The following is a 106,792-nucleotide window of genomic DNA, read 5'->3' as shown; positions in this document are numbered from 1 at the left end:
GAGGTAGAGGCGGGCAGATGAAGGATGTTCCAGGCCTGGGGACACAAACAGCCCTGAGGACAGACAGGCCTGCCCTCCCTGCATCCGGGCCCAGGGGATGGCCACAGAAATCTAACACGAGGCTGGCGCTGTAGACCAAGGCCAGGCCTGGGAAGACCATATTCCACGCTGCAGCACTTTGGAGGCTATCGGAGTCCCCACGAAAAGATTTGCCCTGAGGAGTGACAGGGTCTGAGCTGTGTTGTAAGAGACCCACTCTGCCTTAGGAGATGGAATTGTGACGCACGAGGGACAGGGGTGAGGAGAACGTGACCTGGGGAGAGAACTAGAAAGTCAGTAATGGGCACAGTATCAGGTTTGCAAAGGAATATTTAGGAGAAGATAAACTAGTTCGGGTCAGTAGCTGTAGGTGGTGTAAGCAACGCCCTCAGATCGCAGCGACAGGACGTAGTGAGTTTCTCTCTCATTCACATCCCCATCCAGCTGGGTCTGATGGAGCTTGGATGTCGGGAGGGAAGGGACTTCACGGGGTCCCTCAAGGATGCAGGCTGTCTAATTCAGGAGTCCAGCGGTTCCCTGGCGCCTGGCAGGCTCCTCTGGTTCTCGGCAGTGGGCCGGCAGGAGGCGGAAGGAGCAGGATGGCGGGCCCTGCAGGAGGTTTGGGGCCAGGCCTGGGGTGGCCGACGCATCTTCGGCCCTCATCCCGGTGGCCAGAACTCAGGCTCATGGACCCACCTAATCGGAGGGAGTCTAGAAAGTGTCGTCGAGCCGAGAGCCCCAAACAGAAAGGAAACGGGTCTGGTCAACACACGGCACTGACTCTGCCATAGAATATGTTTCGGAGGTAAAACCCTCGGCCCTGTAATTGATTCCACCTGGAGGAAGGGACGAGGGAAGAGCTGGAGAGCTTCCAGGTTTCCAGCGAGGAGCCTGAGGACAGACCCGCTGACGGAGAGCACGGGAGCCCGGCGCTAACGGCGAGTCCGACCCGGGCTATCCTAAGAGCACCGCAGAACACTTAACAGGCACCACCTGTTTTACTGTGTGCCCTGCATCCCATTAGAGGAGAAATCTAGATATAAATGCGTGTAAATCTACGATGTAAAAGACAACCTGCATGTGAAACCGGAAAATTCTCGTTTTTCCGTATCTCATTCTTACCCAGTAGAGGCCCCTTGGCTTTGTTGTTTCTCCCACTGCCTGGAGAAGCCTTTACAACCAGGAGCACCTACTGAGTGTTTACTTTACACACCAGAGTCTCAGACGCTTCCCGCAGCTGAAGTCACCAGGGGCTCTGTCCCCGCCCCCGACAGAGGTCACTGGCAGCCAGGTCCGGTAGTTACTGCCACAGCCCCTGGCGTTCGTAAGCTACAGCTCCATACAGGGAGGCAATAGAAGGTAAGTCAACCCAGACCCTCTGTCTCACGGAGTTTGCTGAAACTTCCCTGTGCTTGAGGACTGTAATGGGGCCTACAGCCCATTCTTAAACCCAGATCTGTTTCTCTGGTTAAGAACAGGGACTGTGGAACCAGCTCACTTTGCAAACACTCTGCCGTTTTCTGACGGCGAGGCCTTGGGCAAGCTGCTTAACCTTGGTGGCCCTGATTTGCTCATCTGCAGAATGGGGACAATGGTTGTAACCTATGCGTAGGATTGTGTGCAGATTAAAAGAGTCATACGTGTGAAGTGCTTACTGGAGTGACTGGCACAGAGTGCACGTCCTACATGTGTGTTCGCAATGTTATTTCGCGGAGATTCTTAAAGAAGCTAGAATTTTCCTGGCATCCTTAGTTTCCTAGTTATCTCCTCCTCTAACTGAGGGGAAGATGCAGTCAAAGGCCATGCTCCCTGCTTTCGGCTCTTGGTCAGGATCCAACTTCCCTGGTGATGGAAGAGAATAGTTTATTGCTCTGCAGGTCTGAAGAACTCATTCATTTTTCTATTTCTCTTCAGTCCCAGACAAACCCTCTGGATGTCTGTTTTGTTCTATTGTGCAAACCACGACTTGGGCGGGTGGACTGGAAGCATCTCCATTTCCAGTCATTGCTAAACCATCGCTTGAGTCAAGATCTTCTGTATATGACATTTAATAATTAGAGACAAGAGGGGCCTCAAGACCCACAGACACGTGTCCTTCCTCAAGGCCAGGGTGAGAGGATTCTGAGTCGAGCAATGCAGACGGCGCCTACACCCCCAACAGGTCACCCCGCGTGCTCTGTGAAGGGTAACGGGCGGAGGGAGGAATCCAGGCAGGGAACCAGTCTGGGGCCACGGCAGCTCCACGGAAGAGATACGGGCGCTGGTCCCAGGATGTTGGGGGCTGACGGGGACCAGGGGGCAGGTCCAGCATGGAGTCTGAAGGTAGAATTATTAGGATTGACTGAGGGGTGAGGCAGAGGGAAGAGTAAAGGGTCCACCCGGGTTGCTGGCCTGAGCAGTTGAGAGCCTGCCTTTCCCAGATGGAGACACAGGGAAAGCAAGGAGCATCCCTTTTGGAAACGTTAGGTTTGAGATGTCCCTGCCTGACATCCTGGGGAGATACCCAGGAGGCGGTTGGCCAAATAAGTGCTGTGTTTGGAAGAGAAGCTGCTCTGAAGAGGCGTGTCTGGGAGGGAACCCTTTACTGCTGGCCTGTAGTGCCGATGGGTGACCTCAGCCCGTGGGTGTGGTTGACAGGGCAGCCGGTGGGGGGGGGGATGGGACCAGTCTGATGGCACAGGGCGAGGCTACATGGCATTTTAAACCTGTTCAAATTTCTGAGTAGATTTAAGATGTGTCTTGTCATTTTTCAAGGCCCTATTCAATAAAATATTTCAGCAATTACTACATACACCCGGGTAACTGGCTTAGGTCCACCGAGGCCTAAAAATAGCAAGTTTACAGACCTGCGGGTTCTTTTCTCCTGACTGTGAGGCCTCGCAGGCCCAGCCAAGCAGCCCTGGAGGTGGAAGGCAGAGCTGGGCCCGGAGACTCGTCGGCAGAGGCGTTTCTAGTGAATTCCGTGCTGCCAGGAGGGCAGATGCAGGCGGTGCTTGGGATCTCCTAGTCCACCAACCCGCTATTTGTTGAGAAAGCATTCTCATCCTAATGTCGCCTTCCTTCTGAACTTGAGCCATGACAGGACTATGGCTGGAGCCCCCCATCATGAAGGGCCACAGCTCTTCATGAAAAAAATGGTAGGTGGACAGTCACAGGATACAGGACAGTCACCTTCTCTAAAGCACAGGGCACCCTCCTCCCCGAAAGTGAGGGAGCAATCAAAGGAATCCATTTCTGAAGTTTCAAACCAGTACACGATGCTACAGTGCTTCCTTAACAGACCACAAGTTGTGAAAAAGGCATGGGTTTCACCACCAGCAAAGAAATGATGACAAGTACCGTGGTTTAAGAAATGTATAGGGCTTCCCTGGTGGCGCAGTAGCTGAGAGTCCGCCTGCCGATGCAGGGGACACGGGTTCGTGCCCCGGTCCGGGAAGGTCCCACATGCCGCGGAGCGGCTGGGCCCGTGAGCCATGGCCGCTGAGCCTGCGCGTCCGGAGCCTGTGCTCCGCAACAGGAGAGGCCACAACAGTGAGAGGCCTGCGTACCACAAAAAAAAAAAAAAAAAGTATAGGACAGGATGCTAATCACGGCCGTTTTCCATTTATTAATTCTCTTGAATTGGAGAAGTGTTTAATTTTAGCCATGAAGTGCCTTAGTGCAGCTCAGAGAGAACATGTCATTCTATGGGAAGTTTTTTTGGGCCGGACTCCTGCTCTGGACTTACAGTTGCATTTCCAGAGCTTGGGATTTGAAGGGAGTGGGCGGGGTTATCAAATACCCCTACACAAGGGGGCTGGAAGGAGGGCGCTCCAGCCTGGGGGCCTCTGCGTGATGCATTTGCCTGTCCTGGCACAGACACTTTGAAAGTGGACCGTGCCCTAAGGTAGAGATGGACCAGCATCACCGGAGGTCACTTTAGCCTTCCTGGAGGGGAGGGTGTGGGCATCGAGCTGCAAAGAACACGCTGGCCTGATGCACGCTTCCTTTGGCCTACGCTATGTTGTTTAACGTTTTAAAATATAAATCGCGGGCATTCCCTGTCAGTCCAGTGGTCAGGACTCAGCACTCTCACTCCCGGATCCCTGGTCAGGGGACTAAGATCCCGCAAGCCGAGCAGCGTGGCCATAAAATACCATAAAATGAAAAAAAAATAAAATAAAATTCACTTGATGAGTCAGCTTTGCTCATTTATGCTGCAGTAACACCCCCCAACCCCCATCTCAGTGGCTTCTAGGAATAACACGGCACACTTCGGCAGCACCTCCCGGCGCTGTTCCACATCATACTTTCTTCATTCAGGGGCCCTGGCCGGAGGATCAGTCCCCAACTCAGTCACACGGCGAGGGAAAAGGAAGACATAGCCAAGCCACACCTTGGCTCTCAGGATTCTGCTGGGATGTGGCAATACCACATCAAGTCACACCCCACTGGCTGTAGCCACGCCCGAGGGAGAGGGTGGGATGCATGATCCTCTGACAGAGGACAGAGAACGATCAGGGATAATGAAGATCCAATACCACCTCTGGACAACGGACGCCACCTTGCACGGGCCACATCTCACCAGTGGTCCACCCCACTCATAGACAATGCTTCTGTGTTCCAAGGTGGCGCTGGAGTTTGCAGACTCTGGGCTAATAAATGCAGGGCTGTTTATTGCCTCAGTCTGGCTAAGTTTAAAAACAGCCATTAACAAGTCCATTTCTTTCTATCTTAAAAATATTTAGGACTGGGCCTCCCTGGTGGCGCAAGTGGTTGAGAGTCCGCCTGCCGATGCAGGGGATACGGGTTCGTGCCCCGGTCTGGGAGGATCCCATATGCCGCGGAGCGGCTGGGCCCGTGAGCCATGGCCGCTGAGCCTGCGCGTCCGGAGCCTGCGCGTCCGGAGCCTGTGCTCCGCAACAGGGGAGGCCACAACAGTGAGAGGCCCGCATACCGCAAAAAAAAAAAATATATATATATATATTTAGGACTAGTGGGTGTTCTGAGACCTCAAGATGTTTGGAAACAAGAAAGAAACCATTTCAACTGTCAAAGCTTTGCTTTGTCTTTGTGGCCGTGTCTTTCTCGGTTCTTCTGTAGATAAATTCGTCCACTTGTGCATTCATTATGCAATGACTGAACAGACCTATGTGGAGTCCTTTTGCCCCCATGGGATGGGTACAGGGTGGACAGCAGGGAATTCGCAGGGATCATCCTCCCCTCAGAAAGTCAGAATGAGGACTCGGGGTCAAACACCGTCCTCAGTCCCGGGGAAGGTCCCACCCACCGTGAGCAAAAGGCAAATGCCTGGGAGAAGGAGGTAACAGTTCTGGGTAGAAAGTCTCAGTGTGACCGACCCTGTGCACAGGGGATGGGCCATGAGCCATGTCAGAGTGAGGTGACCTTGGTGACGTTCCCTTCTGCTGCCCCAGCTGGGGACAGGGATAGTGCCAACCTGCGCACCCTTTGGCACAGCTCAGCGGGGTGTCCCATACACAGTTGTCAACAGAATAAAGGAACCGGCATTCAAGATCCTCCCAACCGGACCTCAATCTCCAGACCAGCCTTCCCTCCAGCCACTCTGCCACCTGCTGGTGCCCAGGGTCTCAGAGTTCTTTGCTCACAGCTCCTGAGCTTAGCGAGCCGCAGTCTTTCTTGTCTCTGACTTGTGTTCAGGGTGCACCAATTTTCTGGAAGTTTCTCTCAACCTCATCTTTGCCTCTCCCAGTACAATTCAAACCTCCCAGACCCAGGTCCAGCCAAAAGCTTTGCAAGGCTTTCCTGGCCACATTAACCTAAAGTGATGGAATTAGGAAGTGGAGATTTACAGTCATTCTGAACGTTACTGTAGTGATTTTGAAACGGAGTGATGGGCTTCTCCCACTGCCTGGAATTTGGCAACTGTGGGATCCCTTGATTTTTCACCCTTTTACTCGGTGTCCCAGGTGGACCATAGGCTTCATCACAGCGGGAGTCTTACCTCCTGAGCATCTGAGCCCTGCAATGGCCCCAGCCCTTCAGCTGGCCAGCAGGAGGAGCTCAATCTACGCAGGTGTGACGTGTTTCCAGCTGCTTCCCTGCTCCTTTGTAATTCACAGGACAGGTACGGGTCCTTCTGACACTGCCTGGGATAACCCAGTATCACAGGGGAGGAAATGTCCTTAACCGCAATTGGGTACAGATCTTTTAAAAGAACTACAAAAGTTTCAAATTAACAGAAGACAGACACCATTCATCTCCAAGTGCTCCAGGCAGCAAAGGGGGGAATCTGAGGACAGAAACACACTTGAATCTGTAAGTATTTAAGGAGTGACCACCGCACATCAGGGTGCCGGGCTCTGAGCTGCCCACTATCCGGAAGACCTCAACTTCATGGACAAGACAGAAGTTTTTCCACACTGGTTTGAAAACATAAGCTCTTATTAAGCAAAAATCAAAAGATTGAAATGGGTCGCTTGTAGGATTCAGTGAACTCAGCACAACTGCTGACATGGATTATCTGGGTGCTAAAATTTCAAAAAATTGTCCCAGAGTAAAAGGAGATATTCAATTTATTTTGTTTTCATCCTTAGCTCAATCAAATAATATTGCTAATATTCACTTCCAGAAGCCAGACAAAAATAAATATATGATATTACTTAAATGTGGAAACCAAAAAAAAAAAAAAAGAAAACCCAAAAAAGATACAAATGAACTTATTTCCAAAACAGGAAGAGACACACAGACATAGAAAACAAACTTACGGTTACCCGAAGGGAAAAGGGGCGTGGGGGAGGGATAAATTAGGAGTTTGGGATTAACAGATACACACTATTATATATAAAGTAGATAACCAACAAGGACCTACTGTATAGCACAGGGAACTATACTTAATATTTTGTAATAACCTATAAGGGAAAAGAATCTGAAAAAGAATATATAGGGGCTTCCCTGGTGGCGCAGTGGTTGAGAATCTGCCTGCTAATGCAGGGGACACAGGTTCGAGCCCTGGTCTGGGAGAATCCCACATGCCGCTGAGCAACTAGGCCCGTGAGCCCCAACTACTGAGCCTACGTGTCTGGAGCCGCTGCTCCGCAACAAGAGAGGCCACGATAGTGAGAGGCCCGCGCACTGCGATGAAGAGTGGCCCCCGCTTGCCACAACTAGAGAAAGCCCTCACACAGAAAGGAAGACACAACACAGCAAAAATTAATTAATTAATTAATAAACTCCTACCCCCAACATCTTCTAAAAAAAATATATATATATATATATGTATAACTGAATCATTGTGCTGTATACCTGAAACTAACATGATATTGTAAATACAACAATAAAATTTTAAAAAAAATTTGCTTCCCATCCTTTTGAAACGGAATATGTGCTTTATAATGAAACACTACATTTTATCATAAAGTTAGCAAGTGATCTTGGCTAAGTTTTTTCCCAAAGAAGCTGGCTCTTTTTCAGGACAACGCACTCAGCATATTTTAGAGACACAGACCAGAGCACGTGTTTTCCACCAGGCACACAGCTATTGGAGGGAGATGGGAGAAACTTTCACCTCATTTCTTTACCACTAATTTCTAAGAATGAGTTTGTGAAAATTTGAAGTGTCATAGAAAATATATGCACGAATCCTGTAATTAGGTCATTACTTAATAAAGGTCTGTCTAGTAACGGACAGGTGAATGCATTTCACGTCTAAACAATAAAATGACAAATCAATTTTTTTTCCAGGGGAGTTAGAAAGTTTTATTCCAAAAGCATCTTGTTTGCAAAATGTCTAAAGCAAAACAAACATGCTGTGGAGACAAAGACATTTCTGGAATTCAAAAATTTTAAATTGCTGTGAAGAATTATTGCCATCACTGGCACATTACTTACAGCTGCTAGTTAAAATTTTTGAAAGCTAGACATGTTTAAATCCAAATTGTGACCCCTTAGGACCCAGTCTCCTGACGTCTAAAATGTGACGTATAATTTCATGGGAGAAAAAATACTTAGGGTAAAGTTAAGCCCAGTACTGAAAAATATCTTCTACATTTGTGAATTTTTTATGAGAAAATAATTCGAGAGAAGCACATGTATACTGTTTTCAACTGGTGGATCATGAAAATAAAACAAGGGTTCAATGGGTTAGTATAATATTTTGAGAATAATTATCAACCACAGTGAAGGGATGAACTATTCATAGAATAATTTTTCTGACTGTGAGTCACACTTAGAATTTCTTCACCCATTCAAATACATATATTTATTTCCACCATATATGTATGCGTTTATATTATGCATACACAATGGAAATAAATATATGTGTTTATATTTCACATTTAAAACTTTAATGCATTTGAATTGATTTGTGTGTAAACTGTGAGATAGGAAATCTGATTTAGTTTTTCCAAATAATTAGTCATTCAATCCAATATTTCTCTGACTACTCTGATTGTGACACACTACATTTTTACAAACACTTGCGTATGTTTCTAAAGTTTCTTTCTGTATTGATAATTAGTCTGTCCATTCTTCAACCAGAAAAATACCGCTTTAATTATTAGATTGTACATTGGTACGTCTAATGTCTGGTAAGGGGGGCGGTTCCTCTCCAAAGTTTTGTTACTTTACAAGAAACAAATTATCTTGTATGTTTCAGTAAAGGTATTGTTCCAGGTAAATCTTAAATTTTTTTTTTTTTTTTTGCGGTATGCGGGCCTCTCACTGTTGTGGCCTCTCCCGTTGCGGAGCACAGGCTCCGGACGCGCAGGCTCAGCGGCCATGGCTCACGGGCCCAGCCGCTCCGCGGCATATGGGATCTTCCCGGACCGGGGCAAGAACCTGTGTCCCCTGCATCGACAGGCGGACTCTCAACCACTGCACCACCAGGGAAGCCCCAGGTAAATCTTAGAATAATTTTGTCAAGGTCAAAAAAAGACCCAATAGAGTTCTATAAATTCAAATGTATTAAATTATATTACATTTTTAGATCCTATAAATTAATTCTATTACATTGTATTAAATATATATAAGAATTAATGTAAGTCTTCCCACCCTGAAGAATGTTATGTCTCTTCACTTATTCAAGAATTTTATATCTTGGGACTTCCCTGGAGGTCCAGTGGTTAAGACTCTGTGCTTCCAATGTTCCAGCGCAGGAGGTGCAGCTTCTATCCCTGGTTGAAGAACTAAGATCTCTCATGATGTGAGGTGGGCCAAAAAAAAAAAAAAAAAAAGCATTTTCTGTCTTGAAGTAAAGACTAGTAGTGCCTTGACAGGGACTCTGCACAGTCTGTTTATTGCTAGTATCTTTATTTTCTTAATTGAAAATATGTAGACGATTGTTTAACTTTACTGCTGTTGCTGCTATTTCAGAAAAATATTGATCTCTGTGTACTGGATTGCTAACCAACCACGCAGTTTGAGTTTGTCATTAATTAAAATAGTTTTAATAAGTTGATTCCCTTGGGCTTTTCAGGCAGACAGTCAAATTGCCTGTAAAAAGAGATAACATTGTCTCCTACTTTGCAATACGCAGCTTCGTGTTTTTTTCATCTTATTTCATTGTCTAAAATTTTCAAATCAATGATTAACCATAACAGTGATTGTAGGCATTTTTCTTGTTCTTGATTTTAATGGGAGTGCCCATATTTTTTCACTGCTAAATAAATTTACCTGCTTATTTCCAATAGGTTGTTAGATTTTTAAGAAAATGACATTCTATTTCTAGTTCTAGAAGCTTTTTTTTTAAATTCAGAAGTGAATATTATCAAACACCTTTTTTATATTTATCAAAAAATCATAAAGCCTTTCTACTTTGACCTATTTATTCATTCAAGAATTATAGAACAAGGACTTCCCTGGTGGTGCAGTGGTTAAGAATCCACCTGCCAGTGCAGGCGAGAGGGGTTCAAGCCCTGGTCCGGGAAGATCCCACATGCCACGGAGTAACTAAGCCCGTGTGCCACAACTACTGAGCCTGCATGCTGCAACTACTGACGTTCACACACCTAGAGCCCATGCTCCGCAACAAGAGAAGCCACCGCAATGAGAAGCCCGCTCACCACAACGAAGAGTAGCTCCCGCTCGCTGCAACTAGAGAAAGCCCGCGTGCAGCAACGAAGACCCAACGCAGACAAAGAAAAAAAAAAAGAATTGTAGAACAACTTAATTTATGTTAAATCATTCTTACATTCCAGCAATAAAATATACTTAGACATGGTGGATTATTACTGGAATAGACCACTAGACAATAGACATTAATATTTTATTAAAGTTTTTGCATCTGTGAGACTCACATGTAGTTTAAATAGTGACATTTGTTCCTTAAGGATTTCATGACAATGATTTGTAAAATTATCTTGTGACAGCAATGTTATTGAAGACAGATTTTTGATAACTTTTAAAATTTCCAGAGTTCTTTCCTGGCTTTCTATTTCTTATCGAATCCATTTGAGTTATCTGCATCTTTCTAGTAAAACATCAGTTTTCACATTTACATAGCAAAAAGTTGTGTTTCTATCAATTTTTCCAAATAGTTGTTGCCTTTTTTAAGCTCTGTTGTTTGGTCACTGAAGAGTCATTAAAGTTATATATCTGTTCTGAACTGTATAATCTAACAATGTAAAATGACACCCCTGTGCTCCATTCAATCTGCTTCTTCTCGCTGGTGAGTCAGCATTCTATCAGGATAACAGAGCCACTGTGAGCATTATGAGAATGAGGGACTTATTTTAGGACCCAGGGCTGACAGGTGTGGGAGAGGCTCGGGCAGTGAAGGTCTGTGAAGGGAGATGGAGGATCTGAGAAGCAGTCACCAGCTCATCTGAAGCTGGTGGACATACGGGGGCTTGCAGGTCTTGCTTCCAAAGTGAAACCACAAAGGGCGAGCCCTTGGTGAGGGCCAGGGATACTTCTGCCTCAAGGGAGGCACTGCCTCTGCGTACAGCCATCTGTACAGGTCTACAACCAATTGCCTGGTGGTGGCCTGGGGACACGGTTTCTCAGCAGGACCAGGAGTTAGGAGCACAAGTTGGACCCAGAGCTAAAATTTAGCAACATATAAACATGATGATATGTCAGATCAAGTTTGGGTTAATTACAATAGAAGGTTTAACATTTGAAATCAATCTACCTAGTTTACCACATTAGCATAAAAAGAAGAAAAAGCATATGATCATCTAGGTAGATTCAGGGAAAAATCATTTTATGAGATTTAACACCCATTCATAATTATAAAAAAAAAAAAACCCAAAAAACTAAACTCTTGAAAACCAGGTATATAATGGGCCATCTTTAATCTAATAAGAAACATCAACAAAAACCTTGAAGTAAACCTCTTTATTTATTTATTTATTATTATTATTTTTTGCGGTACGCGGGCCTCTCACTGTTGTGGCCTCTCCCGTTGCGGAGCACAGGCTCCGGACGTGCAGGCTCAGCGGCCATGGCTCACGGGCCCAGCCGCTCCGCGGCATGTGGGATCCTCCCGGACCGGGGCACGAACCCATGTCCCCTGCATCGGCAGGCGGACTCTCAACCACTGCGCCACCAGGGAAGCCCGAAGTAAACCTCTTAATGATAAAAATTGAAACTCCCCCATAAAATCAGGAATGAGACAAGGATGTCCATTGTTGCACATTCCTCATTATATGGTAGGTCTTCTGTTTGTGACAAGCCAAGCAAAAAAAGGCAAAAGAATTATAAAGAAATAAATAAAACTCATTAGCTGCTGATCACATCATTGTGTACATAGATAAGCCAAAGCAATCTACAAAGTATTCAAATTAATAATCAAATGGAGCAGAGAGACTGAATACAAAACCAACACGCACACAAAAATCAATTGTATTTCTATATGCCAGCAATAAAGAAGCAGAATAAGAATTTTTTAAAATGTATCATTGACCATAACATAAAAATAAAATACCTAGAAGTAGATGTATCAGAATATGTGCAGGAATTTTACATTGAAAATGATGAAGCATTTTTGAGGGAAATTAAAGCAGACCTATGTGAGTGGAAAGGTACATCATTTCCATAGATGGGGAAACCCAATATGCTAAGGATGCCAGTCCTCTCAACTTGATCTGCGGGTTGAATCCAACCCTAAGTAAAATTCCAGCATGTCTACTGTTGTGAAACTTGGCAAGCTGATTCCAAAATGCATATGGAAATGCATAATGCTGAAACAGCAAGAAAATCTTGAATCAGAACAAAGCTGGAGTCCTTCTCTGCTTAGTTTCTTCCTTTAACTCTCAATCTGCTAATATCAGATTTTGTAGGCATGACTCTCATGAATAGTACTCACTTACATTTTCAGAACTTTCTGAAAATTTTCTTTCTGATTCTGGGTTATTACACAAGTTATATTTTTTATTCTAGTTGATAAATAATTGCTTGCTTCTGTCTTCTTGTTCTTTGCATTTATCTTCTATGTCTTTGTTCTTTCTCCTCGCCTTAAATTTTTTTTTTCTTGATGGTATGGAGAGGAAGCTTTATATTTCGAAGTTAGATATCCTGACTTTTAATTCTGGAAATGGTTATATTGTTGATTTTTAATATAAGCTCATGAGCTAGCCTTCCCTAATTCTCAGAGTAAAGATCTAAATGTTACTTTTTGATTTACTATCTATTGCTCCATCTCACCCAATCCCCCCAATACACACATGCACACATACACACATGGACACATGCACACCTTTGCACACACATACACATACACAAACACACACCACACTGATTTTCATCCTATCTTCTCCCGTCCATGTCTCCACATTTTAAATATAATCTGGCATCTTATATCCACTCATTTAATTTCACCATTTGTCACTTTCTAAAACTTCTCTATTGAGAATAAACTCATTATTTACATTTCAAAAGTCCTGTGCTCACTACATCTCGTCTGCAATTTTCTCGTTCTCAGGCCCCAGCTTTGGCTGTATGTCCCAGACAGCAGGAGCCCATCTTCCTGTAACTCACTTCAGTGTCCTGCACTGAGAAAACCTGAGTATTTACTACACACTGGTAAAGTGCATTATGGGGTGTTTTTGGCTCTTCCATTGGCTAAAAATTAAAGTGGGATCAACTTAACATGACATGAAATAATAGAAAGAATAAATTTATGGAAGCATTGTTTTTAATTTTAAAGAAAAACATTTTTAAAGAAAAATAATTACAGGGGACTTGTCCTTCCAGACATCAAACAACACTGTAAGAGTATAGTCTTCCAAGAAATCTTGTATCTAGTAAATTAATAAGCAAGGTAGAGAACGCCAAAACAGAGCCTGGTAGATTCAGAATCTAGGAAATGAAAAGAAGTGGTATTTCAAAAACCTGAGGAAAAGATGAAATATTGGCCTTTCCCAGGAAAAAACAGATACCAACAAGGCCCTGAGGCAGCGGGTTCTCAAACCTCAAACACTTTGATCTCAGACTTCCAGGCTGCAGAATTGTGAGAGCATGAATTTCTGCTGTTTAAGCCGCCCCGTATGTAGTGTTTTGCAAGGCAGCCCCAGCTGACTAAGGCAGTCAGTCCTACCTATTATTCCACTGCTGGTCCCGGGAGCTTCAGCCCTGCCTGAATCAGACATTTGTGCAAACCACACATCTGTTTACGTGTGTACTGACTCATTAACAACTCCCTGTGAACGGGGCCTCCGCTGACTCAGCAAAGAAGGCTCTCAACGGATGACAGTTACATAGTGATGACTCATTAATTCTCCCTCGAGTATAAAGGCTCAAACCTGAAATATACAAAGAAATCCCGGTGGGTTCTTCAGTTCTTTGATTCCTAAACATGTCTCGATTGCTTTTTATTTATTTTATTTTATTTTATTTTTTTGCATCTTTATTGGAGTATCATTGTTTTACAATGGTGTGTTAGTTTCTGCTGTATAACAAAGTTAATCAGTTATACATATACATATGTTCCCATATCTCTCCCCTCTTGCGTCTCCCTCCTCGATTGCTTTTTTAAAAGACACTCAGCGAATTCAGGTGGCGTTGGACCTGCTTTACATCTGTAATGGTGACTTTCATCCTTTTTGGAAATGTTAAATGCCATGTTGCTTGATTTTTAATCACTTCCCCAAACTTGCTCAATTTTAAGTGGCCTCATAGTACTACCATGAAATGAGTTTAAATTCTTCTGAAGAGATTTCTATGACCTTCCTAAAGATAATGTCTGATAACTCCAAGTCAAAAACACAAGAATGGAGAAATTCCCTGGCAGTTCAGTGTTTAGGACTTGGCACTTTCACTGCTGTGGCCCGGGTTCGATCCCTGATTGGGGAACTAAGATCCCACAAGCTGTATGGCCAAAAAAAAAAAAAAAAAAAAAAAAAAAAAAGCACAGGAATGGGAAAAGGGTAAGCAACTGGGATTGGAAATTGTGACACTCAGCTGGGACTATTTATGTAACCATGTTATAGAAAAATTCTTAGGTCTTTCCTGCAATCATTTTGAACCTTAGCAAACAGGCGCAGGTCATTTGTGGTTTGATCTTTACAAAACTGATGGAGGATTCTCAAGACTGTCCAGGGGTCACCTCCTCCGAGAAGACTTACCTGAACTTCCTGGGGTGTAGGAACATCCCTCCCCCACCAACTCTGGAACTTCCACAGCACCCTGAGGCTACCCTAACTCCACCATCACTGCCTGGCAGCCTCCCCCTTCTGACTGTGGGTTCAGGCTTCCTGGTCCTCACATCACCAGGGCCCACTGCAGGCCCGGCCTCAGCAGGTGCTCGATAAACATGAAGGATGGAATAATCCACTGTGAAAGGGAGAGTGATACAGGTGGGGTTTAGAGAGCAGGAACCTGCCATCCTAACTGTCGGCGCCCCTCTGGTCCGACCGCAAGTACGTGGCAGCTGGCGGAAACCCAGTGAGCCTGTGTGATGATGACGGCCCCCCAGTGGGGATGGGGGGTGAAGAAAGCAGAGCAGGAGCAGGCCCTGTGCCCCGTGCCCCTGGCTCTTCCCTCCGAAGCGCCCCTGCTTCTCCGGGCCGCCTGCACCACCCTTAGCTCAGCCTCTGCACAATTCCCGAAGCCTCAGATCTGCCCAGGACTGTTATAAACTCTTATTATGAATTACTCCCCATTAAAGTTTGGTGTTATTTTAAGGACTTCCCTGCGGTCCAGTGGTTAAGACTCCGTGCTTCCACTGTAGGGGGCATGGGTTTGATCCCTGGTTGGGGAGCTAAGATCCCGTGTGCTGTGCAGCGTGGCCAAAAAAAAAAAAAAAGTAAGCTTAGTATTTTATTTTTTGCATATATGTCATCTTTTCAAGATCTGAATTCTCCAGTGGAACTCTGGTGTGTCTAGGGGACATGTATGGCTTATCTGATCCATAGGGGCACCACCCTTGTCTCTGGCTGGGCCATTTTGAAACTCTATAGAGATAGGAGTTAACATGCAGAGAACTGAAGAGTCCCGTTATTAAACATGCAAGTGGATTTTGTCCTGTCAAGATACAAGTGCTTTCTACCCTGTAGAAAGGATGATTCCAAATATCCTAGGGCATCAATTGGCAAACTCATCTATATATATCTATTCTGCAGATTCTCCTTTGAGCTGATTGTAACGTCATAGCAGTTCTCTCATTAATAAAAGCCCTGAGTTAAAAAAAAAAAAAATCTGAATTCTCTAAGAAGAGTAGGACCCTTGCTTGCGAAGGTTGCTGGGATGCTTAATTTTATGTGTCAACTTGGCAAGGCTATGGTACCCAGCTGTTTGGTCAAACATGAATCTAGGTGCTCCTGGGAAGATATTTTGTAGGTGTCATTAACATTTACAATCAGTTGACTTGAAATAAACATTCCTCTTGATAATGTGGGTGGGCCTCATCCAATCAGTTGAAGGTCTTAAGAGCAAAAACTGGTTCTCCAGAGAATAAGGAATCCTGCCTCAAGGCAGCAGCACCAGCTCCTGTCTGTGTTTCTAGCCTGCCCTTCCTGCTGGCCTGCCCAACGGAGCTCAGACTTCTCAGCCCCACAATTGCATAAGCTTATTTGTTCAAATAAATCTTTTTGTATCTATTTCTCTGTGTGTGTGTATCTGTCCCTCTGTCTGTCTATCTATCCATCCAACCATCCTAGTGGTTCTATTTCTCTGCAAAACCCTGACTGATACAGGTACATATTTAAAGTATAATGCAGGGGCCTCCCTGGTGGCGCAGTGGTTGAGAGTCTGCCTGCCGATTCAGGGGACATGGGTTCATGCCCCGGTTCAGGAAGATCCCACATGCCGTGGAGCGGCTAGGCCCGTGAGCCATGGCTGCTGAGCCTGCACGTCTGGAGCCTGTGCTCCGCAACGGGAGAGGCCACAACAGTGAGAGGCCTGCGTACCGCAAAAAATATATATATATATCTATATCTATATCTATATCTATATCTATATATATATAAAATGCAGGTTTCCAAACAAGTGCACCTGTACAAGGCAAAGACTTTCCGGTGGAACTGTCTGGTTGACTTTCTCTCTCAATTGAATAAAACGTACCGGGAAATTGCTTTACTTTCTGCTTTACTTATACCTCAGAAACCTGGCTGAGATTAAATCAAGTTGCTAGTATGTAACTGATGCTTCTTGGCTATATGTTATAAAAAGTTTTGACAGACAATATTAAACTATGACTTTTAACTTTTTATTGTTTATGCATATGACATCGTGGCTACAACTTTCATTACTAAATCCTGTAGTTTTATGGGGAAAAGTAATATCCTTCCATTGTTATTGGTCTGCAGACCTGGGGATAAAGTCACTCTCTGAGAGGGAATCTAGGCAGAGTCATGAAAAGCAGAGGGGACCAGCTATGAGTAGATACTTCAGATCCAACATGCTTAAATCTGAAGCTGCAACACTGTTCACAACAGCCAGGACATGGACACAACCTAAGTGTCCATCGGCAGAGGAGTGGATCAAGAAGATGTGGTACATATGTACAGTGGAATATTACTCAGCCATACAAAAGAATGAAATACTGCCATTTGCAGCAACATGGGTGGACCTAGAGATTATCACATTAAGTGAAGTAAGTCAGACAAAGACAAATATCATATGATATCACTTATATGTGGAATCTAAAAAAATGTGATACAAATGAACTTATTTACAAAACAGAAACAGACTCACAGACATAGAAAACAAATTTATGGTGACGAAAGGAGGAGGGGGGAGGGATCAATTAGGAGTTTGGGATTAGCAGATACAAACTACTACATATAATATAGATAACAACAAGGTCCTACTGTAGAGCACAGGGAACTATATTCAGTATCTTGTAATGAACTATAATGGAAATGAATCTGAAAAAGAATATATATACATACATATACATACATATGAATCACTGTGCTATACACCAGGATCTACTGTGTAGCACAGGGAACTATACTCAATATCCTATGATAACTTATAATGGAAAAGAAGCTGAAAAAGAATATCTGTATAACTGGATCACTTTGCTGTACACTTGAGACATAATATTGTAAATTAACTATACTTCAAAAAAATCGGAAGCTGCTGCTCCTCCCCAGAAAGCCCCCATTCCTTTAGCCCCCATCTTTGCTAGCAATGGCACCTCCATCTTTCCAGTTGCTCAGATCGAAAACCTTGGAGCCATCCTTTCTTCTCCTTCTGTTTCACTCTGGCTCTTCCTTCCCTGTGCACCCAGGACCCGCCCCCTTTCAGCATCCCTGCTGCGAGCACCTCAGTCCCAGCCACCGTCACCCCTGCCTTGAGTTCAGCTATAACAGCCTCGTTACATACAGACTGAATCTGTGCATCCCCCAAATTCATATGTTGAGCACCTGATGCCCAAAGTGATCCTGTTAGGAGGTGGGACCTTTGGAGATGATTCAGCCATAAGGGTGGAACCTTCATGAATGGGGCCAGGGCCCTCGAAAGAGGTGCCGGAGAGCTCCCTGGCCCTTTCTGTCATTGGAGGATGTGGGAAGTCTATGACCCCGAAGAGGACTGTCAGCCGACCACGTTGGTACCCTGATCTCGGGCTTCCAGCCTCCAGAATGGTGAGCGGTAAATTTCTGCTGTTTATAAGCCCCCCCAGGGGTGGTGTATTGGTACGGCGGCTGGCCCAACTCCCCCTGCCCTCCCCTCCTCCTCTCCCCAGCTCTCCAGGCTCTGGCCACATTGGCTTCCTCTCCCTTCCCAAGCCCTCCAGGCTCCCACCTTAGATCTCTGCCACGGCCCCTCCCTCCGTCCACAACCTTCCTCCATATACTCCCTTGGCTCCTTGCCTCCCCTCCATCTCAGCCAAGCCTGCCTTGGTAGCCCTGATCAGTACGTCCTTCTCTTCTCCACGACCCTGATGCCCCCAGTCCTGCCTGAGTCTGTCATTCTTTTCCCTACAGCACTTTGCAACTCCCAGCTGTGGAATTCACTTCTTTACTGGGTTGATTGTTTCTGTTCTGTCTTCTTCCACAAATGTGAGCTTTGTTCACTGATGTTTGCACAGTGCCCGGAACACACACACAGTAGGCCTTCACTCACTACTGGTTGAGTGAATAAATGAAGGGTGAGTAAACGTACTTTGTACTTGGCACGGGCCTGGGGCAAACAGGGACTGTTCCTACAGCCACGTGTGATGGGTAATCAAGGATGCACTGGTCAACCAGGCCAGGAGCCAACAGGAAGAAAGGATGGCTCCAAGAGATGAAGAAGTTGGCACTGACCAAGGGAAAAGGAAGCTCCCTGGCAACCAGCCTCTCGAAGGCCAAGCGATGTCTCCTTGGAGAACATCTTCTCCCCTTTGCGCTTATTTCACATTCAACCAAGGCAGCTCTGACCACTAGCAGAGGCTTCTGGGTACCAGAAAGGGTGCTGGGACAGGAGGCCTAGTTATTTTGGCTGATGGACAGAAAGATCCCAAGTTGGATGTCTCTCGGTGGCGCTCTGACTGGTACATTGTCCCCGTGGCTGGTCCTGCACTTCCCCTAAGCAGACCTGTGGTTGTGAAATATTGCACCCCACCCTCTGCCTGCCCAACAGCCTGTGGCCTCCTCTCCACAGTGCCCGGTGGTCGGGGAAGAGCAGACACTTTGGGAGAGCAGTTCTTGAGCCCAAGGCTCTGCCACTGACCCCCTGAGCCCCTTGGGTCAACAAAGTACAAAGGGAAGCAACCACAAAGCCCAGCATCGGCCTGCATGCTAGGTTCCCTGCAGGAAGGGAGGACAGTCCAGTCCCCAGCTCCAGAGAGTTCGAAGAGCCGTTCCTTCCTTGGGCCAGATGAGGTCCCTGCAGAGATGCAGAGAGCTGTTTGTGTGGATGGAGGGTAGCCCCAGACCTGAGGTGGGCAGCCTGAGCTGTCACAGCTGAGGCCAGAACCCATTGTGCCACCACCCTGTGTCCAAAAAGGTGGAAGGAAGGAAAGAGGGAAAGAGGGAAGGAAGGAAGGAAGGATGGGAGGAAGGCAAATAATTGCTCATCTCCCTGAAATAAAAATAAGTATCAATATTTGTTACCAATATTGAATATGAAACTAACAGCTGTTCTGTGCATGTAACTGCTGCAAACACAGAAGTGCGTGGCACGGCCCTTACAGTCACTTTTCTTTTAGGGGGAGAACACGAGAAACAACCATGGAAGAACTCACTGAATCACTCTGTGCAAATAACAAGTGTGACTTTGAAGAAGGCGAGTGAGGAGAGGTCAAGTTCACTGAAGAAGGCTTAATAAATATCAGAAGCAGGGCTTCCCTGGTGGCGCAGTGGTTGAGAGTCTGCCTGCCGATGCAGGGGACACGGGTTCGTGCCCCGGTCCGGGAAGATCCCACATGCCGCGGAGCGGCTGGGCCCGTGAGCCATGGCCGCTGAGCCTGCGCGTCCAGAGCCTGTGCTCCGCAACGGGGGAGGCCACAACAATGAGAGGCCCGCGAACCCCCCCAAAAAAAAATCAGAAGCAGACCCTGAACTGGGCTGAGAGCCACCTTGCCTGCGGGGTGCCCCTGTTTTGGCTGCTCAGATACTGTCTCATTTAATCATAACAACAGCTCTGCAACGGAACTACTATCGTTCCCACTTTACAGACGAGGAAACCGAGGTGCAGAGCATTAAGGGATGTGAGGAATCCCGTGGCTGGTGAGGCGTGGGGCTGGGAGTCTGTGCAGAGCTCCCGGCTCTTACTGTAGCACCACACTGGCCTCAACCAGTGGAGGGCAAGATGTGAGAAAGAGTTTCTAACCTGGCCTTGAGGGGAGATGCTATGGCAGGGGTGCACCCCTCCCCAGGGCCTCTGATGTCCTTGCCCACAGCATGGCCTGCAGCAGTGGCCAAGGCCAGCTCCAGGACGGTGGTGGCTACACAGTCGGTAGAGGGAGGAAAAGAGGGTGGGCCCTCAAAGACACACACACACACACACACACCAAGCAGCTCAAGGCCCAGAGAAGCCCCGCTGTTCCGTTGGTTCTCTCCCTTCCCATTTTGAAATAAATTAACTATAATGCATCAGGTTAAAAATGTTCCCCTACCCATTACGCCCTCTATTGGAAATTACAGTTGCCAGATCCAACACAGTGAATTCAGGCAGGGATATAAATATTTAAAGAAATTCAAAAGGAATGTCTTTGAAAAGCAAAGAATTACTTGAGAACGATCACTACTGCATTGATTATGGGGGTCACAGATAAAGTTATTTTATACTAAAATATGTCTTAAGGGCATTTTTATTTATTTGTTTAAGAAAACCTATTTCCTTTAAAATTTTTATTATTTATTTATTTTTGGCTGTGTTGGGTCTTTGTTGCTGTGCGTGGGCTTTCTCTAGTTTTGGCGAACGAGGACTACTCTTCGTTGCGGTGCGCGGGCTTCTCATTGCGGGTGGCTTCTCTTCTTGCAGAGCACACACTCTAGGTGTGTCTCTAGCTTCAGTAGCTGGGGCTTGCGGGCTCAGTAGTTGTGGTGCATGGGCTTAGTTGTTCTACAGCATGTGGGATCTTCCCAGACCAGGGCTCAAACCCGTGTCCCCTGCATTGGCAGATGGATTCTTAACCACTGCAACACCAGAGAAGTCCGTTAAGAGTATTTTTAAATCCTCTTAGAAATGAAGAGTAAACTTAAGATTTCCTTTTAAATGCAGTTAAGAAATAATTCATAGCACATGGATGCCTCAGGCATATGTCAAATCTCAAAATGGTTTTTAATATTCTCAGAGAGGTTATGGAGAGTCTTTGATGGCCAGTGACTCATCTTATTCATCAATCATTTCATTGTCTGTCTCCCATGGATAGGGGCTCAAGAATTATGGACTGTGGGCCAGTTCCAGCCTGCTGCCTGTCTTTATAAATAAAGTTTTATTGGGACATAGCCATGTGTATTGGGGCCATATTGTCTCTGGCTGCTTTTGTATTAGGACATCAGAGTTGAGCAGTTGTGGCTGGGACTCCCCTGACTGGGCTGGCATCCACATCAAGGGTTTCTCCACATGGTGTAGAACCAACTATAAAGCAGGCATGAGGGCTTCTCCCCAGTCAACTAGACATAACAAATCTCCCACGAGGAAAATGAGGCAACTCAGCAGGGACAGAGGTCAGAGTCTGAACCACATATTTATGCAACTTCCTTGTGCCTTCTATACCAGCCAGGGGCCAAGCACATAGACACAACATCTACTTGGTAATGAAATACTCATGCACCCACCCACACTTGGTAGCTTAGATAGCACCCAGTCCAGAATGAGGCATTCAGGTCTCAAGGACACCGATCCTGTGGTCAAAGTTCCATAGTTTCCAAGGCCTATTACCAAGCCAGCTGCTTTTATTCAAAGAGAAGTCTGTTGCTCTGCAAAAGAGAGGTCTTTGCTCCAAAAGTGTATGGCTCCGTCCCATGATCCTTTTGTTGGGGCTTCCCAGAGAGGCCACACACAGGGAACATCACTCATCTGCTCTGTCCTGAGGCTCAGGTGGCAGGGCAGTTTGGATTGTAATCTGCACCTGCTACAGAATCTTCTCTTCCTCTGAAACCCCACTGAAAACTGGTGGTCTTTCTGGTTATTCTGCAGATAGGTTGGACTAGCACACTCAAACGTGGTGTGTGTTGCCTCCAAATTCTGAAAGTGCCCCTAAGTATTGAATCTATTTTTAGTTTTAAGTAGAAGTTGTGTGCAGCAACTTTTCTTTAGCCTTCAAAAAGTATTCTGATGTGCTATAGACCATAGAGGCCTAGGAACATTATCAAGGTAATGGGCCCATGAATTTTCTTTGTATTTATCTCACCTGCTCTAACTGTCATGGTTCTTATATGACATCTGCTATACACTGGGTTATGTCCCCCAGATTCATATGTTGAAGCCCTAACCCCCAATATTACTATAGTTAGAGGTCTTTAAAGAGGCCATTGAGGTTAAATGAGGTTGTAAGGGTTGGGTCTAATCCTGTATGACTGGTGTCCTTATAAAAGGAAGAGACATTAGTGCTCACTCTCTCTCTCTGTGTGCACAGAGGAGAGGCTGGGTGAGGATACAAGCAAAAGGCAGCCATCTGCAAACCAGAAAAAGATCTTGCTGGAAACCAACCCTGCTGGTCCCTTGATCTTGGACTTGTAGCTTGCAGAAGTGAGAAAATAAATTTCTGATGTTTAAACTGCCCAGTGTGGTGTTTTGTTATGGCACCCTGAGCTGACTGAAATAGCATTGAAGGTACTTGTTATTTCTTGATCAAATTCCAGGCACATGCAGTGTCAGTGTGATGTTCTGAAGGATATCAAAATAATCAAGTTCTCCACAGACTAGATTATGGCAGAGAAGACAAGTGAATACAATGCTAAGGCAAGACTGTGAAGATATATTGTTGGCCCTGCCAAGTAAAAGCAAACTTCTTCTGGTACTTGCAAGTTGGAAAATAATAAATGAAAGCATTTGTCAGATAAATAGCTGCATATCAAATGCCAGGAGCTCTGTTCATATTTTCCAGTAAAGGTACCATGTCTGAAAGAACAGCTAATATTGGAGTCACCATGTAATTAAGTTTGTGGTGATCCATAGTCCAATTACCTTCTGAAAAGATCAAGGCTCGTGTATCTATCTTCCAGTTTGACAGGATCAGATCCTAGGTGTCCAGAACACTGAATCTTGACCATCTCTCAACCTTCTTTTTACCTAAAGACAGACCCCTTTTCCCTGTTTACCTCACTGCCTCGTGGTATTCTTGGCAAAGCAATCATCTCAAAAACTTAGTGAATGCTGATATATTTGCCTCCAGTCACTCTCAGCTACCTATAACTGCACCCAAAGACTTTTCCTAAGCACTGTTCTGGACTCCTTTGTTTTCTGGCCTCCTCACTCCTGTGACTCTCTCTCCACAAAGAGGCAGCCTCTTGGAGGCCATTGGGCTTGAGGGGCAGTCTACCCGCTCACTCACACCTTCATCCCAAGTCATGTTAGTTCACTCAGAAAGTTCACCAAAACTGAAAAGTCAGCTCAATTACATTTTATTCCCATATTTTACTGTTTGGGGACTAGAAACAGTTACCTTTTGCAGCCTTACAAGTTCCTGAATTCCTGGACTCTCTATTACCTTTCATTTTCTGCTTAAAAACAGCCAACTATTTCCTGAGCTCATCTCTCCCTTGGATCGCCTTCCCAAACAGAGCCAAGTCCAATTAGAACACGCTTCTAACATTCCATTTTCCGGTACACCCCCATCGTGATGGGGTCTGCCTTCCAAACCTCTGCAGGTGACCCTTTGGTCAGATGATTTGTCACTACATCACATAGATGTCCAGCCACCCAGCATGCTGTTTCTTCACCCTCTCTTGTCCAACTGCTAAGAAAATAGCCACCTATTTTTTGTCACCCAAACAGCCCACTGCAAAACAGCAATTTCCGGGCTTCCCTGGTGGCGCAGTGGTCGAGAGTCCGCCTGCCGATGCAGGGGACACGGGTTCGTGCCCCGGTCTGGAAAGATCCCACATGCTATGGAGCGGCTAGGCCCGTGAGCCATGGCTGCTGAGCCTGCGTGTCCGGAGCCTGGGCTCCGCAACGGGAGAGGCCACAACAGTGAGGGGCCCGCGTAACGCCAAAAAAAACCCCCCAGCAATTTCCATGGTGTTAAATAAGTTACGCTAGCTGTTGTAAACAACATCCAAATTTCAGTGGCTCGACAAAATAAAAGTTTCTCATGCACTTGATATCCAATGCAGGTTTTCCAGTTGGGGCACCTCCCTCAGGCAGTGACTCAGCAATCGTGGCTCCTCTGTCTTGAGATGCTGCCATTTCTCACACGTGGCTCTAGATTTGCTCCAGGAGAAGAGGAGAAAGGATCAGGTGTGCAAGGTATTTTATGGGCCAGCCTAGAAGTATCACCTATCATATCTGCCTACCTCCCACCGGCCGGAATTAGTTTCAGGGCCCCATTTGTGTAAATGGAGCTGGTAAATGTCATCCTCCTGGTTGCACAGGAAGAGAATTAAATGGCTGATAACAATGAGAATTATTTCTGCCAAAGACTAGTGTGAAACGTTACCTGCTGTCTTTGCAGAATCAGACATTTCCCCCTCCACTTACACGTGTCTTGAACATAATTTGTATCACATACCAGCCACCTTGTGTTAAAAATTTATTTTATTGACTCCTCAGGTAATGAGTGCCTCAAGGTTGAGAACTGTCCTGTATTCATCTCTGTAGCACCTGAGCCTGAGCTCTGCCTGCCACTTGGCAAGAGCTGAATGAATGCTTGTCAGGAGGCTGTTGAGAGGGGAGGGAGGCGAGCGGAGGAGAGTGGACCTTGAATCTGTCCTCTCTGCAGGGCAGGATGGGTGTTTTCTACTATGTGAACCAAAAGTGCTGCCTGCCATATCAGTAAACAAAGTATGTAGCAGCCATTAAGCCATCCCATTACAGTCTCCTGACCGTGAGCCCTGAGGGAACTCAGGATAGAAACAGGATGCCCGCTATCAAGCCCTCAGTCACTGCAGCTACCCCACAGAGATGCACCCTGAGGAGACTCAGGATAAGAAAGCACAGGATACTGGCCCCAGACAGCCGAGGTGCTTATCAAAGGAATGATTTCAGTGAGTCCAGACTCTTGCATCTCCCCATACAGAGAAAAGCACCAAATTCCTTAACTTGAGATGTCTGGTTTTCTTTAATTAACAATAACCTTTCGACATTCCCACTACCCAGTCTTTGCTGCAAAAACTCCTCTATAACCTGGCTCCCCACCTTGTCTCTTCAGAGTGACCTGAGATTCTTTGTCCCCGGCTTAAGTCCTCATTTTTGTCCACCGGATTAAACAACTCTCAACTTTTAGGTTGTGCATTTTTTTCAGTTGACAGTTTGAAAGAGAAAAACTGGGAGCTCTTATAAGGCATATTTTCTAATAAAAATGAAAGTAGTGAGCCCTGCGAACATGGCGCTGCGAGCGGCACGGCGTGTGCCAGCCGTGCTCTGCAGCCTGCACGCCATCTCTGTGCCCAACGTGCCCTGTCCGCCGTGGCTCTGGGGACTGAGGGTGGGCGCCGGCGGGGCGCTGCGCACCAGCCCCGCTCTGCTGTCAGTGCGTAAATTCACAGACAAACATGAATGGGTAACAACAGAAAACGGTGTTGGAACAGTGGGAATCAGCAATTTTGCACAAGAAGCTTTGGGAGATGTTGTTTACTGTAGGCTGCCTGAAGCTGGGACAAAATTGAACAAACAAGAGGAATTTGGTGCTTTGGAAAATGGGAAAGCTGCTAAGGAACTCCATTCTCCTCTATCAGGAGAAGTAACTGAAATGAATGAAGCTCTAGCAGAAAATCCAGGACTTGTCAACAAATCTTGTTATGAGGATGGTTGGCTGATCAAGATGACACAGAGTAACCCTTCAGCACTAGGTGAACTAATGAGTGAAGAAGTATATGAAAAATACATAAAATCTATTGAGGAGTGAAAATGGAACCCCTAAGTAAATACATGAAAAATACATAAAATCTATTGAGTGAAAATGGAACCCCTAAGTAAACTAGTTTGAAACAACTTAATCTAGCACAGTTGTCTTAAATTAGTAGCTGATAGATTTTTTAAAAGCAACTTTTAGCAAAAGAAACGACTTGCTACAATATTGCCTGAAGAAAATACCCCTTAACTTCCTAACGACGACAGATAAACCCTATGCATCTTTTTCACAACAGCCTATGATTTTTAGGCTAGTCTCCAGTTATAACATTCAGAATTCCTGAAATTATCTGTGGTAAAACTAGTTATAAAAATTATGTAATTCAAGGATAACCTTGTTATCGTAACCTTATATAATATTATAACTTGCTTACAGCCATCCCTGGATTTGGATCAAAATACTCAATGATATTCCCACTGGAAATAAATGGCAGTGGAGAAAAGTTTGTTAGTTGTATAGTGTCCAATGAAGAGCATTACTATCTTAATTTTGCAATATACTGTGTTTGCTGGTACTATTTTTGTACAGTGAAGCAACAGCCTTGCAGGAAAATAAGAAACGGTTTAATAATAAAATATTCAACTTCTTAAAAAAAATGAAAGTAGCAGTATGCTCCTTTTCATTTATTCAAGAGGGAAAATTGTCCCCGAGCCCCACCAGCCTTGGCGTTCACTTGCCAATCTTGCATCTCCCAGTGCTTTATTCTCTTTATTCACTTTATTCTAAGTGAACATTCTTAGTAGAGACTATTATTTATATGTCTTTGAATAACATCTCTTATCTTAAATTAAATTGTTACTTATAATAGAAAAAACAGCTGTAAATTATGGGCATCGGACATTCTCAGGACCCACGTTGCACTCAGTACTGGGAGGGTGATGTACGGGGAGTCTGTCCTCTGAAGATGTAGGACGGCACCCCAGGGCTTCTCTTCTCAAGGAGCCCAAGAGAGAAAACCTTCTTATTCAGGCAGAACCAAGTCCAATCAACTGATGGAAATAAATAGAAATGTGGAACTGTAGCCCATTTTTGTGCTATTAACCTAAGAAACAAAGGACTCCTGATGAAGCTGCACGAAGGGATTCTGAACATCGTCTGTGAGGTCTCCTGGCCCCTAAGCAGGGGCGAGTGAGTGTGGAAGAGGATGCTTCCTGGGGGACAGAGGGGACCAGCCACCGGGATGGATATTCCAGGAGCTGTCGGGTGGTTGGGGAGTGCGGAGGGGGGCACCAAATCTAGGAGGTGCCTTCAGAAGCGTGGACAGTGCAGGTTTGTATTTATCTTGACAGTTTTCTAGCAAATGCAAGTGTCTTGCTCTAAAATAAGAACAAGACTGGTGGTCCAGGGGTTAAGACTCCGCGCTTCCACTGCAGAGGGTGCAGGTTCCATCCCTGGTCAGGGAACTAAGATGCTGCATGCCTGCAGGACGGCTAAATAAATAACTCAATAAGTAAATAAAACATGTGTTGAGTAGATAGACTACACTTAAAAAAATAGGTGACTATTATTGGTATATAAATTATAATAAATAAATACATAATCAGAACATTGTGACAATTTTCTGACAGGTAGACATGAAGTGTCTTGAGGAAGGGCACACTTTTATAACTTGCCCAGCCCTGGCCATCCCTACCAGCCCTCCCTCCCCAGAGCCCAGCTTGGAAAGGGGATTAGCTGTGCAGATGGGGGGCACATGTGTCCAGCTCTGGAGAAGGCACTCCCTGGCTGGAGTTAGGCACCTGCCTTTGAGAAATTCATCCAGCAGAAAGCTCTGCAAAGCAGCTCATGAGTCACCTGTCCATTTTCCCTGGGCACCTTCAGCTGGAGGCAGTGGAGCTCAGCCCTGGGAGAACCAGAGCATCAGAAGCTCAGGGTGTGGGCAGCCTCTCTTACCTACCGCGGCTCCGCCCCAGGGCATCACACATCAATCACACGTCTGAACCGTCTGTCCGAATGGGCAAAAGGCCCTCTCTTTCCACTTAGCTATTGTTTCTTTTCTTTTTTTTATTAGTTTCTGCTTTATAACAAAGTGAATCAGTCATACATATACATCTGTTCCCACATCCCTTCCCTCATGCATCTCCCTCCCTCCCACCCACCCTCCCCATCCCACCCCTCCAGGTGGTCACAAAGCACCAAGCTGATCTCCCTGTGCTATTCGGCTGCTTCCCACTATCTATCTACCTTATGTTTGGCAGTGTATATATGTCCATGCCTCTCTTTCGCTTTGTCACAGCTTACCCTTCCCCCTCCCCATATCCTCAAGTCCATTCTCAAGTAGGTCTGTGTCTTTATTCCTGTTTTACCCCTAGGTTCTTCATGACATTTTTTTTTAATTCCATATATATGTGTTAGCATACGGTATTTGTCTTTCTCTTTCTGACTTACTTCACTCTGTTTCTTTAATTAATTGACTTTACTTTTTTTTTTTTTTTTTTTGCGGTACGCGGGCCTCTCACCGCTGTGGCCCCTCTCGCCGCGGAGCGCAGGCTCCAGACGCGCAGGCCCAGCGGCCATGGCCCACGGGCCCAGCCGCTCCGCTGCACGCGGGACCCCTCCGGACCGGGCACGAACCCACGCCCCCCGCATCGGCAGGCGGACTCCCAACCACTGCGCCACCAGGGAAGCTCCTGACTTTACTTTATAGAGCAGTTTTAGGTTTACAGAAAAAAATGGAGCGGAAAATGGAGTTTCCGTATCCTTCCCTCTCTCCACACACAGTTTCTCCTATTATTAACCTCCTGCATTAGTGTGGTGCACTTGTTACAATTAACGATATTAAAAATATAATTTAAATAAAGTAAAACCTAAATAGCATTTACATTTAACAATTAAATTATTATTTAAATGATGAATTAAAATAAATAATTATAATAAACTAATACATTATTATTAACTAAAAGCCATAGTTTACATTAGGGTTCCCTTGATGCTGTACATTCCATGGGTTTGGACAAATGCGTAATGACAGGAGTCCGTTAGTGTAGTGTCATACAGAATAGCTCTACGGCCCTAAAAATCCTCTGTGCTCCGCCTACTCAACGCTCCCCTCACTCCCAACCCCTGGCAAGCACTGATCTTTTTCCTTATTCATTTATCTTTTGAAAAACATCTTGGGGGCTTCCCTGGTGGTGCAGTGGTTAAGAATCCACCTGCCAATGTAGGGGACACGGGTTCGAACCCATGTCCGGAAAGATGCCACGGGGCAACTAAGCCTGTGTGCCACAACCACTGAGTCCACGTACCACAACTACTGAAGCCCACACGCCTAGAGCCCGTGCTCTGCTACAAGAGAAGCCACTGCAGTGAGAAGCCAGTGCACCGCAACAAAGAATAGCCCCCGCTCATCACAACTAGAGAAAGCCCGTGCACAGCAACGAGAACCCAACGCAGCCAAAAATAAATAAATTAAATAAATAAATTTAAAAAAAAAACTTGGTTGCTTCCAAGTTTAGGCAAATGTAAGTAAAGCTGTTATAAACATTCATGTTCAGGTTTTTGTGTGGACATAAATTTTCAGCTCATTTCAGCTAGGTTGGCAAACATCTAGGAGCATAGTTGCTGGATAGTATAGCAAGAGTATGTTCAGTTTTGTAAGAAACCACCAAGCTGTCTTCCAAAGTGGCTGCACCATTCTGCATTCCCCCCAGTGATGATGAGAGTTCCTTTTGCTCCATGTCCTCACCAGCATTTAGTTTTGTCAGTGGTTTGGACTTTGGCCATTTGAATAGGTATGCAGTAGTATCTCGTTTTAATTTGCAATTCCCTACTGACATATCATATCAAGCATTTTTTCATATGCTTGTCACTCATTTTTTCCCTGTGGGCCTAAGGGAGATATTTGTAATTCAAAGCAGAAATAATTGGCTTGTCATTATGGGAAAAGTACTGTTCTAGATTGATAGGGCCAAACACCCCCTTAACACATCTTTCAAAAGTGATGGGAAATGATACTAATGCCAAGTAACATTTTCTTTTTTACATGCTTGCAAATTAGAGAGTACAATCAATGTTAAAACAATGGGGAATAATTGATGCCCTCTCCAGAGGATCCTAGCTGGGAATGGAGTTTTCTCAACCATGTGGAGCCTTTGAGACCAAATCTTGCTGATTTGCAATGTGCGGAAGCAACCAATCTAGGCTGTTGAATACTTTGCAAAGAGCTAGACACTAATTAACCTGAGATAGTTCTACAATACTGCCTCCCACTTGTGTATTTTAGGTCATGCAAGCTAGATTTTTAAAAAGAGAAAGGCAATTGTCACCTCATTGAGAGAATTGGCTTGTTTTCAATTCTATCAAACTGAAGAATTTAAATTTAGTGTCTGTGCTTGCTCCAGCAAATTCTCCATGAGCCAATATTTATTAAGACATTAACATTATCTCTTAAGGACCACCCTGTCAGCCACAGTGAGAGACGCAGAGAGCAAAGAGTGGTGGCTCCCTCGTCACCTTGATGGGAAGACGGGATTCATACACAGACAACAGCCCAGACAGCAAACATCTACAAACAGGAATGCAACTGCCAGAAGTTTCAACGTCCGGCTTGACCATGAAGCTTGAGCTCTTTCTGTCTCTCGTTTGACATTGACAATGGGAGCTGTCTGCCCTGAAGCGTGCCACCCCAAAGAAGGACCTCCTCTTAGTGGGACTGAGTGACAGAGCCCAGTGGCTGTCTGTCTGAGATCCTCAATGTGTCCTTGCAATGGTCAGTGTGTGGGCACCATGGTTCCTAGAGGCCCCCTACTCACAGCTTGAGTTTTCCTCCTTAAGCTTTGGGGAATAATGAACTGTCAGTTCTCTGGAATGTCTAAGTCAGTGTTTCCAGGAATCCAGGCCAGACTCTTCCCAAATGCACCCAAACTATGGAGCTCGACTGTGAGCTTCGTTGCTGTTCATCTTCATCCTGGCCAAGCTCTGATGAGCATCACTCCATGAGGCAAGACGGGAAGTGAGATGTCTTTAACATCCAGGGGTCCTTCATTTACCATGGTTTTCACTCCGCTCTGGGTATTACATAAAACTTTTCCAAATATTCCCTCCAAAATATAGAGCTTTAACAATCTCATTCATTCATTCTTCCTCAACCAACTCATTCATAGATACTGAAGAACCCACTCTTCCAGTGTAATCTATATAAAGCAGCTGGGTTTCCAGTATCTTCCTAGAGGAAATGCAAACTGAGGGAGGTACCCTGGCAAAAGGTCGATCTCTTTGACCAGAGGGCTTCATATATACAGTCTTCAAGAGATACCACCTCCCCTTTTCCATTTGGAGCAGAACAAATGCTCACCGGGGGACTAGCTGCATGGATGATGCAGACCCCTAGTCCTCAGCCTAATGCTAAGGCAGCCCTCCCCAACACCCCATCAGCTCTCCGTGTTCCAGTCCTGTTGAATCCGTCTTGTTTCATTTCTGGTGGGCTAGAGAGTCCCATCATCCTTCCTGAAAGCAGGAGAATAGTATTTAATCCTTCCTGTTCTTCCCTATAGAGAGACACCTGTCCATTTGCCAACAGACGTCTAGATAGACCACTAAATGCTGAGGGATTTTTATATTGCTTCTTTAAACATGTCTTCATTTTATGTAAAAACTGACTGCTTTAGGAGACCCAGGAATGGATGAGGTAACAATCTAATATTTCATTCGTATTGTATTTGACAAAGCTGAGGTTTTTATAAATGAAGGTGAACATTCTGAAATATTACCTTTGAGTTCCATTAGTCAGTGGCAATATAAATATGATTTTCCAGCTGCATTTTCTTCAGGGAAAAGTGGAGAATGTCATTAAAAAAAAAAAACTGAGGAAGTGGTCTGCTTTCAGCAGTTTTTAAACTGGTTCATAGTTGAATGATAGTGTTAATTAGATTCCATCATCCTGTGGACAAGGTCCTAGAAGTTCAGAAAGACTATTTTACTGGGCTTCCCTGGTGGTGCAGTGGTTGAGAGTCCGCCTACCGATGCAGGGGACACGGGTTCATGCCCCGGTCTGGGAAGATCCCACATGCCGCGGAGCGGCTGGGCCCGTGAGCCATGGCCGCTGAGCCTGTGCTCCACAATGGGAGAGACCACGACGGTGAGAGGCCCGCGTGCCCCCCGCCAAAAAAAAAAAAAAAAAAGAGACTATTTTACTGACTTAGCAGTTCCATTTACTATCTTATGACAAGTTGGGTTTTGAAATGACTTAAAGCAGGAAGGACATTTTGACCAAACCTGATGTTAGCACTGGGGTTAGAACAAACAGACAAAAGGCAGTTTTACAAGATGTTCTGGTTCTTTGTGAGGTTAAGAGGGTGTCCTGATATGTGTATATTTGTCTTAGCTGTTCTGAAAAGTTTTCCATCCTCAGTCCATTGTGGTTTTCATAAAAAAAAAGCAAACCATCATACTTTTTATAATTGTATTAGTTATCTATTGCTGCATAACAATTGTACCACAAACTTTAAGGTGTAAAACAACACATGTTTATGACCTCAGAGTTTCTGAGGGTTGGGACTCGGGGGCACAGTTTAGCAGGGCCCTCTGCACAGGGTCTCACCAAGCTGCAGTCAAGGTGTCAACCGGGTTGGGATCCTATCAGAGACTCTAATTGGAAAGAATCTGCTTCCAAGCTGGTGTGGTTGTTGACAGCCTTCAGTTCCTGTGGTTGTAGGACTGAGGGCTTCAGCATCTTGCTGTGAGTCATCTGGAGGCCATTTTTACCTCCTTGTCATGTGGACCTCTCATGGGGCAGATTCCACCATGGCAGCTGGCTTCTTCAAAGCAGAGAGAGCATCTCACAAGATGGGTGTTACAGTCCTATATGTCATAATTACACATAAAAGAAATTGAATCAGTAATCAAAACCTCCCAAGAAACAAAAGCCCAGGGCTTCCCTAGTGGCGCAGTGGTTAAGAATCTGCCTGCCAGTGCAGGGGATGTGGGTTTGAGCCCTGGTCTGGGAAGATCCAACATGCTGCGGAGCAACTAAACCCGTACACCACAACTACTGAGCCTGTGCTCTAGAGCCCACGAGCCACAACTACTGAAGCCCACATGCCTAGAGTCTGTGCTCTGCAACAAGAGAAGCCACCGCAGTGAGAAGCCCGCGTACCAAAATGCAGAGTAGCCCCCACCCGCCGCAACTAGAGAAAGCCCGCGTGCAGCAGCAAAGACCCTATGCAGCCAAAAATAAATAAAAATAAAATAAATAAATTTATAAAAAAAATAAAAACACCAGGACCAAACAACTTCACTGATGAATTCTACCAAACATTCAAAGAAGAATTAATACTAATCCTTCCTAAACTCTTTAAAAAAACAGAAAAGGAAAGTAATCTTTCAAACTCATTTATGGGGCCAGAATTACTCTGATACCAAAACCAGGCAAGGATGCCATAAGAAAAGAAAATTACAGGACAATTTCCCTGATAAACACAGATTGAAAAATTCTCAACAAAATATTAAAAAACCAAATTCAACAATGCATTAAAAGGATCACACATGGACTTCCCTGGTGGTGCAGTGGTTAAGAATCTGCCTGCTAATGCAGGGGACACGGGTTCAAGCCCTGGTCTAGGAAGATTCCACACGCCACGGAGCAACTAAGCCCATGCACCGCAACTACTGAGCCCGCATGCCACAACTACTGAAGCCCGCACACCTAGAGCCCATGCTCTGCAACAAGAGAAGCCACTGCAATGAGAAGACTGAGCACTGCAACAAAGAGTAGCCCTCACTCACCGCAACTAGAGAAAAGCCAGCGCACAACAATGAAGACCCAATGCAGCCAAAAATAAATAAATAAATAAGTTAATTTAAAAAATAAAAAAAAAAAAGGATCATACACCATGAACAAGTGGGGTTTATTCCAGAGATGCAAAGATGGCTCAGTATCTTCAAGTCAGTCAATATGATATACCACATTAAACAAATGAAGGGTAAAAATCATACAATCATTTCAATAGATGCAGAGAAAGCATTTGACAAAAGTAAACATCCTTTACGATAAAAATGTTCAACAAAGCAGGTATAGAGGGAACATACCTCAACATAATAAAAGCCATATTTGACAAGCCTACAACTATCATCATACTCAGTGGTGACAGTCTTTTCCTCTAAGGTTAGGAATAAGGCAAGAAATCCTACTCTCACCACTTTTATTCAACATATTATTGGAAGTCCTAGCCAGAGCAATTAGGCAAGAAAAAGAAATAAAAGGAATCAAAATTGGAAAGGAAGAAGTAAAACTGTCATTATCTGCAGATGACATAACATAAATATAGGAAACCCCTAAGACTCCGTCAAAAAACTGTTAGAATTAATAAACAAATTCAGTAAAATTGCAGGATATAAAGTCAATACACAAAAATCTGTTGTGTTTCCATACACTAATAACAAACTATCAGAAAGAGAAATTTAGAAAATAATCCCATTTACAATCACATCAAAAAGAATAAAAAACCTAGGAAGAAATTTAACCAAGGAGGTGAAAGACCTGTATATTGAAAACTACAAGATATCAGTGAAAGAAATTGAGGAAGAACGCAAATAAATTGAAAGATATTTTGTGCTCATGGATTGGAAGAATCAGTATTGAAATGTCCATACTACCCAAAGCAATCTACAAACAAATGCAATCCTTATGAAAATTTCAATGGCATTTTCACAGAAATTGGACAAATAATCTTAAAATTTGTATGGCACCCCAAATAGCCAAAGAAGCCTTGAGAAAGAACAAAGGTGGGGGCATCATGCTCCCTGATTTTAAACTATATTACAAAGCTATAGTAATTATGGTATTGACATAAAACTATGGATTCGACTCTAAATTTTGTGGAAGCTTGATTCAAATAATTTTTTTAGAGCTGAAAGTCTTGTCTCCAACTCCCAACAGTTACTGCAAATCTCAGAGTATGTGTTGTAAGTATGTATCAGAAGTGGGTTTGATCTGCAGGCACTGTCCCCGATGCTGGGCTTACCAGGGGAAGGTGAGGTAGCCTGCTGGAGATGCCTTCTCCGTGAGCTGACCCCTTGGGTATCCATCCCCTTTGGCATTTCTCTTCTCCCTGAGATGTAATATCAAGAGGGTCCTACCCAATAAGACAGAGGTTTCTAGAAATGGAATCCGTGGGCACAGTGATTCAAACTGCTGTGCTGTGGAACCCGGGGCAGACATTCCCTCCTGGATCCAGCAGAAATGGAAGTCACAGGAGGAAGCCTGGCCCTGGAGAAGCATCCCCTGAGGAGGGCAGGTATAGTAAGCTCTCTGCCTTGTTGGAGTTCAGATTTAGCCAGGACAGCCAGTGGATTGTTTTCCTATAAATAGCAGCAGACTGCGTGGGTAGCCGATAGCAGATGACTGAGGCCTTGCACAGTCATGGGAGGGAGGAGCCTGGGAATCAGGTGGTTTGGATGAGAAGCAGGTAAAAGGCAGAGAGAGAAGTCCCTGCAAGGCAGAGTGCCAACTGCTGCCAGGTCGAGTGAGGAGAAGCTTGGCGCTGAGCCCTGGGGGTTGCTGCAGGGATTCTGAGTCAGTGAAGGGAAGGGAGCATCTGCTGGGGCTGAGGGAAAAATCACTTGGGGTTAAAACGAATAAGGCAGCTGGCAGTTGTACAAGATGACAGCTTCTGCAGTACCACTTGACTGCAGCCCATTCACGCTAAACCAGTCCCGTTATGTCCCGCACCTTGTGCAGCCGCAAGGCTTAACCACAGAGCTGAAGGGCAGAAAGAAAGCCCAGCTAGGCAAGCGAGGACAGTGTGGGCAGCCTGCTCCTTCCAGACCTGGGCACAGTGAGGGGAGGAAGGAGGGGCTCTCTGAACCTGCCCCCCAGGGGAGAGGGGCGGACAAGCTGTGGGAAAGGGCTTGGGCCCCTGCTCCAGCCCCTGGGCTGCCACACCAGAGTGATTTTGGTAGAGGGAGGCCAGGTATGGGAAAGCAGGCGGCTCATAGGAGACTGCAGATGCTGAGAGGCAGCTCAGAAGGCAGCAGGTCTGTGGGCAGGGCGGCCAGCACCTCTCCATGCTGAATGAAGAGCTGTGGGTTGGACCCCTGGATGCACCTGGTTCCCCAAGGATCCTGAACGATGAGGGAAGACTGCCCTGGCCACTAGAGAGAGGCTGGGACGCTGGTCCCCGAGGAGAGGCTACAGCCTCAGCAGTAACAGGGCAGTTTCCCTGCAGACCAGTCTCCTGCCTGGGATGGGGGGACAGCGCTGGGGTCCAACGTTGAATATCAGCTAAGAGTTGGTCCCAGTGTGGGTGGGAGACACATGTTCTGATGGGGAAAACAAAGACAGTGGATCCTCCCCAGGGGCGTAGCGGAAGGCTGGAGGAACCAGGGGCCCCTGAATCATGCTGGAGCTACAGGCTATTAAGTCACAACTTATTGGGCAATCTTGGACTTCATCATAGCGCAAGGATACCCCAAATCTCATCCTTAGTGATGCTAGTCAAGGTTGAGTCTGTGCTTTGAGAACAAGATCCAGATAACAAAGAGGCTGACGTGAGGGCCCCAAGCTGGCCCAGGGAGGGGTTTTAGCTTCTGGAAGTTGCTTCTGTGCAAGAGGGGTCGCCAAGGGACACCCCCAAGAGCCATCAACCATGTGTACCCACTCACTCGCTTCCAAGCATACAGGATTCCAAGACGATGATGGGTCTAAAAATACACAGGCCAGCTGTGTCTGGCAATACACTTGAATGACCTCCAGCCAGAGGCAGTGACAGGCACACTGGTCCAGACTGTCTGTGTGAAAGCCACCAACTCCCTACAGGACACTTATTTCAGGATCCAGACCCTCGGCCCAGGTTGTCCCGTCCTAAAGCATGGAGCTTTTCTACCTTGGTTTCCTTGTTGAGTGAGAAGCAGTGTGGGAGTCACTGTTTCATTTAATAAGTGTGTTTTGAGCCCTGACTATGCCCCAGGTTCCCTACCAGGTCTTCAGGTGGACCTCGATGGACAGGCCCTGGGACAGTGCTGTCCAGGGGGGATAAAACATAAGCTGCGGGGGCCATGCTGTGCTCATATCTAATGCTTGGAACCCAGCCTCCTGGGCACTGATCAGCCTGGGTCAACGGAACACTTGAGGTTGACGTCTCTGTGTATGATGGCTGCTAGCCTGTTGTTCAGACAAACACTTGGGAAAATGCCAGAGATTTTTATCATAGGAAGGCATAAAATGTCTATCAGAGGAGGATTTGCCTGCAGAAAGTGGGAAGAATAGCTAACCCTCTGCACATTAAAAGAAATAGTCTCCTGGCAGCTGTTAGCTATTTTTTTTTTTTTTTTTTTTTTTTTGGTACGTGGGCCTCTCACTGTTGTGGCATCTCCCATTGTGGAGCACAGGCTCCGGACGTGCAGGCTCAGTGGCCATGGCTCACGGGCCTAGCCACTCCGCGGCATGCGGGATCTTCCCGGACCAGGACACGAACCTGTGTCCCCTGCGTTGGCAGGCGGACTCTCAACCACTGCGCCACCAGGGAACCCCGCTGTTACCTATTTTTGATGTTGGTGAATCCATGTTCTATGTAAATATTTATCATATAACCAACCATTTGACGTCTGAATAATTTTAACGGGTTAACAATCAGCCTCCTGGTTTTGTGGCGTACGTGTCCAACAGCCTCATACACTGTCATCCCCATAACTCATTCTGCAAATGCTCTTCTGGTGTGTCTGAGAGTGATTTTGCAAGGAATTCTGAGGCATGTGGTAGAAAATCAAATAGAAAATTACTTACATCTCTTTCACTGTGGTTTGGAAGAGATGCATCTTTACAGGAAGAGGCCATTTTTGGACTAGCTTTTTAAATTAAATTCTAAAAAAGAGGGTTAAAATGTTGTCAATAAAGATTATATTCTTAGTAAGGTTTGCTTTTCTCTGGTCAAACAAATTTGCATTGTACTTGGAGAACCTCCACTTTGAACAGACCTAGTTTTTAAATGAGTAAATGTAACAGTATTTAATGGGGAGAAGTAAATAAGTTATGACTTATGAATCTTACTGAGGAAAATGTCCATTCTTATTCACTACTTGACCAGCTTCAGGTCTCTAGAAAGAGCAGAGGGACACTGTGAAGTAAGGATTCTTACTGTGCACGGCATCCTTTGTGGTACCAAGTCTTTGAAAATGAAGTTATTTTTATTTATCCAACTGAAAATTTATTTTCTTTTTAAATACAGCATTTTAAGTCCAAATTATATTTTGCCTGCCAACTTGAACTGGAGTCTCTTATGGTATTATGGTCTTTACTTCGTATGTGATAAATGGTTTCCAAATCCTCTAATGGCACATTTCCAGTTCAGTATGCCATGGAATCAATACTTCTGAGCTTTGACAATGAAGGAAAGCTTTCAGTAATTTCAAGTCCAGGCAAGATAAATATTAGGAACGTAACTCCTAAAGCTTCCAGCGGTGTGCTTACTAAATTCACACTGTCAATGGTCTTCAAAGAACAAGTGGTACATTTAAAAAATTCAATCACTTTTACAGTTAACATTTCCTAAAATTCAATAGAAATTCAGCTTAACTTTCAAACTCAGAATTAAGAGCCTAAGAATATGTTACAGTGTTTTTGTATATAGATAGATGGTGTGTTGTAGACCAACAATGTTTGCTGTTCATGATCAAATAGTGATAAAAATGTAAGACCATTGGGTCTTTAATTAGCATTAAATATTTGAAAATTCAAAAAAAAAGGAAAAAAGGAAGGGAGAGAGAGAGAAAGAACATAAGAATGAAAAGAAGAAAATAAGGAAGAAATGAAGAAAAGACAGGGAGGGAGAGAGAGAGAGAGAAAGAGAGAGAAAAGAGAGGAAGAAGATTTCTGGTTTTCCAAATCGGTCTTGCTATTTTCCATTCCCACCAGCCAGGTGGGTGAGACTTCGAGTTGCTTCACATCCCCACCGACACTTAGTATGTTCAGGCTTTTCATTTGAGCCATTCTATCACATGTGTGGTAGTATGTTTGTGGTATCCATTTGCATTTTCCTAATGACTAAAAATGTTGAAGCTCTTTTCATGTGCTTATTTGCCACAGGTGTATTTTCCTTAGTGAAGTTCAGATCTTTGGCTCATTTAAAAATACAGCCTTTCATGGGACTTCCCTGGTAGTCCAGTGGTTAGGACTCAGTGCTTCCACTACAGGGGGTTGGGGTTCGATCCCTGGTCGGGGAACTAAGATCCCACAGGCTGTGCGGTGAGGCCAAATAAATAAATAAATAAATAAATAAATAAAATAAAATACAGCCTTTCAACTTCTACTCCTGGATATTTATCATGCCCCCCCTCCCCCAATACCTGTCTGGTGCAGGTCCACACCTGCTCTTCTCCTGACTCCTCACCAGTCTCCCTGTCCTGCCCACTCCTGTGCATCACGCTCATGGCTACCAGAGAAACCTCTGGGGCCTCCAGGTCTGACATCATAGCCCCTCTCAGGTACCTCTGTGGGCTCTGAACGACGGGACTTTCTGTCCTTTGCCTGACACACGGTGTCTTCCTCACACGTGCCTCACCTGTTTTATCTTAGCCCCTCCAATTCCCCCTTTCTCACTTATTTTCACCAACATTGGACTAAATTCGGTCCCAGAAGCCTCCTGGCCTTCCACTCCTCTGGCCTCTACAGGCGTGGCCTCTGCCCAGGCTGTTTTCCCCAAACTGTAAACATACTAAAGCCTCTGAGCAGATTGAGGGTCCTCGGTCCTTTTCATTTCCCATAATGCAACATCCCATTGTATTTTCCTTCTACACTAGACCCCAGATCTACTGGGGACACAACTGCATTGTGCCTTTTAGCCCCCTTGTCTAATTCCGTGCCTGGCCACGGTGGACCACAGGTTTCTCCAGAAAGGTACTGAGTAATCTAACCCTGCATTTCTCTTTGGGGATACAGGGATACAGTATCTGTCATCTGTTACACTTCCTCACTCGGTGTGTAGGAACTGTCATCAAATCTCAGTGGTGTTCATGAATTCCTTGTGCTGCTTCTGACGCCCCCAACAACAACCACCACAGCAAAGGAAGGTGTGAGACCCTCTGCCCTAAGAACAGGATGGCTGCCCGTGTGGAGCCCTCCATAGTCCTGTGAGTTTCCACGTGCACGGCTGCTCCAACCCAAGGCACGCCTTGCTTACAGCCCGTTTTCTCCAATCCTATTTACAGCATCCTGGCTTCACTCTCCTCACCATCCAGACTCCACTGCCCACTTCCGTATTCTTTTCTTTTTTTAATTAAAAAAAAAACCCACATAGAACTGCAAAGTATAACATAGCCACCCAGCATAAATATTAATATTTGCAACATAGATTTGATATATTTGCTTAAGATCTTTAAAACAAACACGACTGGAAGCCTGAAGTCGCCCAGATTCCCCTCCTCAATTCCAGGCTCCTCTACATGCTGCCGAAATGTTGGCTCCCCTGTGCACCTAGGCCGAACAGAAATACGGAGACAGGGATTTTGGAGGAAGAGAGAGATGGCTTTATTTTTCAAGGGAAGACACAGCAGGCTAGCACCTCCAGAGCTGTGCCCTCCCTCCCTGGGAATCAGGGGAGATTTTACATGTGGGGCTCTCGCAGTCCAGGATATATGATAAGGATCAAAGTAGTGAAGGTCTTGCATTCTTCCTTTCCTTTGCATTATTTCAAAACAGTCATAGCTGGTGTCAGGCCGCCGCGCAATTGGGGTCCGGCAGTCTGGTAACTGCATCCGTTTGCCTCTGGTTTATTGCCCGGTGACCTTGTTTCTGAAATGCAAAACCTATCGGGGTGATTTGTTACAAGGGGCGTATAGAATGGAAGTGCCCAGACATAATAGGGAGTGAGAGCCCCCCCCCCACCCCGGGATGTAACTGACACAGAGTTAGGGATGATGAGTACCAATGTAAATTACACAGTGTCAGGGAGTGAGGTTAGCTTTGTAAAGTACAAATCTAGTTACTCCAAATGAGTGACAGTTAAAGTAAACCAAGGTGTGATTAACTCTTTCAGGCCAGGTTATGTTTCTTCTCTAGCCTGTTGGCTGTCCCTTTGTTTTCCTTGCTCTCGGGGGAGCGAAGACTTCATTTCTATTTTTTGCTGAAACATCCTCCTCAAAGACAACCATGATCAAGGACTTCTGTGTATCCAATCCCTGTTTTTATACTTTCTACAGATACAGTGTTTTGTTTCCCTCTCAACTTGCAAACACTGTATCATTCTCCAGTGATTGTTCTGCCGCTTGCTTCCTTCCTTCACCAGAAGGCAACCAGGGCTTCCTGTCGAGTCTGAGTCCACCTTGTTTCACAGGTCACCTTGAAGCACTCCTCAGATCAGCTTACGTGGACAGAGGTTCTTGAAATCATCCCAGTTAGGGAAGAATTGGGGAGAAGGCTTTTCTGTTATGCCCATGAGTCAAATGTGGGACCGTCTACATGGTGCTGTGTTTCCTTGTTCTTGGTCTTTTGTTATATTTTCTAGGACAGACTTGATTTTGCTTTCTACCTCTTCTATCAATTCTCATTTTCTAAGTTCCTAGATTCGTTGTTCTCAGATAATTTCGTTTTCATAGCATCCTATTGTTTTGCAAATGTAATAACATGATTTTTTTTTAAAAAAGCTCGAGATATAAGGGACATACAATGAACTACATATAGTTAAAGTGTATAATTTGATGCACACAGCTTCACATAACCAAGATAACAAACATCAGCCCCAAAGGTTTCCTCATGCCCTTTCGTAAGACCCCTCCCCCTTGCCCTCATTCCCAGGCAAATGCTTATCTCCACACAATGCAGCAGGCACTCTTTTTTATCTGGCTTCTTTCAGCCAGCATGATTTTGAGACACATTTGTGTTGTTGCTGAGATCCATAGTTTATTCCTTTTTATGCAGGATAGTATTCCATTGTATGGATACACAGCAATATATTTAAGTCATTCCCCCCTTGGTGGACAACTGGATTGTTTCCAGTTTGTTTTCCAGGGGCTATTATAAATAAAACTGCTATGAACATTCATGTAAAAGTTTTTGTATAGATACGTGCTTTTATTTCTCTTGGGTAAATACATAGGAGTGAGATTTTTGGGTCATATATTAAATGTATGTTTAAGTTTTTAAGAAACTGTGTTTTCCAAAGTGGTTAGATCATCCCCCATTTCCTCTAGCAGTATGTGAGGGTTCCAGGGTCTCCACATCCTTGCCAGACCTTGGTTGGTCATTTTTTAATTTTAGATATTCGAAGAGATGGGCAGTGGCATCTCGCTGTGGTTTGACGGGTGTTTCCCTAGTGACTCAAGATGTTAAGCACCTTTGCATGTGCTTACTTGCCATTCAAATGTATTCTTTGATGAGTGTCTGTTCAAATCTTCTGCCCATTAAAATATATTTAAAATATCTATTACTGAAGTTTGAGACGTCTTGACATACTTGGATACAAAATCTCTATCAGATGTGGTTTGTCATCCTCTGTCAGCAGGCCACCCCTTCACATAGCTGGTTCGTATCCCAGTGCACGAAGGCCCACAGCTGTCCACTCATCTATGGATGCTGAATCACCCAGATGTTTCCAATTTTTAAAAGCATTTCCTTTTTGCTCCTGGAATGATGTTTTCTCCAGAGGCATCTGTTTTAATTTTCACGGCAGAGACTTTTCTAAGTATCCGGTGATTCTTGGTCATCAGTTCACATTTTTAAAAAGCACCAGAAAAGCAGAGTAGGAGCCTATCACTAAGGGGACAATGCTTCCCCAGGTTCTCAGGCAGCCCCAGGCAGAACGTGACTAACTACCATGCTACACTGGAGGGTCCCTAAAGACCAAAACGTGGAGACATTTTGTCCTGGGATGCCAACATCTAGTTGCTTGCGCTCTCCCCAGAGAGCTCATTTTTATTCATGGCAGGCCTCCCACCCCTGCTCCCACCATGCTTTTCCCTGGGAATGAGTATACAGCTGATTTCTGGGCTTTGCGTGCTGTTTTTGGGGAGCCAGAGTGGGGTGGAAGGGGGCACTTGTCTGTCGCCTGCTCTGTGCAGTTGGCCCTTATATGAAGGTGCACGTTTCCCTCCCACCCTCCCATCAGCCCTGGCATCTAGGAAGGGCCATCTCGGCAGGCACACCGCGGGCTCTGTGCATCCTCACAGCCACTCTGCCCAGCTTTACCTGTCTCCACTCCCACACATGCTGTGGATATGCTGCAGTGACCCGCTCTCACTCTCTTTATGGGGCCATCCCTCCTTAACCCTTAAATCCCTTCACAGTGATTGTAATGGGGTCAGAATGGGGAGGAAGAAGTCAAAGCATATGTTCAGCTCATCATATGTAACTGGGAACTTCTAAGTGAACTCCTAAAAACATGACATCCTTCCTAAGGTGCTAAAAAAAAAAGGGAATTTTAACAATATAACTCGTATGTTTGAATTAACTATAGAACAAACAGCACCAACTTTAAAAATGGTGTTGTTGGGCTTCTCTGGTGGTGCAGTGGTTGGGAGTCCGCCTGCCGATGCAGGGGGCGCGGGTTCGTGCCCCGGTCCGGGAAGATCCCACATCCCACATGCCGTGGAGCGGCTGGGCCCGTGAGCCATGGCCGCTGCGCCTGTGCGTCCGGAGCCTGTGCTCCGCAGCGGGAGAGGCCACAGCGGTAAGAGGCCCGCGTACCGCACAAAAAAAAAAAAAAAAAAAAATGGTGTTGTTATTTTATAAAAAAGGTTTGAGGCTACAAAGGAAAACTCAAAATCCACAAAGGAGAAATCTCACAGAAAGTTGTCTCTACTATACCCACACATGTGAAAAGAACAAAATATGTTTAAATAAAATCCCCCCAAATGGCTGAAAAGTAAAAAGCACCATTTCAAACAAAAAACTAGTTTCCTAAAAATATTTGGATCAAAGCAAATCTAAGAAGTATAGCTGGGACTATTCAGGATCATAATTACAGGAACTTGGTTAAACTTAAGGAAATGTGGTCAATGTTACTCAGCAGAAACACAGAGCCTTAATAAAAGCCCAAAATACACATGCTCAGAAGAAAAGAAATGAAGCACTCCTTCTCAGTAGTTAGGAACACAATGGAAAAATCTCCCCCAAATTAGAGGAGTGAAATTAGAATAGTGAAAATAAGATCAAAGTGAATATTAACAAATTAGGCAATACAGAGGAAATCACCATAAAAAACATAGAGTAAAACAGAAAAAAGATAAACTTCAAGAATATCTAATGAATAACCTACAAGATCAGAATGTCCAAGTGGGCCTGTTCTTAGTTTGCCATCTGCTCTACGCCTGCTGGCCAACCCTTGTCTTCATTTCTGATTTGCAGGAAGTGCATTTGAAATTCTCAATAAAAAGATAAACAAAAAAAAAAGCAAAGACAAGATTCCCAACAGCTAAAGCTTAAACAGAACAATAACGACACAAGAAAATGAGTGCTCAAAATAATAATTTCAAATTAGGCATTCCTGTTAAAATTATGCAAGAATCCTAGCAATCACTTCTATTATTTAATATTGCTTTTGAATTTCTTGCTAATATAAGCAGCAAATGACAATAGCAACAGCTTCAAATACTGCAAAATAAGAACTACTTGTTGAGAATGGTATGACTGTAAAGCTAGAGAACCTAAGAATAACAGCAACAAAAGGTTGGAATTCATAAAATAATCTTAGTAGCATGGCTGGATGTGACAAATATACAAACATCAATAGGTTTGATTTATCCTGGTTATAAAATGTATTTGGGGACATATTCTCATTCACATATATCTAAAAATAACCTTAAGCTGGGACGAAGTGAGAGAGTGGCATGGACATATATACACTACCAAATGTAAAACAGATAGCTAGTAGGAAGCAGCTGCATAGCTCCGGGAGATCAGCTCGGTGCTTTGTGACCACCTAGAGGGGTGGGATAGGGAGGGTGGGAGGGAGACACAAGAGGGACGGGATATGGGGATATATGTACACGTATAGCTGATTCACTTTGTTATACAGCAGAAACTAACACAACATTGTAAAGCAATTATACTCCCATAAAGATGTTAAAAAAATTAAATAAATAAAAATAAAAATATCCTTAGCAGAAATGCACAAGAGGTATACGAAGAATGTCACACGGCTCTACTGAGAGATAGAAGAGAATATTTAGCACTATGAAATATTAATATGGGTGGGAAAGGGATTTCAGGGCTGTCTGAACTCCTAGCATGAAGAATTGTCCACGCAGAAGGGTAACAAGACAACTGAACTTTTACCAGTAATTTTATTAATCTCCTTAATTATTATAACTAACACAATAACAAATTGCCATACTTTGTTAGTTACAGTTTTTAGCAAAGGGAAGACAGGCAGACAAGATAGAACAAGATTTCATCCTGTCAATCATCCACCCAGCGCATGGTAGTGAAGTAGCAACCATGCATCAAATCCCCACTTAATCCAAACTTTTGGTCACTCAAATAAAAAAGAAGCACCAACAGAAGTAAAAATCACAGTGAGCATCTCTAGCTCTCAGACAAGCATCTTTCTGGCCAGGTACACCTTCCAGAGCCCAGGGGCCCAAATCAGTCAAGACTTGCTCAGATTTTTGAGTTTTCTGGAGGAGATCCTAAATATTTATTGTTTTATGGTTTCAAGTAATTATTCAGTCAGAAAAAGGGCCAAAGTCTATTTGATCATAAAATTTCCCCACAAAAGCATTCAATTTTTAGTTAAAAATGAAGCACAACCACATCAGGAAAAGTTGTCCGTGTAATTCTAAATCCCTAAGGGACTCTAAAAACCACTAACACCAAGAACACAGTTTCTATATGAAGCCTCATGGGGAGGGAGCCCCTGGTTGGGAAGGTGAGCCAGGAGAAGGGGGGAGGGAGCCGATGGGGTGTCCAGGGGCCCCGGGGTGCAGGGGGCAGGAGGGCCTGCTCCCTACCCAAAGGTGGCAGTCGGTCGGAGAACATACAGGACACAACGTCAGGCGTGTCCCGGAGGCCTCTGCCACCCAGCATCGTTAGCGATCACAAGTGAACACGGACTCTCTCCACTTACACCTTGCTCGGTTCCCACCCCTGCAAATGCGGGAGCAGTAGAGGTAGCGCTGTCCCAGGTGAGGAGGGGTCTGTACCATGTGTTCATTGGATTTTCACAGAGGGGGCAAGAGACTCAGTAGGTATCCTTCCAGTGGGGAGATTTCTTTTACCTATCTGGCAATAAGTAGTACATTTTAGTACTGTCATTCATCTCCGTGGAGGTTTTCAGTGCATCTAAAATAAGAAATTCTGCTTCAAATTATAGTTTTGCAATATTGAGAGGTACTTAAAAAGAAAAAGTGCCTTTAAAAAACGCTAATTCTACCTAGAAGGAGGAAGAAAAATCATCCCAAGCCAGAGACTCCTAACGGCTCACGGCGAGTGACCCGAGATGGGAAGGCCGCCCCGCAGCACCTTCGTGCTCCCAGCTGAGGGCCTCCAGGAAGCAAGTCCCTTTCATGGGGGACACAGCAGCTTGCTCCTTAGGAATGCCTCCAGTGCCCTGTCCTGCCAGTGAAGTCACCTGGTGGTCCGGGCTGGAGCAAGGGCCAGAGGCCTTTTGCACCGGCCTCTGCTGGGCCTCTCCTCTCTCTACGCCCAGCTTCTCTGCCTGCCCAGCACCCAACAGTGAGAGGCTGTGGTGGGTACTCTGTGGGGACCTGGGGCTCTCGGACCTAGGGGGATGAGAGGGACGTGAAGACAGAACACGCCTCCATAGGCGGAGGGGACAATATCACCTTTGACCTTAAACCCATTGCTGTAGGGAGTTGTGCAAGGGCTAGAGAATGTTTTGGTCCAAAGAGGCAAAGAAATGAGAGGAGGGTCAAGCTGCATTTACAGAGCTCCAGATCCGTGACCTGGTATGCAGCGTCATACTTCCACCTGCCATTTCAGTTTGATTAGACTGCTATCAGGTAGCTTACACATTTGCTACTGTTATTAGATAGTTTATCATTTACACAATCCTAGAGCACATCTTGAAAAAGGTGAAGGAGCAGAAAAATTACAGAGACTTAAATCCATTTATATCATCCTGAGCGAAACATGATCGACAAGCTTCAAGTTGAAGGTAACCCTACTGACAACGAACTTAAAACAAAAATGGAATCATAATTTTTCTGAATTTTGGATAGTCTTCAAATTTCTCATGGTACCACCTGAAATAAGACAAAAAAATACATCAAAAAAAGTTAATTTTCTCACTGAAACATTTAACAGTTTCTAAAAAACGGACAATATTTCTCATCATAAAGGGATACTGAGCTTTTTAGAAGTAGTAACAAAAATTCTGGCATCTCAGACACATAGCTTGACTTTGTCTGTATCATGAATAAACATATCAGACTGTACAGCACGATTCACGAAGATGTGACTCATATAATTCACTTTTATATTGGCAGGGGAAATTACAGGCATGTGATAAACACGCAGATCAGGATACTGGGGTGCTATCTTTGCAGATCCTGGGAAGCAGGCTGACTGGGGGAGGGGAGAGGAACCACGTAGGTGTATCCTGAATATCTCTTAGTTACCCCGAGAGTTTTCTCCAGTTCCCAGAAGAGAACTACTGCTCCAGACCCAGGGTCTGTGGCAGGGGCACGCAGCTACATGCCAGGTGACCCTCAAACAAACCTAGGAACACGTGACATGCATTGTTCATAATTCGGCCCTGCACTGAAACAGGTATTTTCAGCTTTGATATAAATTAAATCAACAAAGGCACACTCATTCGTTGTGGGGTACTAGCCCATTGGGAAGGGTGGCAGCTAGATGGGTGGAGAAAAAGATTAAAAATAATTTGACACAATGGAGAAATAGGCAGAAAAAGCCTTTCCGTAAGTACAAAAGAGTGCTAAACAGACTAAAAACAATGATGGAAAATAATTAGCTATTGTAGAGAACAAACGTATGGATACCAAGGGGGGAAAATGGTGGGGGCGTGGGGGTGGGATGAATTGGGAGGTTTGGATCGACATATACACACTAATATGTGTAAAATGGGTAACTAATTGGAACCTGCTGGATAAAAAAATAAATAAAATTCAAAAAAAAATTAGCTCATTTGTTAAGATGGCAGAAACATATGAAAACAACCACCTGAAAGTGAGTCAACAAACTCCTGTCAATTTTAGATCAACTCAACACTGTCATCCACAAATACAGAATCACAACCTAGCGGATACCACGGTGGTCTCATGCGCTGTTCTGTATTCCCCAAAAGACACATGATGAGAAACACCCACAGAAGCCGGTCACTGGACCTCAGATCAAGCAGCACCTCCCCTGACACGAGGCCACAGTAACAACGGACTTTTCCAGATCAGTGATGTGTGTGGAGACAAGAAGGGCTACGGGCAGCAGAGGTGCCAAGAATGTGTACAGTCCACATATTTACTCATGTCAGCCTGTGCTACGGTCTGAATGTGACCCCCGCCCAAGTCATGTGAAGGACCTAACGCCCGAGGCAACATAGCATTAGGAGGTGAGGCCTTTGGGAGGTCACGAGGTCATGAGGGTGCAGCCTCAAGGATGGAATTAGTGCCTTGATTAAAAAGGCCTCCCGGCTCCTTCTGTCCTTGAGGCTACAGCGAGAAAGCAACCCAGAAAGGGGCCTTTCCCAGACTGCCAGTACTGGCACCCAGAGCTCCAATTTCCAACCTCCAGAACTCTGAGAAATAATCGTTGGTTGTTTCTAAGGCCCTGGGTTACGGCATGCTTCTGACAGCAGCCTGAACAGAGGAAGACAGCCCGCTCGGGATCCAGGACACGGAGCAGCAGCCAGTTCCTAAGAGCCTCCCATGGGGCAGCTTTGTGGACGGCACGCTAGGAGCACAGGAGGCGAGCCCCTGTCCTGAAACTGCCCGGGGACCTGGGACACCGGCCTCAGATGGGCAAGAGTGAAGGCGGCAGCCCGAAGACAGCAAGGACAGGACAGGAGCTCCCGCCCACGCCCTCGGGACGGCTCCAGGCGCTGTGCAGCCACCCAGGAGACTTCTCATTTGTTTCAACACTGAGACCACAAACCCACCTCAAGAAAACATACTTTAAAGGGCTTCCCCAGTGGTCCAGTGGTTAGGACTCTGTGCTTCCACTGCAGGGGGCATGGGTTTGATCCCTGGTCAGGGAACTAATAAGATCCCACGTGCCACGCGGCCAAAAAGAAGAAAGTACTTTAAGTATGTGTGTATGTATAGATACTTTTAAAAGCACAAGCAGCATATTTCTATTACTTTTCTCATTCATGTTTCTACCCCTAGAATCAAAGCTTATGTGACACTGACCAGGGCTGGATACCAATTTTTTGTCTTGATTTTATTACTGTGGAGACTGAACTAACATCTCATTGCCTTTCTGTTGAATGCAAAATAAACCCTAACCGTTTGTGTGTTTCGGGCTCAGAAAGAGCTTTGTGTTTGTGAACACAGGGACGGGTCACTGACAGTTGAGTAAACACTTTCCAAGCATTCACAGATCACGGTTATGCACCCAAGTGTCATGAAATAGGCTGTGACAAGATGGCAGGATGTCATATTCGTGTGGGTCTTTTTAAAAAAACCATTGTGTCATCAACCAGTGTCTTGAAGACACATTGAGTTCATTTTTAACAATGACATTAAAGTTAACAAATAGATAAGCATGCAATAATTTATTTCAACAGAGTCTGCCCTCGAAGACTGTGCTTGAGGTCGGCCCCAACCTCCAGTGCCCGGGTGTGAACGAGCACACGCCTGAGTTCATTCTCACACAGTTGTGAAATCATGGGCAGCCACACCCTGGCCCCATCCAACAAGCATGGCTGCTGGAGGCTGGCAGGGAAGAAAACGGTGAGAAAACGTGCCCCCCTTAACCATTCCTTGAAATTTGGCTCTCAAACCTGAATATCTGTTAGCTACTCGGAACAGGTGACCCTAAGTTTCTGATCTACAGATCTAATTATCAATATAACAATCATTGATGGATTTAAATACTTCATGTCTACCTGTTACAGAGAGAAGCTCCTTGTAATAAAATATGGCTTTAGGAACATTGTCAGTAAGTCAAATGGTGCAAGGACTAGTCCCAGGGATTGTTTCCTTTTGGAAGCAATTTATCTGATGGTTTCATTAGTTGGGTTGACTGGATTTAAAAAAAAAAAAAAAAAAAGATAGGCTTTATTTTGTCCTCAGCTTGTAAATCTAACATTTCTGAACATATTTCCACTAAACCGAATTAATTGTTCAGCAATTAAAATTGCTTTCACAATGACATCAATTTAAACAGCAAATGAATGAAAAAGAGCCCTTTCAACCCGTGAATCTGCAAAGAACACCTCTGGGTTTTCTTTACAGAGACTTTCATTTGGAAAATAGGATTATTTTCTATTTCTGTCTGTGTCACACTGCAGCCCTGAGAGGGATTTTCCTGTGCCCTGTTTTCATCTGAGAAAACGTCTTTACGACTGACCTAGTGTGTGCTTGTTCAGTCTTCCTCTGTTCCACTTTCTTAAAATGTCAGGATTATCTCTTTTGCTTTTATTATTAGAAACCAACCAATATTCACTTTTTAATATCTAATATAACAAATGGACAGGAATAGCATCTCCCCCATGGCCATGAGAAGGTGGTCTTAGGCCCCTGCACTGGGCTGTATGGGGTAGGTGCTGGTGCTGAGGTGGGGGAGGAGGGGGAGGGGGAGGGGAAGAAGGAGGGGAGGAGAGGGGGAGGGGAGAAGAAAGGGGGAGGGGAAGGGAAGGGGAGGGAAGAAGAGGGGAGAGAGGAAGGGGAGAAGAAAGGGGGAGGGGAGGGAAGGGTGGGGAGGGGAGAGGAAGGGGAGAAGAAAGGGGGAGGGGAGGGAAGGGTGGGGAGGGGAGAGGAAGGGGAGAAGAAAGGGGGAGGGGAGGGAAGGGGGAGGAGGGGGAGGGAGAGAGGGAAGGGGAGGGAAGGAGAGGGGAGGGGGGAGGGGAGAAGAAAGGGGGAGGGGAGGGAAGGGGAGGGAAGAAGAGGGGAGAGAGGAAGGGGAGAAGAAAGGGGGAGGGGGAGAGAGATGGGGACAGGAAGGGGAGGGGGAGGGGAAGGAAGAGGAAGAGGAGAGGAAGGTGGAGGAGGGGGAGGGAGGGAAGGAGGGGGAGGGGAAGGGAGGCGGCGGTGGGGGTGGGGAAGATAGCTGGCAGTTGTCGTCCCTGCTGTTGCATGAACCTCGTTTTGCTTTATTCGTTTTCTAGGACGTTGTTAGATACTTTTATTCTAAAGTGACAATAACATATTATTTCAGCCAGGCCTGCTCTGGCTCTGAGAAAAGTGTTTCATAGGCATGAGATCTGGGGAAATCATCTAGCAGAGGAGAAAACTGAGGCCCTCAGACTCACTGCCTTTGCTTACGGCCCCATGGACTGTAAATCATGGAAGGGCTGGGGTGTTGGTTCCTCAGGGCTGTTATAACAAAGAGCCACAAACCCAGGGCTTGAAACCACAGCATTTATGCCTGGCGGCCAGAAGCCCGCAGTCCGGGTGTGGTAGGGCCACTGCTCCCTGCCAGGCTCCGGGAGCCGCAGGCCAGCGGCCATGGCTCAAGGGCCCAGCCGCTCCGCGGCATGTGGGATCTTCCCGGACCGGGGCACGAACCCGCGTCCCCTGCATCGGCAGGCGGACTCCCAACCACTGCGCCACCGGGGAAGCCTGGGAGGGGCTTTCTGAAACAGGAGGGGAAGAGGCGGGGCACAACCTTTGAAAGAATGACACAGCCCGAGGACATGACATAAACTGATTAGAACCAAATGGAGCCAAGATAGCGGACAAGGCGACTTTTTCCACTAGACCTCGAGCCTCAGTGTCAGCAAGCTCACCTTAGCACGCTGAATGACACACCCACAGGCGCCATGACAGTTCCAAGACTGGCCATAAGGATCCAAAAGTGGGCGGTGGCCCAATTCCTGGAAATCCCCGCCCCTTCCTGCAACAGCTGGAACACTCCTCCCCATCATTAGCCTATGAAATGACCCGCTCCCCTACCCTGGTGCCTTTCTCACTTTCTGACTTGGCCCACACTCTGTCTGTGGAGTGTGTTTCTCTCTGAATAAATCCACTTCTTACCTATCACTTTGTCTCTCACTGAATTCATTCTGCGATGAGACATCAAGAATCTGAGCTTCATGTAAGTCCTGAAACCCAGTGTGTGATCTCATTTGGAAGACTGTGGGTTTGGGCCGGGTTCGAGTCCCGGCCACGTGGGTTCAAGTCCTAATCTGGGTTTCGGCCGGGTTTGAGTCCCGGCACGTGGGTTTAAGTCCCAGACTGAGGTGTACGGTTTCACTTCCAGCCTTTCCCAGCTTCCGGCAGCCTCCGGGGTTCCTTGGTTTGTGGCTGCATCACTGCCACGTTCTTGGCCTTCAGCTTCCCTCTGTGTCTGTCTGCACGCAGCCGTCGCTTCTTTTGCGTGCATGTCTGTGTCCAAGCGTCTCCTCTTCATAAGGACACCAGTCCTACTGGACTAGGGCCTGACTCCAGGGTGACCTCATCTGAACTAAGCCCGTCTACACAGACCCTGTTCCTGGGGTTAGGACTCAATCCAACCCTAGACGGCGAATCATTCCTGAACGTTTGTGTGTTTGTGCCACTTCTGACGCTGCAACCCCTTTCCTGAGCCCTCGCTGGTACGGGCTTCCTTCCCACCCCGGTCTTCACAGCAGCTCCGCGATATACACGGGTCCTGGCTTTGTGGCCCTGCTCCCCTCACTGGCAGGAGGGAAGATCACCAGCTCACCAGCGCAGGGGGCACTTCAAAGAACAGAGGTGCTGCTCTCAGGATCTCAATAACTCTCACGCTTTTGCTGTAATGTCTTCAACTATTAGCTAAACAGGTATTTTTAGCTCTTCCTCATTACCTCCAATAATAATCCTCTGTGTCTTTAAATACATGGTGAGCCTGGGAAATAAACCCAGGACTTTGGACTCCTTATAAGAAGTCTGTGTTTCCCACTGCACCGTGACATCATCTATTCTTCTGCTGGCCTTCCAGCTCTGTCCTGTTCCCCAAAGAGATGGCAAAGTCCGTGAAGCAGGACAATGATATACATTTTTTTTGTGGTACGCGGGCCTCTCACTGTTGTGGCCTCTCCCGCTGCGGAGCACAGGCTCCGGACGCGCAGGCTCAGCGGCCATGGCTCGCGGGCCCAGCCGCTTCACGGCGTGTGGGATCTTCCCGGACCGGGGCACGAACCCGCGTCCCCTGCATCGGCAGGCGGACTCTCAACCACTGCGCCACCAGGGAAGCCCGATATACATTTTTTGATGCCTCTGTATCAGCAGCCCTGGAGATTAGGATGGAATGTTTCTGAGTGAATGAAGCCAGGGAAACAGAGCAGCATCCTCTCAAGCTCAGAGGACACGAGCTGTCCATGTGGGCGTTGGGGAACCAGCCACGCCAAACTTCCAGCATTGCTGCGGCATCAGGGGACTGTCCCAATGCTCAGATGGTCTGCGAGCTCTCCAGTCTCAGCGACACGTGACTTCCACCCTGTCTGAGCCTGAGCCTCAGTTTCCCCACCTGTTAGATGGGGGAGATGCCCTTCAAGCTCACTTCAGCTTTAACATACTTTGTTTTCTATGTTGTTGGTCAAGTGGATCACAGACCCTTTTGGGGATCTGATAAAGGCCTCACACTCTGGAAAACAATGTGACTTCGGGGTGCGGTATCCCAGGAGTCCATCAGGCACCCTGCACAGTGGGATGCCCTTGTGGGAAGGGGCTCTGCCAGGGCCAGATGCTGATGCTTCCAAGTGCAGCTGCCCGAGGGCCTGCTGCCCGGTCAGCGTCCCCTGTTGTCATCGACGAGTCCATGTCAGACCCTGAATCCCCCTGCCTGACATTCCACTTGACCACCCAGTCCAGCAGCAGACATTCAAAGAGGCTCAGAGCAGGGTGGTGCAAATGATGTGGCTGACGCATACCTGACGATTACAGCTGGGCTGTTCTTCAGACATTTGCGTGGTTCCATGCTCGTTTAGCTAAAGCCTGGTCTAAACTGGGATTTGGCAAATTGATATGAACGATTCAAAAATCTAACGTGCAAATTGCTCTACCAAGGTCGGAGGACAAATTAGAAATAAAAGTGTTTTCAAACGTACTGGTGATGCTGCTGAGCTCTGGTGAACAGGACACAGAAGGTGAACAGAGCAAAAGCCCAGCCTTGGATGGACCAGCTGGCGAGGGCGTAGCCACACCACTCGACGACCTCTCCAAAGTAGTTGGCTGCAGTGATGTATTCAAACAAGCCCCCTAGAAGAAAACAGAGACCCAGCAGTGCGTTTACTATGAAACGGTGCCTAATGAAATCCTGACTTAAGAGATACCAGTGGATACTTCCTCGGAGAACGTACAAAGCAACTCTGGGGAAATACCACCTTTACAGAATTTTCATCCATGAGACACATCTAATATGACCAGTTTTACGGTTTCATATCACAACTTCTGGTAGTAAGTACACGCCTGTATCAATACCTATCTGTTTGTCTGACTCTAAAATGCTACGGTTTTAACACACTTCAATATATCACCTCACTGGTTAATGAATCAAGCTGACAAAACTTAAACAAGGATGGGGAACACAGGCGAACAGTTCATGAACCAACTTGATAAAATGGACCTATAGAGACCCCTAGACAAAGAGCTGAAGAAAATACGAATTTTCAAGGACAGACTCATTCATTCACTCCTCAAATCTTCACAGATTCATCAAGTCTACATGACAGGCCAGACCTTTCTCAAAGCACGTGGGGTGCTGTGTGGACCAGACCCCTCCCCCAACATCTGGGCCATTACACCCCAGGGTGGGGGGACCCAAGGGGCAGGGCAGGGCGCGGGGGCCTGGGAGTCATCGGGCCGGAGGGCAGAGCTGCACACTCCAGGGGTAACCCCAGGGCCACAGTTTAAGTCATCTGAGCTTTACAGGGTTTTTTGGTCATTTGTTCTGCTGTTACTCCTGTATGGTTTCCAGGAAGAGAAGCTGAAAGATTCCAAACTAAGTGCTGCTGTGTACTTCGCACTCTCACTCTCGTTTTAGTTTTACCTACTGATTTTTAAAGAAAATTTTCAGAAGCTCTATTGTTTTCCAGCTTGTATCTATGTTGTCCTTTTTAGAGTATATTGCTCATAATTTCAATCCCTTTTCTATTTTTTTAATATTTAAGTATTCACTTCACAACTTGTGTCTATGAGTTCTAAGATCTGAGATCGCTCACGTTCGTGAAGCTCTTGTTCATGGTGCCCTACTCCTCATGGGCTCTGCAACTTCTGACTGTGGCCCTTATTCTGTGGTGTGTGGTCTGCTGGGCTCTCGGAGGCCTGAGTTGAAGGCAGGTTCCTTGGGGATCTCGGCTTGCGTTGGCCACAGGCATGAGCGCACCACCCCCAGGAATACATGGATCCTAATTCACAGCTGGACGTTTTTCAGACCAGGCACGTGGCACGAATTTGGGCCACAAAACCAGCAGGAGGGTCAGCTAGTGGTCGCAGATTAAAACAAGATGCACTCTGGACTCTAGCACTCACTTAGATTTTGCCCTCTGATCATCACTTGCTTTCTTGGTACCACACTGATGCATTTAAATTTTTCACCCAACATTTTAAATTGTTTTCGGAGGGAGGGTCAATCAAGGTATCGATTCTATTCTGTGGCTAGAAAGGAAGTACTGGGCACCCCTTGTAGACCACAAATTCCTACGGATCTCTCTTTCCAAACACAGATATAACTAGAGCTTCCTTTCTGCTTAATAAGCGTTCGCTTAGAATTGCTTCTTCTATCATTTTAACAAAACAGTAATCAGCCACTGTTAGGAACAATAATGGTGACTCACACTGAAAACCTGCAGCTAAAAACTACTGCACTTTAGTTACGAGATCTGGCAAAACTAAAACAGCAAAGCATCATTCAATAAAATTTTAGAATAAGTTCCCCATTTTCGGTACATACCCCTTGGTATTTTATATCCAGTCTCCCCTGGTTTCCTGAGGTTCCTTAGGACATGATCTGAATGGAGGTTTATCAGCATGCCTAACAACCACAAGACAAAACCTAAAGAAAATAAGATATAAAGAAAATAAAAGATTCAAGAGTATTATGGTTAATAGACTACAAAGTTTACAAACCCAAGCCTGAATGAAGGGTATTATTGCCCTCCACATTATCATTATTGGTATAACATATTAGCCATGACTGATAGCAAAAATCATTGTATATAATAAATATTGTGCTTTATTTAGAAAGATGACTTATAAGCACTGCTCTAGGCCTGCTAGATAGGGCTTTGCTTTTCTAATAATACTATTAAATTATCTAATCTACTTGAGATAGCTTGAACTGATGGCCACAATCTATGTTTTTAGGATGACTGGTATGATTAGAAATTGGACTTATGACTAAGGCACGAGGCTCTTTTCTAGGAAGAGGTATGACCATTGTCAGTGGGTCAGCCCACAAAGTTTATTTGTCCTCTCAAACACTGTCTGAAGCACAACGCCCCCTCTGGCCCCTCTGTTTGGCAGAAGAGGAGACCGGAAATCCCAGCGCGTGCTTTACCATGATTGGCTGCATTCAGGCCCCTTCAGGGGGCGGTTCTGAGGAGCTAATCTCTGGTCCTCTTCTCTTCTTTCCCTATAACCTCATTTGAACAATTTAACGCACATCCATGGCCTCCCCCACCCCTGATTTCATGCTGATTCATCAGTTGGTGTTCCTGGGTCTGTTCGTCCACCTCATCTTCCAACTAAATCTTCAACTGCCAGCTGTCCAGTTGTGAGTAGATATTCCACAGCATCTGAACATTTTCTCTCCAATTCTTCAAGGCCTTCAGAGGTTTCTCATCACTTAAAGGAGACTTATCAGTATCATACCAATTAATTCCAACAAGAAAAGGCAAAATGTCAAAATAGTGTTTGATAAAAGGAATAACTTCATTTCATAAAAAGAGTTAATTTGAGGGCTTCCCTGGTGGCACAGTGGTTGAGAGTCCGCCTGCCGATGCAGGGGACACGGGTTCGTGACCCGGTTTGGGAGGATCCCACATGCCGCGGAGCGGCTGGGCCCGTGAGCCATGGCCGCTGAGCCTGCGCGTCTGGAGCCTGTGCTCCGCAATAGGAGAGGCCACAACAGTGAGAGGCCCGCGTACCACAAAAAAAAAAAAAAAAAAAAAAGAGTTAATTTGATTATTCTGAGATATTTAAAAAATGTGAAAGGCAGATGGTGCTTAATGGTGGTATTCAATTCAATTTCAAAGAAACGTACACTTGGAGTAACATTATTAGTTATTCATCAGTTACCCCAGTGGCATTAAATAGTTTTCCACAGTTAGAACAGGGACATACAAATCATGTTCAGGTCTACAGTAAGACTTTCAAGATTTCTTCCTATTGATTTCACTAGGCAGCTTCCTTTCTAAACAGTTTGTACCAAATTGTCTAATAAGCTTTGTAAGTCACTTATTGGATCCATCAATTTATGGCTGACTCGCTTCCTTCTTTGAATTTCACTATGTCACTTCTAGGTGATTTGGCCCCCCATTTGATGTTCCAGAAAGAATCACGTTCTCAAAATTCCATGCTTCCTTTACTTGTCTTCTAAGAGACAAGCCCCCTCTATTGCCTAGGTTCGTAGGAAAACGAATATTTGTGCTTATCTGAACTAAACATTTAATTCCATGCTTAGGGATCTTAAAATCTTTGTATAAATTCTTTTAGCTTAACCACTCTTACTTCTCCGGGAAACTTTTTGTTCAGACTTTATTACTATCGATACTTGCTTAACCTTTTCATAATAACTATTGTAAGTGTAATTAATTATGTGATTTCTAAAATTATTCATGTAATTACAAAGGCTATAAACTTTATGAAATGAATATACTATCAAAAAAGTAACCCAGTTTGTTTCTCAGTTGGCATATTTCCTCATTTTCAATTACTTCTGTTCAATCATAGAGAAGTCAAGAAGTCTGTATACCATTTATTGATGTCTTAAATTTTAGACCAATTTCAAAGGCACCTGCAGGTAACATGGTCTATCTACAGAGCTCCTTTAAATGACATTGAAATTCACAGACCAAAGGATTCTTTTGTTTTGTTGTTCATCAAAAGTTCAAACCATTCATCATAAAAACGATTCCCATGAGAATCTCAAATAAACATTTAAAACCTTTATCTTTTCGTTTAGAAAACAATCCCCTTTCTCTGTCCCTCATTGCCTTTTGTGGGCCAGTGTGATGATCTGGTTTAAACCACCACTCCGCTGTTACTGGATTTAGATCTGGGGCCAGCTGCTTAACCATATAACCTTTCTTTCTCCTGTGAAAAGGACCTAACTTTTGCCCTTTTCGGAACCTCGGAGAGGGAGAAGCATGGGTACAGCTCCCGGCAGATGGCCAAGCCTGTCCTGTCTCCTGAGAGTCGTGGCAGAAGAAAATCAGACCGTCAGGGAGCAGCTACATCAAGATGATATCTGGGGGCAGGGTGCGAACAAAACCATTTAGTCCGGTGTTTCACGGAGGCACAGACTTGTGGAGCTAGAAAAGGCTCTTGAAAATGTTCGCATCCGTCCCCCCTTTGACAGATGAGGAAGCAGATCCCTTGTCGTCACAGTTCTCAGGTTTGATGAGGACTCTGCTCTGGGAGCACAATTTTAATGCACAGAAAAAAATATGACCGAGAAATGTGAAACCGCTTCGTCGACAACAAAGTACTACGCAAATGTTCGTTTTCTCTAGTATGACAAATTCATACACATGGAGAAAAAGCCAGATGAAACGTCAGGTCACTTTATGTACTTTAGGGTGAAGGGCTCTGGGGCCGTTTGAGAATTTGATGGACCAACTGCAGATTCTTAGCATGCTACCTTGGGGGTGAGCTATACCTGAATACGCTAGAATGTCTAAACGTTGGGAGGGTAAACATATAGAAGAAGACAAGAGCTCCCAAATCACGTAGTTTTAACCTCCTTGCAAATATTTTTGATGGCTAATGTTCTATCATTTTTGTTCAGAACTTGTAAGGTTATAATTAGAACTTGAAAATGTACAGTACATTCATTGACCAAAATAAAAGAAAATTCAAAAACCTCACAAACCTCAAAGTTTAAAGTCAGTATAACCATAGAAGTCAAATTACCTTGTTGGAAGATGACCCAGTCTGACTTTCTCTTGCTTTCCAGAAGAAACCGTAGGAGGTTTAACGACTGTCTTAGATTACACAGTCAATTAGTGCCCAAATGAACTCACTCTCCATCCACTGCTGACTCTGCTGGAGCTGGTTGCTATTTTTAGGCTCACCTTAAGAACTGGTATTTGTGCTTTCAGTGCTTGAGTGGGCAAGGGTGACAGGCACCTGCATCATCTCCTGCTACTGATGCGGCGCTGGGACAGCCTGACCCTCCCTCCCGCCAGTGCTTGGCCCCCTGCTAGGTCACGGACCTACGCAGACTCTCTGTTCTCTCAAGAACTGTGCGTTTTCTAACTGGACACTACTGGAAGGTGAGCACCGAAGTTATGATTAGGAGGATGCAGTGCATCACTAAGGACACTCACCTGTTAGAAATCGGGGGTCAGTGAGCCAGTTGTCAGCATATACCGCATACTGGCTCAAGTATCTGCTCTGCAAGTAGCCATTATAGGTGCAGAATATGAATGCCAGTATAAAGGTGTACAATGGCATGGGCTTTCCTCCTCGGATCAGAAATGGGAAAATCAAGGCCCTTCGGAAAAAAGAAAAATTTTATGTATATATGTATACTTTTTTTTTTAAAGCAACAACGATAAAGAATCTAATTTCTGCAATTCTACTTTAAGTGTCTTGGGTTTTTAATCCTGCTTTTTGTACCAAAGTCATTCTTAGTAATACTTGCCCAGAGTACTACATCTGTTAAAAGCAGCATTTCTAGTTAAAGAATTAACCGTGTTTCAATAATGGACACCACTGTGCACAAACTCAGGATTCCAACTGTACAGAATGTGAAACAGACACACTGAATGAGAGAGACTGAAGGCTTTGACAGGCTCTCAAAATTCCCACCATCCTAAAACCAGTAACTTGTTCTAGTCTGAGCACTACGAGTTGGGGACCACCATCACGTTGTCCACCACCATCACAATGGCTCTCATTCCCTGAGTGCCCATCACAGCCAGGCCTCCCAGCTACCTGCACAGGAGACAGTGTTACGCACAGTTGACAGAGGACAAGATTAAGACTCAGAGTGGTTAAGTAATCTGCTCAAGGCCACAGGGCTAGAGAGTGGCTGAGTTTCAGTGTACACCTGGGCAATTTGACTATCATGTTCTTAGGTTATATCACGCTGGTGTAGGGGCACATTACTAAAAATTTAAAGAGGGAAAATACAAGGACAAGAAACTTGAAATGTATGAAGAAGACAGGATGCAAAATTTTATTGTGTTTGAATTTTCTCTTTAAAATCAGTGTGTAATACATTTAAAGAAGGGACATCACTACCTAACCTACAGCCCTTAAGAGGATAATAAGAAACTATTTTCACCAACTTTATGTCAATACATTGGACAACGTGGATGAAATAGACAAAATTCTTAAAAGACAAAGGTGACCAAAACTGACCCAAGAAGAAAGTGACAACTTGAAGCCCTCTGTCAGGGAAAGGAATTGTTGTACAACAGTTCTGTATCCAGACTGTGGCGAGGACTACACAACTTAATCCAATCACCAAAATTGATCAAACTATAGACTTAAAAGGAGTGAATTTTATTTATGTAAATTATAGCTTCAAACAAGGAAACATGTAAACACTTATTGTTTCCATGTTGGCCATCTACTCTAGAGTAAAAACGTAATTGATTGTTAATTGTAATAGTAATAGCACGAGAATAGTACTATAATGTTGGCTAGGCATCCTCAAGGGATTCTCTCCCCAACAGTCTCACTCAGCATCTTGGGAGAGCTTTCACATGAATCACAAGCAGGCTTCAAGGTTCTCATCTTGTTCACGACACGTCCCCCAAAGAAGACCTTATTCAAATTTAGGGCAAAGCATCCATTTGGTTATGACATCATCAGTGAAGTAGAGATTTACCTGGAAACTATAGTGTTGACAAGCCCCTCAAAAAGAACAGGGAATCTCAGCCATTTCTCTCTGCCTCGGGAAAACATGATTCCTATCTGGCAGACAGTTGGTACAGTGGGCTGGCACTGGGGATGCAGGTTAACTGCAAACACTCACACTGCAAGATCAGGACTTGGTCTTGACTGGGGGTAAGTGTGCGTGTCTTGGACCCGCATGGGCTCCCTTAAGAACAGGCAGGGATTCTGACATGCTGTGATTGGGCACTGTTGTCAAGGTGCCTTTCTGCCTCTCCCTGTTTCTCAGCCAGGTAGGGGCCCCTGTGTGAGACCCAGAGAAAACGGTCGATGGCAAAATACAAATACGGGGTTCTCACCCTGTCCCTGAGTGCCCAGACTGCAGAAGTACCACGAGTGAGCAGCCCCGTTTCCACAGTCAGCGTAGGGGATTCTCTAGCCGTGGGAAAGTAGAAAGGGGACAGTATGGTGGGAAAGTTAGGAAAAAACTCCTTGGGGAGTTATGGTCTCAAGGAAATTTCCAGGAGGCAAATTGCTGGACTGAACTGAGAAAGCGTTAGAATTCCAAGTTTGGAGAAACACGGAAAAAAAAGGAGAGAGAGCAGGATATAAGACTTGTGGGAGACGCAGGGGTTGGACTTGGTTTAGAAAGATGCCTGTGAACATGTAGAATGCTCCGTTCCTGAAAGACTGGGACTGTTGTCCTGAACAGCACATGCTGAGTTCAACACAGGCTAATAGAAACGCAGGGTCAGAGAATGGAGGGAAAAACAGTAAGCTTGGAATAGGAAAACCAGGTACCAAAAAATGGTGGGAGGCAAACTTCTAGGCTAGATGTCACAAGTTTCTAGATTATAGATATATATATGAAGTGTTGAAGAAGCAGGTCTGAGGAAACATTCTGCAAAGGTGGTAGACGTTTCTGTACAGCAAACTTTTGACGGATTTCTCCAATCCAGTTTCAAGTTCAGGGCTGAATTCTGAACTGGCAAACATTGGCCGGCACACTGTAAAGGTGAAACCCAAACCTCTCTTTTGTTTTGCCTTCACAAATGTTCCTCATCTGTCACTCATGTTCTATGCCTGTGATATCAACGTTGAGTCTGGATCAGGTGTCAGCAAACACAGCCCCTGGGACAAATCCTGTCCATCACCTGTTTTTTACAGTCTGTGAGCCAAGAATGCTTTTTACGTCTTTAAATATTGGGGATAGGGGAATCAAAAGAGTATTTCATGACGCGTGAAAATTATATGAAATTCAAATCTCAGTGTCCATAAATGAAGCAGTACTGGAACATGACCATGGTCCTCTGTTTACACGTTGCCTGCGCAGAGCTCAGGAGCTGTGACAGAACCTGTACGTGGCCATCTTATCACTTTGCACTGCTGCTTGGTGTGCTCGCTGCCCAGCACCGTGATGCAGTGACCTGAGTACCAAGCACAGCACTGGGCTGTGTATGACCAGTGCATACCCATCCTGTCAGAGCAAGAAAAGTTGATGGCCTCTTCGTGCTTTGAAGGTACAGTGGAGTGTGGGCTATTTTGTTACTGCATCCGATGGCAAAGCATTCTTTGGGATGCAATGCCACTATAGCTGTGCCAGGAGACTATAACAGAGGTCCCCACGACCAGGCTGAGCCGTCACCACAGTGTCCCCAACTCCCAGGAAAGCAACGATCAAAAAAATCAGAGAATTTAAAACAGCACTCCCTGACAGAATTTCTTTACAAAAGAAATGAAGATGAGGCTACGGACCCACAGGGAGCTACCAAGCAGTTCATTTTGTTAGCCAAGCAAGGAAAACCATATGCCAATGGTGAGGCCATTAATTGCAGCAGCCAAAGAAACATGTCCAGGGAATATAAACTTGTTGTACATTATTATTAGCCTTTTGGGGAGAACAGCGCTGGAGGAGTTAGGACACCAGGAGCGACGTCTACAGTTAAAAAGCGAGGTAGAAGATGCAGCATGTGAGCATCCTTGGCTCTTGTTGTGTCCACGGACCTGGATGCTATTGCTCAGCTGTTTCTTCTAGGGCTCAGTGCCGAGGCTGGAGTGACTGCAGGCTCAGGCTCTCTAAACAGTCTGCGTGGAACAACTAAAGGTGAGGATCCTTCCAAAGAGGCTGACGAAACACTAGTTCAGGACAGCCTGAAGTGGAATCAGCTAGGATGTTATTACTCATGGTGGCAAAAATGTGTGGGACACACAGATAAATTACAAATTTACAAAGCTTGTGAAAATGTAAGGTGTTTAAAGCTATGCCATCAGGTACTCGGCAAAACAAACAAAATCTATTGTGTGTGACTGAATCAGTAGTGTCAACAATGCATGTGACATTCCCTCCATGGACCTGACCACTATTTTGAGCTCAAGACAAATTTTCTCATTGAGAATAATTGCTCTCAACCACTACTATTGAGTGGTTTTCTTTTTACTAAATTTATTTATTTATTTATTTTTGGCTGCGTTGGGTCTTTGTTGCTGCGCGTGGGCTTCTCCTTGCGGTGGCTTCTCTTGCTGCGGAGCACGGGCTCTAGGTGTGCGGGCTTCAGTGGTTGTGGCTCGCGGGCTCTACAGCGCAGGCTCAGTAGTTGTGGCGCAGGGGCTTAGCTGCTCCGTGGCATGTGGGATCTTCCCGGACCAGGGCTCGAACCCGTGTCCCCTGCATTGGCAGGCAGATTCTTAACCACTGTGCCACCGGGGAGGCCCAGTATTACTGAGTTTTAAAGGGTTTGGAAATTAGCTTTTGCTGCAGGTTCGATTCACCTGCTTAGTGAATCCACCTCAAACTCTAGGACAAAAATCACTTAGTGCAGAATTTACACTGTGTTAGTTATTTCAATGACAACTGACACTGTTTGAATCACAAGTCATGTCAGACTGCTCTCTATATTAATACTTTCCATGCTGTTAAAATTAAAAGCAGCAGCAAGATCTACTTTCTCACATCAATGTGCAGTGGACACGCTTTCTAAGCCCAGACTAACTCTACCCATGCTTCTCGAACCTTGGTTTCCATACTTCAAAATCCACTTAGCTGTGTAATCGAGGAGCTGCCACCTGATATTCAATCGGAAGATATTAATCTACAATGTCATGACCCACTAAAAGGCAGATATCAAGAGAGAAGAATGCAATAGAATTTCATGGGACTTCCTTGGTGGCTCAGTGGTTAAGAATCCGCCTGCTAATGCAGGGGACATGGGTTCAAGCCCTGGTCCGGGAAGATCCCACATGACGTGGAGCAACTAAGCTCATGCGCCACAACTACCGAGCCTGTGCTCTAGAGTCTGCGAGCCACAACTACTGAGCCTGCGTGCCACAACTACTGAAGTCCACATGCCTAGAGCCTGTGCTCCACAACAAGAGAAGCCACCGCAATGAGAAGCCCGTGCACCGCACCGAAGAGTAGCCCCCGCTCGCCGCAACTAGAGAAAGCCCGCGCGCAGCAACGAAGACCCAATGCAGCCATAAATAAATAAATACATTTATAAAATAAAGTTTAAAAATATTTCACAAAAGGCTTTCAAGCCAGGGTTGTGTTAAATTAAAATCATAAACTTGTGGACTGATATGAATATTTGGCAGGACATACCTGCGTGAAAGGACATTTTCAAAGATAAAATGTCATCGCGGTAAGAGGTAGACACTTACAAGAGATTATGATAAGAAAGTGCCCTAACCCTGATGTCCAATTAAGTTAAATGTTATTCCTCAACAACAAAAAAAGAACCCCATTCTTCTCATTACACCTGTATTACCAAAATTGCACTAAGGTATCATATTTCAAATTTTGTCAATACAACTTTTGTGAAATCTTGTTTTCTCTTCTGTTATAAATTCCTACACCATGTACCTTATTTTGTCCTTTGGCCCAGAAAGCTTAACATATGCACTATCTGGCCCTTTCCCAAAAGTTCACAGCCCTTGGTCTAGATTAAAACAGGAGATCTAACCTAGAGCCATCACTTTGATTTTCTTAGAAAACACTCCTGCCTGTGGCCCCGGCATTTGGACTTCGGGCAGCCGCTGCGTCCCGGGGCTCACTGTGGCTTGGTGGCTGGCAGGGACTGTGTACCTGTGTCCTGTTACCTGACCAGGCAGGAGAGGTGCACTGACTTCTGCTCCTATGCATGCCCTGGGGGGAACTTGGGGAAGACTGTCATAAAGGACCTGGGGAGAGGATTTACCTCTTTGGTCTCACGTGAATGTCAGTAAAGGGGCAAGGACTGGAAACAGGGCCTTATAAAGGCTGACACAGGCCTCTTCTGTTGCTCTCTGCTCTCTGCCCTTGGAGGGGACGGCAGTGACCCTGATGCCCACAGGCCTGGCCATAAAACCATCCAAGTCAGAACAAGCTATGCTGAGCAATGCCACCTATGCCTGCAGACCTCTAGGACTGCCTCTGAGGACATGCCGGCCAGGGTCTTCAGGGGCCAGATGTCCAAATGCAACATGCCTTCCAGAGGGGAGGGCTCCCTCTTGGCATCTTTTCGATTATTTTTCTCTTTTTGGGTTATTCCCTTTAGCTTTACATCTTTTCCTTGGAAATCCATGCAGCTGTTGTCAGCAGTGTTTTCCTTTGACTTGGGCCAATTAGGAACCAGAATGGGACCAAGGAGTGGTGGCTTCTGGGCATGGCTTTCATGAGTCTTCATCCAGACTTTGGAGGGGCAAGAGCAGCTCAAGGATTGCCGTGGACCCCAGCTGTTTATCATGGTGAAGGATCCAGGCTCAGACAGTAAGGAAGGCAGGTACACCTGCTGGATGGAAATAGCACCAGTCACACGCCAGGGTCTGGGACCCAGGCCACCTTGGTTACAACAGACACTCGTCTTCAAAAGCTCTTCTCAGACATCGCTTCATCTTCACACTCACCTATGGGAAATGAATACCACCCCTCTTTAAAATAACGGTATTAAGTCAGAGGTTGAAAATTCCTTAAAATAGAAATAATCTTTTGAGAAACTATGAAGCACTTGGACTTAAAAGTATTTTATTTAGGTACTGGGTTATAAAGCCATTTCCTCTTCTGGATACACAGTAGCCAGGTCCCAAGGAGCTAGGAAGAATTCTGTTTCCTGCATCATCAGAAGCAGATGTGGGATTGAATTTGACACTTTGTTCCTCATTATGTTACAGTTTCCTTATTTTATTTTCTTTCTGTTCCATGTAAAGAAAGAATATGTACTTTCCATCAAATCGTTTTTATTACTCAGGGAAACTTACAAAAGTTTGTGTTTGTAGGACAATCAGGAATGCAGGGAATGTTTGATGACTGGATGAACCAAAAGCCCTGAGATGCCGGAAACTCCATGGGGGTTTGATGCTCAGGGCAGTCTGCCACCTGTTTATTTTTCGGGTGAGTTTCCATGCTTAGAAAGCATAAAAGTGCTTCTTGTGGTTCCTGATAAAAATGTTCCCAATAATTCCTAATCCTATACAACATTTTTTTTTTTTTTTTTTTTTTTTTTTTGCGGTATGCGGGCCTCTCACTGTCGTGGCCTCCCCCGTTGCGGAGCACAGGCTCCGGACGCACAGGCTCAGCGGCCATGGCTCACGGGCCCAGCCGCTCCGCGGCATATGGGATCCTCCCAGACCGGGGCACGAACCCGTATCCCCTGCATCGGCAGGCGGACTCTCAACCACTTGCGCCACCAGGGAGGCCCTATACAACATTTTTTTAATACTTTCAGAACTGTTACTATTTACCCTCTTTAACAGATCAGGACCCAGAGGCTCAGAGGAATATGGTGCCCTGGGTGATGGAGAGAGACAGTTGGCTAGGAAGGGGCAGGCTCCGAGGCAACGTCCCAGGTGTGCCATCCAACACATCGCAAGGTGGTGGTGAGAAACAGGACCAGGCAGGGCTGGCTCTGTCTATCCACTCTGTGGCACATTGGTCTTTAGAAGTCATCTTCAGCAAGTATTTCTACTAGGCCAGTATAATACTTATGTTAAGGGACAAAAGTGGGATATAAGGTTTTATGCGTGTTTATACGTGTTATCTTTACTGCTTAGGAAAAAAAGTAATCAAAAACTTATTAAAGACAGTGAAGGAGATGGGAAAGAGATATGCCAAAATATCGTCAGTGTTATCTCTGGGTGATGGAACTATAGGTGGTTTTTATTTTCTTCCTTCAATTCCTCCACGTTTTCTACAGGAGCACGCACCTCAGTTGTAGGTTCTTTTGCATGCAATACGCACACATGTACTTTAAGTCCTGGAACCTAATGCATTCAGAACAGACCTGATGAGTGAGAGGGAGAAATCTGATTTCTTTTTTTTTTTTTTTTTTTTTTTTTTTTTTTTCTTTTTGCGGTATGCGGGCCTCTCACTGCTGTGGCCTCTCCCGTTGTGGAGCACAGGCTCCGGATGCGCAGGCCCAGCGGCCATGGCTCACGGGCCCAGCCGCTCCGCGGCACATGGGATCCTCCCAGACCGGGGCACGAACCCGTATCCCCTGCATCGGCAGGCGGACTCTCAACCACTGCGCCACCAGGGAGGCCCAGAAATCTGATTTCTTGGGCTGAAGACTTGCAGTTGCTTATTGGAAAAGGCTCAGAGAGAATCAGGCAAAATTAATAAAGCAAACCACAAATTTTTCCTTAAATTTTTTCCTGAATTTTAAGGAAACAAGGAAGTGTCCTATTAGCACCCATGAAGGAAAATGGATGACAGAAAAGATCAAAGTCCCCAGAGCTAGCCCACATTTCTACTCACTGCAAAGTAGCGCCCAGAGACCCAAGCTTCTCATCCTCCCAAGCAGCTCTCACGTGGCTTCTTGAACCACTAAAGCCAGTAGGGTTAATGCCTACACGAAACCCAAGTAACTGGCAAATAACCACTGCGCCCATCTGCTGGAAAGACTCAAGCGAAAGCATTCCTTTCAAAGGTCAACATGCCGGCAACCATGTGGAATGACAATTCTTTAATCGTTGAAAGTTAAGATTTCAAGTTTTGGGCTCCCAGACACAAGCTCCATGACTGCTTAATTTGCATAGTGAAGTATAAGAATTCTCTCTTAAAATGTTTTCCCAATTGCAATAACAGCACTGCAGTTTTCTTGCAACGAGAAATAACGCAATCATTCAGCAAATGATTTGACTCTGGAAATGGAAGCAGTTGGACATCATCTCCTAGGACAGCCTATAGTCTCACCCACCCAAGTTTGGGAACACTAAGTAACCGACTTGGTGATCTGGCAGTAATTTAGGTAATAGTAGATTTAACCATTTTTAAATGTTTACAACTGAGAGTGGTTGTTGATTTTAATATCTGACTGTCTTACTTTTTTCTCCACAATTTGACATCATTGAAATCTACAGCACTTCCTAGATTTGGATCTTTCCTTCTGTAAAAGACTCTTTCCCGGTAGTGATTAAACTGCAGTAAAGCTACATACTTACACTTTGCCCTTTCAAGGCAAGGTGACAGACACAATGAATACTTTACTTTCTGTTATTCTACACTTTGACATAAAAGTTTTCCTTTTCTCAAATTATTTGAATCCACAAGGCAAGGGCCAAGGATTTGGTGTGCCCTTCACCCCCTCCAGTCCTCTGCTGTGTTTTAGTGTTATACATGGTTTATGACACTGTTAAAAGAGAGGCTGGGCCAGGCTCTCCCCAGACCATCAGCAGGCCCCAGCAGGAGGAACGACGAGCCTGAAGTAGGTGAGGTGCTTTGAGGCATTGCAATCAAGGATGACAACAGAATCAAGATCCCACAAGGTCACAGATCTGGTTGAGCGCAGACCTTGGGGTGGGTGTTTGAAAGTCTGCATACTTGGCGGGGGGTGTTTGGCACCCTTCCTCTGGGGCCTCAGGGTGACTGGGGCCCCAGTGGTAAAAAAACAGCTCGGCACTCAAGTGGGACTTTGGTTTGTAACTATTGCTAAACAGATGAGCAGGTAAGAAATATAATCAGTGACTCACTCACTCACTGCTGAATGGAAAGGGAAAATCTGTGACACAGGTACCCTGGGTTCGGGTCATATTGAATCTCCGCATGGCTGGACAGAAAGCAGCAGAACACAAGGTGAGACGGGGTTGAGGGAGCCACACCTGGGCTTCTGACAAATGCAGAGCAGCTCTGAGTTGACTTGAGAACAGGCAACTGCCCATTTCCGGCATACACTTGCCTCAGGTGAGCAGGCGAGAGGTCGGACACGCCCCCCCCCCCCCACAAAACCAAGGGCGGTGTGAGAAGATGCGGTGGTGCCCTTGGGAACTCAGAAGCCCGTGACCAACAGGAGGTGACCTCAGTGCAGACAGGATGCAAAGGCCGCCGGCCGCTGGCGGGACAACCATGTGGTTTGCCCTAGATTAAAAAAACCTCCCTACGGGGACTTCCCTGGTGGTCCAGCGGTTAAGACTCCATGCTTCCACTGCAGGGGGCATGGGTTCGATCCCTGGTCAGGGAACTAAGATCCCACATGTCACACAGTGTGGCCAAAAAATTAAAAAAAAAAAAAGTTACTACAAACATCCTTCACCATCCCTGGGGAGCTGGTCAGGGCCCTGGTGTGTTCTGTCCCACAGCTGTCCCCTCCTGCCCTCCTAGGCAGGCCTTCCCTCCCATCCCTGGCTCTCGTGCCCCAGAGATCCTGTTGATTCTCCAGTCTGTCCTGTATTCATTGACTCAAGAGAACATCTCAACTCTGCACGCCCAACGGTGAGTAGAATGCCAAATACATCCAACAATCCGTAGTCAGTGTGTGCCGAACGAAGAGCTAAAAACACACAGGCAAACACCCCTTCCCACAGACCACGGGAAGCCTCCTTCTGGCTTCAGTCCTCAAGAGGCTCAAGCTCCCCTAGGGCGGGGCCCCGCCTCCCTCCTGTGTCAGCCCACGTCTTAGCACAGGGCCTCGGCACACGTCTGCCAAGTTCTGGAAGTTGCTGCCCACTCGGTCTCGTGTCTCCCAAGCATGTCCCATGGTCTGTGTTTCTCCTGCCACTAGCCTGACTCAGGCTTGGATTCACCTGTCTCCCTTCTTACTGTCTTGTCTGGTCTACAGAGCCCTGACAAATGAGGGGCTGAGGAAACAGCTTCTGGGTCAAGGAGTTCAGTGGTTTGGAACCAGCGCTCAATGTGGTTTGCACTTCCGTTCTCGTCCAAGTGCTCACCGACTTAGGTCAAATGACCGTTTAATAAATTAGTTGCTTGGGTAGAATGGAAGATGTTTATCTTTTCTATTTGGAAAAACTTAAAGGCCCCCAAACCACATGGGCTATGTGTTTAGTAACATGAACGACTTGGGGAAAGCAAAATAGCCCAGCAGTTTAAAAAGCTACACGTGACCCGGCAAATCCTTCGGAGCAGAGTTTTTGAAGCCACTGGTCTAGAGACCGAGGAGGCGGGCAGGGTGTTAGTCCCGGAGATCGCTCATCCAACAACCTTGGATACAACACCTGAACTCTGTGGCTCCGTGGCCTCATCTGTATGAAAGGATCTATGCCAGTTCTATCTGTAGAAGCGACTTCGGCCCTCCGGGAGGCTGCACCCAGTCTCCCACTAGAGTGAGCCCCGATGCAATTACACATGACACCTTACGTCAAAAAGCTGCAACTCCAGGCTTTCAGACAAAGCTCCCTTCACATCTTTCCAATGCCTTCAATGTCTTCAGATTTTTTTCTTGGCACCTGAAGCTGGCTGCAGCGTGCACAAATGTCACGCAGAGTGTGTACGCGGATATGCCCATTTGCATGGTGATATAAAGTGGTGTTATTTGTCACCATTGAGCATTCAGATTTCCCAGAACCTCACAAGCACTTTATAGAGTTGCCTTTAGTATTTAATACACATGCCAATCCCACTGGTGGCTGGCTGGTACCATAGCTATGCCAATTTAATTGATGGGGCAATCTGCTGCAGAGCAGCTTAATAACTTACCTCACCAGTCACCAGTGATGCGGTTGAGATAACACCTAGCAGTCTGACTCCAGAGCTTGCTTTTAGTTGTGCTAAAAACAGACAGACACAGGTTCTGGCATATTTATGGAGAAATGTACGTAGTCATGAAAATTCTATTGATATGCAAATTGCGGTAATGCTCAATCACATTACAGAATCTCCATGAGTCTGGTAACAACTTTGCTTACTAGAATTCTCTAGGAGTGTCAGAAACAGGGCACCCAGAAAGCCTTGTGGAACACTGACTCTGCCCACTTCCAGTGCCTGCTTAAAAGCAGATGGGGACACAGCTGTGCCAGGGACTCAAGAGAGGCTTAGAGACACCCACACTTCCTTCCTGTCCCACTTTATGAAGTGGGCATAGTGGGGTGGGACCCACGATCACAGAGGTCAAGTAACCTGTCCAAGTTCACAGAGCAGGTGAGCCCAGGTCTTTCGCATGCAGGGAACGCCCTTAACTTGGCAACCTTTTGAAGTCTGAATACACATTTTCAAATTCTGATTTTAAACTTTTGTCCAGCCATTTGGTTTAGCGGTGTAAAAGACAAAACGTAAGAGCTGGAGAAAGTCCCAACTTATTACGAGACCTGAACAGTTCAGACACAGCCATTGAGCATTCTTCACAAAAACGAAACACTTGGAAGTCAATGTAAAGACCTTATGTGTGTTTAAGGTTATTTCTTGGAAAGCCACTTCCACAGGTGCGGGGGCCCTTGCGTAATGTGGAGGTGAAAGTCTCTGAACGTGCTCCATTCAAGCCCATACAGTCCGTGCATTGTAAAGGGGAAGTCACAAGGAGTTTGAGGAAACCAGGCTCCCAAGTTGCAGGTGACCATTTGGCTGGGGGAAGAGAGCTCCTCCACCCACAGCAAAGAGCCCAAAGTGGAACTAGAAAAGTAGACAGAGGATGCTGGGAGAGGGAGGAGAAGCGCAAGGAGAGGGCGCCAGGCCCTGCTGCACAGGCGGAGGGAGCCAGCCTGGGGTGGAAGGGAGGGGACAGGGCACCAGAGGTGGCAGGGAGAAGGGGGCGCACCAGGGGTGGCAGGGAGAGTGCAGCGCATCAGGGGTGGCAGGGAGAGGGCAGCGCATCAGGGGTGGCAGGGAGAGGCGCGGGGCCGCCCGCCCTCACCTTTGCGCGTAGTGGACGAGGAACATGGTCAGGAGGATGCAGTTGGGCCAGCGATTGAGGCGCTCGGCGGGCGCGCACGCGAGAAGCGGCACCGCCAGCGAGGGCAGCTCCTGCACCGCCCAAGCGGCCCGCGCCGGCAGCCGAAATGCGGAGCGCGGCGACGCGTAGCGCCCGTAGGGCGAGCCCACCAGCTTCAGCAGCACGTAGCACAGGAAGCCCAGGGCGCACTCCAGGTAGGCGAGCGCGTCCAGCAGGAACCGCTCGGCCAGCTCCATTGTGGGGGACGGCAGGCGTGCTCCATGGCCCGGCAGCCGCGACGCGCCACATATAGGGCGGCGGCGGGGGCGGCAGGAGGCGCGGTTACCTGAGGTCGGGGCCCGCTGTCAAAATCCGGGGCCGGGATCCACGCCGCCCTGGCGGTCAGGAAGCAGTGGGTACGCTGACCCCGCCTGTTCCACTAGTCCAAGGGGCGCGCCGCGGACTGGGCGGGAGGCGGGTCTGCCACTCGCCCCGCCCACAAGCTAGAGCCCTGCCCACTCCGGGCCCGCTTCGCCCCCCCGTCGCCTTGGTGCGCACGCGTGACCTCGGGCTGTCCGCATCTCCGCCTGAGCCTGCGCGGAAACCCAGGCCCTCGGCCAGCAGGCGTCTCTCGGCCTGCTCTCTGGAGCCACTTTCCCACTCAGGGCTGTCCCCGGTTCCTCCTGCTCGTCGTTTTGCGGGAGCAAGGGTCGCGGCGCTCTGGCTTGTTTCCTGAAGGGTCCTGCAGGTCCGGGAGAGGCGCAGGCGCGGACCCGCGGGGTCCTCGAGCTGCAGCCCGGAAGTGCTCGCGGCCGAGGGTGGCGGCTCGCTGTGTGCGGGCGGTGTGCGCTGCCGCGTGGGCCATGGGGCGGCGGTCGCGGGGCCGGCGGCTCCAGCAGCAGCAGCAGCAGCAGCGACCCGGGAGCGCGGAGGACGGCGCCGAGGACGGCGAGAAGCGCAGTGGGGCGGTAAGAGCCGGGGCCCCGCGGGGGCCTCCCCGATCCCCTCCCCGATCCCCAGGCCTGCGAGGCGGTGAAGCGGGGGCTCTCCGGCCCTGGGCACACGTCCCTCTTATTCCTCAGGGCTGGGAAGGCGGGTACCCCGAGATCGTCAAGGAGAACAAGCTGTTCGAGCACTACTATCAGGAACTCAAGATCGTGCCCGAAGGCGAGTGGGACCAGTTCATGGAAGCGCTCAGGGAGCCTCTCCCGGCCACTTTAAGAATTACGGGTTACAAAAGGTAGGGGGTCATGCTTTTCGTATTTCTTGGAAAGTTGGGGTTAGAACGCCCAAGGTTTAAAACGCGGGTGTTATTTTTTCCCCCAAGAAGCGCATGTCAGCGGTGCGGATTCGAGACCCTGGAGGCCTTGAGGGGAGGGAGCATACGTGTCCTACGGCGCAGGGAAAGGAGGGATTGCAAGTTGGGAGGCTAGAATGAGAAAGGAAAATGCAGCCTGAGGAAGGGTTGACTCCTGGGAATTCGTGAGTTGAGGATGCCCACCCTTTGGAACACATGAAAATTTGTGACATTACCGAGTTTAAGTGAAACGGACAGTGTTCTGTTTCCTTAAAAAAAATTTTTTTGTAGTCGTGTAGGTGAGCAAGTGCTTGCCCATTGCCCGCTGCACAAAGACCAAATACCGAGGCAAGGGGCTTTTGCAGAGAGTGAAAAGGCTTTACTGCAGGGCAACCAAGCAAGGAGACAGGAGGCAGTGCTCAGCTTTCCCCGTCAGCTGTTGAGTGGGGTATTTATCTGGGGGGTGGGCAGTAAGAGGAGGAGGGGGCTCGGAAATGATGGGCGGAAAGTTGGGGGGAGTTTCAGGAGTTCCCTACAGGTTCTCGGTTCTTCATGCCTGTTTATGGGTCACATGTGCAGATTCGGGGTGGGGCGTCCTGTCTGTTACATGCGGTGGATTTTCAGCCTGTGATGTCTAAAGTTTACCGTGGGTTATTTTAGTCCCTAAACGCGCCTGTGCCACGCGAAGGGGCCTTTAGCACGTTGTTTCCATGTCTGCACATCCCCGGTCTTTTGCAAAACAAGCTTAGAGGTCTCAGTTAATCACTGTGTTTTGCCTTATGGGCCTTGAGTGTGTAAGTTACAGGGTGTGGTTTCAGTTATACCTTTTGAAGATGACCTGCAAAGTGAAATTGGAACTCGAGGAATATTTAGGAGGGAAGGAACGCAGTAGTATTGTATGGTCAGACAATGAGGATTGTTAAGCTTTGAAAGAATAGAGTAAAAAGGCAGTAATTAAAGAATGTGTTCTCTCCACACAACGATGGTTTTAGTTTTAAAACAATCTTGAATTTACAAAGAGGTAAAATTTATTAAATTAGCTTTCCAGATGGATTTGAAACTTGCTTACTTTTTAATAGCCACGCAAAAGAGATTCTCCATTGCTTAAAGAACAAGTATTTCAAGGAACTGGAGGACCTGGAGGTGGACGGGCAGAAAGTTGAAGTTCCACAGCCCCTGAGTTGGTAGGTATAACAAGGCTTCATCCTATTGGATGTTTCTCTGAGGTTTTAATCTTTCTCACTTGAATGTATTTCTTGGTAGTGCGTTTGCTGTTGGCATGAAAGAACCTGAATATACTTTCCGGGCATTCTCCTGTTCTTCTTCCCAGTGCTTTTTTTTGATCGCTGTTAGTTCATGCTGGTGTGCAAGTTTTCCTATGTGATTTGCAGCGTAGTGTGTTGAAGTCTTGATTTCAGTTAATTTTTCCAAGTCAGTCCAGCCTTTTTCCTTCCTTGACGTTACCATTTCCACCATTTCCATCATTTCCATTTACACCCCTTGTCTTCATGTCAGAAGCGTTGCAGACTTAATGTTTTGTTGCAGGGCCCAGCGGTTAGGCCAGGTAAGAATCGCGGCGTGGGAGGTAACACGGAGGGTAGCCGATATTCAGTTTGTGAATCGCTCGGTTTATTGTACACACCACACTGCACAAGAGAAGGTAATCATGCACCTGAGGGAAGGAAGGGGGTGACGAAGGGGGCGTCTCAGCATGAGTGTTGGTCCCCTTTCCTGGGGTGTGAGCAAGCGGGAAGTCACCATCTGCTCTGACAGTGCCTCCAGCAGCGTGTCTGTCTGTCTGAAGCAGCCCCTCCGCCTCGGAGCCTCAGGTCCTGGGACGATGAGCCTTCCAGCCACTGTCTCAGTGTTTTAAAGAGTTATGCACCTGGGGTTCTCTTCTCTATCTGTCGCCCCTTCTGTTCCCATGCCGTCTTTCTGAGGACGTTACCAAACACGGGATGTTTCCGAATGGTCACCAAGGAGATTCACGCTGGTCACTGTGACTCCATTTCAGACTACTCAACGCCGCCGAAAATCATACAAGAGAGTAGGAATCAGGGCTTCCCTGGTGGCGCAGTGGATAAGAATCCGCCTGCCAATGCAGGGGACACGGGTTCGAGCCCTGGTCCGGGAAGATCCCACATGCCGCGGAGCAACTAAGCCCGTGCGCCACAACTACTGAGCCTGCGCTCTAGAGCCTGCGAGCCACAACTGCTGAGCCCGTGTGCCACAACTACTGAGCCTGCGCTCTAGAGCCTGCGAGCCACAGCTACTGAGCCTGCGTGCCACAACTACTGAAGCCGATGCACCTAGAGCCCATGCTCTGCAACAAGAGAAGCCACCGCAATGAGAAGCCTGCACACGGCATCGAAGAGTAGCCCCCGCTCGCAGCAACTAGAGAAAGCCCGCGCGCAGCAATGAAGACCCAACGCAGCCAAAAATAAAATAAATAAAATAAATAAATTTATTTAAAAAAAAGAGAGAGAGTAGGAATCACATGACTAGAAATCACAACATAGCCCTTCACCTGGCAAAGGCTCAGCAAGGCCGCCTCAGCCGTCCTGTGTGTCTGCTGTCTCCAGGGCCCAAGCACACTCCTGCCCTCTCTGCTTACTGCCCTTTTATCTTACTGTCCCGTAGGTGTCCTGTGGCTTACTTGTTTCTCAGGGTCCAGTTCAGGGCTCAGGTGTGTGAAGGCAGAACGTTGTCTCGTAAAATGTCTGGAGTACTTGAGCACAAACCATAGCAATGCCAAGCCCTGGACTAATTTATAAACAGAAAACTCATTACATTGCTGTAGTTCCACATTTCAGATGATCAAGTTTGCGGTATTGAGAGCTCTCACAAAACAGCAACAACAACACATTTTAAATGATTGCTATAAAAAGCTGAATTTGACCAGCATTTCCTGGCAACTTTTGAAGCTTTGACTCTTCAAGTATTTGATGTTACCTTTCATTTTTACCCTTGTGATACCCTTTAGTGATCACAAACCAAGGTCAGGTTCTCATTAATCATGGGCTGTGGATTTGCTTGCTTTTCATTCTTTTGTTGGCCGTTGGGATTTTCAGTGTCTGTATCACAGATGTGCACATCATCCACCTTTAGAATGAATGCTGAATGGCCAGATGCTAAAATCAGATCAAAGCCAAATGTCAGCATTATAGAATGCATTTCTGGGACACAGGACTAAACCTTCAGTATTAAGCCAGAACATTTCATGATGGTTTTTTTCGTTAAACGATTTTAGTCAGAGTTTAAAAGCTTGACTGTTAGAGGACAGGAAAAGGACTCAGGTGCTAGGTGGCTGTTGGTGGTCACTCACTGCATGTCCGCTGTCCTGAGGCCAGTGGACAAGGAAGATGTTTGTCCAGTTGCTGTACCTACAGCAATGCCGAGTGAGGTAGCCTTCACGTGGTGAGCTGCTCTTCCTCTCAGAGGACCTGGGTTATAGACTTAACTCTCCTGTGCCAGGGTTTGGAGATGTGATTGATGTCCTGGCACTTAAGTAGGGATCATCTGATGTTTTCAGAAGCAGGTTTAAGGTTGTCTTTGTGCACGTTTCTATTTCTAATAATCTTGCCTGAATTTGCTGCCTCTCACAATCACCTGAAACCATTTTTATTCCTTCAACCTTATGTTCAGAGGTGCAGCTTTTCGGATGTGGAGGTCTCTGAGCGTCCTCTGGGTCTGGGCAGTAAGAGGAGGTGAAAATTCAGCACGTGCTCCTGTGGGAAAGAGGCGCCTGTTCTCTGGCCTGTCCTTGTGGGATTTTCCTCCACAGCTCCAACAAATACAGGAATTAGTCTTGCTATTTTATTTTATTTTATTTTATTTTATTTTTTTTTTGCGGTACGCGGGCCTCTCGCTGTTGTGGCCTCTCCCGTTGCGGAGCACAGGTTCCGGACGCGCAGGCTCAGCGACCATGGCTCACGAGCCCAGCCGCCCCACGGCGTGTGGGAACTTCCCGGACCGGGGCACGAACCCACGTCCCCTGCATCGGCAGGCGGACTCAACCATTGCGCCACCAGGGAAGCCCTAGTTTCGCTATTTTTATTGTTCTCTGCAAACTGTGGTCATACTTTTGTTTAATCAGCTCATTGAACATTTAACGGCTATTTTTGCCTCTCGATTTTTGAATTCAGGGTGTGGGTACAGGACCAGTCAGTTCCCAGACTTGTCGGAAAGGCTCTGCAGGTGTCCTGTGGGTGAAGAACACAAGCGAGTCACTCCAATAACAGCCAGGCATTCTCTGTGCATTACTGTTTGCTTTAATTTTCTGAACGTGGCTGAAGGGTGTGAGCATCATGTTGTAAGATTTGGGTTCCTGATCTTCAACCTTTTTCCAATATCAGTGACAGTTGTGTGATAGTTTTATTGTATAAACATTTAATCAATCAAACTCACTTGTCAAGTGTGGGAAACCCATAAATCAGTAAGCAAGTAAAACAGAAACTTAAAATACTTCTGGTGGTTTTCTATATTGTTCAAAATACAGAAATAGGTCATGTATTCTTTTAATCTTTTGGTACATCATGGAATAAAATACAGGAGAAATGTTTTTGGGAACCAGGTTTTGTAGAAGGTATAGGACTTATTATGTATAGGACTTATTATGTATAGGACTTACAGCTTGGGCAGATTTCATTTTTATCCGTACTTTTCATAGACTAGGAACTGAAAGGAATTATCCTAAAGCATTTTTTAAGAGACCTTGTTTTGACAATCAGTTGTTGAGAACACACCTTATTGTCATGCTGTTTGTGTTCTTTTTAAATGTCTGGGTTGAAGATGATTTATCGTAGGTGTTGTATATACTTAGAGACTGTTTTTCTTAAGAATTTTTTAGGGACAAAGGGGACAGTGGTGCTTTTAATTTATCCTTAAAATATACGACAAGTTTGCAAAATAGGACTTTAAAGACTCAGGAGCTAAATTTGAATTACATAACTATAAATTAAATACAGTTTTTTAAGATTGTTTGATGTTGAAATCTGTGAAGATTTTCCTAAACATTTGTTAGCTCAAAAGAGTTGTTCCTAAAGCTATATAAGAAACCTACTTTCTCATTTTAATTGTCTGTCTTTGTATTTAACTGTCTAAAAGTTCTTAAATATTTTTCTCGTATGAGTAAGAGCTTTCACAATCATAATAACTTAGAATCGAATTTTATTCTTGTCATAGTAAATTTACATTTTAACTACTAGCAATTCAGCCTGTAAGGCACGTGAGGAAATATTCCCTCAGGTTACATCTAGAGACTGATGTCTCTATTTGAACATGAGACTTCAGCGATGTACAGTAAATAGTGGCAGGCAGCATTCACATCAGTGGTGTTTGGTGGCTTGGTAAAGTAGTAACTGGCATGTGTGCTGCCATCAGTCACAGACAGTTTGGGGTTGCCAGTAGACGTTTGTATGTCAGCAAAGGTAGCAGTGGGTCAGCAGGTTTCCTTCAGTTCTACAGCTGGAGCCAACCTGAGTGAACCCCTGCCATTCACCTCTAGTGGGGCCAAAGGGAGTATTTAAAGCTAAACTTTTTGAAATTGTCTGATAAGTATGATTGCATTTTGGTTCTGTATTTTTGAAACAGGTTAAATATTGAAGAGAGAAGCAGGCATAAGAGATAGAAACAAAGCACCGGGACATGTGGAGGGTGGCCGTGAACAGATTCAGCCAGTTGAATCTTCGTTATTTGGTGGAAAGTATTTTTCACATGTATCTCATGGTAACAGGACAGCTGAGCAGTGTCTTCAGACCTTAAGCCTGAGTCTGTGTCTGTCAAGTAATCAGAGTCTCAAGAGCAGTCACATGTGGTGTTTTTCAGACGTTCCGGCCTCGTTTTCATGGCTGTCACCTTCGCCGCAGTTTGACACGTGGAAACATTGTGACCCTGCATTGTTAAGTTGAGCTCATTATTGTCCCTCAGAGTTAACAGTGAGTTCGGTATGATTTGTCACCAAGTGCCACGTTACGCTGAGCGTGGCCCCACGTGTCCTATCTGTGTACTGACCTGTGCAGTTGGAGCTCAGTGGGTGGGCAGGTACAAGCCGCGATGAAAAAGCACACACTTCCTAATCAGTGGTGGCGTGATTTATAGACAGTTCAAATATATTCCCAGAAATGGCAGGAGAAGCTTCATTCTTAGGTCTGTATAAGCAGCGGCCTAGGAGCTCAAATTAATGCACTGGTGATTTCCAAGGTTTTTTGGTATGTAAAACATTTCAGTACATGATTGGACTGATTTGTTTTGGAAATAGTGAAGAACATAGTAAAAAGGATTGTAATCAAACGTTTGTCAAACATTCTAATACCTGCCCTACGGCATCACTTTGATTCTGTGTGACCTGTAAGTAACGCGTCACCTCGTGTCCTCCGTTGGCCCCCGCGCCGTCACGTTAGCTCAACGCAGTGGGGAGCAGCTCAGATCGTGGACACGCGTCACCATAACTTCTCAGTGGTGTCGTGTGCGCGTGTCTCTCAGAGCGCCCGGGCCGCCTGTGCCGGGGCCGCGGGGCAGTGAGAGTGCGCCCGTGTGTCCCAGGGCTCTCACGGGGCTGCTGGCCGTCAGCGGGGACGGCACTGAGCGGCCGGAACACAGCTGCCTGTCTCGTTTGGCTCATGACCTGTATAAGCAAGAAGTCGTGAAGAGGCCGCTTTAACATAACCCATAAATGTTTTGCTTGCTTTTTGGTCAGGTATCCTGAAGAACTTGCCTGGCACACAAACTTAAGTCGAAAAATCTTGAGGAAGTCTCCACAACTGGAAAAGTTTCACCAGTTTCTGGTTAGCGAAACTGAATCTGTGAGTAGATACCCCTACATTTGCTGGTTTCCTTGAAACTTTCAGTGGGCCTTAGCATCAGTCCGGTAGTTTTACTTTAACCATACGTGCCTCTGGGAGTGACGAGGTGGATGAGGCGGGGAGAACAACCCGCTGAAGCGTGTGTGCGCCCCCTGAACTGCTGGTAATTTACGTGGCTGCTATCTCGGCGCCTCTGATCGTGAAACGTCCGTGTGATCGTGAAACCGTCGCACATGCCGGCGTGGCTCCTTGTTTCTGGCCGCTCCGGGTTGGGGTGGCCGCAGCCGGGGCGGGGGTGGGGTGGGCACAGCGCCCTGCTCCACGGGCCTCGCTCAGGAGCAGCTGCCCCGTCTGCTCTCACGTCCTTCCGAGGTGCGCGTGCCACGCGCCTTTCCCGCGCAGAAAGCGATACGCTCTCCCGGCCGTGTGTATTTTATTAAAGTGTTTTCCCCCGCCTTTGCCAGGCAGACAAACAAGACCTAAATGCGACAGCTTCGGTTCTCGTAGAACGACCTCGCCTTCGCCCTGTCAGCCCCTCAGCCTCCCCAGGTTCCCTGATGGCGGTTCAGTCACTGAACTTGTAACCTTTAGCCTCACATCTTCCCCGACAAAATAGCTGTTCCCGCGTGTAACGCATGATTGAGTGAATGCCCATAAAATTGGGATGTTGTGAGCGTTGCAGTTTACTTTCCGTTTTTTTGACATTCTTAATAGTCTCACGTTTAAAATCAGAAGCTGCCCCTTCCGGTTTTCTAATCTCCTTTTTCTAGCCAAGGAAGCCTCTGTGTGCCACCAGATGGTTTTTATTTCTTTTTCACCCGGAGCTTCTGTGTCCAGCTGACAGGATTATCGTGCTTCCCATGTTTCTTGCCTTGAAGCCATAACCAATTTAGAAACCTTTCACCTTGCTCCTTTCTAGTAGCTACTCAGTCCAGGGTAGAGCTGTTCCCTCTTGTGGCTCTGTGTCCAGCTTGGTAACCTGGCAACCTGGGCTCCGCTTGCCTGGTTTCCCACCCCCGTCCCCACCTTGGTAAGGAGGAAACAGAGCTGAGCACCACCACGGGCCCCGTTCTGTGCTCGGGCTCATACAAGAAGGGGTTCTCTGGCTCAGCTTTTAATCTGCGTGGATGCGTTAGAGAGCAGTTTAGGTTCGAACTTCAACAGAGCAGAGGGTGTGTGGGGAATGGAGGGATACGCAGTCCGGCAGGTCGTGAAGAGCTGGGTTTTGGCAGCTTCGAAAGGTAGAGGACCCTGGAGTTTAGCGTTGGTGGCGTGTATGGTAGGGAACCAGTCCAGATTTTTGATCAGGAGTCAGCAGGGTGCCATACTCCCTGGGTTGTGCACAGTTGACTGCAAGGAGTGTCCATGAATCCGGGGACCACCTGCTGGGGTGTCTCGCCAAGGGCCTGACGTCCTCGTCCTACGTGAATGCTCTGAGGGACAACTCGGGTGCAAACAGAAGGCAGGCTCATCAGGATCACAGGTGTAACCCAGAACTTGGGACCTGTGCCCCTGGCGAGGCAGTCACTGTGTAGTCCTCACAGATGCAGTGCTTGTCCGGAAACCCACGAGGTGAAAGGAGCAGGTGTGAGTGGAGGCGCGCAGGGGTAAGACGAGTGACGGCTGCTTGGGTGCCTTTCCAGGACGGGGGCCCCGGGCTCTAAAGAAGCAGAAGCCTCCTGGTAGCTGATGCTTCTTTGGCTTTTTGTTAAGCGTTTAGTCCTAAGCTGTTAAAATAGGGTTGTGATCGACACAAGTGCTGGATTTCACTAAGAAACTTGTCTGAATCTGAACAGCTGTACAGTTTAACAGATGTCCTGACCCACGAGTGAAGATCTAGAGGATGGCTGGTTTAGTGAGGAGTTTTAATCCTTCTCTCTCTTCCACAGGAAACATGGGGGCAGTGGTTGATGGGGACAGTTCTCAGGAATACAGAGCAGGCGTGGGCTGCTCTGGAAACAGGAGAACTAAGAGATAAAACTTACAGTTTCAGCTATGAAACTTCTAACGGGGACTTTCTGTCCTGTCCTGTGCGCGTGTTATACTTGAATTTCTCATATTCTAATGTTGTTTTGATATTTATGGTCATCCTTACTTAGTCTTTTGGTAGCAGCCATTTATCCACTAGTATAAAAATCTGTCCTACTTACTGTCTATGTGATAGTACTAACTTTTGTGTTCTGTGTATAATTATACGGTATTTTCCTGTTGCATTGGAAATAATGCCCAGTATTAATTTTTTTCTGCCTTTCTTAATGCCATTGCTGATTTTTTAAAAAATTTTATTTTCTAAGGGAAACATCAGTCGTCAAGAAGCCGTTAGCATGATTCCACCACTGTTGCTTAATGCTCACCCTCACCATAAGGTATCGTGCATTGAAAAGAAAATTCTGGTGGGTAGGCTACTATCAGTGTTTGTGTCTCTGTTCTGTTGAGACCTTTTTTTCTTTATATAGTTAATCATTTCTGTTTTTCTTTTCACTTTGGGTAAAGTGGAGAATGACATATATTTTATTTGAGGTTCTTTTTGCAATTTTTACAACTCAGTTTCTTTACTTACTACTCAGATAATCTTCAGTGTTCCTGATTGACTAAATCGGTTGAAAATCATAGTGAACATGTATTGAGCACGTGTTGAATGCTGAGGATTGTTCTGTGTTCTTTTTGTGAATCGCTTCACTTTATTATCCGCATACCCTGTGAGGGTAGATGCTATCACTGTCCCCATTTTTCCAGATGAGGGGAAGGAGGCAAAGAAAAGTGGAGCCTGAAGTCACAAACTAGTCATCAGTGACTGAGCTGAGACTTGAACCCAGCTAGCTCTGCCTTTTAGCATTTTGTTATACTGCTTCTCGCACTTAGCATCTTTACTCATCGTCGCTAAATTTATTGCTTTCACTGGTGCCTAGTGCCATTTTGTTCCTATCCCCTGTGGAGTAAGTATCTTTATCCTTCTGTGGTTTGGGGACATTATATAATATTAGGCCCCTGGAAGTTCAGTATAACATGCTATAGATTCATTCTATAAGTAAATGTATTTGGGTTGTGAAATAGAAATGAAAAACTAGTTTTAAGTCGTTCTAAATTAAATGTAGGATGATTGATTTATTAAAAGAAGAACATCAGACATTTTCTTGCTTTTCAGTAGATTTTAGATATGTGCGCAGCACCTGGATCAAAGACCACACAGCTAATCGAAATGCTGCATGCTGACATGAGCGTGCCTTTCCCAGGTATGCACTGGGCTGGTGTTTGAAGGGTAGGGGTGCTACTTTGGTGGGTTGTAGACAAGGAAAAGAGCATAACACAGGAGGCATCAGGCAGATGGGTTTTGTGTCTCTGAAAGTAGAGCTGGACGCTGTGCACACCTGTCACGTATCCTCAGACCCGCACGTGCACTGCGGGGAGAGCCTTTACTTTAGACTTATGTGTATTTTCTATAAAAGCAAGTGGTGTTTCATTTTAAAGCCATAGTAGGTAGATTGCCCTTTGAGTTTTCGGTAGTAACAGTCTCACATTGGGGTTTTTGTTTCCTTTTGACTATTTACTACCTATGTGAGAGGCAGGAGAGTGTAGTTGTTCAGAGCTGCTGTCAGACTCCCTAGGTTCAAATCCCACCGCCATTTAATAGGTGAGTTCTGTGACATTACCAGACATCACATACGAAATGGGACATCTGTCTTGAACTTGGAGGACCTTATGTAAGATTGCAAAGGTCAGGGTCTCCCAGGGAGCGGGTTGACTTGACCCTCAGGAGCCTCGGCCCCTCCCCAGGAAGCGGATTCGCAGGGTCCAGAATGGAGGCCCAGCACACGCGCACTATTTTAAACACTTGTTGGGGGATTTTGTGGTTTTCTACATCTTTCTCCCCTCACCCTCCTTTTTAGTTAATCGTTAATAATGGAAACGTTACTTTTGGCACAGTAATTGGTACAAAGTGAATAATTGTTGAACAGATGAATCTTGAAGTTTTGACATTTTAAGTAACTGTAAAATCCATGCCGAGCCACCTGGTTCCTTTTTCTGGACCACTTCCCCAGTTCTAGCAAACCTGAAGCTCGGTCTTGAAGTTTGCTCAGTTGCCAGTCTCACCTGCCAGCCTAGAGGTGACACATTTCAGGAAATTGCTCCATTTATGCCACCTTTCACCTGACGCACAGTTTTATGTTCCCAGAGGGGTTTGTCATCGCAAATGACGTGGACAACAAGCGCTGCTACCTGCTTGTGCATCAGGCCAAGCGGCTGAGCAGTCCCTGCATCATGGTGGTCAACCATGATGCGTCCTGCATCCCTCGGCTCCAGATGGATGTGAACGGGAAGAAGGAGATTCTCTTCTATGACCGCATCTTATGTGACGTCCCTTGCAGGTACGATTAAGAGGCCAGAAAGCCCAGAGTCCACTCGAAATCACATCAGATACAGTCTAAAGTGAATCTGCACACGGTGCGCGTGCAATTGCACACGTGTGAATCTTGTGGCAACTGGTTTGAAGAGAGAGACACTGTGAGCGTAAATCAGAAGCCAGAAACTCAATTCTAGTGATAAACAGAACGAAGAGATCAGAAAGGGGGTGGTTTTGATCGTCTTAAAAAGGGACACGAAGAAGATACCTGAGAGGCAAGCAGCGTCATCATAAAGCCTCGTTAACAGGCTTTTCAGGATGTTAGTGCCGGGAGCGATTTGCTTGTGCTTACTTCCGGTGAGTATGTAGGATACTTGTCTTAGGATAATACGTGATCACACTGGGCTTCTGTGGTGAATCTTACGTAGCACAGTGAAACTCAGGGGTTCCAACCTTTGGGAAACTCGTGTATTTGTACACATGACTTTCTTCAAATTTTACAAATTTTAGATTTTTAGAGTTTACCTATAAAAGAATCTCATGGCATAGCTGAATAACTGAGTTTTTCCAAAAAGAAGAGAATGAAACGTAAAATGTCTGTTAATTTCCTGGAGGCAGTGACATAGGCACTGGTGTCACACATGTTTAATACCTTCTGAGCACATGACTTCGTTGAGACAAAGCACAAACTTTGTCTCAACCAAGTTTAGTACAAACGCTGCCACAGAACTTTGTTAGCACTAAACACAGTGTTTAAATAGGACACATCGGAATTAAATCCTGTCTTATTTAAACAAGGGGCAGATTAGTGCTGGTGGCAGAACTCATTAGCACTGAGTGTGACTGCCTGTCAAATACCGAAAAGAATTCTCCTTCAAAAAATTGAAATAGGTCATGAGCTACGTTCCTTTCTTTCCAGATTGCAGCTTTTTAGTTTTCCTTTGGGTCAGGAAAACTGATTTTTCCCACCCCTGTGTTCTTTCGATCACAAATATCATACAGTGAGAAAGATGTGACCTCATGAGCTCTGAGTTGTAAGCTGAGGGAATTAGAATTTAAGCCACCACCATACAAGCAAGGGATGTCATTTGAAAGCAGTTGTATTGTATAGGACGTTTCCATCCTGCAGACCCTTTGCCTCAAGGACGTGTGACTAGACCATCAAGGAAAATTTAATTTTACAGAGAAAGCCAACAGACACAGGAATTACTCAAATTCTGAGTAGATAAAATTCGACATAGACAGAAAGATTAATTGATCAACTCTGTATTATGGAATTTACATGTAAATGATTTCCATTAAGTAAAAGCAGAAATTAAAAAATGTTTAAATCTGATATATAGAAAAATCTTGGTAAAGAAATTAAATTGGCTTAATTGAATTTGCCGTGGAAATGCTTTATGAGTGTAAGTTTATCATTATTCTTGTAATTCTGATTAAAACGTTACTGTTGATTAGCCAAGTTTCTTTTCTAAGTAGCAGGATCAAAAGGTTCTGTGTCCTAGGTCTGAAGATTAGTTTTGCTAGTATTTTTTCTCAAATGGAAACAAATTACTACCTTTTTGTTGAGAGAGGTATTTGTTCTTTTCAAATCTTTATTTCCTTATCGCATTGAAATGGAAGTGCAATTAGTTTATTGTACTAGAGTGTCCCCAAAACAAAAATAGAAAGTTTATTGTAGCTTGTGAGAATTTAGATCGTTTTCTAATTGGTGTTTATAATAATAATAATGATACCTATTTTGTGATTTATCTTGAATATGACATATTTGTTAAGCTGTGATCATCTTACCGGTACAGAGTTTTAAGTTCTTAAATATCTTTCTTTGCAGTGGAGATGGCACTATGAGAAAAAACATTGACGTCTGGAAAAAGTGGAGCACCTTAAACAGCTTGCAGCTGCATGGGTAAATAAACTGTGTAATTGGTAGCCCTGTGTGACTAAGAGATTAGTGAAGGTTCATGGTTGAATTACCTGGGCATCCAGAGCTTCAGCCGACTGACTGTAATCCTCTGAATGTTAATGGCCACCTTCATGCGAGTTTGCTGATTTGTCAGAAGTAGTTGTTTTTAAAACCTCTCAAGAGTAGGAAACTGAAGATTGTATACATTTCAGGTATACATTTATTGAGAATGCCTTTTATAAAAGTTTCCTGTAACATTTCAAACATGTGTTTTCCATGAAATGAACATTTCTTACTAATATTTCTCCTCTCTGTTTTCAGTTCTTTTGTATTGAATTATTTTGCTTAACACTTTGACCTCTCAGAAATATGTTTTGGTTGTCTTTAAAGAAAATTTGGAAAGTTCTTAGCAGTGAAAGGAAAGAGAAACTCTTATAACTCAAAGATAATTTCTGTCATGCCTGGTGTATTATAGTGTTTCTCCATTCAGAGAGAAATAGCTGTTTTGATTGTACTGTCTACAGAGCTTTGCTTTCTTTTTTTCACTTAACATTAAAATTATACAAATAGAGAACTATGGGTGATCTGGAGGATACTAATGAATATTTACCATAAATAACTTCAGGAAATTTTCTTTCTCTGTTAAAAACTTACTACTGTTTTTGTGAAACAGGCAATTGGGATTATAATGTACTAAGAGATACAAACTGCTCATGGAAAGAAAAAGCAAATATTTCTATAAGTATGGAGACTTCAATAGTGAAATTTAGCTAATGTATTGAATTCAGTTGTTAATCAGCTTTATGCTTTGCTTGTTGGCATGTTGGGAAAGGTTAACAGAACAGTAACAACATTGTAGTAACAACATATAGTAACAACATCTATAAATAGGTGCTTTTTAGATAAACAGGGAACATCTTATGTAGGGTTACTCTAACTTCGCTTAAAGTCTTAATATTTTTGTTGTTTCGTATATGGAGTTTATATGGGAGTTGCTCACCTTACACGGAGTGTTTTATATTTTACTATGTCTGTCATAGAATTTGTAACGAATATCTGCTACAGTCAGTGCCTCTGACGTATGTGCCGTGCGGATGTGCTCGGCACATAGGGTGACCTAGTCTCCGGCCCTTAGTTTACAGCTGCGGATTGCAACTCGGGGCGCTGAACAGCTAGTGGAAGGCGGCAGGATGGTGTATTCTACGTGTTCACTAAACCCCATTGAAGATGAAGCAGTCATAGCATCTTTACTGGAAAAGAGTGAAGGTAAGTGCATGATGATCTTTCAATAAGAGTATGTACTTTTCAAACCTTTATTGCTATAGTGTATTTTTCTGTAGGCTTTTTCTATGTTTGCTTGTGTGATTAGCCTATAGACCCTAAAATGAGGTATCCCTGATTAAAAACATGCTTATATAATGGGTTTCTTGTATTTCGTGAATTATGCAGTTGGCCCTTTTTGTTTCTCTGAGTTTGAAAGGTTATGTCAGATCCTTACCACACTGTTGCATTTTTTTAAAAATTGTGGTAAAACTTACATAACTTAAAAATGTACCATCTTGGGCTTCCCTGGTGGCGCAGTGGTTGAGAGTCCGCCTGCCGATGCAGGGGACGCGGGTTCGTGCCCCGGTCCGGGAAGATCCCACATGCCGCGGAGCGGCTGGGCCCGTGAGCCATGGCCGCTGACCCTGCGCGTCCGGAGCCTGTGCTCCGCAACGGGAGAGGCCACAACAGTGAGAGGCCCGCGTACCGCAAAAAAAAAAAAAAAAAAGTACCGTCTTAACTATTTAAAAATTTATAGTTTGATAGTGTTGACTGCATTCACATTGTTGTGTAGCCAATTTCCAGAGCTCTTCACCTGCTAAATGGAAACTCTGGCCCCATTAAACAACTCCCCAGTATCCCCTCTGCCCCCCACCCCCCATTATTTTTCTGTCTCTGTGACTTTGACCACTCTAGATATCTCCTTTGAGTGAAATCATTACAGTATTGTTGTTTTGTGACTGACTGGCTTACCTCTTTTCGGATATTGTCCTCGAAGTTTACCCATGTTATATAATATATCAGAATTTCCTTCCTTTTTAAGGCTGAAAATATTCCATTGTATGTTTAGACCATATTTTGTTTATCCATTAATCTGTTGATGGACACTTGGTTTTGCTTCTGCATTTTAGCTGTTGTGAATAAACGCTGCTTTGAACATGGCTGTACCAATAACTCTTTTAGACCCTGCCTTCAGTTCTCATGTGCGTACACACAAGTGGAATTGCTGCACCAGATGGTAATTCTGTGTTTATTTTTAAGGACCCACCATACTGTTCTCCACAGCAGCTGCACCATTTTATATTCCCACCAACAGTGCACAAGGGTTCCAATTTCTCCACATCCTCGCCAGCACTTGTTATTTATTTATTTATTTTTTTGTGGTTGTTGTGGTTGTTTTTTTGTTTTGTTTTTTGATAGTAACCATCCTAATGGGTGTGAGGTCTTATCACACTGTTTTATACTGAGGGACCAGACAGGTTGTAAGAACATTTCATAATGTTTTCATGTTTTTGCTGAAATGTTAACCTTTCCGTCAGTTTCTCCTTAACAGAAATAATTGGAAATTTCAAACTAACTACATTTCCAGAATAGAATGCTTCCGAGTTTTCTACTTGTGTATGAAGCAAGTTGAAATGCAGATGTCGAAACAGGTGTGCATTTCCTGAGGCGGTATCCGAGACCGTCTAGGCTTCCGTTACATTCTTAGTGGCCGAGTGATCTCTGTGCTGTGTGGTCAGCCCTCTGATCGTTCGCACCTTTGGGGTCTTTTCGACCTGAATTTACTATGTTGTGTTTATTTTGTTTTGCTATACTTACATAAAGATGTGATTTCTGAACAGTGTTTCCTGCATGGTTATCAGCTCTACATTTTTGATGGTACTTTATTTTGAAAGGCGTTGGAGGAGGAGAGCTGTGAGTGATGTAATTTGATAGTAAATTTAACTCTTAGTGTCCTGTTCTGTAATTACTCTCTAACCAGGCAGGTGGGTTTCCAGTCTCGGCTTTGCTCTCACAGCCATCTCTGCACGTGGTTGCTACAGACCACACTGTAGATGTCTCATCCCCGTCCTCCATCATGTGTAGACGTCACGTAGAGGCATCATGTGTGGACGTGGCTTCATCAGACAGTAGGCCTTGGCTGGGCCTTGGACTCGGCAGTTGCTGGGGATTTTGACTGGAGAGGCTGTGGTCCCCACCTGGAAGTCCTCAGACTCAGCTGGGGGAAGGGTGGCCGATACGCATTCAGTCTACACGCGCTGGGCCAGTGTTGGCAGCTTCTGACCCAAATGCTGGCAGAAAGTCACTGCTGAGCCCAGGGCAGTGTTTGATTGAGAAAACCAGTTTTCGTACACTTGCACTATTATTTCGTGTTGGCTTTTAAAAGCCAGACTATTTGGATGTACTAGTGGAGGTCAGTATGATGCTTTTGTCAAAGGTTTCTTACCGTTGGACTTCCACCTCGGGGATTCTTTCGCTCTATTTTCACGATTGCCTGCATTTTTCATAGCTTCCAGGGAGCTTATGTTGGATTTTCCTCTTCCTGAGACCGTCTGATCTGTCTGTGGTCTGTGGATGGTAGTTCATTTGAGAGGTTTCCTGCAATGGCCCTAACTTACAGCTTCTTGTAGTAGTGCTACTGTAGACACAGTGGTTTTTTTTTCTTTTTATAAATTTACTTTTTTATTTTTGGCTGCGTTGGGTCTTTGTTGCTGCGCACGGGCTTTCTCTAGTTGGGGCGAGCGGGGGCTACTCTTCGTTTTGGTGCGCAGGCTTCTCATTGCGGTGGCTTCTCTTGTTGCTGTGGACTTTGTCTCGGACGTGGTGTGGACTCTGCAGCTCGTTATTGCAGCAGCTTTACTGGGCTGTCATTTATGCTCGTAACATTCACTTGTTCTAAGTGTGCAGTTCAGTGATCTGTAGTGGCTTCACTGCATTTTCGAGAAGAGCTCATTTGCAGTCACTCCCTGTTCCCACCCCCGCCCGCCCCAGGAACCACGAACCTGCTCTCTGCCTGTGTGGATCTGCCCTCCGTGGACATTTCCTGTAAATGGGATCATACAATATGTGATCGGGATCATACAATATGTGATCTTTTATAATTAGCTTCTTTCACTGGGCATGATGTGAATTTTTGTTTTGTTTTTTGTTTGATACATAGGTGCCTTGGAACTTGCTGATGTGTCCTCTGAGTTGCCAGGACTAAAGTGGATGCCTGGACTCACACAGTGGAAGGTAGTCTTTCTGCAAGGACTCTGACTCAGAAGGGCAGACAACTTGATAGACCTGTTAGACTTGTGGATGTTTTAAAGCACCCACAGTTGGGTAACTTGAATAAATAGTACATTTGGTTATGCAGCTTAGAATCAATTTCAAAATTATGTTCAATGACAAATGGTATGATTACGCAAATATTTCTCTCTGGCACTGGAAAAGTTTTCCTGTCTTTATTCTGCAGTTAGAAGTCAGCTTTGTTTATTCTCATCCCCATAAGTATAGTTTTGCTTTTTTTCTTTTAACTGGCTGGAATTCAAGCCTTGTTTCCAATATGAAACAATTCACTTTTCAGTTTTAAACGAGGAACAATCTGAGGCTTGTTTTAAAAGAGAAAAAAAAAAAACCCACATGGAAAATGAAATTGCTGCTTTATAGAATGATTGTCCTGTTTCATGGAATAAAAGGTTGTCTCATTTTTATTTTTGCAAACAGTCCTCGCTTTGGAGAGAAATAAGAATCTCCCACTCTGACTTTTCCTATTGTTAGGTGGGGCTGGTAATCTAGAATCCCACCCTCTCGTTCTGCAGGTGATGACGAAGGATGGGCAGTGGTTTGCAGCGTGGGATGATGTTCCGCACAGCAGACACACCCAAATCCGGCCTACCATGTTCCCCCCGAAGGACCCCGAGAAGTCACAGGCGATGCACCTAGAGCGGTGGTGAGCTTGTGGGGAGGTGGGACCTCTGGCGTGTTGTGCGTGGTCTGGGCTGCGCCCATGGCTGACCCCTCGTGTGTGAACTTTTCAGCAAGTAAGGTTCTCAGGGCCTGAGCTGCAGGCGTTGAGCATTTGTAAATAACAAAAATAAATGGCTTGAACCTGATTAGGTAATACTTGGCCACTATGTTAACTTTTTACACATCACACGTTGACGATTCTGTCAGTGAGGGTTGGGTGAATATTTACAGCAAAAGAGTGTATTAGGATCAGTTAAAAAGGGTAAATTGTGTGGTTTTTTTTTTTTTTTCTTTCAGTCTTAGGATATTACCACATCATCAGAACACTGGAGGGTTCTTCGTGGCAGTATTAGTGAAAAAGTCTTCAATGCCATGGAATAAACGTCCCCCAAAGGTAAACATCTTCCAGAGCAATGTAGCATACCGTGCGGTCTTTTTGTGCAGTTGAGGCAGAAGCTGTCCGAGGTCAGTGGAGGGTTTCTGTGTGTGAGGCGGTGATGGTGGTGTTCTTAAATTTAAATTTTGAGTTTTCCAGAAAGCAGCCGTGTCTTATAAGGGAGGTGGAAAAGGCGGAGTTGGGAAATGCATTTCTTCTTTATCTTAAATCCAGTTCTTTAATAAAAATTGGAAAGTCATAAAGACGACTGCTCTGTGGTTTAGTATCAGAAGGAACCCCCGCAGGCCGGTGGTGTCTGTGTCTGCCTTCCTGTGGGTAGTTTTCAGTCGGAACAACTCTGCCAACCTCAGGCCAGCCCGTCTTTGCCTCGGCCATGAGAGGTAATGACAGGCTGTCCAGGCCTGGCTGAAGTGGACGTAGATAGGGCCTGACCTGTCAAACGAACCTCAGCCGCCCCCTGGGTTATGTAAGGGAGGCCATGAAGCCGAGGGGTTTGGAGAGGGCAGCCTTGAGGCTTGACACAAAGTTGCCATGTGATGCGCTCTCCTCCCCTTTTCAACATGGGGAACTTTGTTAGCGTGTCCATCAGCCTTCCTTCCGTTGCCGTGGAACATGGCCTGGAGTCACAGTCCATGCTGGAAAGCGAGGACAAATAATGCTTGGCCTTTGGAGAAACAGAAAGGAAACCATTTTCTGGGGTATGGCTAATCCAGACGAATGCTTGGGGCACAGCCTCACACTGAAGCGATGTGGCATTTGCGGGCCGTCGCCACGGCGCTTGTGAGGTTGGAGAGGTTTTCCCAGAGGCGGAGCCCCTGGCTGTCACAGCCCCTCACTCCCAGTCAGGAGTGGGGCCACGGGGCCCGGAGCAGTGCTCCGTGCCTGACACATGAACGCCGGCCACACGGTAACTTAAAGTTTCTTGCAGCCACATTTTAAAAAGTAAACGAAAAAGTGAGATTAATGATATTGTATTTATCACACTATAATAAAATGTGATGTTCATGCAATTAAAGTAAGTTATTAGTGAAATAATTTTCATGCCTTCGTTCCGAGATTTAAAAACAGTGTGAACTTTCACTCTAAGAAGCATCTTACGTAGCACCGGTCACATTTGACAGGGTCAAAGTGCACGACTGGTGCTGTACTACAAGGGTACTGGTCAGAGCCTGTCACATATGTGTACTTCAGATTCACTTGCACTTGGGGCTGTGTTGACATTTTTGTCTCGTAAGTGGTTTTGAGCTTTTCCTTCAGTGTGCCACCTCTGATGTGGCATCTTACTTTTTAGAACTACTTGGTATCATTTGCTCATTTAAATCTTACTGCTGCTTCTGTCTCCTGTGAGTATGTCAGTTCCTCATTCATTTAGCTGAGAAAACCTGTTTTGGCGGCCTGACCTGTGAGCTCGCCCAGCGTGACTCTGCTGGGGCCACATTGATAACTCAGATTCTCAGTCTTCAGGACACCCTTGTCTAGTTGAAGTGATGGAGCTTGTAAATACTGTCAGAATTGGAGCCAGAGAGAGCCATGCTGACAAAGTACTGTTGGTATCCTTGTGAGGGGGCGGGATTAGATCTGGGTCATTGCGATGGAACAGAGAAAGCCTCCTGCACAGAGGGGCGTAGGAGACAGGCTCCGACCAGCAGGCCCAGGTGGGCATAGAAAGGATGCGTACCTTTGCTAGCCTTGTCAAAGGGTTTGGGAGTTTGTTCTTTTTTGCCTTTTTTTTTTTTTAAAAAAAAAACCAATTAAATAGAGTACATTTTCTGGGAGGCAGTGTTGCCTAGTGTTAATAGCTTTAGAACCTTACCAACTTATCCACTGAATAGCTTTGTGAACTGAGGGACATGTTGAACTTTTCTGTGTTCAAGTGTCCTAATTCGTAAACTCACTTCATAGGGATTGAGAATTAATCACTTTTACCAACCTTGTGACCTGTTAGAAAGGACGTGTAGCTTTAAAGAATTTTATTAAGTTGAGGTGTAATTGACATACAACATTATATTAGTTCAGATGGATGACATAATGATTCTGTTTGTATATACATAGTTACAGAATGTTTTTCCTTATGGTGAGAACTTTTGAGATCTGCTCTCTGAGGAAGTTTGAAATACGCAACAGTGTTATTACCTGTAGTCACTGTGCTATGTGTTATGTAATAGTTTTTTAATATAAGATCTTATATAAAATACACATAAAAAATTAAAGTAAGTGAAACGTTTTGCACATCCTTAAAGCCAAATTTATACTCTTATCCCGGATCAGAAGTTCGTTTTTCTACAGGTAGTATCTCGGTCCCTAGAGGTGCACTTTATCTTTCTACTGTCTTTCTTCTAATCTCCACAGCGGTCTATCCAGGGGTCCTGGGAGAGTTCCCACTGTCCTTTATGTATGTCTTTGTCTCCTCGGCCCCAGATAGTATGTTTGGGGCAGCATGCGACTCATCACGCAGAGCAGATGCGCAGCAGCATTTCTGAGTGAAGACAAGCTGGCGTTGTTGGCCTTTGCTAGGAAACAGGAAGTTAAAACTAGAGTCAGTGCCCATGAATTCTGCTTAAAATAGCAGATAGATTTAAGACACTTGTTTTTAAAAAATTCTGTGGTCTCTCTTTTGTACATGAGATGCTGTATTCATTTGGATGGATTTTGCGACGTTTTGAGTTCCTTCTTTTCCTGTATCAGGGCAGAGGAGGTGGTTGTCTGAGTTTAAACAAGCTTACCCCCTGTTCCAGCTGCAGGGTGAGTCTGCAGAACCGCGGGGGCCTGTGCAGCCGGGCCCCGCAGATCCCATGGGAAGGAGCATTTCCCACCCCTTGGAGCTGGAGAGTAAACCGGCCGCTGGTATTAGCGACACAGGAGCAACTGAAAGAGCTGAGAATTTAGAGAATAATGGAAATAAGAAAGATGGTGTGTGTGGGTAAGAAACGGTTGTGTCTTTATTTTATTTTTGGCTGCGTTGGGTCTTTGCTGCTGCACGCAGGCTTTCTCTAGTTGCAGCGAGCGGGGGCTACTATTTGTTGCGGGTGCGGGCTTCTCATTGTGGTGGCTTCTCGTTGCAGAGCACGGGCTGTAGGCATGCGGGCTTCAGTAGTTGCAGTACATAGGCTCAGTAGTTGTGGCTCGCGGGCTCTAGAGCGCAGGCTCAGTAGTTGTGGCACACAGGCTTAGTTGCTCCATGGCACGTGGGATCTTCCTGGACCAGGGCTCAAACCCGTGTCCCCTGCATTGGCAGGCAGATTCTTAACCACTGAGCCACCAGGGAAGCTCAATGGTTGTGTCTTGATCCTCACGTTCTTGTGTCTCCCCAGCCCTCGTAGATTAAACAGGAACCCAGAGCTCTCTCGGGGGTGGTTTTGCAGGGGTGAGAAGGTCCTTGCTGTATAGGACACGGTTCAGTGCTGATGACCCCCGTGGTGGATGCCGCTGGCTGTCCTCCGGAGGGAAGAGACCTACTTCCCTCCAGAGCCCGGGCGGCACGGAGCTGGGATGAGGGCTGGGTGGGAGGAGGGATGTGCTGTTGGGATTTAGCGGTATTCCTCCAATGACAGATTACCTCGTCTCCATTCCCTTCTCAGTCCTCCTCCATCTAAGAAAATGAAGTTATTTGGATTTAAAGAAGATCCGTTTGTATTTATTCCTGAAGACGACCCATTATTTCCACCTATCCAGTAAGGATGAATTCAATGTTTTAAATTCTTCTTTTAAATTTACCGTAGGGTTCAGTGCACATGTGGTCACATTTAACTGTAGTTTTTCATTTAGCCCCTTTTTAACAACGCATGTCAGAGCTGGATGAAAGTTTAGAGGGTGTTTACTGAACCCTTCAGTTTAAGGTGAGCAGTAATCAGAGAACCTAAACCACCCAAAGGTGTAGATGATAGAGAGATGGAGAACTCTGGACTGCGGCCAGGGCTCCCCGCCTTGTTCCCGGCTAGGAAACGAGGAGCAGTGGGTCTGGGTGGGATTTCCAGGTGGAACAAGGTGCTCAGGATAACAGTCTTGGGTTCATCTCTTCCTTGTTTGTCGAACTTAGTATCTATAAACCAGATGGTCACTTACATTCATCGTGTTGTAGATAACGGGTCCTTTGCCGGTGTTTGTAAAAATCCCTCCTAAAAAGCCCGTGAGGCAGGTGGGTGCTCTCGGGTGTGGTGTTGGAGCAGCAGTTGAGGGGAGAAGTTGCACCTGTTGACGCAGGTCCCAGGTCTAGCTGCGCTCAGGCGAGGCTCCTGGAGGCCCAGGTGAAGCGGGTGCAGGTGGGCGTCCACGGCAGAGCGCCAGCACCCGTAACCACAGCAGCTTTGAGAAGTGGGGTCTGTCGGGGAGACCAGGCTGCCAGTCACATTCTGAACGGAACTCTCGTAAGCAGCCCTGTCTTTTTCGCAGGAAATTTTATGCTTTGGGCCCTTCCTTCCCAAAGATGAACTTGTTAACTCGAACCGTGGAGGGGAAGAGGAGGCAGCTCTACATGGTGTCCAAGGAGCTGAGAAACGTGCTGCTGAACAACAGCGAGAGGGTGAAGGTACCGCTCGCCCAGCCCCGGGGCCCGCGCGCTCAGCGTGCCGTGCTTTCGCGTCTGCCCGGACTCGGTCGGGAGGGGCCGGCCCTGATGCGGCCCTGCCAGTTTGTCCGCCGTGGGCAGGGGCGAGCCAAGCTGCCCGGGGGCCTCAGCTGCTGCCAGGCACAGGCTGCCCGGCCACGTCCAGTCCGCCCCGCTGGGCTCACGCCGTCTGCGTCACGGGGGACCGACGTCTGCCTGCTGCTCCTGTGGGCGCTTAGCTTTATTTGTTTTTTTCCATTTTCCTTAGAATTTTTCCACTTCTGGGCCCTCTTTTCATTTGCTTTACAGTTTTCCCAGCTCATTTCCCTCTTGTCTGCTTGTTTAATGCAGCTCATCTCTGTGTGGTCTGGAGGCCCCCGAGGTCAGAGTGTTCTCAGGACAGTGCTAGGCCATGAGGTGCTGTCTTTCCTGTCCTCCCTCTCTTGGGTGTCCACTGGGGCTTCCAGGCTGACAGTGTCCTTGCTCCCGATGGCCCGTGGAATGTGTGCTGACCTATTCTTGTGTTCTCAGAGGTTCCTGGTTTTAACGTCTATTGTAATTATCAGTCCATATAAGCCACAGAAACCAAAGCCATGTGAGAGTATCGTTGGGCCAAGAGAACGTCTATTCTAGTCAGATGACTCTTGAAGTATTTTCCACTCCTTTTTTCCTCCTTTTCCGCAGCTACTTAGAGCCCTGTCTCCTTGTGCTAGAAAGGAGTATTTTAGTCGATTATCCTGACTTTCACGTACATGCATTTCATCTGATATTTTCCATCCCAGGTTATTAACACTGGGGTTAAAGTCTGGTGTCGAAATAACAGCGGTGAAGAGTTCGACTGTGCTTTCCGGTTGGCGCAGGAGGTAAGCGCAGCCGGTGGGGCGGCACGAGCCGCGGAGGCGTGGATGGGGGATTCTGAGCCGGCCTGGCGGGTCAGGACCACTGAGCACCGGGCTGGCTTCTGCCGGGGGGGGGGCTCTCGAAGACACTGAGCTTTCCCGGGGCGCCAGGGTGGGGCTGTGCTTCCTGGCGTGTGTCCCGTGTGCGTCACTGGCGTCCCGCCTGCCAGGGGCTGTGGAGAGGGGAGGGGCTGCCGTGAGGGGAGGGCTCGCCTCACGTGCATGGGTGGTGATTGCTGCCATTCGTAATGGCCACCTCTCTTTATTCCCACAGGGAATATATACCTTGTATCCATTTATTAATTCAAGAATTATCACCGTCTCGATGGAAGATGTTAAAATTCTGTTAACCCAGGAAAATCCATTTTTTAGAAAACTCAGCAGTGAGGCATACGGCCAAGTCAAGGACATGGGTAAGCAGTTTGACTGGCGCAGAGACGTAACTTGTCCTCGTACACATAGTGAAGATGTAGGTGTTCCTGCTTGATGGAGCTTTTCCACCTTTATGTATGTTGTGACTCTGTTCTTGGTGCCTGTGTCGATTTCAGAGGGATTTCTGGAGACACCTGACAACCCCTTTCGTTGAGGGTCAAGGGCATTGCTGGAGCTGCTCTCCTGCCCCGAGCCAGCCTCCCAGGGTCACCTGTGCAGGTGTCAGGGCCCAGCCAGGCCACCTGCCAGAGCCCCAAGCTGCCCGCTGTCACTCGGGCAGCCAGAGGGCAGGTCCTCGCACTCGGGTGTGTCTGTGTCTTGAGGCCAGGAGAGATGAGCACAGGCTGTTGGCTTGGTTTGACACCTTGACCAGCCCCCGGCAGTGAATGTGCATCCTTATTCCTTGCCCAAGGTTCCTGCTGCTCTGTGGGTAGCGGTCACATCCTTGCTTTTCTGTTTCATAAACTTCCACCTCGAATCACTGAGTGACGTTTCCTCCTAAGAATACAAATAATTCCACCTGGGACTCTAGTTCTGTTTTTCTTTTCATTCTTGCTTGCTTTTTTATAACTTATTCCTTACTTCCGGCTCGATTGGATGAAAAGGGCACAAATCAGTCATTGAAGTTACGTGGTCTCATGCCTCACGTTCCGGCCTGAAGCCTGAGCAGTCGGAGCTCGCCGTGCCGAGGCGTCCTCGTCTCCCCAGGCAGGGCTGCGTTCAAAGTAGGGATTGCTTTAAAGGATGAGGGGACGTGTGTTCTCTTTCTCTTTTAATCCTACATTTGGACGACCACAGCATAATTTTTGACAGTTTTTGATGTGGTGTTCCATGCTCTTTCTGGGAGTTGGAGCAGGTATTTATTTAGTCTTGAGTTCTGAGAATTAAGCAGTAGTTAATCCCGACCTCCCTGCTCCTGAGAGAGGCTTGCTGAGTGTTGCAGTCTCTCAGTGGTCTGACGTGAGCCTCTCCTACACTGTCCCCGTGACCCCACTTGGTGCCTGGCTTGCGGATGGCGTTGTAAATTTAGACGGAAAGCCCTCTTTTCTGCCTCAAGACCCCTGAGACCAAGAGTCTAGATTACTATTCTCTGGGCACATCAACGTGCACAGCAGAGGTGTCCCTGCTGGCAGAGCTCGACCAGTGTGTGTCTCTTTCTCTTCCAGCCAAGGGCAGCGTCGTCCTGAAGTACGAACCGGACCCCACGTAAGTGAGGTGCTCCAGCCATCGGAGCCTCCGTGTTCTTGGCGGTGGGGGGATGGTGGGTGGTCTTAGAAGCCTTTTATGATGTTCCCCTCAAACAGTACTGCGCAAATCTTAGAACTGGAATATTCTCGTATATCATGAAGATACTCTTGATAAAACATTCCTTTCAAGTCACGTGTATTTTTATTTAGAAGATAAAATGCAGAGTCCTATTCTCTGTGCCCCAGAAATCTAATTCTGACTTTTACCTTAAACAGAGGAAGTGTACAGATAGGACAGTCAAGAGAGGTTGAGTTCTTCCACCTCTGCTGTTGGTTCAGCTGGTGTTTGTGGATCACCCGTTAGGTATCAGGCAGTGTTGCTCTGGGCCGGGGCATGGCGGCCCGGCCCCCGTAGCTAGACTGACAGCCACCTCGGGAGCACGGGACCACTGCTCTGCGACACCCCTCACACGGGGAGCAGGTCCCGCGTGGTCAGCACTTGCCAGAAACAAGACAGAGGACTTGGGTGTCGGGCCCAGGGGTCCTCAGCAAGGGGGTGGCAGAGTCAGCGTTGGCATCCCCAGACAGGTTTACATTTAACAGCTGCCCCTGTCAAGTAAGGCACCATTTCCGAAGGAGGAGATAGAACAGGGTCTAGGCTGGAGAGGGGTTTGGGCAGCTTCTCTGGTAGGCAGGACCCAGCTGGACAGCTGCCTGGGTGGAGTCTGCACAGGAGGCCAGGTCCCGGCACCCAGCATCGTCTGCGGGGAGCAGCCTGGGGGGGCGGGGACTAGGAGTAAGATGGCAGGTGGGTTTTAAGGTAACAGTGCTCATGTGGCCCACGTAGAAAACTGTAGGCTGTTTTAAGATGCGGGTCCGCTTTTCCACATATGCTGGTTTCTACTAGTTGAAGTACACAAGTTAAAAGACAGGGGGAAAGACAGCTTCAGGAATTAGATTTTTTAAAGAGGAAGACAATGGGAGTATGGGAATTTTCTGGTGTCTTCCTGTCATCGTTTTTTTACCAAACCACTAAGAAAAGGAGATGTGTTTCCATCTCTTTTTCTTAGTGGTTTCCTCTCTTCCTGGTTCAGGCCTTTCTCTTCTCTTTTTCTGTTTGTTTTTTAAGAAATATGATTGAAATGTTTGTTTGTTCCTTGCACAGCCTGTGTCACTGATGCCTGGCATCAGGTAGGCTTGGGACACATGTTTACTTAAATGAGGGCTTTAGGAGCCTAAAAACTAGACCAGGGTCATGTTTGAAAGAAAGTAAATAACAGTATGCATGGTACACGCTGATACGCACAGTGCTTGATAAGGGGCACGTGCGTAATACAGACAGTAGCCGCCCTCCCAGTTAGGAAAGGGGAGCTGATGCCACCTGGGAAGCCGGTTGCACAGGCAGGGTGTTTGGACCCGGATGGCACTGCTTGCCAGACACAGGCAGGCTCGGTGTGCCGGGCGTCAGACTGTTATGGGGGTGGGTGACCAGACCCAATTCCGGGAAGCACTGAGTCTGCAAAGAATGGTGGTCCTGGCTCCCGGTCCTGGCGCCCCACGCGGCTGGCGCTGTTACTGTGGGCCCAGTTACCCGGCCTCCACAGGGCCTCAGTTTGCTCACCTGTAGACGTGGGCAGGAGCTGCAAGGAGCCATGAAGGACAGGACAGATGCCTGTTGGTGGGTAGGGTGGGCATACAGATAGCTCTTCACATTGGTGAAGATGCAAGTATTTGGAGATTCTAACACTGCAAGTGTTTGAAATCTGCAGATTTGGGGGTTATTCCACTGTGAGTTTTTAGAAGGAAAAACTGACCAACCTGAGGGCGTTGATACTCTTCAGGACAGGAAGAAGAAAGCTGGTTTTCCTTTGAGAGACGCCTCCGTAGAATCACAGACTAAAGTGCCTTCCCCGTGGCTTGGGGGTGTTTTTGGGGAGCAGTTGTGAGTCAGTACTGCCTACGGTGCAGTTAGGAGGATGTTTAACACTTACCCGGAGCCGTTCTGTTCACAGGAAGCCGGACACGCTCCAGTGCCCCATTGTGTTGTGTGGATGGCGGGGAAAGGCCTCAATTCGAACTTTTGTGCCAAAGAACGAACGGCTTCACTATCTCAGGATGATGGGGCTGGAAGTGTTGGCAGAAAAGAAGAAAGAAGGGGCTGTTCCAACGAGCGAGAGTGCAGCCAGCCCTGGGGCTCCGGAGGACAAGGTGGGTGCTGAGCAAGGGGCAGAGTAGCCGGCCAGCCGGATGCCGCCACAGGCAGTGACCCGGCGGCTGGCCTGCCCCAGTGCGCTGGCTGCAGGGGCCTCCACCTTGGCGTCGCCGCTGAGACGAAACCCAGGACTACTGACTGGTGAGACACACGTCTGTAAAGACTGGGAAGTGACGGAAGGTTAGGTCTGTGAATGACCCCCGGACTCTTTCACGTGGAGCGTATGGAAGGTATTTTTTTAGCTTGTTAGAATTTCCCCATTTCTTTGGCAAAGTTGGGTCCAGTATGCCTGTTGCCGTAATAGACTTTCATTGTTAAAGTCTACCAAGAAATATAACTGCCCTGGCAGAAAATTTCAGGTCCCTTTTGTTATGCCTATATTGGTCTTAAGGCCTAGTGCTTCTTTTAGGCATTCTTTTTTAGAGAGAATCTGTAACTACGTGTGGATTGTTGGAAAACTGTACTATCAACTTTAATCATTGTATTACGTTGCCCATTAGTGCGACATTAATACACAGTGGGGTTAATATCTGAGGTCTCAGATGACTTCTGTGCCTTTGTAATAAAAGGTAAAATAAACTTTCTCACAGTAAGAGCTGTACTGTGAATTGTGATATTAGTCATGAGGGTTTTATGTGCTTTTATTGGAGTACCCTGCAATTTTAATTTTTAAATGGGTTTTGGGATCCTTGGAAAGTTTAAATAAAGAGTCATTAATGAAAATGGGTATGTGTACGACTCTAGTGTTTACTCCAGTTCTTGAGGCAGAAGGAACTAACTGATTTTGGGGTAAATGGAAACATTAGGATTAAAGCCTTCTTAGCTGGTGGAAGGAATTTTAATGTGAAGACAGCTTTTGAATAAAGTCAGTAGTTAGGCCTGAAAGCGCTTGAAGGGCTTTCTTGTGGGTTTACCTTTTATCCTCCAGAGGGCGGTATTGACCCTCCAGCTACAGTGAGCCTGATTTGGGTGGATAAAGGGTTGCGTAGCAGCTTGGGAACCATCTCCAGTGCTGAATGGGCTCCCTCGGGCACCGTGCTGACCAGGCAGGAGCTGCGCAGCCATTTCAGTTAACCACTTACCAGGTCCCTGCTATGTGTCAGGCGGGGTTCTGGGTGACACATCACGACAATCAAAATTTCAGAAGCGAAGAGTATGGTGTGGTGAACCTTCACGGCCCTGTCATCTGGCTTTCACAGTGAATACAGTCTTATTAATACCCACCTTTTTATATTATTTTGAAGTAAGTCGTGTCTAACATTTCAAAAGATAAGGACCCTTTTTCTTTTTAAAAAATAACCTTGGGACTTCCCTGGCGGTCCAGTGGTTAAGACTTCGCCTTCCAGTGCAGGGGGCGTGGGTTCAATCGCTGGTCTGGGAACTAAGATCCCACATGCCTCATGGCCAAATTACCAAAACATAAAACAGGAGCAACATTGTAACAAATTCAATAGAGACTTTAAGAATGGCCCACATCAAAAAAATCTTTTAAAAAATAAAAATAACAAATAACCTCAGGGGCTTCCCTGGTGGCGCAGTGGTTGAGAGTCTACCTGCCAATGCAGGGGGCACGGGTTCGTGCCCCGGTCCGGGAGGATCCCACGTGCCGCCGAGCGGCTGGGCCCGTGAGCCATGGCCGCTGAGCCTGCGCGTCCGGAGCCTGTGCTCCGCAATGGAAGAGGCCACAACAGTGAGAGGCCCACGTACTGCAAAAAAAAAAAAAAAAACAAACCTCAATAACTTCACACCAAAAGCAGTAACAATTCCTTAACATCAAATAACTTACATGAAAATTCTGTATACTGAAAACTATTAAGACATGGATGAAAAAATTGAAGACACAAATAAATGGGAAGATACTCCATGCTCATGGATTGGAAGAATTAATACTGTTGAAATGTCCATACTGCCCAAAGTGATCTTACAGATTTGATGCAAGCCCTAAAAAATTCCAATGGCATTCTTCACAGAAAAAAGAATCCTAAAATTTGTATGGAACCACAAGAGACCCTGAATAGCCAAGGCAATCTTGAGAAAAAGGATAAAACTATAGGCATCATATTCCTGATTTCAAACTGTATTAAAAAGCTATAGCAAAACAGTATGCTATTGGTAGAAAAACAGGCATGTAGATCAGAATAGAAAGCCCAGGAATAAACTCATGCATATATGGTCAATTTTTGGCAAAGGAACTGAGACTATACAATGAGAACGGGACAGTCTCTTCAATAAATAGTGCAAGGAAAAGAGGATTTGCCACATGCACAGAGCATGAAACTGGACCTGTATCTTACACATATACAAAAGTCAGCTCAAAGTGGATTAAAGACTTAAATGTAGACTGAAACTCTGAAATTCCTAGAAGAAAATATAAGGAGTAAGCTCCATGACATGGCTCCTGGCAATGATTCTTTTGGGTATGACGACAAAAGCAAAAATAAACAGGTGGGACTACAAAGGAAACCAACAAAATGAAAAGGTGATCTATGGGATGGAAGAAAATGTTTGCAAACCATATGTCTGATAAGGGGTTAATACTAAAATTTAACCTGTTAATAGTAAAAATACAGGGAACCCATACAACTGAATTAAAAAAAAATCCAATTAAAAAAGGGGCAAAGGACTTAAGTAGGCATTTTCCCAAAGAAGACAAATGGCCACAGATACATGAAAAAGTGCTCAGCATCAGCAGTCATCAGGGAAATGCAAATCAAAACCCCAATGAGATGTCACCTCACAGTTTGTTAGGATGACTATTACCTAAAAGAAGAAAGGCTGGTGAGGGCATGGGGAAGAGAGAACTCTGGTACACTGATGGTGGGAGTGGAAAACAGTCTGGAGGTTCTTCAAGAAATGAAAAATAGAACTACCAGATGATGCAGCAGTCTTCTGGGTATTTATCCAAAGGCAATGAAACTTATCTCCAAGAGATATCTGCACCCCCACGTCAGTCATCATGTCATTTACAATAGCCAGGGTACAGAAACGGGTAAACCTAAGTGTTCATCAACAGATGAATGGGTAAAGAAGTGGCGCATATACATACAATGGGATATTATTCAGCCGTAAAAAAGAGAGCAGTCCTGCCATTGTGACAGCATGGATGGAGCTCGGGCGTTGTGCTGAATGAAATAAGGCAGAAAGACAAATACGACAAGGTGCCGTTTATGCGTGGAATCTAAAACAGAAAAGTTGAACTCAGAAAAAAGCAGTGGAAAAGTGGTTGCTGGGAGATGGGGAAGAAATAAAGACCAAAAAACCCCACAGATAGCTCAGTTAATGTTCACATTTGCTTATTCTCAGTTTGTTTTTTAAATTGGTTTGGACAAATAGACCACACGCTGTGTTTGGTTGATTTGTCTCCTAAGTCTCTTGATTTTGAAATACTTTCCAGCTCAGTAGTGTGAAGAATTCCTATTTACCCTTCACCTAAATTCCTGTGTCTGTGTGTGTATAACTAATTTTTTTTCTGAACCATTTGAGTTAGTTGCAGACATGTTTCATTATCCCTTAGTACTTCAGCATGTCTTTGCTAAAAACCAGGGCACCAGGAGCATATCAGGAAGCTCGTGATGTGGATTTGTCGCTTCCTAGTTAAGTTTTACTTGAGTAAAACTGCCTCCACATTTCTTCACTTAAAACCATAACAGGTATTTTGCAGGGAGATACTCTGACTATGTATCTCTTTGTTATCAAACTTTACCAGCTTTAGCATTTCTTGGTAATTTTTTCTGAACCAGTATTTACCATGAGATCTGCAAAATGATAATTTGTGATTTTATCACTCCTCTACATTATTAGTTTGCATTCTACACTAAACACTTTTCCCCTCTCCCCTATTTACTTCTTTATTCATTTATATCATGTGGACTCAAGGATTCCTATTTTATTCAGTAAGCTATATGTTACTGTCATTGTCCCAGGATATGCTGATGAGAGCTGCTTCTAGTCGGTTCTAACATCCTTCCACATGTCCCCATCATGCTTCTTTCTGGCACAGTGATGGTCCAGGCCTGGAGCCACCCTGGATCCCCGGATCCTTTTAGTGGAACCCGGTAGTTAGAAACCAACGTCTGGTATTAGGTGTGCTCACGGCTACTGGGGTGTTGTTTCTTACAGACCCTCTCAGCAGAGAGAGCTAGGAAGTAAATGTGTGTGTGTGCACACACCTTACATTTGTACATCTGTATGCGTTACCTGTACATTGTTTAAAACCATGTCACACCAATACCTCTGATTCCAACCCAACACCTGGTTCTGTTGTAGTCCCCCTTCCATATTTATCTTCCCGTTTTTCCCACATAAGCAGCATAGCCCTGATTCTCCTATTTCTATTTGTTCAACATTTGAAGGTACTAATCCCCTCTTTCACTGGAGCTGAAAGCCTCAGACCCTGGCCCTTCCAGTTCCCATCAGCTGTGCCAGGGCCAACTTCACCAACCAAAGGGAAGGGGGAGCTCTTAGTTCTGTTCAAGTTTCTCCAGAGCTTCTTTAAAATGCAGATTTCTGGCCCTATTATTGGAGACTCTTTTTTCTTTTCTTTTTTTTTTTTTTTTTGTGGTACGCGGGCCTCTTCAGTGTTGTGGCCTCTCCCCTGTTGTGGCCTCTCCCGTTGCGGAGCACAGGCTCCGGATGCACAGGCTCAGCAGCCATGGCCCACGGGCCCAGCTGCTCCGCGGCATGTGGGATCTTCCCGGACCGGGGCACGAACCCGTGTCCACTGCATCGGCAGGCGGACTCTCAACCTCTGTGCCACCAGGGAAGCTCGGAGACTTATTTCTTACGACCGGGTGGAGTCTAAACCCCATATGGCCTGACTTGTGATCAGGTTGAGGACCATTGGTTTATGTAACCTTAAAGGCAAATGAGAACCCTTGCTGTTTTCTTTGCAGTAAAGATGGCTAACATTTGTTCAGTTGAGGTACTGTACAAACATTTTGTGTAGCTGTAGTCTCTATTGGCATGGTTAGATTGTCACGACCAATATTAAATGACAGAGCCATAATTCAAACCCGGGTCTGTCCACACTGCATCATAGTTACGGTGGGCCCACACAGTCGATAAAACACCCTTGAGTATTTAGATCTCATCCCAATTTAATGTATAAGCAAACCAAGTCCTAGGTAATAACAGTCATTTAACAGGACAGTGTCGGGCCTTTGCCAATGATATTGAAGTGATTTACTTACACTGACTCGTATCAGTCAGGTGTGACCAGGAGAAACCACATAGTAATTTGTGGGAACGGGAAATTTAATAGGAAGGATGGCTTACGGTAGTGGGGTCGGGGTAATGAGGGCTTGGCTGGTGAAAAGTAAAGAGAATGGTGAAGGGTGTGGGAATGACAGAAGGAGCAGCTAGCCCTGCGCCAGGGCACCTCGGGAAGAGCCCGTCCCTCCTCACCTCGGGATTTGTGGAGGAGGGTGTGACCGCAGGGACATTGCTACGGCTCTGCGTTGGTGGAATTTGCTGGAAATCTGCCCTTTAGGGTGCCGGGGAAGGCTGCTGGCTGCTGGGCGCTGCTGGCCATTGCACCCTGCAGGAGCTGGACACCGGGCAGCTGCACACAGTGGGGCAGCTGCACACAGTGGGGCAGCTGGGGAGCAAGGACGCCAGAATCTTGAGGCCAAACCCCTTCTTCCTGCAGTGTCTCTCTAGTGCCCTCTAGTGACAGAACTGCCAGAACTGTTTCAAGGACCCAGATCCGTTTTGGCTGAGAGGGCAGTGATGGATGAACCTGGAGCCACGAGACAATAAACTGACAAGTGATATGTGACTCATGCAATACAGCAGCCTA

General features: G+C 46.0%; 3 protein-coding genes across 4 annotated transcripts; 2 read left to right on the top strand and 1 right to left on the bottom strand.

Moving 5' to 3' along the window:
- Window positions 1-25,357: 25,357 nt before the first annotated feature.
- LOC132485096 (glycine cleavage system H protein, mitochondrial-like) lies at window positions 25,358-25,879 on the top strand. Its single transcript, XM_060091579.1, has one exon. The coding sequence runs from the start codon at window positions 25,358-25,360 to the stop codon at window positions 25,877-25,879; it is 522 nt and encodes a 173-aa protein (XP_059947562.1).
- A 14,467-nt stretch (window positions 25,880-40,346) lies between these two features.
- Window positions 40,347-72,605, bottom strand: SRD5A1 (steroid 5 alpha-reductase 1). 2 transcript variants are annotated; one of them, XM_060092708.1, is made up of 5 exons: window positions 71,968-72,605; window positions 59,401-59,567; window positions 55,803-55,904; window positions 53,959-54,109; window positions 40,347-40,621 (listed from the first exon to the last, which is right to left on the bottom strand). In XM_060092708.1, the coding sequence occupies exons 1-5, from the start codon at window positions 72,240-72,242 to the stop codon at window positions 40,501-40,503; spliced, it is 816 nt and encodes a 271-aa protein (XP_059948691.1). In that variant the 5' UTR covers window positions 72,243-72,605; the 3' UTR covers window positions 40,347-40,500. The 2 variants fall into 2 exon arrangements, with proteins under 2 accessions (XP_059948691.1, XP_059948692.1); XM_060092709.1 differs by lacking the exon at window positions 40,347-40,621 and adding an exon at window positions 45,093-47,014 and having other exon boundaries at window positions 71,968-72,598.
- NSUN2 (NOP2/Sun RNA methyltransferase 2) lies at window positions 72,575-101,718 on the top strand. Its single transcript, XM_060092706.1, has 19 exons — window positions 72,575-72,953; window positions 73,068-73,225; window positions 74,362-74,466; window positions 79,980-80,085; window positions 82,380-82,451; window positions 83,234-83,318; window positions 84,260-84,452; window positions 86,259-86,333; window positions 87,466-87,596; window positions 90,535-90,608; window positions 91,178-91,308; window positions 91,623-91,719; window positions 94,458-94,642; window positions 95,301-95,393; window positions 96,112-96,247; window positions 97,048-97,128; window positions 97,439-97,577; window positions 98,763-98,802; window positions 100,796-101,718. Exons 1-19 carry the CDS (start codon window positions 72,849-72,851, stop codon window positions 101,016-101,018), a joined length of 2,229 nt encoding a protein of 742 aa, XP_059948689.1. The 5' UTR covers window positions 72,575-72,848; the 3' UTR covers window positions 101,019-101,718.
- Window positions 101,719-106,792: the final 5,074 nt, after the last annotated feature.

Source organism: Mesoplodon densirostris, chromosome 3, assembly GCF_025265405.1.
Source record: "Mesoplodon densirostris isolate mMesDen1 chromosome 3, mMesDen1 primary haplotype, whole genome shotgun sequence".
Lineage (NCBI taxonomy): Eukaryota > Metazoa > Chordata > Mammalia > Artiodactyla > Ziphiidae > Mesoplodon > Mesoplodon densirostris.
This window is presented reverse-complemented; position numbering and strand designations above follow the sequence as displayed.

Excerpts from the sequence above, each read along its gene's own strand:
- LOC132485096 (XM_060091579.1), top strand. The coding sequence starts at position 25,358 with ATGGCGCTGCGAGCGGCACGGCGTGTGCCAGCCGTGCTCTGCAGCCTG.
- SRD5A1 (XM_060092708.1), bottom strand. The coding sequence starts at position 72,242 with ATGGAGCTGGCCGAGCGGTTCCTGCTGGACGCGCTCGCCTACCTGGAG. Across the intron at positions 59,568-71,967 it reads CTCGTCCACTACGCGCAAAG|GGCCTTGATTTTCCCATTTC; the intron begins GTGAGGGCGGGC and ends TTTTTTCCGAAG. Across the intron at positions 55,905-59,400 it reads TGACCCCCGATTTCTAACAG|GTTTTGTCTTGTGGTTGTTA; the intron begins GTGAGTGTCCTT and ends TATTTTCTTTAG.
- NSUN2 (XM_060092706.1), top strand. The coding sequence starts at position 72,849 with ATGGGGCGGCGGTCGCGGGGCCGGCGGCTCCAGCAGCAGCAGCAGCAG. Across the intron at positions 84,453-86,258 it reads TTATGTGACGTCCCTTGCAG|TGGAGATGGCACTATGAGAA; the intron begins GTACGATTAAGA and ends CTTTCTTTGCAG. Across the intron at positions 95,394-96,111 it reads CCATTATTTCCACCTATCCA|GAAATTTTATGCTTTGGGCC; the intron begins GTAAGGATGAAT and ends TCTTTTTCGCAG.